Here is a 103,450-nt window from a genome sequence, read left to right on the forward strand (position 1 = left end):
ATGATGGGGTGGGGGATGTTGATTTTTTAAAATACTAGGATCTTTTTTGGGAAGCCATATTAGTATTTAAAATGTATTAGTCACCATCATCCTTAATGTTAATATTCACAGGACAATCCAGGGTTGGGCAATTTATTAAATCAAATTAATAAATAACAAATAAATATTTAAATTTTTAGAGATTTTTTATTATCTAGTGCTGTTGTTGAATTGTATATTGAACCAGTCTATATGCTATTTTAATTATGCATGTTACCTGCTCTGAGCCCGTCTGTTGGCTGGGAAAGGGAAGGGTAGTGCAGTTAATAAAATAGATAAACAATTTGTTTCCACTAAGGAAGGCAGGTATTTGTTTTTAATTGAATTTTAATTGAATTAAGATGTTTAAAACAGAAGAAAGTAAAACACTAGCCTGAAACCACCATAAAATAATTCACAGCCACAACTACTCATAAGAACATAAGAACATAAGAACAAGCCAGCTGGATCAGACCAAAGTCCATCTAGTCCAGCTCTCTGCTACTCGCAGTGGCCCACCAGGTGCCTTTGGGAGCTCACATGTAGGATGTGAACGCAATGGCCTTCTGCGGCTGTTGCTCCCGATCACCTGGTCTGTTAAGGCATTTGCAATCTCAGATCAAAGAGGATCAAGATTGGTAGCCATAAATCGACTTCTCCTCCATAAATCTGTCCAAGCCCCTTTTAAAGCTATCCAGGTTAGTGGCCATCACCACCTCCTGTGGCAGCATATTCCAAACACCAATCACACGTTGTGTGAAGAAGTGTTTCCTTTTATTAGTCCTAATTCTTCCCCCCAGCATTTTCAATGAATGCCCCCTGGTTCTAGTATTGTGAGAAAGAGAGAAAAATTTCTCTCTGTCAACATTTTCTACCCCATGCATAATTTTATAGACTTCAATCATATCCCCCCTTAGCCGCCTCCTCTCCAAACTAAAGAGTCCCAAACGCTGCAGCCTCTCCTCATAGGGAAGGTGCTCCAGTCCCTCAATCATCCTTGTTGCCCTTCTCTGCACTTTTTCTATCTCCTCAATATCCTTTTTGAGATGCGGCAACCAGAACTGAACACAGTACTCCAAGTGCGGTCGCACCACTGCTTTATATAAGGGCATGACAATCTTTGCAGTTTTATTATCAATTCCTTTCCTAATGATCCCCAGCATAGAGTTTGCCTTCTTCACAGCTGCCATGCATTGAGTTGACATTCCCATGGAACTATCAACTAAGACGCCTAAATCCCTTTCCTGGTCTGTGACTGATAGCACTGACCCCTGTAGCGTGTATGTGAAGTTTGGATTTTTTGCCCCTATGTGCATCACTTTACATTTTGCTACATTGAACTGCATTTGCCATTTCTGAGCCCACTCACCTAATTTATCAAGGTCCGCTTGGAGCTCTTTGCAATCCTTTGTGGTTCTCACCACCCTACATAATTTGGTATCATCTGCAAACTTGGCCACCATGCTACCCACCCCTACTTCCAGGTCATTTATGAATAGGTTAAAGAGCACTAGTCCCAAAACGGATCCTTGGGGGACACCACTCCCGACATCTCTCCATTGTGAGAACTTCCCATTTACACCCACTCGTTGTGTCGTGTTTCTCAACGAGGTTTTAATCCATAGGAGGACTTCCCTCTTATTCCTTCATTGCTGAGTTTTCTCAACAGTCTCTGGTGAGGAACTTTGTCAAAAGCCTTTTGGAAATCCAAGTAGACAATGTCCCCCGGTTCACCCCTGTCCACATGCCTGTTTACACCCTCAAAGAACTCTAGTAAGTTTGTAAGACAGGATTTGCCTCTGCAAAAGCCATGCTGACTCTTTCTCAGCAGGTCTTGCTTTTCTACATGTTTAATAATTTTATCTTTAATGATAGATTCTACTAATTTACCAGGAACAGATGTCAAACTGACTGGCCTGTAATTTCCCGGGTCCCCCCTAGATCCTTTCTTAAAGATTGGTGTGACATTGGCCATCTTCCAGTCTTCAGGGATGGAGCCTGATTCCAGGGATAAGTTGCATATTAAAGTGAGAAGATCAGCAATTTCATGCTTGAGCTCTTTAAGAACTCTTGGGTGAATGCAATCTGGGCCAGGGGATTTGGTAACATTTAGTTTATCAATGGCTGCCAGAACTTCTTCCTTGTCTACCACTATCTTCGCTAGTTCCTCGGATTCGCCTCCTAAGAAGCTTGGTTCAGGTGCAGGAATGTTCCTCACCTCCTCTTGGGTGAAGACAGATGCAAAGAATTCATTCAGCTTCTCTGCAATCTCCCTGCCATCTTTTAGCACACCCTTTGTTCCTTTGTCATCTAACGGGCCTACCGCTTCCCTTGCTGGCTTCCTGCTTTTGATGTACTTGAAGAACTGTTTGTTGCTGGTCTTGATGTTCGCAGCCATGCGTTCCTCATAATCCTTTTTTGCCTCCCTTACAGCTAACTTGCTTCTCTTTTGCCACCATTTGTGTTCCCTCTCATATTCTTCATCAGCCAAACTGGACTTCCATTTTCTAAAAGACATTTTCTTTTTTCTGATAATTTCCTCAACCTCTCTTGTTAACCATGGTGGCTTTCTTTTGGACTGGGTGCTGCCTTTTCTAACCTGTGGAACACATTCCAGCTGAGCTTTTATGACTGTGTTTAAATAACCTCCAAGCATCCTGGACAGTTTTGACTCTCTTGATTTTCCCTTTCAGCTTCCTGCGCACTATCCCCCTCATCTTTGAGAAATTTCCCTTTCTGAAGGCGAATGTAACTACATTAGTAGTTGCCACTTGTTCGCATCCTGAGATACTGAATCTGACAGCATTGTGGTCGCTGTTCCCTATCGGCTCAACAAAGTAAGTCCAAGTAGTAAGTCCTATCGGCTCAACAACATAAGTCCAAGTATTTTCTTAAAGGGAAAGTTTTTCACAGTCCTCCTACTCTTTCCCCCCAAACTGACTAAAGAAACATCAAAAGGAATTCTGTGCTTCTGGTTCCACTATTAAGTAGGTCCTATGGTTTGTACGCACCAATCGTGTCCCAGAAGAATGTAACACAACATCAAAGATAGCAGGGAGAATAATATGGGAGAAGTAATTCCTTTGAGTAGAGCAGGCTTATCCATTTCTGGCATTAAAGATGAAAACCAAAATCTTGCATAAGAAACCAATGTAGACTTTTTAGTGTTTGATAATATATGTACATATTTATTCAATTAATTTTAGCAGTAAATTATACTACTGAATGTTATTACACACTGTTGAATAGTTTTCCTAAACCACTTGTGCAAAAGATAAGGTAGCTCTGACTCACCTTAGGGAGTGGCTGATTGCCATGTGGTAGTTAGGGTGAGGGGAGGCAGAGACAACAGAAGTACCAGCCAGCCATATGGTGCCCCCACGGCACAACCTTCAAGAGGTTTGGCCAGCGTGTGAAAGCCTTCCCATGCAGGACCAGGTACCAAGGGATATGATATCTACTTAAAGACTGGCTCTCTGTTGCTTGCTACTCCTTGATTTACCCCAGCAGGCAGGCCACCCAATGCTGTGCCTTAACTCCTCTGCTTGGATTCAATGAACAAAATGTCGCCAACTAATTTTTCCAATAAACAATGTGCCTGTGAGTTTTTTCTCTGACGTGACCTCCCCTCCCTTCCTCCTCAAAGCAGCAAAAAGAGTTGTCCCCATTCCAAATTCTCTGCTATATTTTTTCAAATATTCTGTAGCTTTTTCACAGCAAAAAAAATTAAAAATCTCTGTGCTGTGTGTGCCTTTTTTTTTCCAATGAACCATATTTCTTTACGAAATCACAATCATTATGAATTGCTAATCACCAGAAAGATGCAAACAAATGGTTAATGAAACTGAATTTTGAAAAGGCTTCAGTTTATTCTAAGCTCTGCAGTCTCCAGTACTAATTGAATAATTGTTCTGAAAGCTGTCTATACCAGGCTATATGAAACACATTATATTTTGCACTTCACTGGCCAAAGCTTGCTTTAAACAAATTCCATAAATGATCCTAGTTAATAAGAACATGCTTACCAATGCATCAAGTAACTCACTGTCCTCTGGCATTTCAGTCTGTTCAGGGATTACAACTTCTTTCAAACTAATCAATTCCTCTGCCTTAATTGGTTTCTTCACTTTAATGCCACCAGATCCTGTCTCTTCAGTCAGATTTTTCATTTATTTTAAGGCAGATATAGTTTGATTTTGTTTATAACCCAAACCTAAACTTTCGTGCTGTAGAAGATGAATTTACACTGCAATAATCCTTATCTTGGGAAAGCGACTCGAGCAGTTAGTTTTCCTTAGAAACCTTCAATGTATAATGGGGGGGGGGGAACCTATTTCAGACACATCTCAAGCACTTTGCTAAGAAAGGCCTGTTCTATAACCAATCCAGGGGCGAACCTAGGCAAACTGGAGCCCGGGGACAAAACCTGAGTTTGGCCCCCCCCCCCCGGCGAATGGGCGGCCACCCTCCCCCACCATAAACAAACAATGATTTTTTGCAACAGCTCACAAAACACCTCCCACTCCCAGCAAAACATACATGGCTCTCTCCCCACTAACTCTTTTCCTAATTTCCTAATCACAACAACCCTATGAGGTAGGTTGTTAGCCTGAGAAACAACTCCAAGCCAGTGCAAGTGGGTATTAAGCATGTAAATCTCTCACAAATCACCCCCCAGCAAAACATTTACCAAACAAATGTCAGCATCATCTCTCACAAACACACTCTCTCCAGTGGCATCCCCCCCCAAAGCGCATCACTTTCCATGGTGTTTAAACTAGGGGAGCTCAGATTTGCTTCTTTTAAATCCACCTCAAAGGGGAGAATCTGGGGTCCCCAGTTAAAACAAAATTGAAAGTGATGCTGTTTGGGGGTGGATTCTCCCCCACCCTGAAACAACATCACTTTTGAGGGTTGGAGATTTAGATGAAACAAATACCAGATTCAGCCGGAATCTGGGCAAATTTGGGCAAATTTGGACAAAAAGTGTCCGATTATGTCCTGCCCAAATATGAACAAATGTGAATGCAAGGTATTTGGGCTTTTTGGGGGGGAATATTTTTGGTGTTTTTCGGCCTGCAGGGAGGGCATCTTTAAAGCTGGCGGCACCATGATTTCAGGGCATCATCCAGAAACTGCCCTGATGATACCACCCAAGTTTGGTGATGTTTGGTTCAGGGGAAGCAAAGTTATGGACACCCAAATGGAATGCCCCCATCCCCATTGTTTTCAATGGGAGCTAACAGGAGATGGGGGCTACCCATTTGAGGGACCATAACTTTGGTCCCCCTGAACCTAACTTCGCCAAACTTGCAATCCAATCAAACCCAACCACAGCTTGGACTACAATCCTGCATGCACTTAATGGGGAAACAGCCCTATTGAATAAAATGAGCAGTTTCTGATTTCGATTGCATTGTTGGTAATAACAGAACTGACAGGATGGTGAATCTACCACAGTTTGCCATCTTTAATGTTGTGGCAGGTCCTATGAGTGCTCCCACACATAGCGAGTTAGCCCCTCGCATCTGATTCAGTCTACAGTCTGAACTGTTTTCAGGACATTGACTATTATGGAGCCAGTGGCAGCTTCACTATGACAATATTGTCCTGTGAACTATGACTTACAGCTCCTGGCATTTGCAGCTCTCTGACTCGCTTGGCGAAAAAAGTCTCTAACTGGGCTGTTAAAACAACTATTGCTAAAATTATAAAATGTGATACAATATTAACAACAGGTCAAACCCCAGCAAAAAATAGTCTTCATGCCAATGTCTTCTCACAATAAAATGTTCGAAGTAAAAGCATAATAAATGGGGCTGGCAAGCATTCCTTTCTTCCAGTTGCAAGAGTGAGAATGTTGTCCAGTCATCCCAAGTCTCCAGCTCAGCCAAGTTCTTCTTTCATTCCCTGTTTCTCCCTTTTCCTCTCTCTGTCGCTGCCACCATCAAACCAATTTCACCTCACCCAAGGGTTTGACCTCAGTGATACAGTACTCTGTTTGAAGACTGAGAAAGGATAAAAGTAGTAAAATGCAGACTTCTGAAATAGGTGCATACACCTATGGGTGTCTGAAACAGGTGCATACACTATAGATTTTAATAAAGTATTGGCTGTATAACTTGGGTTAACTCTCAGAGTTAGAATTCATTCATCCTCTTGGTTTAAATATGCAGTCCACCCCCACCCCCCACTCCTCCCCTGGGTGATCTCAGGATCATGTGCTTATAGTTGCTTTCTGGATGCCTTCTTCCTCCTAGTATAAAATGCAGCAGCTTTTTCAGCATGCTCAGAAGTTTTGTTATCTTCCCGTGCCCTCTCCCCTGGCAGACTCTCTTTCCCTTCCTGTCCAAAGTGAAGAGTGTCCACTCTTTGGCTTCCTGAAGTTCTACAGCTTAGGCATGACTTTGCCTTAGATGGAACTCTGACAGGGTATTGCCCTTCTCTGGACAGCATCATTTGCATTTTTATGTCGCTGAGTAGCTGTGTAAGTCACATCCATGCTAACCAGCAAAAGCATCTTATAAACTCAGAGCCTGTGCAGAGCACAAGTATCCCCCTTTGGGGATACAAATTTTGGCACTAATCCTGATGGGTAAGGCATCTCACCACATTCTGTTAATTATGAAATTGGGGCGGCATACACAAGCATCCCAAACTCTTAAAATAATATTATAAATGTAATAAAGTATGGGATGCCTGCCGTTTCAGTGCTGGGATGGAGGAAAACATGCCCCTGTGCGATGTCCATTTTCCTCTGAGCCCTGAAAAAGAGAGAACCTGTATAATCTGTCTGGTTATGTGGTCATCCTCTATAGAAAGACAGCACATGCTATATAAAGAAGATCACAGGAGACCCCCTGTCTTTTTCACTGTTCCAAATACTCCCAAGTGCTAAAATGATACTTTCTCAGTATGTTACTATGATGCAAAAAGCTCAAACAGTGCAATCAGCAAGGCAGAACTTGAAAAGCTATTCCCTTCTCAGCTGACTTCAGGAAAATGTGGAGCTGAATTAATTTACAATAGGCACAGAGAATACACAAAAGGAAATAGCCTGGGATAATAACTAATGGGATTTGATACATTTGGTGGCATATTTTGACTTACTGAAAATATTTGTTGAAGGACAAAAAGGGACTTCGGCTGGATTTTGCACAGATTTTCCCTTGTGACGCATGGCCTTTTGGGCACTCGTGGTTTGCCTTGCATGGAACACACATTCTTGTTAGGTTGGATTCTCAGTTATGCACTTATTTTGCCTTCTTCAGAAGTCACCATGCTCTCAGATCAGAGAAACTTTGCAGCTCCCAAAACCTGGCAAAGTGTGACTTTTCCTTCCCTTTGCAGGGAAGGCTAAATCAGGAAGTGTTACTTTTGATTTGGGCATTCCAGCTCCTCCCTGTCTTTCCCTGCCCACACAACAGCTCTGCTGGGCAGGAACAGCTGGGCTTTAAAAAAATATAATGCTGCAGGTTCACTGCTAGAGCAATAGACTCATGAAAATGATATGGACGATTGTTCTAGCAATAGATCCCAACCAGCAACAGGAAAAAAAAGGCAGCAGTCAACCACCTTAGAGGAAGGTTTCCCCAAAACGAAAAGGAAGCAGCAGGCTAGCAAAATGGTAGATCGGATCAGTGTGGCTGATATCAACTTGCAGTAGGAGACTTTCCTTTTGAATAGAAAACTGTGGGGAAAGCCCACTGCAAATACCTGCACTGAAGGCAGTGAGTGTACAATAGCCCTGAGAGTAGTCAGGGTGACTGAAAGGCCGATTACCCATTGGCATTCTGGCACACAGTGAAACTGGATGCACGTTAGGGCAAGAAATCTTGTTCCAACATGCTTCCTCTTTGTTGTAGGCCGAGAGAGGAGGAGCCCTGATGCATTTCCTCTTGCCCCACAAGTGCTTCTCGCTTTCCATGGGGAAAACGAGAGCACTTCTGGTGTGACTTTTTGCCCCAGAGTAGGACAAGGGCAGGGAATGCCTGCAGTGGATAATGGGCCAAAAAAAGGTTTCCTCTCTCTAAGGCCTTGATCTGAGAACAGCATGAGCTAGAGTAACACAGCCTTTTGGATAATCTTTGGAAACAAGGACAGAGGACTAAACTAATATTATTTGAAATGTGATATGTTTAGAAATTATTTTCTGCATTCATGAAGGCTTCAAAAATTAAAAAGAGACATTTAAAAAATCTTGCTATGACAGGATTTCAGATGCATAGGCATTTAAAAGAACTCTAGGAAAATGGATCTTCCAATTTGTTCTAGTTAACCAGGAAAGGATTAATACTCCAGCAAATGTACTATGGCTCCTTATGAGGCTGTTCCAGCTACATATAACAGTGAAAAATATGCTCAATTGGAGAAGGGCAAGAGAGATGCACCTTGGGTTTTTAATTTTTTGTAATAAAAACATATTTCCAGCTTTCCTGTTCCCCATGGGTTCTTTATCGTGCATGCATGCTTTAATTTTTAATATAATTTTTAAATTCTCTTATTGATATGTTGATATAAGAAAGAAGAACTATTAAAGAAAACTCTTGAATACAAATACATTTTGCCCAAACACTTAATGTATTTTATGGCAGTAAGTAGGGGGGAGTAATGGCGGTGTGGAAATGGAAAAAATGCAAAAGGATAATGTGAACTATTGTTTGCTAAGCCCCCAAGTTAACGATCGTCCATTGCCCAATGTGCTGTAAACCCAAGCATCAAGACCAATAGGATTTTCCTGGTGTGGTCTGAAATCACTGATTGTTTGGGTATAAAACTACAACATTGGAGACATTCTAGTTTGTTGATCAAATGCAGGGGCAAATTAGGTGTTTGGACTGATCGACTAGTGCTATTTTTTTTACTGTTTTAGCATTATTATAGATTTATCAATATGGTTATTTAATTTTTTAATCTAATACACAACAAATGATAAACTATCTTCTTTAATTAAGAACAAAAGTATTAAATTATTTGTGGAAATCTAGCATCCTCTTTTAAAGTTTGTGGATAAGAGGAAGGAATGGGAAAGCATAATCAATTGTAGCAGCATTTAATTTAACCACTATATGGTTAATATAATAAGATTTGTGTTATTTTTTCTTATTAAAGTTTATAAACTTAAAGAATTCAAGAAATATGTTGGATTTAGATGAAGAATAAGAAAATATTTTAAGGTTAGCAGGAATAATTAAGATTATTGAAACTGTTGGAATCTTTTTTTATGAAAATGTTATCTTTCTATAAGTTTTTTTAAACTTAAATGAGCTAATTGTAATTTACTCAATGTATGTTGTTTTGTAACTGTTTAGTCTGTAATCTTTGTTTTTTTCTGTTTGTATCTTTTTGGTAAATAAAGTTTACTTTTTTAAAAAATTAATGATATGGTAGGACAAGAAGCAGGAAGGAGTTGGCAACAGGGAGCAGAGTGAAAGGGAAGTATGCAGAGTAGCATGAGGGAGTGGGAAGATATGACTAGGCAGGCTGGCTGCAGGCAGAAAGAAGGGGTCCAGGGCAAAGCTGTGCCCACTGGCAAATCTGTCCCATTCTGGCAGTGAAGCAAATTAAAATCGTGCTACAAGTGGAGTTGCTTGCTGCGGAGAGAGTGGAAAGTGAAAGCAGAGCTAGAGGAAATACATCCATACAAGAAATCTTGCTGCAGCAGACATTCGCTTCCACCATGCTGCAAATACCATAATTGGCCTTCCAGTAATTTTGAATTTCTTTCCATTTTTGTTGGCCTTCTGTAAGCAAATGTCTGAAGGTACATGCAGCTTCCAGTCCTAATACACTTAACATAAGCAGTACTATGATGCCAGTAGGTGAACAAATGTATAGAGTACAGCATGCCTGTACTTTTCATAGTTGTCCAGAGAACTAACAGTAACAACTTTTCGCACAGCCCTGAGAGAATGCAAGTGGTGTTTCCTCACATTGGCTGTTATGCTCAACTATTAAAAGTCCTGTCCTCTATTGTACTGGGACAAGTTTAGACATTTGCAGTTGATGATAGTTTGAAACTAGAGCTGTGCATCTGGAAAAAAAACCCAGTTTTTTTTTTGGGGGGGGGGGTTCAGGAACTGCATATAAACTAATATTCAATGGTATACTAGTATTTAATAGGTACTGTTTCAGGATTTGGGTTCAAGTTTTCCAGGATTCTGGAATTACTTCAAACCTGTTAAAGGGAAAGGGAGATAGGCCCAGGATTCTTAAAACACCAACCTCTGATATTCCAAAATTTTTAGGAAAATGTACGGGACCTGAACACCTGTATTCCCAAGAATTCAAAATACCACTCTGAATGTCTAGAATACCAATGTCTAGAACACATGTCTGGAATACCAAAATAAAGTGTTTTTCAGATATATATTTGGAGAGCAAATATCTGTGAGCACATCCCTACTAGAAACCATCAAGCACCTATGTTATCACCAAAGGCACAAAGTGGTCAAAATGAATTGCTGGAATATGTTCTGAGAAGCCTATTACTATTATTACAGCTGTTTCAAAGATACTATCCTTGGCTACCCAGATGGTGTTTCCTTTCTGTGGAATGCCACTGACTATTACTTTATTTAAAATAAGTCATGCTTCTACCACTCCAATAAGACATGGAGCAGCAGTAATACCACAGAAGCTGAGTAAGGTCATCCACAGTTCAATTTGAAATAAAACTCCAGCATATCTCAAAGGCTGATTTCACTGCGAGAGCCTGTGACCTGCTTACTGATGTCTGCTTTTAGGTCTGCTGGGTGAACCACTTGGAAAATAGGCAAAACGTATCGAGTTGAAATTTCTAAAGAAGGTTGGATCAGCAAAGTTTGAAGCCTTCCTCCAACAGTCACTAAAAGTAGAGGAAGGCTCCAGGAACCGGGGGGGGGGGGGGCTTCAAACATTGCTGATCAGAGCAGCTGAATCCACCTGATCATCTAGTAGAGATGAGCAGGAGACAAAATGTTGAATAAATGGTCACCTGGCTAAAGTGTACAGGTCAAAGCACTTCTTGCATTACATTACTGTAGTTGCAAACAGGAAATCACAATTTCCCACATTGTAAGGAAATTCTGAAAAAACCAGTTTTTCCCCATTGCATTTGTATGGTGCATCCATATATCCATTAGGTGAGCATGTGACACTCAAATTTAGCATTCCTATATGGTCATGTATTCAACACAGGTTTCCTCGCTAAGGAAGGTCGTCATGGGAGACTGGCCTCCAAATGAATGACTGCAGGCAGCCTGTACCTCTCAGGAGAAAAGTCTCCCTCAGTTCTTCTCCTTACAAGTCTGTTTTTTTTAAATTTCTTCTCAAAATCTAGGTTATCTGTGTTTATGTTCATAACTTGTCTGCTTCAGATAAAATCCGGGAGCTAACTAGATCTTCATGTCATATTTTATTAATCTTCCCAAACAAAGCAGCACTCAAGTTTATAACAGTCCTCTTTTTAGGTGCTACTATGTGGGTTGGATATACCGCTCAGCCATGGCAGAGATAAAACAAAGGGCCTTTCACAATCAGAATCTGAACAGTACCAAAATGCGTAGTTCAATAGTTAAAGGTTCCTGGGGATTTCCCATCAGCCATAAGCTAAGGAAGATCTCTAGGGTATTAAGAAGAATACTTCCTGTGAGTAGAGAGCCACATCAACACAGACAGTCTTCAGAAATGGTTCCCAAAGGAAAGCTTACATTTACTCTGTCAAGATTTCCCTCTGCTGTTATGATGGGAGGTTTTTTTACTCCCTCACAGTAATTATGTGTTATGGTCTGCCAAGTTCGAGTATTCAAAAGCCCAGGGCAAAGCTGCAAACAGAGTTTTAAATCTTTACATTTCAGCTTGCATTTGTAATTAAAACATTCTTCCCAGTAAACGATCCACAGATAGGATGAATTTACTCAAATTGGCACGTAAGCTTCCAAGCAATGATCCATATGAATTGCTAATCAAACACCAAAGGAAGAATCCTCTCTGGGCCTGAGGACATACACATTATATAGAGCTTAACTATCTCACAGGCCCTTTCTGCATGGCAGAAAGGGCGCCTCTCCACTGGCAGAAATTATGCCGGTGGAAGGGGTGGTGGTGTTCGCATGGGAGCGTGCGAGCAGCCCCCACAGAGGCCGGCACATCCCCCCGACTCACCTTGTCCTCCAGCGTCAGTCTGGAGGGCTGCAGGGACCCGCCCATGTTGCCCTCCGACCTCCAGGGGTCAGAGGGCTGCTGCTCGGGTAACATTAAGTGATTTCAGCTCAGGCAACATAGTGAAGCGCAGGAAGCCGGTGTTCTTCAAAAGCAAAATATTTTATTCAGAAGTGGTTGCTAAAGCTCAGGCAGGGGAATTGCGCCTTCGTAGCCAAGCGCAAGAACTTTTATACACACACATCAAAAGGGGCAAGGGGGCAGGTAAGGGGGCAGGTCCCTTACCTTGCAACAATAAGGAAACATCAACACATAAAAGAAAAGGTACAATTACAACTTTGTGAGTGGGACCATGCGATCTCGCTGTCAGGCGTCTTCCCGCGAGACTTTACGATAGTGCTGAAACAGAGAGCGGGGAGTGTCCATTCATAAAACTAGGTGAGGCTGTTAACGCACCCAGGTATCTGGTTATCAGATGGGCTGCTTCCTTGAGTTATGTCCTGAGGCTCCCATGCCTCAGTCCCGCAACAAAAGAAAGTTCAAATGGTCCAATGGCGATCTTGGCACGTTCTTCAACGGTTGGGATATCTGGGGTGCTGTCATCAGATTTAATTTGTAATTCCAAAGGGGTCTTTGTTTTTGCTAAAGAGATCTACCAGGTGTTAGCCCAAACTGAATTCCAAGGCCAGCTTCCTTGGCTCTTAATATCAGCAGCTACAAGCTATTGCTTTTACTAGCAGATACAAATATCAAAAATAACATTTCCTAATTTAATGAACTTACAATAAAAGGACATAAGCAAAATATCCTAATCTAGCATTAACAAACCTTAAATCAACTAGAAAACCTAGTTAAGATATAAGCTTAAACATTGGGCAACCATGTGAAACATTAGCACATTCATATATTCACATTCTTTCCGGGCCTTATGGAGACTTTTGGACAACACTGGTCTCTTTGCTCTGGTCCTTAGCTAGTGTAGTTCAGCGATAGGCTCAGGAGAATATTTTCCTACTTTCCTGGTGGTAACATCAGCAGCTCTCCAGACTGACGCTGGAGGACGAGGTGAGTGGGGGGGATGGGAAAGCAGCGTCTTTGGCACGGTGCTGTTTGCATCGCGCCAACGCAATGGTGGCGCTTTCCAAAAACCTCCCTCGGGAAGGGAGGTGGAAAGTGGCACCTTCGCATCGCTCGGGGTCGCACAGGACAGCGCTGCTGCATTGCAGCAGTGGCGCCTGTGCGAACAGCACCCCAGGCACCGGTGTTTTTCCGTCCCTGGGCCACTGTTTTTGGCCCCATACAGAAAGGGTAGCATTAAAATGTTAGGAAAATAACTGGAATGATTCCATACCTAGCCTAGTCCAGCATGTAGTCAAATCCTAAGTATGTTTACTCTGGAGTAAATCCCACTGTGTTCAGTGGTCCTACTTCCAACTATGTGTGCAGATCTTACACCTACATGTGTTCGGGTCTTACACCGTGTCTATGTCAAAAGTTAAAGTTTGTTAAATTCAAGAGCAGATGATTCCAAGTATGCATAGGACTGCTGACTAATTGTGCGATCCAGGGGCAGGGGGCCCACACTGGAAGCATAGCAAGCATCAGTGCTCTTTGTGTTGCCCAAATTAGCATGCACATTGATGCAGGGGTCCTTAAGCTGGTACTGGGTGGCTGCATAGCAGCACAATGCGTGCATGCCATGGAAGGATCATGACACAGGACCCTGGGCAGAATGGATGGGGCTGTTCTGGGGGTATTCCCAGAAATAGATCTGACTTTAGTCAGTTTTCAGCACCCTTTTGGCCAGGGAATGCCCCCTTTTCTGGGCGCAGACGTACACCACCCTTTTTGGTCCCACAATGGACCCTCTGTTATGAATAAAGACACTTAGATGCATTCAAGCAAGTAGAATGCAGACCTTAAAGGGTTGAAAGGTAGACCTTTCCACAGCTGCAGGGTATGCGATAGACTCCTGCAGAAGTGAGGGGGTCCCTCTTGTCCTTTGCTGAGCGTAGCATCTACTATATTTTTCTGGTAGGTTTGAAGATTGTTTGTAGGTTATGTTTTTTCATCAATTTCCCTATTTGATCTGTGATTCCCTTGATGTATGGTAGAAATATTTTTCCTGTGGGGGGCTGTTTCTCCTCAGTCCTCTGGGTTTCTCTTGGTCTTAAAGCTCTTTTGATGTCTGTTGTGGAGTAGCCATTAGCCTGAAGAGCCCAGTCTAGATGATTGATTTCATTAGGGAGGAGGTGAGGTTCACAAATTCATTTTGTCAAAAGTTTTGATTATACCCCTTTTTTGTTGTGGTTGGACTTTTTATGTAGATACCAGTCTGTGTGTGTAGGTTTTCTGTATACCGTGTGGCCCAGTTGATGGTTGGGTTTTGGAAAAGACCAAGACATCTAAAAAAGGCAGTTTTCCTTCTTTTTAATTTTCCATGATAAATTGGATGTTTGGGTGGATGCTGTTAAGGTGAGCCAGAAAATTCAGCAGTTCTTCCTTGCCAAGATTCCAGATTGTAAAAGTGTCATCCACAAATCGGAACCAAGTTGTGGGTTTTCTGGGTGCTGTTTCGAGGGCTTGTTTATAAATGGAGTTTTTAACATTTTCGGGGGGGGGGACCACTGGTCAAATGACAGTAATAATAATAAAAAAAAATCACATCAGTATACAAAAGGTTGGAGGAAAATCCTCTTAGGAAAAGAAGCACTGCTGTTTATTGTACTTTAAAACAACTATATTTATTTATTTAATAAAACATCCTATGGGGAAGCCTGAGATTGAAACAACTGAGAGAGAATGGCTGAACTCAAGTAAAGGAACAAGTTTTGTCAAACACAGCAGAAAGCTGCAACCTACGTTTTCACTATAAGCCAACTTTCTGATTTACCTGATTACAGTTAACTTATAGATATTTTTTGATCTTGCCAACATCTTTTTGAGTTCCTGAAAATAAAAATTTCTTGCATTTGTTTAACTTTTTGAAAGCACAAACGCATCTCGTGCCTTTATTCATTTTAGGAAGTCTGACAGGAAAAGAAAAGGGTTTTGTAATTTTATAATATAATCCTCTGTCTCAACTGAACAGTTTAGTGTTCTTTTATTTATTTCACTCGTTTTTGTAAGGTGGGAAAGCAATATCCATTTACGCTACCTCAGTGCCAAAAACAGATGTTCAGTGAGCCCTTACAGTGACAGTTAATGTTTTGGCGGGAAAGCTCCTGAAAGCACCTTGCCTGGGCAGGACAGAGGAAGTCGTCATACCCTCAATGGGGCTTTTTACTGGCTAATGGGTTTTATTATTTTTTTCCTCAGTGAATGCCTTTTTGGAGATGGTATGGCAGTGTCACGGCCAGCTCCCGAAGAACTAGTCCCCCTTGGAATTGGGCTGTTGGTCTCATTGAGGTAAGTATGGATGATGGGAATTAGATAGGCTTTTGTGACTCTTTATTCTATTGGGTTTTACAAGGGTAATCCTACCAATGAAGGCACTGGAAGAAATTACAGTTGAAGTCCATTATAAACATATTATGCCATGCTACAAAAAGACACATTCATGTTCGAAGGCACAGAACTGGTCATATACTCAACCTGACGTTCTCTGTGGGATGTGAGATTTGGTATGATGCCTTCAAACTGGCAATGGAGAAATTAACTCCATGGCTGTAGTCAGGTTATCACTTTTGACTATTAATTTAGGGTAGGGCACTCTGATCTGTATAAATGTGAGGTAGGATATAAATATTTTTAAATAAATACAACTTTCAAGTATTATTACACAAAAGCTCAGGCTCACAAAAGGGCTAGACTGAACAGAAGACCACTTCTGAAAGGTTGCTGATGCCAAACTTCAAAAGAGACATGGCACAATTAAATACTGCCACAAAGTGCTGAACCTTACAATGCTGAGTTAAAAAACAATTCTTCTGGCTGTCCTGGATGACATGTTGTGCACGAAGGCTTTTAAAGATATTGCACAGGGAATAGCTGCCACCAGCAACAGCAAACTGAACTAGAGCAGAGATGAATAATTGTATGTGGTAAGCGGAATGCTCAATTTATGGCCCAGAGCACTATTGTGGCATTATGAGTTTGTATTTAGCTCCAGACCACAATTGAGGGAAATGTGGTAATTAATTCATTGGAAATTGTTCAGTTACAGCATCTCAACAAAGCAAACAGAAAACTATGTAAGGTCAGGCCACCTAGGAAGAACTGTAGCTCTGAATCCTAAGGGACTATGGTGTGTAGACTTTACACATAAACAGAAATTTGGGGATTTTTTTTTGCCTCAGAGGTTTTCCTGTTCTAATCTGAGTTGCCTGAAATTGTCTCAGAACCAGTCTAACAATTATATCTGTGCCACAGTGTAGAGGAGCAGCATATGTTTGACATGAAGAAAGTCTCAGGTTCAATCTCCAGCATTTCCAGCCTTTTTTTAAACCTCTGGTAATAAAACCAGGTAATTTTTTTTGCTTGACACCCTGGAGAGCCACAACCAGCCTGAGTAGGCCTTTGTCTTCAGCACACACCTGCTTCATTTATTCTGTAAACCCAAAAGTGCTTTTTAAAAAGAAAACATTTATTCACAAATGTATCACTCCCCAAGATTTGCTGAAAGAAGAATATGCCACAGGTTAAACCACAACCGTAGGTCACAGCTCAAGCCCATGATGTACTTCAATGTCCTTCTTGGCCTGTGTTGAAACCTTCTCTTCCTTCCTCTTTTCCATTCTGCTTAACTTGTTTTCAGTGTACTGAGGCTGTACTCAGCCTTCCCTGGATTTGTTTCCATTTGGACCACTTGCTGCCTCTTTCCACCTTAAGCAGCCATTAGATGCACTTCTTAATGGATCAGAAGCCTTAGTTTTTAGATATCCTACCTTTTAATGTTAACGTTTTTATTTGAAGAGGGTTGGATAAACACCAAGAAAATAATATCCAGCACACTTGACTAAAAATGACATGACTATTATAAATAAAAGTATTTTTATTATCACCAGAAAACACACCTCAGAATGGTGAGTGATGTTTATTCAGAAAGCTTCTGCTTAGGCATGGTATCAGTTTGGAACAGTTATTTCCTTGCTGGAGTTAACTATTGCATTCACTGGTGAGCAGAACAGGGGTGGGATGAGGTGCAGGGAGAATCACACAGTTCTGGAGGTGTTATGAACAGAAAAAGAAACTGTAGTCAGGCTGACTTCCAGCCAAGTTTTTGCTGCTGCTACCGTTGCTGTTCTTGGACTGACTCAGGCTCTTCCCATGGACGGGGTCCTCTGATGTTCTTCCAGTCATCAAAATTAGCATCTTTCAATTTCTATAAGAATACAAACAACATAGATAGGTAAACATCAAACTTCTGCCAAAAATTCTTGACTCCTGTACCTAAATTGCAGTGCCTCCTTTAAGAGGCATGAAGAAATGTCCAGAAATGAGTCCAAAGGAAGCCACAAGTCAGCAGAAGCATGCCCACATTTATGTCTCCATAGCTAAGGAAGGCATCTCAGGCCAAATGGATATGGTAGAAATCTTTCAATCTGGTCCTTTGCAGATCCTCTCAAGATCTCTAGTAAAATTTGGTCTGTCCTGCTTGGAATTCATCTCACTGAAACCTAGGAAAGGTGAAATTTACATTGGAAATAAGCAGAAGGACCACTCTTCCTATTCCAAACAATAGCATGTAGTACTGTTGCCAGACTGACCTATGGTGGACCAAGTGGATCCTGGTTCTGGTGGATTTTCCAGGCTGTGTGGCCGTGGTCTGGTGGATCTTGTTCCTAACGTTTCGCCTGCATCTGTGGCTGGCATCTTCAGAGGTGTATCGCAGAGGGAAGTCTGTTACACACTGTTATGTTACACCTCTGAAGATGCTAGCCACAGATGCAGGCGAAACATTAGGAACAAGATCCACCAGACCACGGTCACAAAGCTCGGAAAACCCGCCAGAACCAGTTAAATCCGGCCGTGAAAGCCTTTGACAATACAAGTGGATCCTGTTTGGAAGATAATGCCATCTCTATTCACCTAAGCCAACCTTTGGGGCGTCTAGCAGTGCAGTGCCAAAATATGGAGACTATTCCTTGCATTGGCTCAGTGTACCCATGAGAAGAAAAAACTGTCTGGAATTGTCTTCCTCCAGACCAGCCTTGCATAATGCTTCTGTCACACCTCCCTGACAGGATTAAGTGAACAAAAAGACCTTGCCCTGGAAAGAGTTCGCATCCCTAGCCCTGGACCATACACCCTGTATGGGTACATTTTTCCCTATAAGAAGCCCCCTCTCCCAGTAGCTAGGGTTCAATATCTCTGGACACCTAATGTGTTGTTCTTCTGAGGCTATGTGTGGGTCACTCAGTTCTGTTCATCGGACCATTCCGCTCCAAGATCAGGTAATTATAACCCTTACTCCTTAACTTCTTCATCTCTTCCAGACCTATCCCCTCACAACTGCTTATATCCTAGGACTGTTTGTGTGTTCTGCTGCTTTGATTTTATTGTGTGCTTGCACCCACCCCCCTTTATTCCTTAATGAAACTGTTAAACTTTATTTGCTCACCAGTGAGTTTCTTGCAAAAGCTAACTCTGGTGTACATAGGCAATCAAAGTTTTGATTCTAGCTAAGCTAAGCCAAGAGTCTTGCTAATTCTCCACTCTAAAAGGGAGAGACTCCAACCACTTTGGGTAACAGTAGATTGCAATAAATGCCAAGAGTTTGGATGATTGGGAGCAGAGGGAGATGCATGTATGTGCATGCATACAAGAGAGAACTTGCTTCAAATGTGTTATGTGCAAACCTATTGAAAATGTCAAGTATAGCTGTCAGACAAAACATAATGATCCCCAAAGCTAGAGAATTATTTACTTGCTCAAAAATAAGGGGCCTACTGAATGTTTAATTAGCCATGTTCCTTACATTTCTCAGTATACTCCAGTTCTAAGAATGAAATACTTTTTAAACATTTCAGTCAAAGTCCTAACTCATCAGCCCATCACAAAGTATCATGGCATAACAAAGTATACTTTTCTCTTTTCTCCTCTCTCCAAAAGGAAGATGGTAGACAGCAGTAGCTGCTCTGGAAAACAACATCAAATCAAACAATTTATTCTTAGTAAAGAACTGTAAGAGTAGAGAGAGTTAATACTAAGTAAGGAAAACCTCCTCAACAGGGTAATCTTCCAACTGTAAAGCAGCAGACAGATAGCAGTTCACAGACACAGGGGTGAATGTTGTCCCAGCTGTGATCTGTGGTGGAACCTGGAGTTCTGATTGGGATGGAATGAGGTATGCAGGCACAAGTTAGGTATTTTCCCAAGCCTGAAGACGTATGGCATGGTTGGGGGTCAATAATGCCATCAACTACATGCTGTTTTACACATACAACATTCCCCAGGCTACTTTGGCATATGTGGCCAGCATGGACCATCTATTCCTGGCTCTGGAAAAGCCTTCTGAAGCAAAAGCTAACAGCCTGTACAGACTGTACCCTTCCATAATTTTTCCAGGAGATGACTGTGAAAAACTAACACTAAACACTGATTATTAACCAACTCCTTTATTGCAACAACTCAGATAAGACTATGACTATTATTCATTTTCAGCTGAGATTTATTTCCTACCGCTAACTTTCTAACGGTATATATTCTTGGCTTCCACAAGACATAGGCATGCAAGACAAGTATTTGTGGTCTAAGAGAGTGGTGAAGTGAAATCTCCCAACTATGGCATGAACATAAGAACATAAGAACCAGGTGGTCTCTCACAGAGGAGAGAAAGGAAGCAGTGAATACAAGGTGGGGGATGGGGAGCAAAAGCTGTACAGTCACCATTTCTTCATTGCTTGCTCACCACTGCTGCCCCAACTGGGCATGTACCAGCTTCTGCCACTGTTGCCATGGCCAAGGCTGAAGAGGAGGTTGTCCATAAGTTGCAGGTACCTGGTGGGGCTGGGCTAGATAAACATGGCCACTGGCCAAGCCATGTGCAGCTTGGAGCTGGCCCAGCAGGTGCTTTCTCCCTTTGGCTGGTGGGTCCAGGACAGTGGTAGGGCCCCATCCTGGATATTAACCTGGGGGTTCAAAGTCACTGAGGCCACCCAAAAGAGTTTGTTAATAGGCCCCTGTCTGTGATTACCCATTAAATTTTTTTTTAAAAAAAACACCCTTCTGTTATTTAAATGTGCAGCCCTGAGTGGTAGATTTATGAAGACCCCTTTTTCAGAGTGTTTGTGTGATTGTTCTTTAGGGAAGATTGGTACGATGATACATATTTTATTGGAATGTCCCTTATATGTGACTCTTAGGAACTGATTTTAACATACTATTTGGAAATGTTTCCTTTTTACCTTTCTATAAGATAATCTCGCTTCTTTTATCTGATAGATCTCCTAATATTATTCGTGTTGTCACTATTTTTATTGTTTTGGCATAAAGTCTTAAACATGGTATTTATCAGAGAAGGTACATAACTGCTGAAGATATTTAATCAAAAGAGCTTTAATGAGATGAAAGGAAAGGAAGGGAAAAGAAAGGAAAACCCTCTGTTATGTACATCTAGGCTCTGTGTGGTATTTTGAATCCTCCTCTTATATATGTGTGCATTCAAATATCTGATGACTTTTAAAAAATGTAGCTGTACATGAGAAATAAGTGAGTGTCATCTTATGCTTGAAAATTATTATCAGGCTTCTTTCAGTGTTACAACTTCTTGCAATGCCTGGAGACATCAATCAGTATCTCAGATCTTGCTATGGCAGACCCTAAGCATGTTGGGGAAAATATGTTTGCAGCAAGGGAGTGTTAAACTGTAATCCTTGCTGAGCTTCATTTCTGACAACCTCCTTTCACTTCACTGGATTTTTTTTTTTACTAGAGTCCTATTTTTGACTATCAGGCAGCTACAAGGTAAGTTAAAAGCAATTTTCTCAAGTGGACTACTTAGTTCTGTATGTTCTTTGAGTCAGAGAGTAAGACAGCTGGAAGGAACATTTTCCTATACTCATTGTGATAAAACGGTCCCTGCAAATCCTTTTGCTGATTCTTATCAGACCTGATACATGGTGAAAATGCCCAGATGATCACTGTCTTAAGTTAATAGCTCTCAATGAGTTCATCTTTCTGTCTCAGTGGAAGTAAGGGCTTCTACCACTTACCACTATCATTAGCTTACAAAGATACTTGTAATTAAAGTCTAGGCAGGGCTTTCTCCACCCCTTTTTTATTCCTTGATTAGTGTGTACCATTTAGATTTTTGTGTGGAACAGAATGACATCTATACGTCACCATATTCCTGAAAAGAAAAAATATGAAATGATAATTAATGTTCTGATTACAAGAGAGAAGAAACAGTTATCTAGCTGAGCAGGAAAACATGTAACTACTACTAGTGAGCATATGAAAATGGGTAACAAGCACATTTCCCTTTTCCTAAATCTGAAAACTGCCCTAATGTTGGTAAAGTAAGAGAGAGGTAAAATAATCTTAAAGTTACCAAATTTCAATTTCCTGGAGTGTCCTGGTTAGTCACTTCCTGAAACCTTGTCTGTTGCAGCAGCTCTGCATGTTCTCTCCCAGCTAAGGAACAGGGAAAAACCCAGGAGTTTCTCCCCTCGTGCAATCTCTGAGGATTCACTCCAAATAAAGAAATTGCTCTTTCCTTTATCCTAGCTGCCAACTCTGGGTTGGAAAATTCCTGGAGATTTGGGGATGAAATCTAGGGACAGTGGGTTTTGGGGAGGAGCTTCAGTAGCGTGTAATGCCACAGTGGAATAGAATGCCCTTCAAAGCAGCCATTTTCTCCAGGGAAACCAATCTCTGAATTCCAGGAAATCTCCAGGCCTCACCTGGAAGTTGCCAACCCTACATTAAACCTTATACTTGGTGAACCAGAACTTGCTCAGACTGGGAAACTTGGCATCAAATGCATGAAGGGAGATGGGCAGAATGAGAAAATAAAGGAAACCTATCCATGAGTTATTTTGTGCCTGACTTCAGTTTCATTGCACCTTGTTACTTGCAGCCAGATGAAGGGAGGGGGTTTCATAGAGTTTTCGTGTTTTCATATGACTATTACTACTCTAATAAGTGGGCCTTACACAAAATTGTTTGCTTTTTCATGGTTAGAAAATTATTTCAGATTCTGCAAAACAGTACCAACGTTTTAGGTAGTACCTAAAATAAAGCTAAATAGGTATTTTCAGAGCTGGGATTTTTCTAATTCTCAGCTTTTAGAATTTTTAGTCCTCACTTTTTAATCTTCTCAGATAATATTTTCCTTGCAAATCTCCTTGCCATAGTTCCACATTGTGTGTGGTTGTGAAATGAAAGAAAAAGGGGACGGGGGCTGGAAAATTCAGATTTTGTCCCTGGGCTCCATTTTTCCTAGACATGCCTCTGGGTGGAAGGCTGGGGCAGGGGAGAGAGGGAGGGGGCTGAAATGCACCCCTGATGTGACCAAGGTGAATGGCACCTGGGTTGTCTGTCCCCTCTTGCCATCCCTAGATAAGCCATTGCTTCAGAAATGCCTTTGAAGTTGGAATCTTAGATTTCCCTTGTCTGGTTCAGTCAGTTTATGATCCTACAACAGAAAACTTTGGTTATCTCCACTGCCAAGTCAAATTTTCATCATAAAGTTTCTTTAAAAATTTTAAGACATGATATTTCTTGCCTCATATTGCTGAGAAAGTTTTGTTTCTTTGAAGCTATACATGGCTCATAAGCCAGGGCTCCATTAAAAGAAAAAGTGAGTGAGAAATTCAGCAGATGCTAATTCTCCTATAGTTGGTTTGCCTATACCATGGCTTAAGAACAGAAACTGCCTAAAACAGGATCTGGTAGAAACTGCCTAAAACAGAATTTGAACCCTGAGGAGCAGAGCGGTAAGGTGATGTACTGCAGTCAAAGCTCTGCTGACAACCTGAGTTCAATCCCAATGGAAGTCAGTTTCAGGAAGCCAATTCAAGGTTGACTCAGCCTTCCATCCTTCCAAGGTTGGTAAAATACCTACCTAGGTTGCTGGGGGTAAAGTGCAGGCAACTAGAGAAGGCAATGGCAAACCACCCTATAAACAAAATCAGCCTAGTAAACATCATGATGTGACATCACTCCTTCAAGTGGTGGCTCGCATGACTAAATGTTCTTCTATATCAAGACGTCCTCCCATGAAGAAAAGAAGGATGCCAGGGAGAAGGGTTCTGTAGCCTTCTCCCAAACACATGATTTTTTCTACATGGAGAAAAAAAATTTCATGCTCTATCCCCAGGATAAGTGTACCAACTCAACAAAAACTAACTAGGTCTACAAGGCTATTCCACTCACCCCATAGGAAGGACAGGATGCAAATTTAACATTAACATGTCTGTCTGTCTGTCTGTCTGTCTGTCTGTCTACAGCATTTATAGTCCACCTTCCTAAAAGAAAAGTATGTTTGTATCGGTCTCTTTTTTAATTGACTTTTGTTTGCAAACTATATTTCTACACTGGGTTTTATACAGAGTACTAACAATAAGAGGATAAAGAGTTAGTTTTAAAATACAAATGAGGATTCTTTATTTTTTTAATGTAGGCTATTTGACATGGATAAATTTGCCTCTTGTGCCTGGCTAAGCTTTATTTTTGGATTTTTCCTCTCCTTCCCCTACTGCCACAAATAACATAGACCAAGTGTCCTAACAGGAAATCGCATGCTCTGCATTTTTACAACCTGCTTTACAAGGTGCATCTCAGAAGTGGAACTGTATTCCCATTAGCACTGGTGGCAGCTGTTGAAAGTGCAATGATTTATTAGGCAAATGGGAGAGGAAGGCCTAGCTGGCTGCATGAGAAAACAAATGTGTGGGCAGAATGCTTAAGCAGTGGAAGAGATTTGGGGAAGTAGATTACCCTCAAAACCCAAGGCCGAGAGAACTCATGATAGACTTGAAAATGCAGTCACTTGGTAAATAAATATATTCACCAATTACAGCTCTTGTTTGAGACCTTGAAAGAATGTCAATATTGGACGCACTGCTATACGGATGATCAGAACTCTACATGTCTCATTCTGTATATGTTAGCAATTATTCAGTACCACAAGCTTCATCTTGCAACAACACTCTAGAGCAGGGGTAGGGAACCTGCGGCTCTCCAGATGTTCAGGAACTACAATTCCCATCAGCCTCTGTCAGCATGGCCAATTGGCCATGCTGGTAGGGGCTGATGGGAATTGTAGTTCCTGAACATCTGGAGAGCCGCAGGTTCCCTACCCCTGCTCTAGACAACAGTAAACCAGCTAGTTTCCTGACTCATCATAAAGAGCCCACAATGGGGCCATCCACATATAAGGTAAAGACCCATCTTTACCCAGAGAACTCTCCATGTCTATTGGAAAATATAACTTTTTTAATGAGGCCTGAAAATTTTCCACAAGGGACAAAATATTGAGAGTCAATGGGAGGAGGAAGAGGAGGAGGAGGAGGAGGAGGAGAGTGCCATCAAACTGAATCTGATTTGTGACAACCCCATGGGGTTTTCAAGGCAAGAAACTAACAGAGGTGGTATGCCATTGCCCGCCTCTGCATAGCAATCTGTAACTTCCTTTGTGGTCCCCCATCCACATTCAAACCAGGGCTGATCCTGCTTAGATTCCAAGATCCAATCAGCCTTGTCTATCAGATCAGTGCAACGGGGGAGAGGGAGGAGAAATCAGCCTGCTCAAACAACTACAGGATTATTGAATCATTGAAGGGGAGGCATTAAAGGCTGAGGTGAGATTTCCAAATTGTTCCTCCCTCCTGCAACTCCTTGCAAGAGCTCAGCTTCCATAGGTACTAACTTGAACCTCTTTAAAAGAAACCCCACCAAAATCTGAATAGATTGCTTGAAGTATGTGCATTTACACAATGGGGTTTGAAGAGGTAACATTCTGTTCAGACAAACCCAGTCCTATTAGCATGCTGCCATTTAGGTAAGAGAGGGGTTGTAAATGCCATGCCTGTGACTTGGGCATAGGAATGGATAGTGGAAACTTTAACTGATGGGTCATTTCTTATAAATTGCAACCATACAAATCATCAGTTAGAACACAGCTCAGGAAAAAATGATGAGGGAGGAGACAGTCTTTTGGAAAGGAACAGGGCAGAACAAAGAGAAAATAATGCCTCACTTGGTAGTACTGATCATTTAGCAGGCTGCTTCACCTGGAAATGTATCCAGACAATCTAGATGCCAAAGGGCAAGAAATTAATTATGGAGGAATTCTCGCCAGCCACAGCCAGCACAATAACACTCATTCTGTGCAGCAACAGAAGGTAGTAAAGAGCTGAGACCTTTAGAAATTGACAAGGATACTGACTGACTGCTGTGACTACTGAAACAGGAATTTTTCTTTAACTGTGTGTACAGAAATTGTAATGAGAACAGCACAGAAATGGAAAAATAAGGAGAAACAAGCTCAACTCTACTTTTTTTTTTTTTGGCTGATGAATGACTGCTTTAGTTTTTCCTGGGCTCAACATATATTATTTGTCAAATGTCATCACATCAGGTTTGTGATTTTGAGGTACAGTGCCAGAGAAAGCACAGAGGTCTCTCAAGCCAATTTCATCTAATTGGTTGATTCACCAAGACAGGACTTTTCTCATGAACCAAAATATTTTGAAATCTCTGCTGAAGTTCCTGCTTTGGGGTCAATATGAAATCCCTTTTGAATGTTAAAAATTCTAAGCAGATACTTAACTGAGGATCATCTTCAAAGTATCCTGATACTGCCCCAACATTTAAACTTTCAAGAAACCTGGAAACTGTTGCTTTGTATTATTGTGGTAGGATTGCTGCAGATATTTATCATCAATTCAAGAAGTCATAACAGTTGGTCCATTGGTTTTATTTATAAACATGCATCAATGCTTTCCATCTCAGCCAGAAAAAAAACCCTGTAGAAGTAGCACTGAAGAATTCAAGAGGGTTGATTTTCATACCCCACTCAACCTTTAAGCAGTTTCAAAGCAACTTGCAATCATCTTCCCTTTTCCTCCCTACAACAGACACCTTGTAACATAGGTGGGGCTGAGAAAGTTCAAAGAGAAGGGTGACTAGCCCAAGGTCACCAAGCAAGATTCATATGGAAGAATGGGGAAACAAACCCAGTTCACCAGACTAGTCCACCACTCTTAATTACTTCACATTGCTGGCAGTTACTGATGCCAGAACTGCAAAATCCCTTCCTCTGTTATGATTCTCAATATCCTTGGACATAAGAACATAAGGACAAGCCAACTGGATCAGACCAGAGTCCATCTAGTCCAGCTCTCTGCTACTCGCAGTGGCCCACCAGGTGCCTTTGGGAGCTCACATGCAGGATGTGAAAGCATTGGCCTTCTGCGGCTGTTGCTCCCGAGCACCTGGTCTGTTAAGGCATTTGCAATCTCAGATCAAAGAGGATCAAGATTGGTAGCCATAAATCAACTTCTCGATAAATCTATCCAAGCCCCTTTTAAAGCTATACAGGTTAGTGGCCATCACCACCTCCTGTGGCAGCCTATTCCAAACACCAATCACATGTTGCATGAAGAAGTGTTTCCTTTGATTAGTCCTAATTCTTCCCCCCAGCATTTTCACTGTGCATGCCCCTGAAAAGTTCCTGAGTATTGTGTGGAGACAGAGACAAAAAATTATCTCTGTCAACATTTTCCGCCCCATGCATAATTCCATAGACTTCAACCACACCCCCCCTCAGACGGCTCCTCTCCACACTAAAGGGAGTCCCAAACGCTGCAGCCTCTCCTCATAAGGAAGGTGCAGTGCCCAATCCTTCAATCATCCTTTTGTTGCCCTTTCTCTGCACTTTTTTCTATCTCTTTCTATATCCTTTTTTTTGAAAGATGTGGCTGACCAGAACTGAACACGCCAGATGTGAAAGTCGCACCACGGCTTTATATAAGGGCATGACAATCTTTGCAGTTTTTTATTATCAATTCCTTTCCTAATTATCCCCAGCATAGAGTTTGCCTTTTTCACAGCTGCCATGCATTGAGTTGACATTCCCATGGAACTCTCAACTAAGACGCCCAAATCCCTTTCCTGGTCTGTGACTGATAGCACTGACCCCTGTAGCGTGTATGTGAAGTTTGGATTTTTTGCCCCTATGTGCATCACTTTACATTTGCTACATTGAACTGCATTTGCCATTTCTTAGCCCACTCACCTAATTTATCAAGGTCCGCTTGGAGCTCTTCACAATCTTTTGCGGTTCTCATTTATGAATAGGTTAAAGAGCACTGGTCCCAAAACGGATCCTTGGGGGACACCACTCCCTACATCTTTCCATTGTGAGAATTTCCCATTTACACCCACTCTTTGCTTCCTGTTTCTCAACCAGTTTTTAATCCATAGGAGGACTTTCCCTTTTATTCCTTGATTGCTGAGTTTTCTCAATAGTCTCTGGTAAGGAACTTTGTCAAAAGCCTTTTGGAAATCCAAGTAGACAATGTCCACTGGTTCCCCCTTATCCACATGCCTGTTTACACCCTCAAAGAATAAAGTCTATGAAAGTTTCCCACAGTAAAAAAATTCTATCCTGAATATGGCTTGCCTCAGTTCATTATAGAGTGCTTTCAGCCTTTTCTAGTCTTGAAATATGTACATTCAAAAGTTTTGTCTTTTAGATTCACTATCTGGGGGTTTATTTCAAGCCCTTCCCCCTTTTAGGTCTGAATTCTCTGTAGATTTACAAAATGTTCTCAGCTATCAGTCTTTGGCTATGTGGAGGGTCTGTGTAGGAGAAGGAATAGCATGCCAGGCCTCAAAGACAATTCCATTTGAGATAAGAGCTTGTTTTCAGTGGATTGGATCTAGCAATCTGTTAACAGAAGCCAATGATGAGTGTAGATCTTTCCCACACTCCCCTCCCCCCAGCAATTCCATCTGACTCTAGGAAAGTTCATTCATAGGGTTGTAGGACTGTGCAGACCAAAAAACACATTGAACAGAGTGTTTACAGTGTGAATAAACTTAGTCGTGATGATAATTTTTCATCTTAGTAGCAAGAAAAACGTATAACATTAATTCATAAAGAAGGAAAATACCCAGAATTGCCACAATCATACAGCCCAATATTGTTATTAAATGTGGACTATAAGTTGTTTGCAACCTGTGAATAAACTTTTGTGGGGCTGGCAAGTACTGCTGAGGAGGTGGAGATATGGGAAAGATTCCCTGATCTCACAACCAGGGTTGGTTGATCCAATCCGATAGCATGTAGGAAAAGTAGACTCTGATCTGAGTTGGTGCTTTTCCTCCATATCCATTTTTACTTGGGTCCACATGATCAAATATGACCAACATCTCTGTTTAAGTATATCTGAACACTCTTGATTGTTATGCACTTTCAAAATTGGGACAATCTGGAACAATGCCAGATAGGAATTCATTCCCTGTTACACAGAGAGATGTTTTGTTATGTCCTCTGTAGGCCAAGGCAAAGCACAGTAATCTTTTACCCACTTCCAGCCATCAAATACAACCTTGGCAAGAAAAGCTGGTAAGGTGATGGACATTTAATATTTTGTCGTGCCATTTTTGTGTCCTCAGCTATTGATTCTTCCACAATGATCAACACAATTCTAGCAATTCAAATATTGTCTTTCAAGTGATTTAAGGCAGATGGGAAGAAAGTACTGCACATCTAAGTAAACACATGGTTCCAAGATGAAGCTGTGTCAAGTTTAAAGAAGAGGAACTTTTCATTAAATGATAGTTCCCTCACATAAATAAATCAGAACAGTGTTGCAATATTTACCAGGGAACACTAACCACAAAAGACCTCTGCAAGTTAAAATAAGATTGGATCCAGCAGAAAATTTCCACTGATGCAAAGGGGAAATTTTCACAAATTCTTGCTTCCCACAGCAGCCCTCAAACTCTCCTCTTATACTGTTCTTGCAGGCTGCATCTCCCAAAAGCAACATTTTGGGAACATTTTGGGCTGCAGTAGGAAGGAGATAACAAACAATTCCTCCTTCGATGAATATTTGTTCCATCAGCAGAGATTTTGCACAGGATACAACACAGATTTATTAGTTTGGGCCAGGCATTTCCATTCCTCTTACAATGAGAGATAGTTTCAGTCATCAAAACAATGAAAAATGAATGTGTTTGGAGGCACGGTGATGTCCAAATCTAGATATTTCTAATATCTGTCTCATCTAAGTCCATGAATAGTAAAAATCAAAGTGCTGTAGTACAGAATATGCATTCTAGGCCAAAGGAGTGTTAAGTGTGCCTTGCTCTGTATCCTGTTTCTACTGCCTGTCATCTGTGTCTTTCCTAGGAGTGGGATCTAGTCAAACAGGGAGAGAAATACAAGACTTCTGTTAAAGTACAGCAAGGATAATAAGGTTTTCAGGTTATCAGCATTCAAGAGTCAAAGCTCCCTTCATAAACTAATAACTAGAATCACTAAAGGCAATCGGATAGCTTTCCCATTGCTGCACAGATCCCATCATAACGTTAGACACATGCTGATTCCTGTCAGGATGCACATTTCTTTTATAGACTAACCACAGAAACAGTGAAACCATTTGTATTTGGCAGGTTGACATCAAAGAAGGGGTGAGCATTACAAGGTTCTAAACACTCAAATAATGCACCTTCCTCAAGGAAAAGACTGCTTTAACTGGATGGCAGTGGATCAAAGCTAGGGTTTGTTTAATTTTAGTTACAGTCAGAAATGCCATGTAAGCCCTTAAACCATGAGGTAAAAAAAAGTTTTTCAGTAACAGAGCATGCAGTGAACCTTACCTCATACTCAGATTCCAGTGTCACTTTATTCTTTTTGATTCTTTCTTCCAGAGCTGGATCCACCTGTTGAGTAAACAAAGACACCCAAAATGTATAGGTATGAACTGCACTTTAGTCTGAAAGAACTTAGAACTCTACTGAAGGCCTTCCAAATGAGAAATGCTCTCTTCAATCCACTTTAGTAGTGTTACAGTTCTAACTAGGGCTTGGTAATAGCAAATGCAAGAATGGAAAGATCTGATTAGGGAAGAAAGATTCCTTGAAGCACAAAGTGGGAATCTGGGATGGGACAGCAAACTTTTAAAGACAACCTTAGATGTTCATGGCTCAATGTCACAAGAGATATTCAGCTCCCATTTGGTTTATTACCTTGCTGTTGTTACTGATTTGCTACTTTTATTAGTTTTGCAGCTGCATTGACGTAGGTTTAAGTATTATTCTGCTACTTATAAACCAAATTTCAATCACAAACTGAACAGATATCAGAAGCCTCTCCACAGTCTCAGATCAAAGTGCTGACCGCACCAGGTGTATGTCTACAACATCCATGTTCTCACAAGCACCTGATATGGAAAAATGTATTTCTTGAGTGTGAAGGTCACAGTGTGAAGGTCACACTACGGAAAATGAGACAGAGAGAAAAGAGGAATTAAAGGGAGGAAAGAACAGGGAACTAGGCCTGTGGTAGCCAGAAACACAGGATATTGACGCATGTTTGTGCCACATATAGAATTAGCTGATTTCCTAATAAAAGTATTCTATGCTCGCTTAGCTAATGCCTGCATGTCGAAAGCCTCTGATGTATCAAGGGGATATGTGTTAAAAGCTGATTGGTCAGATTGTGAACCTCATGTCCACTTGAGGGGTGGGCAAGAGGGCAGAGCAGGGGCCTTAAAAGTGAGCTGTGCTGCGCCACAGACTTTAGAGACCCACCCACCAAGGTACCCTCTCTCCACGTCTGCAGTCGTGACTACAATAAACTGCTTACTGCTGATTGCCTTGTTCGTGAGTATTTTTGGGCAGAAAATATTCCATAACACACCTGCCTGTTGAAGAACCTGTACAGCAACTCTCTAGAGGTTTAAAGCAAAGCTTGGGGCTCCAAAGATATAAACAGGAGACTGAATTGCTCAAACATTAAATTCACACTAACGAACAACAAATGTAAAGAGGATAAACAGCTTGAAAAGACATGGGGTTGAGCACAAGGACAGAGTGTAGGCCCCTTAGTTGTAGGTGCAGATGATTGGGGGGGGGGGGGAGGATAGGAATGCATCCTGAATGCAAGAAGGAAGAACTTCTGTCCACTAGCTTTGAGACCTAGTCAAGAGGAGGAACAGAGTCTTTATACTCTCAGCTGTGCTTGCAGAAGAGGCTACTGAAACTTGCATGCCCATCTACTCTGCCATTATTTTTTCTACTTAGGTCTCTACCTGCTGCTGCTGCCATTTCCTTTACTATCCCTTCACCATGCTCATTCATCCACTATTTCTCTCATGGGGGGAGGGAGCATTAAAATGGAGGGCATTTTGGTTTTTCCGTTCACTTCTGCACACAAACCATTTTAATAAGGGAATAAATCTATTCTGGTTATATGGCTGAACTTCTATGATAGCTCAATATTGGTCCAAGAACAATCTACCGTATGTACTCGCATATAAGTCAAATTTTTCAGCACATTTTTTGTGCTGAAAAAGCCCCCCTGGACTTATATGCGAATCAGCTGTATTTTAAAACATATTTTAGGGTTTTTACTCTGTCGGCCGCCAGAGGACACAGTTTTTAGGTTAGCGGCACCAAAATTTCAGGGATTTTTCAAGAGACTGTCCTGATAATACCACCCAAGTTTGGTTCAGGGGGTCCAAAGTTATGGACCCCCAAAGGGGGTGCCCCATCCCTCACTGTTTCCAATGGGAACTAATAGTAAATGGGGCTACCATTTTGAGGGTCCATAACTTTGGACCCCTTGAACCAAACTTCACCAAATGTGGGTGGTACCATCAGGATAATCTCTTGCTGATATCAGCCAGGCTTTGTGATGTTTGGTTTAGGAGGTCCAAAGTTATGGACCCCCAAAAGGGGCGCCCCATCCCCCATTGTTTCCAATGGGCGCTAATAGTAAATGGGGCTACATTTTGAGGGTCCATAACTTTGGACCCCCTGAACCAAACTTCACCTAACCTGGGTGGTATCATTAGGAGGGTATCCTAAAGATACTCTGAAATGTTGGTACTGCTAACATAAACATTCCTCCCCTGACCAAAAATCCAGTTTTGAAGGATTTTAACTCTTGTGTTTTAGCTTGGTTGCTGGTTGAGCTAAGGTTTTTGTACTTTTAAAGTTATTGTTATGACCATATTGTTTTTGTTGACCCTCTTTTCCACTTACAGAGCTAGTTTACTGTTTTTCTTTGAAATAAATATTCAAAAACATTTAACCTACTCATGCCTCAATTAATGTAATTTTATTGGTATCTATTTTTATTTTTGAAATTTACCAGTAGTTGCTGCATTTCCCACCCTTGACTTATATGCGAGTCAATAAGTTTTCCCAGTTTTTTGTGGTAAAATTAGCTGCCTCGACTTATATGTGGGTCGACTTACACACAAGTATATACGGTATTTGCTAAGCCAAAATTCACCTGCAAGAATGCACTTCTGCCCTCAAGTAGATTAGACAGCTTTCAGAGAAAGAGAGCCGAAAAACACTGCCAAGAAGTTCAGAACACCAGAGCACATTGGCAATGCAGTTTCATTTAACAACTCGAAAGAAAGGAGACAATTTCTCTGATGGAAGAGTTTTTCTTTAAAGGCGGCAGCTTTGTCAAATGCTGCACTGAATTCAGTCCTGTGCTCTAGTAACATTTCACAGCCATAATATATTTATAGATACTAGGTATGTGACACCTTTTTTGTGACCAATGGATTGATGTTCACAACAGAGCTAGTCTGATGTGCAGCCGTCCAAATATTTATTCGGGGAAAAACACAGCCAACATGGTCAGCTGGATCTCAAATTCCTAACCAGAGCTCTCAAGTGAAGTTTTACTGAACATTGGGTTTTTGTCAGGTAACAGGGAACCATTTAACCATAGGCTGGCAATTGCTGATCAAAATTTTGTCCTTAAGAATTTTTATGGGCTGTAAAACTAATCTGCACTGTTGGACATTTCCAGAACATTAAGAACACTACAGACCACAGAGGGAGGAAAGCTTGCTGGCTACACTCTCTACCTACTCAGCTTGGTTTACAGATCCCCTGCATTGGGGCACCATTAGAGATGGTGAAAGCCATGGAAAAGATGCAGAGGGTTATTGTTGCTCTTAACCATTCATTATGTTCCCTTTGTTCTTCTTCATGAAAGCCTCCTCACCATGAAGAAGCCCCCATTGGCCTTAAAGGACATATACTGTCCAAAAGGATTGCGGAAGTCTGACTTTCTGACCACCATCACAATGGGCGGAAAACCTGGCAGGGAGCCGACTAACATTGGCTCCTCCCCTGCTACACTGGCAGCTGGGGCGCTGGAACACTGGCACAGTGTCCAGTGCCACATCCCACTGCTGAGAAGGGCATTGGCGGCCACATGGCAGCAGTTTTGCCCCTCTGCCAGAGCAAGTGCCTCAGAGAGGACAAATCCGCCAGAGTGACTGCCCTGCCATTCCCAAGAGTGGATTCTTCCCTTTGTATGGGGCTACTAGATTAATATTAATTGGGGATATGAACACTACATACAACCCAAATATGGATAGATTAAAAAAAATAAAAATGGCAGACTACCAAAAAACATCAGCGCCAGCCATGTTCTAGAATATGTATTGGGTTACAGTTTTACTTAAGAATATTGAAAAGACTGAAATGCTTCCACAGACCTTTGAAGACCACAAGCTAATAGAAATCTAGTTTTATATATAAATGTTTAGCGTACAGTTTACCAAAAACTGATAAAAGGCTAATAGGCCGGTAATCATTTGTATCTGCATCATCTCCTTTTTATATATAAGTATAATTATTGCAGTCAGTCACATCTTGGGTATTAAACCTGTTAGGTTTATTTTTGTAAATAACGGAGCCAGAAACTGAACCCACCATTCTGGATTGGTCTTTAAGATTTCTGGAATTTTTTTTAAAAAAATTTAATTGATATTTTGGATTATTACATACATTATGTTCTATATCGTTATGTTCCATCCTCCATATCCTTTTATCCCTTTTCCCCACCCCACCCTCTTCTTCTCTTCTTTAAATGTGCAGCAGCAGGTTCATTCTTTCTTGTCTTCTTTTCCAGTTTTCTTCTGTAATTCCAATTTCATTTAACCAGTCTTTGAATTCAGTCCAGATCCACAACATCTCCTTCTGTTTTTCTTGCCATATTTGATTTCTTGACATTATATCGAAAATTTCTAATTGCATTTGTTCCCATATATATTCCAAGATTTCTGGAATTATTAGATTAGGTCCAGGGGTTTTGCCTGAGTTTTAGTTCTTGAATCAGAAGAAGGACCACTTGTCAGAGGCATAACTAGGGAAAATGGAGCCCAGGGCAAAATCTTCCTCTGTCCCCCCTCCCCTGTATGGGCAGCCGCCCTCCCCCACCATGACCAAACAAAGGGGGTTTTTTAATAGATTTTTATTGTATAGAATAATTATGAATTTGTTACATTCAATATCTTCATTTCATCTATACATTTTTTTCATTTCCCCCCCTCCCCCCTTTCTATTAATTGTTTTATGCAAGCAGTAGGAGATTCATTCTTCTTATTCTCTTATTCCATAGTTCTTTGTTAAATCCGGCTTCTTCCATCCATGTTTCATACACTGTCCATAATTTCATTATATCTTCCATCTTTTCTTCCCATAGTTTATTTTTTGACAGTTTCTCAAAAATCTCTAACTGTATTTGTTCCCATATGTATTCCAACCATTTTGACACTGTCCATTTTTTATCATCTTTCCAGCCCAACGCCAACACTGCATGTGCTGCTCTTATCATTATTTTATACATTGGTTCAAAACTTCTATTCACTCTTTTATCATCCATTATCCCCACAATTAATAATTCATTATTTATGTCAATTTTTACTTTTACTAACTGTTCTACATATTTCATTATATCAAAGGGGTTTTTTTGCACCAGGTCATCTCAAAGTCACCATCACATTATAGAACATGCCCCAACTCACAAATCTGGGTAAAAGCCAGATCCAGATTATTTTAAACAGATCCTCATGAATTTATATGATTTTTGCATCGGAATGAAATGAAACCATTATGAAACCATAGAACATGTCTTGGTCTATAGGCATCATCAAAACAATCACATATCCCACACTCTGTGGCACTGCAGTGGCACAAAAACTTGCTTGAAAAACATGGATCCTCATGATTTTTGCACTAAGTCATCCCAAAATCACCAGCACATCAAAATTCCAGCCATTCTGAACACAACAATCACACATTCCATGCTTCATGGTGCCACAGTGGTGCAAAAACCTGCTTGAAAAACAAGGATCCTCGTGGATCCTCCTGATTTTTCCACTTGGTCACCCCCAAATCACTTGCACATCACAGCTCATACCTCTAGACACATGTCTGAACACAATAATCCTGCATCCCATGCTCCATGGACCACAGTGGCACAAAAATTTGGTTAGAACACATGAATCCTCATAGATCCTCCTGATTTTTGCACTTGTTCACCCCAAAATCACCAGCACAACACAGCTGAAGTCCCTGATCACATGTCTGAACACAACAATCACGGATCCATGGCAAAAGACAGTGAATCAGCAAAAAGTCAGAAAGAATCTCTCCCCCCCCCCCAGCTCACATCTTTGGGAAATCATGCCTGGGGCAAGCTCTCAAATTTTGCCCCCCTCCAGACCTGCCACCCACCCTGTGTGCCCACCTTAGAAGGCCAGACAAATATGAACTAAATCAAAATATATCAGACCAGTCAAATAATCACGGCAACCCCAACTGTTTCAGCTTGAGCTCTCCCCAAAACACAAGGACTCACAGGGATGCTTATTTTAATGGGAACTCTGCTCAGCAGTTACTGAAGAAATGGAAATAAAAAACAGAACTCGCTGTTGCTCCAGGGTGCCAGAGACTTTGCTATTTCCCAGTCCCCAACAATGCAGAAACAAACACCAGCCACGTGGAAATGTACTCAGCACATGCTCAGTGGCGCTCATTCCTTGCTTTCTCAGCCCTTCCTTCCCTGTTAATCATGCTTACCTGGAAGACGGGCAAATGAGAAAAAGGCTCATTTGCATGCAGGCTCTGAGGATGCTGGCGGACAGTTTGGAGGGAATATTTTTGGGGAGGGGTAGAGGGGGATGAGGGAGGGGGCAAATTACAAATAGTGTTTTGCATAGATACCCTGAGGTTGCTGGGAAACTGTGTAGAATACAATTGAGACTCATCATAACATGCTGAGGCTGTCAGTGAAGCCACCTTAATAGGCGGGGCTTTCTAGCCCAGCCATGGGACGGATGCCCTGTAGGATCTGCTGGCTAGGCCCATGGCTCACTGGGTCCACCCCCCAGGCATGCTCACTGGGTCCACCCCCCAGCAAGACAAGAAGCGTAGGGGCAATTTTCCGCCCCCCACGTGACTCAACGGGGTCCCACCTGGGACATTTGCCTCTTGTACTATTACAGGGTGCTAATTTGGCAAGAGTGGACATTTTTTGTCTATAGTTGTCTTCTGTTCGAGGCCTTCATTAAAGAATTTGTAGTAGTGAAGATACCAATTATGAAGAAAGATATATGACTGAGATGGAGAGAGTGAGGAGGATTTGTTAACTCTGGCCCAAAACTCTTTAGAGTTGTTAGTCTGTACTGCTTGTATTAAGAGGTTCCATTCTCTTTCTACCAAGTTCTTTTGTTTTAATCTAGTTAGCTCACGAAACTGGTCTTTTAGATCTAGGAGGGATTTCAGAGATACTGACAATCCCTCTTGACAGTATTATTTGTACATTAATCGAATATGACTATTAGCTCTAATGCAATCACTGTCAAACCAGTTCTTAGTGGTCTGCCTCTTAATGTCATTATAAGGAGTTAACAGAATTACATTTTGGGCCAGTGATTGTATAAGCATTTCAAAGTAGTTATTCTGGATTTAAATAAAATCCAAACTGGATTTATTCCCCAAAGATATATGAAAAACAATGTACAATTTGTAATTAATGCCCTTGAATATGTTAAATTAAGGAAAACTAAAAAGTCACTTTTATCTTCTTGGATGTTGAGAAAGCTTTTGATAATATTTCTTGAGACTTCATGTTGAAAACATTATAACATTTAAAATGTGGCTGTAGAGTCCATAACTGGATTCAAAGTATATATACCAGGCCTAGCAAGAGCCTCCCCATCCCTCCCCACCCACCCCCTGCCCAAATACCAAACCAGGCCCCCTCACCTCCCCCCTCACCTCCCCCCTTGCTCCATAGGTGTATCTTGGCCACCTGCTCCTTTCCTCCCCACCTCACTCTCCCATTGCCTTGCTCTCCTGACGTCTCGCTTTCCCATCACCTGACCTGCTTTCCCACTGCCTTGCTTTCCAGTCTGCTCATAGTCCAGCGGTGGCGAACCTATGGCACAGGTGCCAGAGGTGGCACTCAGAGCCCTTTCTGTGGGAATGCATGCATAGAGTTCATCATGGGGGGGGGGGCGGAAAATCACCCACACACACACACACACCTCGGCTGGCCTGGGCATGATCCTTTACCTGGGAGTAAGCTCGGTTGCTGGCAATGGGGCTTGCTTCTGAGGAAACCCTCCTAGGGTCATGATTCACCCATTTGAAGCATTGCATGGTTGCTTCACCAAGCTTACTCCCGAGTAACATGCGCCTCGGAGCCAACTGTTTTTTCTAAACTAAAATCTCAGTATTCAGGTTAAATTGCCGTGTTGGCACTTTGCGATAAATAAATGGGTTTTGGGTTGCAATTTGGACTCAGTCTCGAAAAGGTTCACCATCACTGTCATAGGCCTTTAGGACTATTTTCTACTGCAGAAGCATGCATTTCCACTGCACCACTGGCAACAGGACTTTTACCTTTCTGTGAGAAAGAATATAGATTGCTTAATGACTAATTATCAAGGTTGTTCTTTTCAGTATACTAGCTAATGCTGATTTATTGTATGTGATCATTAATGCAGATCCTTTCTAATTATTTTTAAAATGTATTATTCATATTCTTACTGTTATTACTGGTAACTTTCCCCCCTTTTATTGTAATTTTTTTGATAAAATATATTTGAATAAAAGGAAAGAGACAGAGGCAGGCTTCATGGCTGCTTCCTCCCCTGTCAGGCTGGAAAAATAGGCATGCTCACTGGGTCCACTCCCCACCTTATTGGCTCAGGCTGCAGCTCTGCCACATATGAGAATCACCAAGCATCCTTCCCCTCTCAACAGTACTGCAAATCTACCATTGTGGCCGCCCTCAGTGAAACCTCTGAAGTCACAGGAGCAGCCACGGCAGCTGCCTCAGGTGCCCCATTGCACAGACACCCCCCCCCCCGCAGCTGCCATTTCCTTCTAAGAAAATGGTATCTGTAGTCAGAAAAACTCCAGACCTTACCTTGATGTTGGCAAACCCTTTAGCAAAATGGAACTCTAAACGTGTGCAACTGATTTGTAGAACAAAGGCCAAGAACATAGATGGAGGAAGAGAAGATTACTACATGTGACAGAAATCTTTTTCTATTGTTTTCCCTTCACTGATCGTCCCTTCTTTCCTAATTTCCTGTTCTTCATACGTACGGATACAATGTATTCCCTATAAAAGGATGGGAGATCTTGACTAATGCCCACAAAAATTTAAAATAAAAATTAAACCAATGCGAATTTTCACAGTAATTTCACACAAACAGTAATTTCACACAAATAGATTGAATCCTGACAATAAGTTCCTCATGGATAAAATGTTTCCTGTTAGCAGAACAGTATTTCCTTGTCCTGTTGCAGCCTGCTGATTTTATCAAAATGCTACTGTGGAGAACAGGACTCCCAGCAATAGTATGGGAGTTTATCTGGAGGGCTGCAGCAGGGTGAAATTAGCAAAAATAGCTCTCCCATCTGTAAATGGAATTTTAATCTGAATTTAAATACATAGTTGTAATTTTATGGAGGTGACTTACATACATTTTTTGATTGCATAATCATGGAAATCTCCTGAAGACAAGTAAAAAATTAAAGCTGAACAGATGTTCTGCATTTATATCACCACTAGCAGGGTAGCCGTGCTTCGCTACGGGGAGTGGGAAAAGCGGAATGCAGAAATGCAAATACTCCACCCATAAGAAAAGCAAAGAACTCCACCCGTAAGACGGTTGTGGCCAGTAATATCTTGGAGCGTCTTATTTAGGGCCTCGAAACCTCATGTGTGAGCCATGGTGCAGTCATGGTGCTGGGGTCCCGCCATGAGGCTTCCTATCCTGTGATCACAGCGTCTGTACGAAGTTGTTGAGCCACCCTGTAGCGGGTGCAGCAGAAGGAACGGTTTGCTATGCGTTGAGGAGCGTGGTGTTGGATAGTAGGGCACCCGTGGTTCAGTACATGTTGGTGAGCGCAGTGTCTCTGTGAACTTCGGGGTAACAGTCAGCATACTTCTGTACAGGGTGGTTGTGAACTGAGTGGTGACATGCAGAATATTTCCTCACAGCTTACCTGTGGAGTGACGGGGTGGGTTTTGCATACATTGCAGCAGCTTCCTGGCGCTGTCTGTGTGTAATGCAATGTGTAAGTTGATGTGTGTATGTAAGGCATGTTCTCCCTTTAGCGGTTTCAGCGGAAGGAACAGGTTCCTGTGTGCTGAGGAGCGCGGTGTTAAACAGGGCCCCTGTTATTTATTTATTTATTTATTTATTTATTTATTTATTTATTATATTTATATACCACCACCACCACCACCACTACCCCGTAGGCTCAACGTGTTGGTGATCACAGTGTCTGTATGAATTTGTTGAGTCACCCTGTAGCGGTGTCGGATAGCAGGGCACCCGTGGTTCGCTATGTGTTGGTGGGAGGGGTGTCTAAATGAATGTCAGGGTGACAGGCAGTATACTTCTTTGCAGTGTGTTTGTGAACTGAGGGGTGACATGCAGCATGTTTCCTCACAGCATGCCTGTGGTGTGGCGGGGTGGGTTTTGCATGGTTTGCAGCAGCTTTCTGGTGTTGTCTGTGTGTAATGCAATCTGTAAGTTGCTGTGTGTATGTAAGGCACTGCACCAGTGGATCAAGCGTGCCTGTTGTTTGGTGGGCAGTACCACAGCTTATCGATTTGGATATATATATATATAAACCTTTATTAGGCATAGAATCCATATAATAGCCAACATTATCCAAACAAGTATCCCATACATGAGGACCATCGCAGGTAATCATTTCAAAGTTTCCATAAGGAACCTAGCTACAGAAGTTAAAATCTTGGAGGCAGAATTGTTTAATAGGAACGTAATCTTCCCCACAGTAGAGTATTCATTAAAGATTACAGGACAAAGAGCAAAAAGTCTGGTCCTAGATCCCTCGTATTTGGGGCAGTCGAGCAATATATGTTCCATAGTTTGAATCGCCGTGGTACAATGGGGACATTTCCGCTCTTGCAGGTCGATTTTTCGGAACCTTCCTTGTAGCATAGAGCAAGGGAAGGAGTTACATCGAGCCCTAGTGATTATCCATCTATGCTTGGCCTCCTGAAGTAAACTCAAATAATCTGCCATATGATTGATTTTAAATTTGATGTTAAAAAAGAGGGGAGAGCAATTGCTTCTCGCCTTGTCCTGCAGAACTTGAAACTCTTGATCTAGTAGTCGCCTTTTTAATTGAGAGAAGATTTCAGGAGCAGGCAGCATTTGCAAGGCTTCCCAGGAAAATCCCAGGGAAAGTATTTTAGTTTCCACTGCCCGCCACCACTTAGATTCATGAAGCTGAGGGAGGATCGATTTGGATAGTGGAGTTGGAGCAGCGACGTGGCCGTCACTGAAAAGTCCTGTGACATGAAGCTGTATATGTAAACGCGGAATACCAATCACTGTTAGAGTGAGTGACTCATCAAAGGAACTGGGAAGCTGTTCCATTAGTGGGTATTCTCAGTGGGTTGTTCCATTCTCTTACCCGGGAGGCAGGAGGGAGAACCCTGGAAGGGACCCCTTCCTCCAGGAAATAATTCTGATTACCCCTGGGATAGCCCATTATAGGCTTTCTTTGCAGTTGTCCAGTTGGATGCTGCAAATCTAACACATTTATAGTTTTTCTAATTAGTAGAGATAAATCCTCCCCTTTAAAAAATCTGGGAGTCTGTTCTATGTCCTCTGTGAGTGGATCGTCTGTATCTGAAAATTGAGTTTCCTCCTGTAAGCATTCACCCTCACTTAGATCCTCTATACCCAAGGGACTGTGTTGAGAGAAGCTAAATGGTCCAGGATCTAATGGAACAGCTCCCTCTGCTGGCTGTTGTGGCCATTGTCTGGTATTCTGGGAAGGCTGAAGTGCTCAACTGTCACCCACGGAATGTTCGGGCAGATGGGCAGAGATGAATAGGAAAAACAGAAAATAGCTAATAACTCGAGTTGACTTCAATATTTTTGGGAATCCTTTCTTATTGAGCACCTCGAGCACATGAGGAACTGGCGTGCCAAATTTCAAGTGCGTAGGTTTGGCAGTTTCTGAGTTCCATTGGCGAGTGAGTCAATGAGTGGAATTTGCTTATATATATAGATAGATGAAGACAACCATCCAAATAATGTCCAGTAGCCATTGTATAGAAATTAGTAACAAATACTGACATTATGTACTATATAGCCTCAGAAAGGTATGCTACAGGCTTTTCATTGTTAAACAATAGATTCTTCTTATCTCTACATGAATGTTCAGCTGTGACTATTAAGAAGAAGAAGAAGAAGAAGAGTTTGGATTTATATCCCCCCTTTCTCTCCTGCAGGAGACTCAAAGGGGCTTACAATCTCCTTGCCCTTCCCCCCTCACAACAAACACCCTGTGAGGTAGGTGGGGCTGAGAGAGCTCCGAGAAGCTGTGACTAGCCCAAGGTCACCCAGCTGGCGTGTGTGGGAGTGTACAGGCTAATCTGAATTCCCCAGAGAAGCCTCCACAGCTCAGGCGGCAGAGCTGGGAATCAAACCCGGTTCCTCCAGATTAGATACACAAGCTCTTAACCTCCTATGCCACTGCTGCTCATCACTTTGTTTCCAAAAGGAAACCCTGAGCACAACAGCTCCTGCAAGATGCTGGTTCTTCATTCATCATAGGAAATTATTATTGCTGTGATTTCATAGCTTCAGAACTCTGAAGCAAAGATCATTCTTACCAAGTAGATCAATTGTTGTGGTAGGTGGGGGGATTAGTGCAATAAGGATAGGATTAGGGAATAATGATAGCCCCTTGCCCAGAAGGCCATAAAACCTAATTTAGGGGACTTTAAACAGCTTAGTTTAGGGCTTGAGAAATCCTGAGCATCAAGACACATACAAATTTCATTGTGGTGCCTAGTATTTTCAGCAGTCATTTACTGTAAATGCCTCTTGGTGATTCTCAGAAGTACTAAGCTTATTTAGGTGAGGGATAGAGGTCAGCTTTTAGCTGTGATGACAAATTGGGTTACCTTATATTAATTTATATACTTCAACACTTTTGCAGTGTGTGTGTTTATTAAGTGTTGTCAAGTCGCTTCCAACTTATGGTGACCCTATAAATTAATGAACTCAAAAACGTCCTATCATTAACTGTCTTGCTCAGGTCTTGCAGACTGAGAGCTACCTGTGCCACTTTTGAAAATATGAAAATATGGCATCTTGAAAATACGGCATCTCATAAAAATTAGATCATTAGATCAAAACAAAAACATGCAAGTGGCTATCTTTGGTTTTCTTGATGTTCAACTGTAATCAACTTTCACCTTTAAATTCCATCAGGAGTCATTTCAATAGTCACTGTTTTCTAACACTAATATGGTGTCACCTGCATATCTTAGATTGTTAATGTTCCCTTTTATTAACACACTTCTGCATTATAAGATCTGATTTCTAACCAATCTCAAATTCATTGTTGAGAGTAGTATTGTGACATCACTGGACTTTAAGAACATAAGAAAGAGCCTGCTGGATCAGACCAGAGTCCATCTAGTCCAGCAGTCTGGTACTCTCAGTGACCCACCAGTTGCCTTTGGGAGCTCACTTCTGCATATAGATTGAATACAGAGAGGTAAAATACAATCTTGTCTGACACCTCTGGAAACCATTCTGTTTCTCCATATTCTGTCCTAATAATACTTTCTTATCAGGAGTACAGATTGTGCATCAGAACAATCATATGTTATAGCACGCCTATCTCTTTTAAAATCCCCCACAGCTTTTCATGATCCATACAGTCAAAAGCTTCTATGAAACAAAAGCAGATTTTCTTTAGAAATTGTCTTGTATGCTCTAGTAACCAACATAAATTTGAAATTTGATCTCTAATGCCTCTTCTTCCGGTTTGAAAATACTGCATCTCATTAAAATTATATAATTAGATCAAAACAATAATTAGGTCAAAATAATAATTATTGTTTTGTGGAATTAACAATCTGAAGTCTGGTGTCTGATGTCTAGCTTTTGCATATTAATACTCTTCTCTTAAAAGTCATCTTCAAAATGTAGCCCCAGTGTGGCCCTTCACAGGACCACTCACCTGCCTATCCAGCAAGTAGGAATGTTTTGGAGCTGGAACTTTCTGGGTTCCAGGATGTGTAATTAGCAGATCAGCAGCAAGGAAGGAGGTGGCATGTAAATTCTCGCAGACCATTTCTACAATCTAGTGAAAGCAGACAGACCCATCTGCAAGCTGTATGTTTGGGAGGGGCCAGGGGAGGGGGAGCAAGAGCCTGTTCTCTGTTAGTTTCAGCAGGGGAAGACAAACTCCATTTGAAACTTTTCTTTGCACACTGAACTGTGGAAAGTGCTTGTTCTCTGTGAAATCCAACAGCAACAAAATTTGTTTGCAAACTTTTAATTTAACTCAGATCACAGTTTAGCAGAGGCAAAAGTTCCATCACCTGCCTATTATTCCTTTCACAACCCCAATATATGGAGCTGCCTGCAGTCTCTATATTTAGTGTGAAGGAAGCTGTCAGTTAACACATGCATAATACTTAACTGTAAACCTTGTAAAGTTAACCTTGCATGTTAAGTAAATGTAGCACTTGGGAATGTTCAATTCCAGTGGATAATTTGAAGGTTATATTACTTTGGGTCCCAAACAGCTTCCTGTAGTCCTATTTTTGTCCCTTTTTTGTTCAGTGCCATCATAAAAACATATATTTTATAAATGAAATTGTTCCAAGTGTTAAGGGTACTGTCTTAAAACCACTGATATTTCAGTGCAAAGTCTAAAGTCTTTTTTACATAGACATAAAATATTTGCATCAGTTTCAGGGTAAGACCCACAAGTGACCTACTTCTTTTGTGAAGAAGTCAAAAAGAGAGTCTCTATGCTGAACAGTGTATTAAAGTGTATACATTACTGTTTAAAAATTTAACATTTTAAGATAGTTGCCCTTTTATTAACACACTTCTGCATTATAAGATCTGATTTCTAACCAATCTCAAATTCATTGTTGAGAGTAGTATTGTGACATCACTGGACTTTAAGAACATAAGAAAGAGCCTGCTGGATCAGACCAGAGTCCATCTAGTCCAGCAGTCTGGTACTCTCAGTGACCCACCAGTTGCCTTTGGGAGCTCACTTTACATCTGGCTATAAGAAATAATGCACAATTTGCTGACCTGTCAAAACTATTCCCATCTTCAATTCAACAGAAAGTGATTCCAGTTTGTTTGAATACAAAAAAGTAGCGAGAAGTTTTAGCATCACTATTAAATAATGCTATCCCTTGTAAGTTAATTTAATTCTATGTATTGTCGAAGGCTTTCATAGCCGGATTCAACTGGTTGTTGTGGGTTTTCCGGGCTGTGTGGCCGCAGTCTGGTAGATCTTATTTCTAATGTTTTGCCTGCATCTGTGGCTGACATCTTCAGAGGTGTATCACAGATAAAAGTCTGTTTCACACTGTGTCTAGTGAGAAGGGAAACCCCACCCACAATACAATAAACGCAATCACACCTTTGCATAGCAAGTTCCACCCAAACACTTACTGATTGGTTCCCCAGCTTGGGACATGGACGATATACTCCCACTAAACTTTCCCTTCTCACTGGACAGTGTATAACAGACTTATCTCTGTGATACACCTCTGAAGATGCCAGCCACAGATGCAGGCGAAACGTTAGGAACAAGATCTACCAGACCACAGCCACACAGCCCAGAAAACCCATCACAGCTGATTTAATTCTGTTCCATTGTTAACAAGCATCAGTTAAAAACATTTTCAAAATCATATAATCAAACTATGGAATACGTGTGCATCATTCTGTTACACTTGTATTCTGTCACTTCTCCACTTCAGCTCCCATAAATGCAGACTGTCCTCTGCCAGCAGCAATTCCTATGTCTTAAACACATTTTTCCTGACTTCTAACCAATTTCCCTGACTTTCCAGGAAGTGGCAACCATGCATGTGCTCTGTTGTGAGTCAAAAAAGGCTGGGCTACTATTGATATTCCAAAATCACAGCCAGGTAGCATACAGAGTCTCTTGCAGGAAGTGGAGTTCTACTGCTGAATAACTGACTCATCTAGCACATAATGGAGGTAGATGGGGCAGGAGAGTAAGAAAAGTAAGACACCTCTGTTTAAAATATTAAAAGACAATTTCTCAAGGTGCCTTTGTAAAGTCTCTTTAATATGCTGTACCTGTTCTTTTACAAACCACTTAAAAAGCATGAAGTGCAGGATTTAAAATGAAATGCCCTCAGGGCTTTGGCTGAGAAAAAGGAAACGTTATATAGTGTTGTACTTCAAAACTTTCCTTCCTTTCTTCAAAAAGGGTATAATGTATGAAGAAAACAGGGATTTTGCTGCCTGGAGATGGCACCTTTATACACTGAATATGCTACTTGCATCTCATCTACTGCACAGGAATTTTTATTAAAAAGTTTGCTGGGTCATCACAATTATTATTATTATAGAAAGTGCTCTTCACTTTTAAAAAAAGTCAGTATTAAAAATAGTTTTAAAGATATTTATTGAGGTTATTTATAGTTAGCCTTTTCTTAATGAGACTCAAGGTGAATTACACAGAGTGATTCAGACACAATGAACAGGATGGGACAACCGATAAACAAAGCAATAAGGTTTGGATGGAACACACCCCCCCCCCCCCCGATCTTACTTTTACAGCCCCATTCAGGAAATTCAGCACAGAATAAATAAAGAGATAGTGCAGGAACACCTGGCTAAACAAATTCAGATCTCCAGGGTCTGATGAACTACATCCCAGGTATTAAAAGAACTAGCAGAAGTTATCTCAAAACCACTTGCTATAATCTTTGAGAAATCCTGGAGAACAGGAATAGTCCCAGTGTTATCCCCATCTTCAAAAAGGGGGAAAAGGAGGATCCTAATAATTACCGATCAGTCAGCCTGACATCAATACCAGGGAAGATTCTAGAGCAGATCATTAGACAGATGATCTGCTAGCACTTAGAAGGGAATACTGTGATCACAAAAAGTCAGCATGGGTTTCTGGAAAACAAGTCAAACTAGACTAATCTTATATCTTTTTTTGATAAAGTGACAAGCTTGGTAGATTTAGTGAATGCTGTGGATGTAGCATACCTTGATTTTAGTAAAGCTTTTGACAAGGTGCCCCATAATATCGTCGCAAGTAAGCTAGTGAAATGTGGACTAGACAATGGTACTATTAGATGGATTTGTAATTGGTTGACTGACTGAACTCAAAGGGTTCTCATTAGTGGCTCATTTTCATCCTGGAGAGAAGTGACTAGTGGGGTACCACAGGGTTCTGTCCTGGGCCCAGTGCTATTAAATATTTTTATCAACAACTTGGATGATGGAATAGAGAGCATGATAATCAAATTTGTAGATGACACCAAAATAGGAGGCGTAGCTAATACCCCAGAGGACAGACTCAGAATTCAAAATGACCTGCATAGATTAGAGAGCTGGGCCAAAACAAACAAAATGAATTTCAACAGAGATAAATGAGGGATACTATACTTAAGCTGAAAAAATGAAATACACTGATATAGGATGGGTGACACCTGGCTTGACAACACTACATGCGAAAGGGATCTAAGAGTCTTAGAAGACCATAAACTGAACATGAGTCAGCAGTGTGATGCGGCGGCCAAGAAAGCCAATGCAATTCTGCCCTTTATCAATAGGAGTATAGTGTCTAGATGGAGGGATGTAATCGTACCTCTCTATTCTGCATTGGTAAGACCTCACCTGGAATACTGTGTACAGTTCTGGGCACGGCAATTCAAGAAGAATATTGACAAGCTGGAACAGGTCCAGAGGAGGGCAGCCAAAATGGTAAAAGGTCTGGAATCCATGCCCTATGAGGAGAGACTTAGGGAGCTGGGGATGTTTAGAAGAGAAGGTTAAGAGGTGACATGTTAGCCATGTTTAGATATTTGAAGGGATGTCATGTTGGTGAGGAAGCAAGCTTGTGTTCTGCTGCTCCAGAGACTAGGACCAGGAGTAATGGGTTCAAGGTGAAGGAAAAGAGATTCCACCTAAGAATCAGGAAAAACTTCCTGACAGTAAGGGCTGTTTGACAGTGGAATGAACTACTTGGAATGTGATGGAGTCTCCTTTTGGAGATTTTTAAAGAGAGGCTGGATGGTCATCTGCCAGGAGTGCTTTGATTATGTGTTCCTGCATTGCAGGGGGTTGGACTTGATTACCTTTTTGGTGGTTTAATGTACCACACTCCTAGCTCTCCCCTGCTGGCACAGCATCTAGCACTATGTCCCAGCACTAGGGAGAGCTGTAGTGGCTGCACGCTGACAGATTTGCCTCTCCGCCAGGGCAAGTGCTCTAGGGAGGGCAAATCCGCAGCGACCACATGCCACTTCCATGGGCGGATTCAGTCTCCCCTTTGGATGGGGCTGTTAATAATGGTTTAAAAGATAAACAAACAACTAAAGTTATATACAAACAAGAACCCTACTATAAAATAAAAAGACCAGCTTCCATCAAATAGAAACACAACAAACATTTATCACTTGCTCTCTAGTTGCCAATACAGAAGTAAAATTCAATTAATTCTTACTTAATTATTATGCCCAATTTCTTATTCTCCTAATTCTCAAATCCATAAATTATCAGTTTATTTTTTTTCCTATTTAAGCAAAAAGTCCATCAAGGGTTTTCAGGTATCCATAAACTCAGATTCTTTTCTCTAATCAAAAGAGTAAGTTCAGCCATTGGCTATTGATATAATAATTATAAAATGTTTTTGAATCATCCCATTATCTGTTAATACCCTATTACTTTGTTTTTTAAAACCCTCAATATTTCATTTTTGCATAGTTTGCAGAAAACCAGAAATGTGTAACAAACTGAGTCCATACAATAGAATCTTCTTGAAAGCAGAAAGATCTTTATTAATATGGCTAGATAGTCCTTGAGAGAACTGAATATCAAAAGTACAGACAGACATCAAGAGCACTTTGGTCCAGCCTCCTCCTCCGATTCATTCACACGCAAGGCCTGACCATTCTGGGAATAGCGCCAAGCAAAAGATAGCACAAATTGAAACAGTGAAAACAGGTGCTAGCAAAAACCGTCACATTCCAATCCCCTCTTTACAGTGTGAGCCTTTCTGACCTCATCCGATAGGCAATTTCATATGGTGGGAACCACAACAAAGACTGCATGTTTCAGGGCAATTTTTGATGTTGCTTGTTTGCAGAGTGGCCCTGTAGAAGGTCTTGTTCAGATGAGCAAAGCTGAGGTGGTGGTCCCACAGATATGAGGGACCAAGGCCATCGATGATGGAATAATAGTTAAAATGTTGATGATGGATTAATAGTTGATGGAATAATAGTTAAATGATGGAATAATAGTTGATGGAATGATGAAATAATAGTTAAAATGTTGGATTAGACCTGGGAGATGAGAGTTCAAATTCCATGCCATGAAGCTAATGGGAGAAGTCTAGCTTCTCACAGGCGGAGGGGAGAACCCTTTGATCTTTGGAGGAAGAGTGGAATGGAACCCTACTAGACAGGAACTTCTGATTTCCCCTGTCACTTAGGTACCATGCAATCCTAAGCAGTGTTATGTCCTTCTAAACCCCTTGCAGTCAGTGGACATCTATAGCTCTGCTGAGATTCACTGCTGGCATCTTATAGTCTTTTCAAGGTATGCCTCCTGACCCCCAAGGAAAAAGAACTAGGTTCAAAGTACACATTCCCAATTACCAGATTCTTCTTGTGAGAGTTTAAAGAGCATGTATTTTTAATCAAAGTTTAAGAACTGCATTATCAGTACAAAAACAAGGACTGCAATCCACCAAGCTCACCTGCTGAGCCACCTTTAGTAGTTTGCAGATGGTGGTTATGTGATGAGGAAGTACAATGTGTGTAGTGTTACATGTATGGAAATAAATTAAGGAAGCCTGATATAGCCCTTGGATGCATAATATTGTTATTGAACATCTGCTCATCTTTTCATTCAGATCCTTAACCAAATGGATTCAGTTTTGCTCAAAGCTTTTTAGGAAATAAAATCAGGTCTCACATCAACATTTGCTAAACAGTACACGTCAATGTAGCTTGTATACAGACACATAGTTATAATTACGAGAACAAATCCAACAATTTAAATATTTACACAGTGCTTTTATGCTCAAGGGAATTTATACGCTTTAAAATTCCTTCCAAATCCTTCAGAAAACAGATAAAATGAGAATTTCTACATTTGCATTGTTCGGCTTTTATTTTGTGAAATTAAAGCATATTGCCTTGGCAGCAGTGATTTTGCAATCAATATTCTCACTACTCTGCTGGTGACATTACAAATATCTTGAGAGATTAGACTCAGTGCCAAGATGGTACAGATACTAGGGCTGGGGAGACCCAGATTCATACCACCTTTCATTAATGAAACTCTATGGCTAGTTCCTTGTTTTCAGCCTGGCCTGTCTTACAGGATTGTTGTGAGAAAAAAATGTCAGAGCACTGATGTAACATGTGTCTGATCATCAAAATCTAACTGACAAGTAACACCTGACACAGCCTCATTCTGGGATTGATTGGCAATGGACTGTGATAGGCCAGTAAACCAGATATAAGGCTGCAGTATACTGAGGACTATGAGACACTTGTCTTTGCCTTGCCTTGCAAAGCACTTTGCTTGAGTAAGCTATACTTGTGAACTAATAAATGTAGGACCACTTCTGTGAAGCTGAGTTGCTGTGTGAGTCTGACTTCCTACTGTGTTCCAGTATACTGTGCTACTCTGCTATAGGGGATTTACCCAATACCTTCACAAAAAATGGAGGAGTAGGGACAAACCACCAAACTCCAAAATTTCTTGGATGACGGGCAGCATAAAAATGTGGTAGATGGCATATGTGGCAGAGTACAATTTGTGTTCAAAAGTTTACATTTTTATTTGCTTTCTCAGTAAATATACTGATAAAATTGCATTGTCTGCTTAAATTTGTAAATATGAGAAATGGGAGAGTTGAAATTACAACAGTACAAGTGCCCCACTAGATTTTTTTTAAGTTAATATCCTGTTAGTATTATGGGAGCAGAAGAGGTCATATTCTACAAAGATATTATGCATCCATTATGGAACCTACACATGCTATAATCTTGAGAACTGCAGACATAACAGAAGGTCAAGCACCTTTTGCTGTGTATTGTTGAAGGATTTCACAGCTGGAATCACTGGGGTGTTGTGTGGTTTCTGGGCTGTATGGCCGTGTTCTAGTAGTAGCTTGTATACAAAATAGTAGTATTTTTTTCCCTGATGTTTCGCCTGCATCTGTGTCTGTGGCATCTTCAGAGAACCTGATGGCGTGTGTGTATATCTTTTAATATACACACATCTTTTATATATATATAAAATCTGTGGAACGTCTAGGGTGGGAGGAAGAACCATTTACCTGTTGACAAGTGTAAAGGGTGCAATTAGCAAGCTTGATTTGCATGTGTTGGGTTTAGCATGTGAGTAACCATGAAGATAACATAAGTAACCATGAGGATAACATAATCAATTAGTGAGGGCATATGCATTGTAGTAGCCTGACCTTTTGATCCCTTTGATTGCTTACCGCCTGGAGACATCCTTTATGACTGTCTTGATTCTAGTGTTTTTCAGTACTGGTAGCCAAATTTTGTTCATTTTCATGGTTTCTTCCTTTCTGTTGAAATTGTGCATGTGTTTGTGCATTTCAATGGCTTCTCTGTGTAATCTGACATAGTAGTTGTCAGAGTGGTCTAGAATTTCTGTGTTTTCACATAAAATTCTGTGCCAGATTGGTTTATCACGTGTTCTGCTATTGCTGATTTTTCCAGCTGAATTAGTCTGCAGTGCCTTTCATGTTCTTTGATTCGTGTTTGGGTGCTGCATTTAGTGGTCCCTAGGAAGACTTGTCCACACCTTTTGCTGTGTTCATGATCACAGCACTAAGTGCCCCCCGCCACCTGACAAACGTATCAACACGATTATTATTATTATTATTATTATTATTATTATTATTATTATTATTATTATTATTATTATTATTATTATTTATTTAATTTGTATACCGCCCGATCCCCGAAGGGCTCCGGGCGGTGAACAACATTCACTACAACATCAACAGGAGCGGTCATACAAATATAAACACATAGGCTCCATCCCATAAAATAGCTTAAAACTCATAAAACAGCAAAAAACCATAATACATAATAAAAGGCGTCCGACCCCAATTTAAAACCTACCCCCATGGGGGGGGGATGGCAGGACCCCTCAATATGAGGGGACCCTGATGTAACTGCCCTAGGGGCAGACACAGATGCAGGCGAAACATCAGGGAAAAAACGATCATTGCTGGTGTTGGATGAGTTTCAATGGAACTTCAAACACACACACACTTTTCCCAGCCGGATGAATGAAATTCATCAGTGGAAACATGGGAACAGGCAACAGTCAGCCATGATGCCAGATAATCATTAGGAAGGCTAAAGTATCATCAATTGCCACGTTAGGGTAGGGGGCGATCAGAGATGCTTGGAGTTACCAGGCAGAAAGATAGAGAGGTCTCTAAAAGTTATGTTTTTCAGTTTGTTGCATGTGTGTGGGAGGTTCATATTACTCATTTAAAAATGTGATTTAATCATGTATATTTTACATTGTTAGCCACCTTGGTGGCCCTTGTGAAAGCAGAAAGGCAGGATATAAATTTTGTAAATAAACAAATGGGTCATTTTTGAAGGTACAGCTTCTTACATAAGAGTGAACAAGTAGCGTCTGCCTATCATTTGCTCTTCATTCAACTATCAATTCATGTGCTGTCACTGATGTACTTTATTTCTACAAGTCTAACGGAGATAACTTGAATAATGTTGCCAAAGAAGGGTTACTATTTTCAAATGTGGTGACCTCTTTCAACAGTTCCTCATCCCACATGTTTTCCAGACTCCCATACAGAGATGTCTCCTTAGCATAGTAAATGAAAGTAACTGCTCTAGACTCTGTACTTGGGCAAAGGGGCAGGGAGAGATGTGCTCCCCAGAAACCTTGAATCACCTGGGCAGTAGGGACTGTGTGGGGCCTGTGGTCCAGATGATTGACAGTGGCATGCGTTATACTGCACTTTGAGCCTTGAATCCCACTGATGACTTAGGTAGGGAATGACCCTCTTCTGATCCTTTTCAAATTTGTCTACATCTTCCTTTAAGTTTGGCACCTTGAACTCCACACTGTGCTCTACCCTTGGCAAGACACATTCTCATCCAAAGTGGAAGTTTTACTTTTTGTCACTTGAGTCCTGTGCTTCTGCTCTAACCTTTTCTGCAGCTGAATCACTACTTACCCTTTTCACATTCTTGTGTGTACAAAGGCCTTTGTGTAAAGCCACTACCATATCAAAGTAATTCTGAGTGACTGCCTCAGATAAATGGATGACATCACTGTGCTTGGAGGCCTACTTCAGTTCATTGTCTGAAAAGATTCCAGTCTCTCTGCATAAGACCTAGCCTGTCTTCATTTAAAAAATTCCCAGAAAAGGTTAAACACTCTTTCACTGTCCAATCCAATCCAATCACAAAATCTTTATTAGGCATAAAACCGGAAGTACCGAACATTCCAAGTACAATAACAGGATCATTGTTACACATCATGTAGGACACGGATTAAAAATGTAGCAACTGCTTCTGTAATTTCTACATTAGAGCTGTTCAATAGCTTAGACATTTTTAATGTGTCTGAGAAAAACATAAATTCTGGAGGTAATAAAGCTCCCAGATCGGTTCTAATATCATTATACCTCGAACAGTAAAGCAGGATATGAGGAATTGAGTCCATAGTGTAGGGACTGTACCGACAACAACGCTCACTTCATGGAATGTTAAGGAAACGACCTTGAAGATAGACAGAAGATAAACAGAAGATAGACAAAAGTTGCACCTTGCTCTGCTCATAACCCATCTACACTTATAGTTGGCAAGCTATACTGCAGGGGTAGATTTCTGGGGGGTGATCCCAAAATATAAAGGGGAACAAGAGCTTTGCGCAGTACTCAGGAGAAATTAGTATTCCTGGTCATACAGTCTGGTCTTTAGACGATGGTAAATCTCCATGGCGGTAAGCATATGAAGAGACTCCCAGGAGAAACCCAAGGAGATTTTTTTTTTTTCGATATGAAGCCACCACTTCGAAAGCTGAAGCTCCCTCATTTCTAGCAAAGATAAACTTTTTGGATGTGTGCAGAAGCATAGATGCAGCCAAAACTTTCAAAACTGCAGCGGACAGATTCTTGCAATCTTTAATAGTGTTATCCCTATGAGCGGTCCAGCTTAGCTTATGATGAAATGTTATCCCAAGGTATTTGAACAATTTGACTTGCTCTATGTCAACCCCTTGGATGGGCCATCTCATGGGTCTAAAGATGTTAGAAAAGACCATTATTTTAGATTTCACGGGATTAATAACCAACCTATTGTTTCGGCAATACTCATCGCATTTGATCAGGGAGTTTTTGAGACCTAACCTTGTTCTTGATAGCAAGACTGCATCATCGGCATAAAGAAGGATGGACAAAGGAACACCGTTCAGATAGAGACAATGGAGGTTGGAGTTTTCAAAATGAGGGCAAGATCGTACAAAAAATGTTGAATAATACAGGTGCCAAACACAACCCTGTTTTACCCCCTGTGAGACCAATATTTTGGGTGTCAGAGGACCTGATGACGAACACCTTATCTGACAGGTGAGATTACTGTATAGAGACCTAATTAGTAAAAGAAGCCTGGGTTCTATAGCAAGCTTCTATAATTTAAGCCATACTGCGATCTATCGATGGAATTGAACGCCCTCTTAAGATCAATAAACGCTACATATAGGCTGGATTTTCCTCTGTGGAGGTATTTGGTTACAAGAGCTTCCAGTGTCATGCAGTGGTTCAGGGTGGACTTTCCTTCTGTAAAACCAATCTGCTCTATTCCTATAGGTCAGTGATGGCGAACCTATGGCACGGGTGCCAGAGGTGGCACTCGGAGCCCTCTCTGTGGGCACGTGCACACAGAGTTCATCATGCGGGGGGTGAACATGGTAAGGATAAAAAATATGCCATGATAAAATTAGATGTCTATAAAGCATTTGACACAGTTAGCCACGCATATTTATTCCAAATAATGGAACAGACGGGATTTGGAAAGGGATTAATAATGATATTAAAAGAATTATATAAAAACAATAAAGCAAAGATTATGATAAATAATGGATGGTCGGAAGAAATTAGGATAGAAAGAGGGGTGAAACAAGGATGTCCGCTTTCTCCATCATTATTTGTAGTAGCAATGGAATACCTAGCGGATAGAATTAGAAATAATGGTAGGATCAAAGGCTATAAAATCAATAAAGAAGAAATAAGATTAAACTTATTTGCAGATGATTTATTACTAATAACAACTAACCCTGTAGAAACTTTAAAAGAATTAAAAATAATATTAGAAGACTTTCAAAAGCATTCTGGTTTGGTGGTTAATATGGAGAAATCTGAAATCCTGGGAATAAATATAGAAAAAAAAACTACTAGGAAAAGAAATGGTGAAGAAGAAGATTAAATATTTAGGTATAACATTAACAAATAAGAAGGAAAAGATGTTTAAATATAATTACGAAGTAATATGGAAAAAAATAATGAAACAATTAAAGGGGTGGCAGGGAAAGAATCTATCTATTTCTAAGAGAATAGTAGCATTAAAAATGTGTATAATGCCAAAACTCTTCTATCTATTTAGGTACTTTGCGTTGGAGATTAAGAAAAACAATTTGAAGAATGGGATAAAGAAAATTAAACTATGGGCATTTTAATCAAAAGAAACCAAGGTGATGAATAAAATAGTCTATATGTCTAAAAAAAAACTAATGGGCTGGGGCTCCCAAAATTACAGGAATATTACGAGGCATTTCAAATAAAAAGTTTGATGGGAATTCAAATAGATAAAAGAGACAGATGGATGAAGTTGAAAATGAAATAAACTTGAACACGGGTGGCTTTGGAATATATTCAAGTTGTTCAAAATAGAAAGACAAAATTAAAAGGCCCTAGAAAGGTGTTAATGGAAATCTGGGAGAAATGGAAGGAAAATGGATGCCAGGGCTACTGGAGTGCACCACTTCCTTGAGCATGGTTGGACAGGAAGGAGCACAAACAATAAGATCTCTACACAGACAAGGAATATACAAGGTAGCACAACTGTACAATGAAAGAGGAGAATTAATACCGTTTCCACATTTTATAGAGAAAGGAGGTAAAGAAAACTGGTTACTATTAAGAGAGGAATCTGGGAAAAGATAAAAGCCTCAGGAGGGAGGAAAAGTGTATAATGAAAAGTTGTATAAAAAATATATGAGGAAAAGAAAGGACAAATATTAGGAGTTATATACAAAAACATGATAGAAGATCAAGAATTCATGATAAGAATCATAATGGAAAAATGGCAACAAGATGGAGTGAAAGACATAGACCTTATTAAAAGGATTATAGATAATATGAATAAAATAAAAATAGATAAATATGCAGAACTAGAGAAGAAATTAATATTAAAATGGTATAGAACACTGCGAAACAGTTGGCATATATGATAAGTGGGCTCAGTCAATGTTGGCATTGTGGAGAAAAAAATGCAATATATACCCATATGTGGCTAGAATGTATAGAAGTAAAAATATGTGGGAAAATGTGATAAAATACATAGAAAAGTATGTAAAGGTAAAAATAAAGATAAATATAGATTTACTATTTATGGGTATAGTGGATTATACTATAATAGAACAAAGAAAAAGAAAACTTTTCAAATTCATGATTAGAAGCGGTCCATGCAGTAATAGCATTGGGGTGGAAGGACAAAAAAATCTGGACAATGCAGAAATGGATTTGGAATATGTATGGGAGCAAATACAATTAGAAATTTTTCGAGCACAATGTCAAGAAATCAAATATGGCAAGAAAAACAAAAGGATATGAAGGAGATTTGGATGGAATTCAAAGACTGGCTAGCCAGGATTGGAATTACAGAAGAAAAATGGACAAGAAGATTGAAAAGAATGGACCTGCTGCTAGCATCTAAAGAAGAGAAGAAGAAGGAGGGAGGGAGAAGGGGGAAAATGATATGGAGGATGTATATAAAGTATACAATATAAATCTGTAATAATTCCGAAATATCAATAAAAATATTTAAAAAAAAAAATCATGCGGGGGGTGGAAAATCACCTCCCCCCACACACACAGCTAGGGCTGAAAGCCTGGGTCACTATGAGCCACGATTACATGCATGCATATCGCTCCTTGCGTGGAAGCAGGAAGGACTTCCGGCTGGCGGGCCTGGTGCCTGTGCTCCGGGTGGCTAAAGCCCAAGTGGGGGGGGGGGGCACAGAGGAGGCAGAGATGCTAGAGAGGCACAGAGCGGTGCGTGCAGCACTTGATGGAGGCTAGAGAAGGCTGGGCCCTGCTCGAACGGGTGGGGGAGAGGAAGAGGGAGCCAACTGTTTTTTTTTCTAAACTAAAACCTCAGCATTCAGGTTAAATTGCCGGGTTGGCACTTTGCAATAAATAAATGGGATTTGGGTTGCAATTCGGGCACTCGGTCTCAAAAAGGTTCGCCATCACTGCTATAGGTCTATTAATCGAGATCCAGTCCATAAGACAATAGGAATTTGGCATACAATTTGCCTGAAACAGACAACAGGCTGATTGGCCTATAGTTGGAGGGAAGATTGCGGTCACCCTTTTTGAACAATGGTATGATGGTTGCATTAGTCCAGATTGCGGGCACTGAGCCAGAATTATTCACAATTGTGAATAATGAGGCTAATAGAGGGGACCACCAATCAGGAAAAGATTTGTAAATTTCAGCTGGGATTCTCTTTCACTGTCCTCAAAAGGAATTCTGTGTAATGATCCAAGAGGTTGAGATGTCTTTGAACAGATATTTCCCCAAGGATGATCAGGGGCTGGTGGCTGGTGGTGCGCATTTTGCAGGGAAGAATATTTACCAGAAGTGTTTTCCAGCTCATCTCTAAAAAATCTATAAGGAATAGGGATGTGGGCAGACTATGCAGGAATAGGATTAGGGCTTCCTGAGTACATTTTCTGCATGTGGATGCCACTTCCACCCTTGTAAGAGACGAGGAGTTATTTCTGCTGATTCCCCTTGGTCATTGCACACTCCCACTTTGCCTGTGTTCCTGAAGGCCCACCAACTCCCAGGGGCAGGATTCCAGGGGCTAAGTAGGAGGGGAAGAGGTTTGAAAGTCCCTTTCCGCAAATGCCATTGCATTCAGATGGCAAAAGATTCAAGCTTAGGGCACAGCTCATGAGTTCAGGTTCAGAGCATAGTTCAGAGACACACGGGGGTCCAATTCTAACTGCATTTGGAAACCAGGCAATGCAACCAGAACATACATTCTTGCCAGAAACTCTAAGAAGCCCTAAGAACCCGCTCAAATACAATACACAGCACCAAAGCCTGTAGCAGTTTTCTGGATGATGGCAGTACTTTCTTCACTTCTACCATGGGAACTGCTGAAAATGTCTCTATGGAAAACCACTCCAGAACATTTCCATGAATTGCTGCACTGGCATATGAGCAAAGATCAAGTGAACCAGGTGCATGAGAAAAAAAGAGGCTTCAGCTTTCCCCTGTATCATTTGTCCAACCTGAAATGGCCCAAGGAGGTGCTGTTTGCCCTGTTAGAAAAACAGACATGAACCCATCAGTACTCTCAGAGTTCCCAAAGGGACAAACAGCAGCAGTAGCTATGACCTGATTTTTTTTCCAAAGCTTCCATACTCTTTCATTCCTCTTCTATGTTCCAGGATGGTTCAAACCAAGGCTCAAACAGACTGCAGGATTATTTGCCAGGAGCAGAGCTATTTATATCATCATCCAGTTCTGCACCAGTGGAAAAACTAGAATTGCTGTATTAATTATGCCACTGCAACAAACCTTCCACCAACTGGGCCATGTAGTAATGAACTTCTCTGAAAGCAAAATCTGTTTATATTAAAGAAATTGTTCTTTTGTTAGTACACCCTGATGAATAACAGTAAGGGCGTTTTAAAAAAATAGTGCTTACAAATGTTTACCAGTCACAATGTGCTAAATGACACTTCATAGGAAATCTTTAACCCCCTCCAAAAAAATCAAGATTTGTATCTAAGCTGACTCACTGATGAGTTTAGTCTTTGAAAACCAACTTACACAAAGAAATTAGTAAACGTTTATCTTCATTACACTCAGAGTCCAGGCCAATCTGACCTGCTTAACAAGAACAGGAGAAAAAATGAGCAGGAATCACCATCAATTCTCAGCCATGTGAAGACACTGTGATTAGTTTACTGAAAGCCAATTAAATGTAAAAAGTCTGGCTAGACAAAACAACTTAATTATTCTGCAACATTGCTGGGATGCTTCTGTATTCCTTTGCTGGAAGATTTAAGACACAATGACTGTTCTATATGCATCAGAAATGCTTTCTTGGCTGCTTGGGGCCAAAGACAGGAATGGTCTCACTAATCTGTGTCACAGTGCAAGTCAAAAGGTTCCCTCTCTTATCACCAGTGCCCAAGAACCATCCAATAAGACATGCAGCTGCTTCTTCTTCCTCCTCCTCCTCTTTTTGAATGACTCTCTTAATTATGTCACCCACCAGGAAATCTTGTTCCCTACCAAACGTTGATTTGCTTTTGCTATAAGGAGGAGGCATTAATATACCCAATTTTTTCTAAGGCCAAAAAAACTGAACCCTTTTAATTTAGGGAAACCTCCAAGGTAACCTCTCTGGGCAATTTCTGAGGAGCAGCCAAAATTTTAAAGCAATCTGCTTCAAACACCAAGTGTTAAACCTCTGCATTAAGTTACAAACATCCTTTTCTTCATCTTTATCACTATGTAGTCACAAAAGGGTGAAATTATTGTGCTCTTCTGTAACCTTTTGAAGATTGATCTGTCAAGGCAAAGACAGCAATCCTAACAGGTCTACTCAGAAGTAAATCCCATTTATTCAGTGAGGTTTCCTTCCATGAAAATATTGTTAGGATTGCAACCTAAGTCTTGAAATCACTGGTCATTATGTTTCTCACTAGTTTTGATAAAATTGGCCCATTCCCAACCAAGCAGAGAGAAAAGCCACATCATACCATACTGATGCACTACATGTGCCACTAAGACATTGGGACGTTTGAACAGCCTACAGAGTTTTTAAAGATAAAACAAAACATGTGCATTCCAGTGAAACAGCCTAAGAAACACTGGAAGTTCCCAGGTTTGCAAGGCAGGATCCTCTAGGAGTAAGCTATAACAAGTACAACCTCATAATTTCTGGGTACAACAGGCCACATCCAAAAAATATTCCTGGAGAAGACGCCACTGAGACTTTCACAGCTCCTTTACCTCACTGCACTGAAGCTGTCTCTTTATTTGATATGCTAGGTACTATTATGAGGTACTTTTATGAGATACTGCTAGGTACTGTTATGAAGCCAACTTTATGTCCTAGCTGACATAGGCAGCCCTTTCTAGCACAATGCATAAGAGAATATCAATATTACAGCTGCTACAAGGTGAGGGGAGTGCTTTTAAATATTTTGACATAAACACACTTTATAGTAAATGCATGAGCTGGCAAAGTAAAAGGATTTGCACACTGTTCCCCATATAGGTGAGCATAATCCAACATACACAGTTTGCCCAGAACTCCTGGGACTTGTGCTTTTCAAACAGGAGAAGTAGAAGCACCAGCTTACCTTTCCGCGCAGCTTGAAAGCATCATAGCGAATCTGGGCAAACTCACTGAGTCCAAAAGAACCTCCAATGATAAGAAGCTGAAATAGTTATGAAAATAACAACAATAATCAGGATGTCAAAGTAGAACACATAACACAGTATATAATGCTAAGAAGCTATCTTAGAGAAATGGCTACGAGTAAAGGCAAGTTCAAGTTCACCAAGATGTTTTAACTGTGGAAAATATGCTCATATTGCTAGAAACTGTATATTAAAGAGAAACGAGTCAGTCAGTAATAGATATAACAAATATGTAAACAGAAAGATAGAGATATATAATGATTCAAAACGAAGTCAGAGCAAACATAAGAATTTCAGAGAGCATTCACAAAATGCCCCACAGTATGAGAAGGGGCTTACAATAAGAAAAAAATAGTTTAAATTCAGAAAAATGGATTATTGATAGTGGATGCACAAGTCATAGCAGTAACTCAGAAAAATTATTTAAAACTATTAACAAAAGTGTAAATGGAACACTCCAGACAGCAAATGGCGAAAGCATGAAAATACAAGGATCTGGGAGTGGATATTTAAAGTGTAATTTACCACGAGAGACTGTAGAGCCTAATGTTAGTTATGTGTTGTACCTACCAGAACTAGATTGTAATATGCTGTGTCAGCTCTAGATAAGAACGGGTTTGCTGTACACTTTGAAAAGGGTAAATGCACTGTGTCTAAGAACAATGTACTGTATGCACAAGAGTTTGAAAACAATGGTCTATATGAACTAAGTATATCAGAACCATATGTTAACAGAGCTCAAATGTGCACTGAGAAAAATATTTTGGAACTATGGCACAGAAGACTAGGTCATAGGGATGCAAAAGCAATATGTGAATTACGGAGCAAGGGTCTTGCTACAGGAATCGAAATAAATCCATGTGACCAGGATAAAACAACAAAATGCACAGACTATGTTACAATGAAAGGAGTCCAACCTTCTTTTAAACCAAGAACAGAAAAGAGGAGCACTAGAGCATTGGACATTATTCATACTGATATTTGTGGACCTTTTAATGTGCCATCACTGGGAGGAAATAGATATGTCCTAATATTTGTTTATGATTTTTGAGGTATTGTGTGATGTACATACTGAAGGAAAAGGGCCAGATGAACAAGATGCTGAAGAAGTATATTGCCATGGTAACGAACAAATTCCAGCAAAAAAACCAAAAACCCTACAGAGTGACAACGGTGGTGAGTTTATTTTGCACAAAACACTAGAATACCTTGAGAGTCAAGGGATTCTACACAGAAGGAATGTTGCTCACACACCAGAGCAGAATGGGGTAGCTGAAAGAAAACTAAGACATTTACTAGAAATAACTAAATGTATGTTGGCTGATGCAAAGTTACAAAATAGACTGTGGGCAGAAGCAATTGTCACAGCGACATACCTTCAGAATCGATTGCCAACAAAAGGCAGCACTGATACACCATATCAGCTATGGCATGAAAGAATCCCTGATATGAAACACATCAGAGTATTCAGAAGCAGAGCATATGTATACCAGGTAATATGGGTAATATGACTACCGAAAGAAAGAATACACAAACTAGATCCCAGAACAGAAGCATCCATCTTTGTTTGATATGCGCCAGGATGCAAGGGATGCAGAGTGCTGAATACCAGAACACAGCAAGTCACAGTGAGACATGTGGTATACTTTGATGAAAGTTCTCTCTCCCTTTCCTTTCTCTCTCTTTTCTTTATTCCCTTCCCTTTTCCTTTGTTTTGCCCCCTTTCCTTGTTCCTCCTCCTCCCTCCCTTTCAGTTATGATGAAGATATATTATATCTGTAGGTCGATTGAATCTCTGAGAATTGTTGAGTTAGTGAAATCTTCAATGATGATTTTAAATTGTATATAGATATTTTATTTATTTATTTATTTATTTATTTATTGGGCTTATAAACCCCCCTCCCCCGAAGGGCTCAGGGCGGTGAACAATACATAATAGAGCACAATAATAAGTTAAAATTCAGTAAATATAATTTAAATACAGCTCTAATAAAAAAATAAGCCTGACCCCATTAAAATACAGTACAATCATGTAGCATTAAAACAAGAGGGCACCACCTGCCGTTCTCCCAAACGAAAAAGGGGACGGGCGGTAAGAGCCGGTTGATGTTATAAGATCAAAACAGGAGGGGGGGTAGGGGGGCCCTATCCACGGCTAGACTCCCCAACGGCCCGGTGGAACAACTCTCCTGTCTTGCAGGACCCTCTAATGAATTCAACAACAACAAGACTCCCGCTTGGGGGCCCGAACAGCTAGGCGGGAGAAGCGTGCTCACGTTCAGGCAGGGGCCAGAGCAGTAAAGGCTCTGGCCCGGGTGGAGGCCAGCTGTATCATTGAGGGGCCAGGGATCACCAGTAAGTTGGCCTCTGCCGAACGCAGAGGCCGAAGTCTTCGATTTATATGGGGTTAAGACTGGTCCCAGATTAGGTAGATGGCTATTTTTTGAAACTGAACCATGTTGTAAGCCGCCCAGAGCCTGAAAGGGGAGAGGTGCCCTATTAAATCAAACAAACAAATAAAATAAGCCTGCCCCAGGGGAGGAGTTTGCTTTGGCTGCCATGACTATCTGATATGACCAACTGTGTTAGTTGGATGGCTCCTATCACACACTCAAAAATGTAGCCGTATCTTACCTGTGCACAGAGGGCTTTTGGAACACCCATGTTTTCTATGCATCCAATGCCTTCCAGCATTCCAACCACTGATCTCCCCACGCTCAAATCTCTCCCTCTCCCTTTCCTCATGCCTTCTCCTTAAATCATCATCAAGAGAGCTTTCATATTGTTGCCCTAAGACTTGTTCTCACCATTTTCAAACCTTAACAACTGAATCAACAATACTCAGTAGGCTCATTCTGGTTCCAAGGTGAAAAGGACCCAATTAAGCTTCTGGAACAGCCAGCAGATTGGAACCAGAATCCTATGGTGTGTTATCATGTAGCAGGAGAAATCAATCCCTGCTGAACTGATATCCTCATTAGTTCTGCTGCCATTTGCTCCAAGCCTCTGAGACTCATGCACAGGAGTAATAAAAAGAGAGGAATGGGACACATCAGCATGAAGAAAATAGCAAAATGATTTTTTTATGGGAAAGACATAAAATGCAATCACCAATTTCTACTTTTAACCCTCATCAAGCCCTACTACCTGACACACCTGAAGAACAAATATATTATTAACCCTCTAAGACTAATCTATTAATTGGGAAGTTCCAAATCTGGCTACGTCTGTTGACTGCCAATATGCATTAGACAAAGAGGATAAAGAGGAAATCAGCCACTGACTCTCCTTGTGGATTCAAATTCAATCACACAGGAAGTTTTCAAACCACAGCCGCTACTACTGTTTGTTTTACCATATAGCGAGGGTCATATGGCCTTCACTATTTTTAAATTTTTATTTTCTAGAGGAAATCTGATTGGCTACTGGCAAGGGTTTTCAAAGCACACCTAATCAGGCGTACCACCAGAGAGGGCACACCAATTCCCTGGCCTTAACACCACCCCCAATGTGTTGCAAGCAGTGCTGCTCAGAGCAGCAGCAGTGGCGGGAGTTCAGCAGCGCCAAGCTGAGTGCAACTCTGTTTTCATCTTTTGACTTCAGTTCAGCACCACATTGCTGAAACAAAACTGGAGTATTGCCTTTCCTACTTCTACTTATTTTCCTGGTTGCAGGTCCAGTGTGTAATGTTTCACTGACATGCCTTTAGGCAGACCTTCAGTGGAATGGTGTTTCACTTTGGTTGAGCCTCTGAGTGATCCCAGACTACACATTGCTCATAATGGCTCTTTTACTGGTTGATAGGGGCTATTTTGTCAGCTGTAGCTCTTACCTTCCCAGGTATGAAATCCAGCGCCTCCCTGTTTGTTTAGGTAATACATGGTTATAGTATTGTCCATCTGGATCAACTCATTCTTGTTTCATAGAATATCCGCAAATCAGGTAAGGTCAAAATGGACAGCACATAATTTGAGTTTGTTAATGTGTAGTTTCCCCTGCAGATTAGACCAACAACCTTGGATGGGAATACCCCTGGTGTGTGGCCTTTCCTACCTGTATAGAGAGACATCTGCACTGAGAGTAGTGTGGAGGACCAAAAACCAAAAGCAACTCCAGCAAAAAGATTAGAATTATCAATCCTCCAATGTAGTGATCTTATGATTGCCGCGGGGCAGGGACGTAGGTATAGATTTTTATGGGAGGGGTTCGGGGGGGGCACACCACCACCCGTCCCTAGGGCATGGCCACGCCTCCCCAAGCCCCGCCCCTGGCCTAGCGCTTATAAAAGCAGCTCTCCGAGGCCAGGGACAGCAGACTCCCCTGCCCTGCCCTGCCCCCCACCATCTGGACTCCCAGCCGGCACCTGGCAGTTCCTTCTGCCCTCCTCTCTGGGCAGAAGCATAGAGGGAAAATGGAGCCCAGTGCAAAATCTGAGTTTTGCCCCCCCCCCCCCCGGCAGCCGCTGTGATGCTGGAATCCACCCCCAAACAGCATTACTTTCAATAGTATTTAAACTAGAGAGCCCAAATTCTCCTTTTAAATCCACCTTAAAGGGAACATCTGGGGTCCCTAGTTAAACAACATTGAAAGTGATGTTGTTTTGGGGTGGATTATCCCCCACCCTAGAACAGCATCACTTTCAATGTGGCATAGTGGTTAAGAGCAGGTGCATTCTAATCTGGAGGAACCGGGTTTGATTCCCTGCTCTGCCACTTGAGCTGTGGAGGTTTATCTGGGAAATTCAGATTAGCCTGTACACTCCCATACATGCCAGCAGGGTGACCTTGGGCTAGTCACAGCTTTTCGGAGCTCTCTCAGCCTCACCCACCTCACAGGATGTTTGTTGTGAGGGAGCAAGGGCAAGGAGATTGTAAGCCTGAAAGTGTGATGCTGCTAGCCCGAACAATGCGGCCCCTGCAGGCCAAAAACCAAAAAAGCACTAAAATGTTTTTAAAACCCACAAATGGAGAGGCAGAGCTTCAGACATGAATGGGGGGGTTCAAACCTGAGAAAAAACCCCCCCTTACCTACGTCCATGCCGCAGGGAATAGAGAAACATTATCCTTGAGAGTGCTTTGACAACCTTCTAACAAAGCAGTTTTGTTAAGGAACACATATGGAGCCTGGTGTGTTAAATAACAGCAATTGCAGATGCTAGGAGGCCCAGCAGACACTGGATAGATCTGACTGATGCCATCTGTAATGAAGGACCTTACATACTAATGCTATGATGGTAGCTGTTGGGTTGGGTTTAATATGAATTTGTCTCAGTTTACCATCCATCCTGGATGCTAGCAGGAGGTAAGGACTATGTACATGCTCCTTCAATAATCCTTTAGCAGGTGCTGTGATTAATTAATTGTCTAGTTAGGGAGAAACAGAACTCCTCTTTGCCTTCAAATATGAGAACACAACCACTACATACTTTGTGAATTCCCACGGGGCCATTGCTAAGCCAAATGGCAGGGTTGAGTATTGAAAAATTTCTACATCATAACAAAAATGGAGAACTGTCTAGTGTGCCTCATGAATAGAGATATGAAAACTGGCATTCTTAAGGTCTAGAAGTGCAATCCAAGAATTTATTGTGAAGAACTGTTGCTGAGGTGAGGAAAACCATTCTGAACTCTGAAACATGTGAAACATTATTAAGCCTACACAGATTCAGCATAGGTCTCTAGCACATATACACACCATGCTTATCAGCTAAAAAGAGCCTTGAGTAAAATCCCATTGAGAATCTGCAGAGGCCTTCTTCCACCCTTTCTTGTATTACTGCTGGTAGCTGCATGTGCAGTTCTGGGTAAGGATTGTCAACTGCTTTTGAGGGAGGAGAACAGGAAGGTAACAACCTCTAAATAGTAGACATTTTGAATTATGGCCAAATCCCAAGAATCAGAACAGAACCACACCACCCAGTAGAACAATGTGCAAGTTGGTCCCAAAAAACAAAGACTGATCACTTTGGGTTGCAGAGAGTGTCAGAATTTCTGTGTGGATGTATATTGGTCCTGAGGAGGTGGAGGAGGCTGTCCTCATTTGGACCTGGACACTCTCTTCTGTTGGTGGAAGGGTGCAGACTGATATTGCCAAGTTTGACAATATGATTGTTGAATCTGATGCTGCTGTTGGTAATGCTGGCCCCAATAAAATGAGGTGGCAAAGCGTGTTGGCAAGGGGCAAACTGTTGGTGGGAATGAGATGTGGTTGGAAGCACACCTATTTGGCACTCTGTCAGTTTTTCTTTAAGATAGAAAGGGAATCATCTGTAGTGGTCAAAAGCAATGTTGAGCCCTTGAAAAGGAGGTTCTCAAATTGGCACCATGCATCCAACGGAAGGGCCATGATGCGCAGCCAAGAGTGTCTTCATAACACTGTAGCTTATGTGATGGATCTCACTGAAGTATCAGCCACATGCCTTTCTACAATAATTTTTTGTTTAGACAACTTTATGGCTTCAGATTGAATAAGTCTGGTTAATGAATGAATGTCATGTACTTAGCAAGATTCTCCCATAAGAAAGGTTGGCACCCCTCATGATATCTTGGTAGTTTGCAATATGTGAACTCAGAGAAGCAGAAGAGTAAAGCTTCCATCCTAGGGCATCAAGGTATCTACTCTTCTGTCAGAAAGGTATAGAGCGTTAGTCATGTGTATACCTTGCCTGCATCTTCTTGGTGGCCAAAGAAGAGGGTGGTGAGTAGGTTGAAATAAAGTCACCAAAGTCCTGCTTTATTTTATACAAATTAATATTTGTATAATTTATTGTGAGAGGTTGCTGAGAGGTTGCTGGGTTAAAAAGGGGTTTTTTGCCATGCTAGTGCTGTTAACTTGGTCAGGTCCTCTAATACTTGGAAAATAACAATGCCAGGTGAGTTGGGGTAGAGATGACTAAGGATCTTACCTTCTGAGTAGTTATCTGTAGCTATTACATCTGTTTCTCAGGATTTCACAACATCTGTTCTCTGTACAAGCTGAGGGGGATATAAATATAGAATCCCCAACTCTCTCATCAGGTGATGGTTCAAAATGTCTTTCAGAACGACAATAAGCAGCAATAGTTTCCTATTCTTCTGGTTCTGATTATGCCATCAAAGGTATGGAAGGGAAAGGAAGAAGTGGTTCTGGTTGTCTCAGTTCTGAAGAGGGCTATCAGGCCTGTGGGGGCATCCTCTACCTGTAAAATTCTGGCCACTCTGGGATGTATGCCAGAAGCATGTAGAAAGGATGGAAGTGGATCATTCTGGGACCACAGTGCTGGTCTCATCAGTTCCGTAGTAGGAGCCTGACACTCCTGCGAAATCTGGGAAATTAGTTCTACCCTGACCTCAGAAAAAGATATCTTCAGTGATGCTGAATGAAGTGATGGGATGTGTGGAGGCACAAGAACAACCTCAGGTTGGTTTCAACCCATCTAGGTTGGGAAGATGGCGATGAATGCTTCTGCCTCTTAAGGACCAACTTGAATTTTTCTTAATGTTTGGTCTTCTGTTTTGATTTTTGATAGTCGGCTATGATACACTGTGGAACAGAATTGAGTGCAAAGACAAGGGTAAGTGAGGACACCTAGGTTCTGATAACAGAACTGTTGGAACTGACCTAGTTAACAGTGGTTGAGACTGATGGTTGGCTCTCAGATCAGACGGGACAATTTTTTACAGCTGGAGGCCTGGACTGTAGTTTAGAACTGACTGAATCAGTCAAGTGGAAGAGGACTTTGGTGGTGATCTGAAACCAGATGATGGCTTCGAGAGACTGGAGGAGGTAAGAGCTCTCTCCCAAAATACTGCTTTCAGTCTGAAGTCTGTTGCTCCTAGCCTTGGCCGTGAATTTTTGTCAGATTTTGCACATAGAGACATTGTGAGACTCTCCCAAGCACATGAGGCAAAGATTATGCTCATCACTGCCTCATTTTTGTGCTGCATTGTGCACACTTTTTAAACAGGACTTTTATGGACACGATTACATTCTGTAGGAAAACAGCAATGGGGAGGAAAAAACTCACCACCAGAGGAAGAAGAATCTGGGCAAGCAAGGCTTACAGTGTCCACCAAAAATTATCTGCTTCTTCCAAAGCAGAAAAAAATGGTTCAAAGGCATAGAGGTAAGTGAAGCTCCTATCCAAGCAGTGGGAAGAAAGGAACTGAGGGATGGGGATGCTGTTCCTCCAGAGCACATGACAGTTTGGGTGGGAAAAACAAGTGTGCTTGCTCTGAAGGGGAGGGGCACCTCTTCAGTTCCTAGAGAAGCCAGAAACTTATGTGTGGGGCTGCACTGAAGATGGAAGATGAACCAGCACATTCCAGTTAGCTTCTCTGAGAAATGAAGTATTGGGGACCCGTGGTTTAAAATCTAACTTCCACATATCACGACTGTAAACTAGAGAATGTACCTGCATGCACACAACATAAGACCACCCACTTACCAATCAACTATAAAACAAGGATTTCTCTCCATCTGCCACAATCTTGCTTTCCTTAGAAAGTCATTTTCACACAGTCCACCTTCCCTTACCCAGGAGAAACATGCCTTCTAACAGTGTGCTAGTATAGCTGTAGGCAATCTCCATAATGAGGCATTTATGCACTGAACCAAACTATGAGAGGTTTTTTGCATGTGAGAAGTGAGATCTGTTAATGTTTTGTAGTCTGCTTGGTTCACAAGCCTCGGAGAACTGTATCTGCTTAACTCTGGTTATGTTACAGCAAAGGCTACAAAGACATAATGCTAGATTTTTTTCATGTGAAGGTCATCTTTAACGAACCCGCAACAGTTGCCCTTATCACTCAGACAGCATTTTACAGACTATGCTTGATACAGGTCCACTGTATTGCTGTCTTACCAAGGTATTCAATATTCAAACTGAGTTTTTAAAGTGTGTCACAGAGTTCTTGCATACTCACCAAAAACATTTTAATGAAATTACACATGCGCTGAATGCAAGGTAGAACGAAACATGGGATGTGACACAGAACACCATCTGTCGCCTATGCTCAGCAACCTCAGTAAATACTTCATGCAGAAAGTGACATTTTGAAAAGATACTTCCGTTGGCTTCACTGACTTCACTGAAAACATACACCCACAGCTGACCACTACAGCGTCACTGTAGGTGAAGGATCTTAGGGCTCATTACCATGCACAACTGATGCATTCAATCAAGCATCTGCTAATCGAAAAATTTGCTGTCTTTCTGCATATTCTTTACATCCTAAAATTATTCAGCAAAATCCAAAGCAAACAACCACTGAGTTAGTAGAATAACAAGAAACATTTCTTTCTGGCCTTGCTTAGCAATTTGCTATGTTAGATCACTTTTGTTGCTAGAGGAACACCTTCCATGCTGTAGTGCTGACTTTGAAAACCAGATCAGAAAATTACACTCCCTTCGTCATAAATCCCTAAATTAATCGCAACACAATATTCACCTCTGGCAACACAAATCATGCATTAGTGAAAAAAGCAGCAAAAAAATTGGTTACTGCTGAAGCCTCCCACTATGTATTTGTGCAGCTGCAAAACTAGAACAATCAAATTAAATATTCTCTTTTGATTTGTGGCAGATGATATTTTTAAAGAATGCATGCAGTGTATTCAGTTCAGAGCTGGGGAAAGGTCTCATTTCAGTAGCTCTGGAAGCCAGAGTCCTGTCCAAAGAGTTTGCTTGTCTAGAAGAGCAGCATTGAAGTACTCTGGTTTACTAATATTTCCAAACCCCAACATGAAGAAGAGATACACCAATAAGTCTGCTTAACACTTAGAATTAAGACAATCTTGTCTGATGGATTAGAATATATATATTATTGTGCTGTTATGTTCTCTTGTTCCATGAATTCACTTGAAACAACAACAAAAATTATCCAGTTCATCTCACACTACAACCACAATAGCCTTGAGGAAGCTTCCAAATCTTGGCAGAATATGAGACTTAAGAAATGTGACCACCTTTTTCATTAAGGATGGCCAAATTCAATATTCACAAGGTCACTATGTATTTCCAGTAGGCTAGAGGTGCCTGTTGCCATTCAGCCTATACAGAAAAGATTAGATTTCCATCCACAGCTTTCTTATCATTGTTGCCTTCTTTGCTTTACAGAACAGATGCCAACCACGGGGCCAATACTGGCCCCAGAAACCCTGTGGTCACTGTGTAACTTGGCTCAACTCAGCTGGGAAGAGGAAGAAACATGGGGGAGTATGAATATTTGGCAGAGTCTGGCCATGCAATGTCACTTCCAGCCAGAAATGGTGTCATGCCAGTGACACGCTAGCTTCTGGTCCAAAATCTACACCAAGTGCTACAGCATTTCTGGTGACATTGTTATATCACTGGTGTGCCTCCCCTCAACAGCTGGCAGCCTAGCTGTGGGCAGCCCTTGAGTAGCTTCAGGATACTGGACATAACAAAGCCACACCAGATGCCTGAACAAATCCAACTTCTCACAGTTGTTTTAAATTGTCCTTGGGTACTTCTAAGTTCCATGTGATTTGATTTAAAACAGTTTAATCCCACCTTTTCATCCAGCTTAGGGTCCCTCAGGCAGCAAACTCTCAAAAAACATGAAAACAAGCTTTTAAAGTATACAATACAAAACCAATTAAAAACAAAAATAAATAAATTGCAGTGCCCAACTAAAATGCACAGCTAGGAAGGAATGGCAGATGAAACAGGTAAATTGGATCTCTTGGGGAAAGAACTCCATAATTTTGGTGCCAAGACTGAAAAGGTATTCTCAGGTTGCTACTCATCTAATCTCAGACAGTGAAGGAAACTCAAAGAACCCCTGAAGATGACACAGTGACTGGGTAGGTTCATATAGGAGTAGGCAGTTCTTTTTCAAAACTTAGCACTTGCAGAAAAAACTTACTCTTTTTACAACATAGAGATACCACTAGATTGGAAAGCCACTTGAGTTACATGGGAAAAATATAGACAGACATGTCTGTTTTATTCTAGAAACCCCTACAACTGGTATAAAGAATGCCTACTCTATAAGCCTTAACAGCTGTTCTGGGAGTAACAAACATGTAGTATTACATGTGGCGTTTTTGGGACTTAGGCATCCCTGGCTTTGCTGGAACCACAGTTAGCTATGGTGACTTTGATTCCAAGCCACTCTTCTAGGAGCTACCATCCTAGAGCTGTTTTCATAAAAAGCAGGAGAATTTAACCTTCGTATCCCAACCATCTTGAATGGAGAGGTAAATGCCACATTGCTGAACAAAGGATCTCTCTGACCCAAGTTTCCTAGCCATTTGAACATACGGTAAGTGGAGAACAGCACTGCAAAACCAGTGTCTAGGATCTGCAGTCACTAGAGGTCTGTGTATGTCTACTATATTGTTATCCCACACTTTCTTCACATTCATGTACATTTTATCAGCACAATTCCTGAATCTGTCCTCGCAACCAGTGTGGGTTAAGCTGAGAAGAGTGTGGGTGGCCAAAGGTCAGACATAAAGTTTAATGAAAAGGTGGGAAGCTGAAAGGGGGTCCTTCAAATCCTAGTCCAGTAATCTACTTCACCGAAATAATATTGAGAATGCAAAAAAAACTGTAATGAAAAGTTCATAATTTAAAATGTTTCTTTGGCCAACTAGAAGTAGAGATGGGTAAGCATTCCTTTATTTGAACCAAAATTAAATTGTAAATTGTGAGCAGCATTTTCAAATATTTGAAAAATGTTTTAAACCCAAAATTGTTCTAAACTGCATGACAAATATTTGTTTTTCTGCAATTTATCTTCATATAACTATACTCTTCTCAGAATAAAACTGACAGGAGATGTGTGCATTAATCCATCACATTGGGATTTGAGGATCTAAACTGCTCCCTACACACCCCCTCAGGGGAGCTGGAGCGCAACCTGGATTGTGGTGGGCAGAACCTGGAAATGTCTTGGAGCCTGTCATCCACCTCCTCCCTCACAGTCTTTTTAGTAGGAAGGCAAAATCTCTGGGGGAGAAGCTTTGCCAATACATTCGGAGTGCTGCCGAGCCAACCCAGCTGAGAATCAGAGTCTGAACGTTCCCCACTCCACCTGGCCCCATCTGGGTCTTGCCTGATGGAGCCGTCAATGTCCATGCCATCTGCTAGACTGGAGTGGAGCAGGGGCCTTCCTGCCATGTTCTGTAAAGCAGGGCGCTCAGGAGCGGCCAACTTCAGTTGCTCCTCCGTGTGCTTCTTGAGTTCTGAAGCCATTATTCCCAGCCCTGGGTCAGCCTGGTGGCTTCCTGGGCAGGATCCGTTGCTCAACTCCGGGTCAGCCTAACGGCTTCCTGGGCAGGATCCATTGCCCTCCTCTGGATGAGCCTGACGGCTTCCCAGGGGGGAAGATCTTCTCTCTATAGGTTGTAGTTCGTGTGCCTTCAGTTGCCGTTTTGGAGAACAGTTCTCTCTCCAGCAAAAAGGCGCAAGTTGCCATCTTGAATGTCGGGAAAAAAGACGGGAAATGTTATTCAGTCTTTAACTTATTCTCCTCTCTCCCCAATGCTAACTGACCACAAGGGGAGGGGAAGGGGGGGAAGAGACACAGAAAGGAAAAGAACTAAAATAGCTGACAATCACACAGCCACAAACACACAAGATAAGGAGTTGGTCGAAGTCCATGCTCTCTCTTCAAAGGCAGGAAAAATACTGAAGTAAAATGGAGTCATGTGAGAAGGACAAAGTGGATAAAACTAGTTCCTGCCTCCCAGAGAAAGTGGTATGAAATCACGTACACAAGATGTCCTTTACCTCCAGGAGAACTATTATTATCTGTAATGGGAAACATAGATCTTTGATCAAACAGCATTTATATTGCTCCGGATGCTTGTTATCAAGACTTCCCTTTTGGTAAAGGTGAGCACGCCATTTTCTTTCTCGCGGCAGGAACAGGAAAGAAAATTGTGGGCGTAACTTACAAAAAGAGAAGTCTCGATAGCAGACATCCAGAGCAATATAAATGCTATTTGATCAAAGTGCTATGTTCCCCAGTACAGATAATAATTGTTTCAACAGAAGCAGCACTTAAATAAGTTTTTTAAAAGCTCCCAGAGAATCAGGCTATTTTACAATGTGGACACATGCTGCTCCGACTACAGCCAAAGAATGCACAACCGCATTGTAACTTTTATCCTGAAAAGGGTATAGTCAAGTATTATTGTACAAAATAAATTATTTTATGGTTGCCTAGAGATCACAGGGGATAAGAAGAAGCATGGTTTGTGTCATGCCCCCACAGAGGCTTTTGTTATTTCCCCATTAAGCTTTAGTTTCCCCATAGTTAGGATGGTTTTAGTTCATTGTTAAGTCTTCTAAGGGAGGGTATTTTAGTTAACCCCTGTCCCTTTAAGACATTTCCCAATAGGCAGTTTTCCTTTTTTACCCAGCAATTCCCTGTTTTAGTTCTAGCCAGAAAGTCAGAGCTAGGTGCCAAGGGTAGCCGGAGACTGGAATATTCATTACCTATATGGTGGTCCATAGAGCACAAGTTAAGGTTAACAGCAATTAGAACCAGACAAAGACTGAAAGAACTGAAAGGAAGCAAGACACAGTGGACTTTCTTGAAAGCAGCCAAAAGAAGACACAGTCTACAGCTTCAAATCCGATCAAGACAAGCAAGTACTCTGATTTAGATAGATCCAAGGAAGTAGTTGAACCTGGCTTGTGTCTCCCCCACTCTGTCCTAGCCAAGTACAGGGCACCAAAAACAGATTCACTTAGGGGGCAGAACAGTTTGTCTCTCTTAGCATTCCAAGCTTTTCTACCTCACCTACCTCATTCTCAAAGCAGAATATGCTTATCTTGGCAGAAGTTTCTACATTGATCCCAAATACTGTTACATGGGAACTGTAATTTGCTCTAGGAAGCACTGAGCATACAAACAACAACATGATAAGCTGCCAATTGATTGATGCCCACAATTGCACAGGTGTAAAATGTAGCTGATTTTAAATATGGCTTATTCTGCCTGCGATTATCTTTTAGCTTGTGTAATCCAAACAAGACAATAAATTGTGACTAACAGCAGCTATCTGGCAAACTGCTCTGCTGAATGTCACCACAGCATGTATGTGCAACGACTCCAAACACTTCTAGTTAGAAACCACAAATTGTCAACAGGATATACTGAACTCCACAAATGGTCAATGATATCAAGGCAAGTTCCATTTTCAAATGTCTTGCAAAGATCAAACCATTTCTGATTAGAAGCTATGAGTTAAATAAATTCAGAAAAGGTATTCTGCAAAAGCCACTCTCAAATGAGAAGGCAGACCATATGTTCCATAGCACAAGCAAGAGCAAAAATGGCTCCGTCAACCAGACTGTTGTCATGTTGCATTACACACAGTGCCTGGTCAAGTCTGATAACAAAGGAATTCTAACAGCTGCAGCAGTTTGAAGAAGAAGTTTGTAGTGATGGGTCAAGAACAGGTTCATTCTCTTTATCTCAACTCCAAATACAACCACTGCTGGAAAACTGGTATCAGTCTTACTGCTGCCTCCACAAGACAGGCAAGGAAAAGAACCACTTACTCCCCTGGAAAGGAAGATTCATTTTTGCCAACCAACGAGGGAGGGAGGAAGGCAGGAAGGAAGAAAGGAAGCCAGCCCATAAAAGGTCCTGGGACATATAACACCAAAATTATCTTGAAGGCCTGAATACAAGAGTATGATGGAGAAGCCTCTAAAAGGCTGTTAATAGCTTAGCAATATCTCTGATTTACCTTTGCATGGTCCACAGCTAACTAAAACTGACAAGGCCTCCAAGCATCCCAAGTACATTTTAATTTCAAGAGCAATCAGGCTGCAGCGTCTCATGGAACACTTTCCTTCTCTCTAGTTAGAATGGGAGCAGACCACTGCCAACTAGGATGCCACAGATTTTGATAACACATCAAAGTCACAAACATCAGAATGTATACTGCTTACAATAAGTGAAGTTGAACTCTTTCAATGTAATTACATTGAAGATTTGCTCACAGTTCAGAACTAAACAAAATTTCCAACACTTGGCATTTGCATAGGAGTTAATGGTCAGCATGGTGGCTGCCCAGATATCCAATATTGGTGTATGCCATGCTCATAGCTTATGAGGTTGCTTTGAATGATAGCCTCAATAGAGACTGAAAGTGAATAGCTCACTACAAGACTAATTGTCACTCTAGTCATCGTCAATTGATCAACAACTGGGGAGTGGTCCAAACCTCTCTCTCACTAAATCAGCTGTAATAAAATCCTCTGCTGCCCCTAACACTGTTTTGCTCTACCAACCCCCCATCTCAATTGGGCTGTCATAGAGGGGCAGAAACCAAGGGCTGCCAACCTCCAAGCAGTGGCTGGAGATTGGGATTACAACTGGTCTCCAGGAGACAGAGATCAGTTCACCTGAAGGAAAAGGCTACATTGGAAAGTAGACTCTGTGGTATTACATCCCATGGATAACCCTCCTCTTCCCAAATCCCACCCCCCTTCAGACTCCACCCCCAAAATCTCTGGGTATTTTCCAGCCTGGAGCTGGCAACCATACTTGGCATGTATGCCAACACATCAGGTTATTTTGCTTGGCACCCAGGGTCAGCTCAGGGAACCAAACCACAAACAGTACTTATGCAGGAGTGCATGAGAAAGGAATGGATGAGACTTAGATTCATCATCCGCTCCCAGACCCCCAAGGCAAATCTTTCAGATGCTGGCAGAAGCATGAGGGCCTGGCATGCTGCAGTCATGTCTGGCCAAATTCTCCTCCAACCACCACCCCATTTTGTTTTCCAGAACACCAACATCTAAAGTGGAAGACACTGCATTTTTTCCAGGGCTTGGCCAAAAAAGTTACCTACCTCTTGTTCTACCCACTACACCACACTAGCTAATGCTACAATAACTTTGCTAGTCTTTAAAATGCCAGAAGGCTGTTGTTTCATTATAGCAGACCACTACTTTTCCATTTTTCCAATAGTAACCAGCCTGAACTTAACCTGATTGATGAGTTTTGCTTTCAAGCTGACAACCCACTTGATCTTAGGCTTTAATCTTTCTTCTGTCAACACAAAAAGGCAGTTCATGGAATGAGTTACCATCCATTATAGACCCCCTGCCCTCCTACCAGTGTGTCAGCAGTGAGTAAAACTGCAAACAAATAAACAAAAACAAAAAACTGTCTAAGACAGGCTTTTGAAAATAGAGAGACTGAATCGCCATCCGGCAGTCTGACATTGGGTACCATTCCTTGTTATTACCTAGCTGAACACTGTAATTGTAAAGCAAAAAGCTACAGAATAGGCGCTGGGGACAGAACCTGGCCCAAACACAGCAGTTTTCTTTTCCACGTAGTGGCTTTCATTAACTTCTGTGGGAAAGAATAAAGCAGCAGTGCTTGAGCACCCTCCAGAGGCCAGGAGGAGTTACATACCAGAAGTCCTTTATGACCAGGCAGGAACCAGGAACTGGAATTGAAAAATTTAATATTGAGATTTCTAACACACACACTCTATTTATCTGAAAGTGATTCTTACAAGCAACACACTAGTCTAGTTTAATCTGCAGCACTTCAATTGAAGACTACAACTGCCTTAGTCATTTTCTCTTCTGTCCTCCATTTTTTTTGTACTGAAAATCCAGCCTGAGGATACAGAGGCCTTGACAATGAAAACAGCACTTTTTGTGATATTTAGTTGGTCCTAATAAAAGGGATTGTGTGACTTTTGGTTTTGGATTTTGTCTATGGAGTAAGGCAACTACCTATGGGGTCTCCAAATGTCCTCAGGAAGGAATCCGAGATCATTTTATTAGCATAGTAGTCAAACTTGCTGTCAGTGCCTTGGAGCCACATGGAAGAGTCATATGAAGAACGGTTGCTGGATGCTTCCATGGTATCAGAATATATAAAATCAATTCTGGAATTTTTTGCCATTCTTAGCAAACGTGGCCTTTCGACTGGAGCCAGAAGTGCTATTTTTAGAAGCTGCAAAAAGGGACGAAATAGCTCTCTCTGCCCTTGGAAATGGGAACAGTAAAGAGAAGTTAAAGGAAGGAAATGCTAAAATGCAGGGAAGCAGCATAGCTTCTTGTGAGACGTGAAAGACACATCCAATAAGATCACAAGAGAACGGCTCAACATCTGGACAAACGTTAACATCCTCATACTGCAGGACTTGATAGCCTGCAGCACACAAGCTGTTAGACAGTGTTAATGCCAACTTACATCATTCTCCTAGGTCCACACTGGCATATGCTAGGCACTGATCTCATTACACATGTTCTCAGGTTGATAGCTGTGGAAACTCAGATTGGCCTCTTCCATGGAAGAGCTGCTGTTTCTAATTCATCTCACTGTGTTGATGAAAATAACCAACCACTCCACATCCAAATAACCCCATATCCATCACTTTTTCTCTAAGAGTTTGTTGGTTATTTACCCACAATTCCAACTTTTCTGGTCCTGAAATCTACAGGAAGAATAAAAATGCCCTTTAAAATAAGCAAAAGACAACAATGCCTATATGATAAAATGTACCCCTAATACATTGGCCTTCAGCTGGTCAGCTGGTAACCTATTAACCATAACTGGCAAGTGAGCTAACCTCGGCGGGCAATACCACTGCTCTCATAATCATTTTCGAAGGACTCTGGGTTTTTTTTAGAAAAATGGAGTGAGGAAAAATGAAAGAAAAATGAACATACATGGTTAAAAATAAAAGAAATAAAGAGGGTAAATCTCATTTTATAGGTAAGGATTAAAAGTGGATAAAAAAATCTGAAAATGCTGGAAACTATTGCTCTAGGCCTAATTAAAAATAAAAATGGAAACAAGTGTGAAGCTTCGATAGTCTCCTGACCATTATTCAGCCTGACAAATCTCTTGAAAACTCATGCAGGGACAGGAATTCCTGATTCACATTACTAGATCAAGGAAGACAATGGTTAAAAAAATGAAGAGGCAACCTTTAAACTGAAAATCATAATCACAATATCAAAGCTATCTTTCTAGGTACTAGCTCTTCTGGTATTTCTATCTCCTTTTCCTTAAAAAAAAGAAAGAAAAGCCTGGTTTTGGCTTCAGTATTTCTATCTGCAATTGTATTCCCATGCAGGAAAAGAACATTCTTGCCAGTCTTTTTCAAAAGGGTTCTCATTTACATCATTGCTGCTGGTCAGAACCTATTTTTATTTATTTATGCACGCTATTTATCGTCTGCCATTCTCATTTGGATTTAAGGTGGATTACACAGTGCAAGTCAATATAATCAAGAGGCTAGGACATTCAATAAACAGTGCAATTAGGATTGGGGTTGCAGAACCAACCAGAAGTCTACAAACATAACTGAAGGAAGGCATAAGTATTAACTTGACATATTAAATAATACCAAATTCCATAGCAGGATCCTAGATACACAGCAGAATAGATTATAGTCCCTAATAACTTGTCCAAGTAACTCTGTCCATCATTCAGTATAGTGCAATTGCATTCCACATGTCAAAAGACCTTTCAAATAACTCAGTTTTCCATAGTTTGCAGAAAGCCAGGACAGTGGGAGTCTTCCTGACCTCCTCAGGCCAGTGGTGTACCTAGGCAAACTGGAGCCCTGGGCAAAACCTGAGTTTGATGCCCCCCCCCTCCCATGGGCGGCCACCCTCTCCCACTGTGACCGAACAATGATTTTTTCCACCAGGTCGTTTCAAAGTCACGATCACATTATAGAACATGCCCCAACTCACAAATCTGAACACAGCAATGGGCCATGCCACACAGCAGAAATATCTTTTTGACAACATTTTCAAAATGCTTTCGAAATGTTTTACTACTGCTATGGAAACATTTTATGGTGTTGTATCCAGTCCCCCCAATTGGGGGAAACATCATCACTTTCAATGTTATTTAAACTGGGGACCCCAGATTCTCCCTTTAAGGTGGATTTAAAAGGAGATGCAGGAATCCACCCCCAAACAGCATTATTTGCAATGGTGTTTAAACTAGGGAGCCCAGATTCTACTTTTAAATCCACCTTAAAGGGAGAACGATGTTTTGGGGTGGATTATCCCCCACCCTGAAACAGCATCACTTTCAATGTTTAAACTAGGGACCTCAGATTCTCCCTTTAAATCCATGCTGAAGGGAGTGGATTTAACAACAACAACCTTTATTAGGCATTGAGAAAATAAAAGAAAGAAAGAAATTGGCAGGAAGGGGGTGGATTTAAAAGGAAAATCTGGGGAAATTTAGGGAGTGCCTGCTGTCAGGGGTGCAATTATTAAGATTAAGATAGCAGCACCAAAATTTCAGGGTATCACCCTACTGGTGATACCACCTAGGTTTGGTGAAGTTTAGTTCAGGGGGTCCAAAGTTATGGACCCTCAAAGGTGTAGCCCCCATCTCCTATTAGCTCCCATTGGAAACAAGTCAATGGGGGATGGGGGCACTTTCTTTGGGAGTCAATCAATAAGCCTTTATTGGCATACAGAACATACAATATAAATACAGTTAAAATTACTAGATAAAACTTCACACTGGATCATAAGTTCAGCCTCGCAAAACCTCAGCCAGAAACTTTTGCCAGCAATTAAGCGAGACAACAGAGTCAAAGGTCATTGCAGTCATTAAAGAAGACATATTTACTTTATCAAAGCTTCCTGTCAGGATTTTCCACTTAAGAGTCAAATGATTTGTACTAATAAGCTGGATCTTGGTTTTCTTGGTAAAAGTGGGCAGCGAGTGGAGGAGAATGTGCGCAATGACAGGGAATCCAACTGCCCTGGGCTGCAATGGGGCAAAGCCTCTTTATCAAAGTTTGGTAGACTTCTTGAGGTCTTCCATCTACCTGGAAGCTGGGATGGCATAAATATTAAAACCCAGCCAGCATGTAGAGCTCTATATATATAGGGTTTGGTAAGCCGCCATGTATATAGTAGGCTGGGTTTCCCCTGAACAAAATGGAACTTCCGCCACGCTCTCATTGGCGATTTAGAGCAGGATTTGTTGGCCAAGCTCTGCAGTTGTTGATAAATCCATTGCTAAAGTAGGCCGCTTCTTTTGATGAGGGGCAAATGTCTCAGTACTTGGTTAGCATTTCCCAGAGAGTCACTATCATAGCCCAGTTCACGCAATCTTTGTTTATAACTGTTTATTGCACCAATTTCTAGAGTGATGGAAGTTCTCTCAAGCGTGAGTTGCGTCGAAGTGAGATTGGTCGGAGCTTTGATGGAAGTGAATATGCAGCCAAAGTTTTATGATGTTTAATCCAGATAGTGGCCTCTTATGGAGTATTGGCCAGATTCTAGGACACATAGGGATTGCATATGGAACGACTCCAGTTTGGCACGCCAAATAATTTATGCAGAAATTTAGGAATGGGAATGATCTAATGGCACTGTTGCTGGGTGTTAGCCAATGGGCACTCCATAAAGCAGTTGTGCTCTCTCCTTGCTTTGGAAAACTTGCAGAGCTGGGGAATAAGGAACATAAGCAGAACATAAGAACCAGCCTGCTGGATCAGACCACAGAGTCCATCCCTAGGTCCAGTAAGCACTCTGCTACTCATGGTAATGGCTTCTCCCACCAGGGTGCCTTTGGGAAGTTCACACCTGCAGGATGTGAAAGCAATGGCCTTCTAGCTGCTGCCAGTTGCTGCTCACTGAGCACCTGGTCTGCTAAGGCATTTGCAATCCTCAAATCAAGGAGGGATTCAAGATTGGTAGCCAGTAGATTGACTTCTCCTCCATAAATCTGTCCAAGCCCTTTTAAAGCTATCCAGGTTAAGTGGCCATCCCACCCACCTCCTGTGGCAGCATAATTCCCAGAAACACCAATCCACCACGATTAAGCGTGAAGAAGTGTTTCCTTTCTATTAGTCCCAAATTCTTCCCCTGTACATTTTCAAGCAATGAATGCCCCCCTGGTTCTAGTATTGTGAGAGAGAGAAAATGTCTAGCCTGTTGGATCAGACCAGAGTCCATCTTAGTCCAGCACTCTGTTACTCATTACTGGCTCACCAGGTGCCTTTTTGGGAGTTCACCTGCAGGATGCAGAAAGCAATGGCTCTCCTGCTGCTGCTGCTGTTCCTGAGCACCTTGGTCTAAGGCATTTGCAATCTCAAATCAAGGAGGACTGGTGACAGGCAGCCATAGATTGACCCTCCTCCATGGGATCTGTCCAAGCCCTTTTTAAAAGCTGCTATCCAGGTTAGTGGCCATCACCACCTCTCCTGTGGTAGCATATTCCAAACACCAACTCACACGCTAAGTGCTGAAGAAGTGTTTCCTTTATTAGGTCCTAATTTTTCCCCCCAAACATTTTCAATGAATGCCCCCTGGTTCTAGTATTGTGAGAGAGAGAAAAATGTCTCTCTGTCAACCTTGTATTTTACTACTACTCCCCATGCATAATTCTTTTATAGACTTCAATCATATCCCCCCCTCAGATCGCCTTTCTCTCTCCAAACTAAAGGAGTCCCAAACGCTGCAGCCTTTCCTCATAAGAAAAGTGCTCCAATCCTTCAATCATCCTCGTTGCCCTTCTCTGCACTTTTTCTATCTCTTCGATATCCTTTTTGAGATGTGGCGACCAGAACTGAACACAGTACTCCAAGTGCGGTCGCACCACAGCTTTATATAAGGGCATGACAATCCTTGCAGTTTTATTATCAACTCCTTTCCTAATGATCCCCAGCATAGATATTGATTCTGCCTGAATATATTGGTTGCCCCTAGAATGATAAAACCTCCTAGTGGCATTTGCGTTTGACTGGGCCCGAGCCAATATATATTTTTGATGAGTGGACCACGACAAGTTATTGCTAAACCAGAGTCCTAGATAGTTGAAATTTTTAACTTGCTCAATGTAGGGGCCCTTTATCTTCCAGACTTGTTTTTTACTGCTTTTCCAAAAACCAGGATCTTTGGGAGTCCATAACTTTGAACTCCCTAAACCAAACCTCACCAAACCTGGGTGATGTCATCAGGAGAGTCTCCCGAAAAATCCCTGAAATTTTGGTGCTGCTAGCCTAAAAACTGCACCTCTGCAGGCCAAAAACGGAAAAACACTGAAAATACAAAAAATCCCACAAACGGACCTGCAGTTTTTGCGCCCCCCACAAGGGGGCACCCTGGGCAACTGCCCACTTTGCCCAATGGGAGGAAAGCCTCTGCCTCAGGCAGACGATTCCACAAGGTAGGCACCACAATGGAGAAGACATGTACATGTAATTTTTTTCTGGTATTTCTATCTCCTGGTATTTTTATCTCCTGATTTTGCCCATTTGCAAGTTGACACCTGCAGAAGACCCTGCTCTGATGTGTGAAGATGCAATAGCCAAATGTAGGGGGAGAGGCAATCTCACAGATATGGGGGCCCAAGACTATGAAGGGCTTTGCATGAGATAGTTAAAACTTTACATTGAACCTAGTAGCTGCAGGTGAATGGTATTAATATGCACGTTCCATCTGGGATGGTATTAATATGCATGTTCCATCTAGCTCCCAATAACAGCCATTCTGCACCAGCTGGAATTTCCTGATTGATTTTGAGGGGACCACTGTGGCATGGATCCAGGTGTCTGTTATCAAGGTAAGAAAGTCTTTTCTGCAACTGCATCAACTTGTATTTCCAGTATAATGTTGGGTCCAATATAGCACCAAGGCTCTTAACTGAGTCAGCAAAAGTCAACTGAACACCATCAAAAGTGAGGAGCACAATGTCCATCAAGATCCCTGCCTTATTTGTCCTGCTGTTGGGAAAGAAATTCTATGCCGCCTCCATTGCTTCTGTGAGCTCACGCTTGACACAATTGTTTAGAGTAATTGTCAACTATGGGGGGATGACAGCTATTCACAGACAAGATTTACCATTTCAGATTTTGAACACATGTATGAAACAGTAATCATGATCACTGAACAGTAATAATGATTAAGAATCCCCATCTAAAACACTATGGAATATGGATTTTAAAACAGAACAATGTCTAAAAATGGTTTTGGAAACCAGCAATTTGCTTTCAAACCTTAAAATTGAAACCAGGTCTATAGCAATTTCAGAAAAATGCTTTCCTAAATAATTTGTCTTTGCAAAACCTTTGGAAGTTAATAGCATTGCAGTCTTTCTCACATCATCAGGAAGGCCAATCCCACTATGACATGCCACAGCTGAAAAAGCTCTACATGCCACAGCTGAGAAAGCTGTTCATGCCTGACACATATACAACCATTTTCAAGAGCCCCACCACTGCAGGAACTAGTGGTTAGGGTTTCAGATTTAGGGTTACTAACCACAGGGTGGGACCTGGAATACTCCCAGAATCACCATTCAACTCCAAACTACATAATTTAGATTACAGAGATCAGTTTCCAGCCTTCAGCTTTGAAAATGCCTGGAGATTCCGCCTTTCTATATACCACCCCCACAATGTCCAGGAACTTTCCCAAGCAAAAACGACAATCCTACATGTAGGGATAAAGTAGGATTGGCAGGTCTCCCTTAGCCACTGGCACAGTATGTGGGAATGGGTTGCAGGATCCAGATTGGCAACGCCTGGAAATTTGGAAATCGATCCATTTTCTCCAGGGGAAACTCTGTAGTCTGGAGATGATCTGTAATTCCAGGGAATTCCCAGGTCCCACTTGGAGGCTGGCATCCCTAGGATGAAGATACTTGGGAATCAAATTCCTGTTCAGTTATGGGAGAATGTGGGCTAGCTATTTTCTCTCAAGACTCACTTAATCCACAGGATTGTTGTGAGATGAAAAGGGGAGAAAAAGAAACCTGAGATGAAGGCCAGGACAAAAAAAAAAAAAACCCTGCTAGGCTGATATCTAGATCAGAGCTCCACCAATACTGCCTGCTTTCCCTGTCAACCTCTGCAAAGGAATCGGCCAGCCAGCCAAATGCCCGAGAAGTGCCTGACAGAGCGGCAAGAGAAAGCCGGGTTCCGTCAACCCACACTTGACTGATTTCATCCAATGCCAAGCAAAACGGCCCAGAGTACCACAAAAAAGAGCCATCGTCAGAACTCTGGCCCCGCATATGGCACTGAGAAACCGGGAAGTTGGACTCGGACTTGCCTTTCTACTCTTTGCTTCCCCCTATGGTACTGGACCATGATTGGCTAGTCAAGTGCTTTCCCGTCCCACAGAGGTCACATGATGCACTGTTATCATGAAACTGCCCTTATGTCCTCTACTTTAAAGTCATGCGCGCGCAACGTAACTTTAGTCCTCCTCCTCAAAAAATGGCAGCAAAGGCCTGCTCTCGCTTGCCTCGTTCCCAAAGCCACGATAGTATCCCCCCCTGGCGGCAAAACCTAACATGCTGTAGCCTCCACCGCGGCAAACTGCGCCCGTCCCTTTAAGGGCTCCGCCGCTCACCATCATCGGCACTCCATAGCGCAGCGTCTTGTTTCTCGCCAGCGTTCGCGAGATGCCCATGGCTCGAACAGTTTGGCGGGGTCCGGCATAGATATAGTGCTCCCGGAGCACTTCCTGTTCTTTTTTTTTAAAAAAGCGTTCCCCTGGATTCCGTAGCCCGACGTAGCAAAGTTCCGCCCATGGATGGATAAACGCTCCGCGCGCCCGTTCGCACACACAACAGTTTAATGCGGTCGTGAATGGCCTGAGTACCAATAACCCTCGAATCGAAAGCAGACTCTTGCCTTTTTTTGCCCGACGGCCTGTAAGTACCACGGCAGGCTACCAGGAAATACGAGCGGGCATTCTAGAAGGGCTGCAAAAACTGTGACTGACCAGTGGCAGCAGTAAAAATGAATAGAATGGTGTGGAAACGTTCTCACACTTCTTCATGGGGGGCTGCCTGCTGCTCTTGATTTCACCGAATCTATTTTATTCTTTATATTTTGCTTCATTCCGAGAGCACAAAGCAGTATCCTACCACATTTTCTTTTATAAATATATAACTTGTGATCTCAATTATTAATCTCTCTTACCACACAACTGAGCCAGTAGTAGAATATTCAGATCCTCTGAAGATGCCAGCCACAGATGCAGGCGAAAATGCTACTAGAACATGGCCATACAACCCGGAAACCACACAACACCCCAGTAGAATATTGCTCCATGTTCTTGAGATGGAGGAAGGGACACAGATTTAAATAGGCTACTGACTTATAAAATATATACTAAAATCTTTGCCGTTTCTGCTCTGAAGCATAGCGCCAATGTAACCCCTGTGTTCAAAATGGGATGACCCAGAAAGGGGTGGGGACTGAAAGCAGCAGAAGACTGCAAAGCTTTGGACCGTGATTGATTTTTATAAGCCCTTAACACCTTGTTTTAGGTAACTGCAATGTTGTTGGGAACGAGTGGGAAGGGAGTTGTTTATTTTTGCTATATTGTAAATGTTAGAATTTATTGTTTCAGGGTTTTTGTGTATGTAATGGGTGAAAGTTCTTTTGGAAACCTTCATCATCTTGAATCCAGTTCACCAAGCCTCTGAAGTCTTCATGAGCCAACCACCAGCAGAAAGAATGGACTTGGCATTATCAGACTGTAATTAGAAGGACTTGGAATGAAACTTGAATAGGACCTTGGAGTGTTAAGTTAAATGTTAATGTTTGATAAGTGTCATATGTTTAAAAAAAGTAAACCATTGTGTTTAAAATTTAGTTGTTGCAAACTCCTTTCAAGTTCTGCCCCACAGAACCCACAAGCTGAGGTTACACTTTGGTTAGTCCCTTGCCTTATTCGCAAAGCTTGTCAGAGCAAAGCTTGCAACACATAGCTAGAACAATGTAACATGTAGCAGGGCTCATTTCTTCCATATCCAGACATTTTCTTACGCAAAGAAAGGAGAGATTAAAATGCTCCTGAACAGATTCAGTTGCATCACAGCTGAGGAACAGCATGCTCCTGACTCACACCCATGTGCACATCAGAGCTTCCAGGTTACAGAGTGCTGCGGCTTGTGCCCTATTGTACTTAGTACTTGTGGTGATGATCTTTAACAATTAATAAATTACATGCTAATGCCATATGGCAACTTTAGGTCTGAATTTCAGATCTCATAAGAATTTTCATTTGTTTGAAGGAGGGAGCAGTTACGATTAGCTGGCAAAAATGCCACATATATCCTAGGCTCATTTGAAAATTTGGTGTTTGTCCATTAGATGGCATGCTCTTTATATCAAATGACATAGAAAGAGAATGGTATCAAATATTAATGCAATTCCTTTTCTTGACACTTTCACAGTTCCAGAGAATCCAGAGAGATGATAATCTGTTGTGATAAAAGGCAAGCTTTGGGTTTGAAAGGCCTCTTCACCAAGCAAAATAAACGGAATGTCACTCCACTGCGTTTTCATGCCACAATAGAGAACAAAAAAACAAATATGAAAACCGAGCTGTTTTTCTGTGTGCTTTGCTTGATTATAAATTTAGAAAATGATATACTTGAATGGAAATGTATATTTCCAGAGACATACCCTTTTGAAATGCAAGTAGAATTGGACTGAGTTGTATGAGTTTGCAGTGCTCTCTCCTTTCAAGAAAATTGACCTGGAATTTCCTCCCACTCATATTGATGGATCCATTTAGCTGAACACCTCTAATCTGGCTCCTGTTTCAGTAATTTTGATTCAGAAGTACTATGCTTGGTGATGTTCCTATGTGAACCAAATGTTATTAGGTCCATTATAGCTCCAATATTTTTGTATCCTGCATCCTTTTTTTTCCATTTTACTTAATGTTTTGAGAACGGAATGCATTAAAACCTTTCCTCAAATGATAAGGCAGAGCTGAACTGGGCAAAACCTAGACAAAGTTGGGAATGGATATCATCCTGCACCTTGGGCTGTTTCCTGGGAGGGTAGGTGGGACTAACATCTTGATAAGTGTTCCTAGGATTCATTTCCCTCCCTGTAGCAATCCAACATGAGGGGCAGATTCTCTTGAATACCTGCAAAGGGGCTTCAGTCTCTCCACCCCACACCATTTTCTCAACCTGAAATGATGTTGGGGAGGGAAACTGGTGTGTTCAGTCATCAGTTTATCCACTGGGCCAGCCCCTTCTCCATGGGAACTGGGGAGAACATACAATTCATGGAATTTGGAATATTGTTTTCAGTTTTGGGCACCATGGTTTAAGAACCATGTTGACAAACTGGATAATGTCCAGAGAAGGACAACAAAGATGGTGAGGGGTATGGAGACCAAGTTCTGTGAGGAAAGACTGAAGGTGTTGGGTATGTTTAAACTGGAGAGGAGATGACTGAGAGGTGATAAGATGTGATGAATGATGTAGTCATTGTATGAGCCTGATTTTGTATATGATCAGTGTCTGTAGCCTATCAAAACTACTTGCGGACAGGTTGGTGGCCTTACTAGTCTGATAGCTCAAGAATTCTCAACTTACATTCATCCAATGCTGGTCTCTGATTTCATTTGTAAAGTGAATGTGCATTGGCTATTTCTTACCTACAGGTGTATGCACATGCATTCAAGTTGTCACTGTAATGTGATCAGGGCTACTGTTCTTTAGATGATAAAAAATGAAACTGCCTTTGTGGGCCCCGTGAGGACAGAAAGGTGGGGTATAAATTATGTAAACAAACAATCAATCAATAAAATAAAATTGTAACTCAAATTAATGTCAGCTGTGCCTCCTCCCCAAAACAAAGTCTGAGCACATGAAGCATCCATACTGAGCCAAACCATCATGGCCAGTATTTAGGGCTGCCAGGCCTCCCTCTGCTGGCAGGCTCTCAGTTCTAACCAGTAATGACACTGACATTGTTATGTCACTTGCAGGGGGAAAAAAACATAGAGTTTCCCTTGATTCCTAGAGCTACCCTGCATAACTTCTGATTTTCACTGGAAATGATGCAGTGGTATCAAAGAGGTCACATATTCTTCATACTTCTACCTCAACCCTCCCATCATTAGCCAGGCAGTAACCTCACATCCTTATTCAGATAGAGGTCATACATATCATATACTATCTCATCCTTTTGACTGGAGAGCTAGAGACTGAACCCAAGACCTTCTGCATGCAAAGCAGATTCTCTACCACTGAGTCATGGTCCGTCTTCTAAACAGCTGTGCCATTTATTTTTGCCTCCTTTGGCTTGAACTGGGTGATTTTGAGACTTTTGAGTTAGCCTAGTAAAATACAGTACATAGGTCTCAAAGCTCATTTCAGGCCGAGAAAGCAGCATCATATTTTAGCACCAGCCACTACGATTAGCAAGCAGCGCAAATATTTGGCCAGAGTTGGTATACATATCAGAAATATCACCTTCTGTTCCGTCTTGCTGTAATCCTGTATTTCCCTGTTTACCGTGCTTCTAGCTCTAGCTCCTCTTCCATTTCCATTTAAGCACTCCTGGCTGGAAAATCTCTGTTGCAGGTCAGGATTTGGGTATAGGTACTCATGGTCTTGCTTGGTTCTGACAATCTGAATGTTTTTCACACACAAGTAATGTTTGCATTTGACTTTCTGGCTTAGTTTAAAAGAATTCCCAAAGATGATAAGCTTGTCTGACATGATGCCACCCTAAGCTGCACAATGGATTTAGAAGTACCTCTCCTAAGGATGGCGCTTACTATCATTCACATAATCTGATAAAACCCTTACCTTGCAAAACTAACGAACCAACAAAAACCAGTTCCTATTCTTTCTTTGTCATTTCACCACTGTCCTCATGAATGTAAGTATGTGCATGTTGTCAAGTTGCAACCGACTTATGCCATCCCCAGTAAAGGGCTTTCGAGACAAGGGAAGAGCAGAAGTGGCTTGCCATTGCCTTCCTCTGCAGAGTCTTCCTTAACAGTCTGCCATCCGAGTACTGACCCTGCTGAGCTTCCAAGCTCTGAGGAAATTGGGATGTACGATACCATGCCACATCCCCACTACTGTCCTTACCCCAACTATGACTACTGCAACACTAAACAGAGAAACAAGCTAATTCCCATCAACACTTTTGGACAAGTAGTTCATGAGCACTGCATGCAAAAAATGTCACACAAGAATCTACCATGAAGCCCAGTCAGATTGCAGATGAAGCTGTACCGTCCATGTCAAGCTCATTTCATCTTCATTTTGTACCAACAAAAGCCATCCACAATATCCTGTCTCAGGAAAGTAGCCCAAGATAAGATAAGTCCAAGAGTCCCACATCCGCAAAATATGTATATGGTATCAAAGTGCACACAGAAAGTGAAGGAACAAGCATACTAGCTCCAGCTTATCCTGCATATATTTGCCTGAATATGGGCACAGCACCAATGTGCATGTAAGCCATATACATAGAGGCTCATAGGTATGGGTGGAAGGGCAGGGCCAGTACATGCAATCACTTTCTATGTTCATTCCCCTGGTATTTATTGTGCGTACAAGGCACTTGGAAGTGAGCTGACTGAAGCCCTGCATATAATGAGGTAATTTTATTTAGTGCTAGAACACTTTTCAGAGCTTCTGTGGCCCACTGGCAATCAATCGGAGTCCAGAGGGCAGTTTACACATTATGGAGAACACAGGATGAGATCTTTGTACCCTTTTAACATTCAAAGAAACATACAGCTAGAAGGACCTTAAGGGTCATCTGGTCCAGCCCCCTGCCCAAACAGGAAATTCATAACTACTTGTCTGCCTCTGCTGTATGCTCAGAAGAAGCTACAAACCCTCCAGGATCCCTGGGCAATCTGGCCTGGAAGAAAATTCCTTCCTGACCCCAAACTTGTAGTCAACAATATTACCCTAGGCATGTGAGAAGGTCCCAAGAGCTGAGCACTGACTGATCCCTTCTTGCCTTCCCACTCATGGTCTGCCAAAGTTCACAGAATTAGCATTGCTGTCAGATAGCCACCTAGTCTCTGATTAAAAATCTCCAAAGGGGGCAAGTCCATCCCCCCACCCACCCGAGAAAGCTTGTTCTACTGAGAAACTGCTCTGTCAGGAAGTTCTTCCCAATGTTTAGCTGAAAACTCTTTTTTGATTTAATTTCAACTATTGGTTCTGATCTTACTTTTTGGGCAACAGAAAACAGCTCAGCTCCATCCTCTATGTGACAGCCCTTCAAATACCAGGCCAAATACTGGGAGAACACTGTCAGAATGGCACCATGAACAGTCTCACAATGGCAGTACTAGGACCCATTTGTCCATGTTTACAATCTAAAGATTTCCTCCCAGAAACAGATGGTACAGATCTCTATGTCCATCAGTCATAGATGACATCAGGATAATGGAGATAACATCAGAATAATTAATTTGAAAATACAGCTACTAACCTTGCTCTTACACTTGCAAAGTCTCCTTGTTGGACATACCCCTACTGTTCTGGATGCTCCTCAAGAAGCAGATGGCCTATAACACTGTTAACTAGGTAAAAAGAGATGATGCAAATACCTTGTCATGAAAGGACTCTCCTCCTAGATTTTCCACTAAAACACAGAAGAATCAGGATGCAACTACACCTAGGACTCTTAGTGGGAGTCACTGGAAGGATCTACTAAAACTAGGGTTACCAGACCTTGCCTGGTGACTTGTGGGAGCTGGAAGGGATAGGGACATGGGGGTCATGTTGTATTGTGTGTACTATGATGTCACTTCTGGAAAAAACTTGGAAGTGATGTTGGGTAGCTCTAGGAATCACTACCATATAGTTTCCTGGTGATTCCTAGCACTACCTACCTCACTTCCAGTTTTTCCCAAAAGCAACATCATGGTGCATGTGTGGTGGTTCTTTGTTTTTTAATTCTCCTGCTGCTGCTTCAAGTACAGGTAGGCAGTGGTAGGAGGCCTCCTCCTATAACTGAAGTATGGTAACCCAGTTCTGCATTATCATGGAGTGAACGGAGTTCTTCCAAATATTCTAAGAAGGAATTCACTCCATCCTTCCAACTTCATGATGCAATTCATTAACAGAAGCTGACCCATGCCCAAGACAGTCACATATAGGGTTTGCCTTGCCTCCAGCACCACACAAATACCTTGGGCCATATAGCTTACTGCGGGGCTGGGAGAACATTGACAGAGTGGCACCGTGAACATCCTCACACTGGCAGTAGGAGCCATTTTTCCATGTCTACAGGCTAGGTCAGAGCATCCAGTGACATACCGAAATGCAAATGGAAAGGCTTCAGCCCAGGGTTGCTGGACCAGGTAATTAAACTCTATTACACCTGAGAAACAGCTTTCTCTCTTTCACTCCACTTTGGAAGTCTTGATAATTGCTTCTCAAATGTCCTTTCCTCATGTTGTCAAAAACCTTCTTGGAACTAGTGGTTCTATCTGTATGGAATATACACATTGGATTTAGACAAAGGGGTAACATTCTGAAGTATCACTTGTTTTTAACAGCTTTTATAGTGAGGCTGAGTGTAGTGAGGTAGGTGGGTTCCTTCATTTTTTTCCTGAACAAAGCAGCAGCAAAAAAATTGAAAAGTCACTTTAGTTCAGAATCAGAAACCATCAAACCATCTCATGAACTGATCTGAGTCAAATGGGTCACTGAAGTGATCTGAAGTGTCAAACACAATTGCAGAGCTAGAGAATAAATTGAATAGCAGGACACAAAGGAGCAGAACAAAAACTGTGCTGGAGTCTAGTGTTGCTGAGCAAAAGAAGTGCACAAACCAATGCAGCGGTGATGGGAAGGTTGTCGTGCAGTGTCAAGTAAAAGAAACAAGCATCTCTAGACTTTTGTTCATCTAATAGCTAAAGAAGTTTCCTGAGAGGGCTAAAAGAAGTTTCTCCAGTGGTTTTTGATGGTTGGCTACCTAACTTTAATACTTTAGACAATGCAGTTAACAACTGGAAATCAAATGACTTTAGATATCTACATGCAACAGGTGTACTGTTCAGGCAACTGAGAATAAAGTTTGTCTCAAATGTAGGAGCAATTTTGCACAGCTGTTTTCCCTCCAAAATGTATCTTTGTAGCTGACATCTCAATCCTGACAGCCTCTATGCTTCCTGGAACTATTTGAATTATTATGGAAGGAAGTGGAGAATGTGTCTTCCCTTGCTGGAAAATGCCATCACACCAGGGGTCCCCTGGAAAGCACCCTGATAGATTGGGGCTGATTCCCCTTTTGCTTTCTGATCAGTTCTCTAATGTCCCTCCTCCCCACAATTAAAACAATCCATCCTGAGTACCATTGCTACACTACAAGATAGCCACCAGGTGCAATGGGAAGAAACAAGGAATGTAGGTAGATATGGGACAGGATGCGAAGCAGGCTATCCAAATAAATTACTGGCCAGTGGCCAACACTCATGTTAAACTGTTAATCCTTGCAGGAATACCGCCAGAGGACAAGCAATAATAGGTCCTTTGTATGATGTGTTCACAAAGAGAGAGGAAGAGTCAGCACTAGATTTTCTAGCTCAGTGACCTACCAGGAATCAGACTCAACATACAACAAATAAGGCCAAGGAGGTTGAAAAGACAATGACTGCATGTTCAGCCTGTCTCCTCCCTGTAGTAATGCACTGCTGACCCAGCAGCACCGTGGTAGAACGTTGGGACGCCAACGGACCTACGGCCTTGCTGGTCACACCGCACCCCCACTCCTCATCCCCCTATGAGTCACGGGTCATGAACTGTCTGGCTCAGTCACCGGGCGCAGGGACAATGGTCTTGCCCCCAGGTGAGGATTAGGCTCAGACGCTTACGCTCCTCTCCGCACGTAGCCAGGTGAGATCATGCATCACATGATGATCTCCAGGTCTCCCGGTCTCCCGCTCATCTCCCTACCCACCTCCTTTACACGCCCACAATGAAACCCTAATAAAAGGTGCCAGAGACCAGCACAGGGCAGAGTTGTCAGGATCACGAAATCCCCGGCTTCCTGTTGCTGACGCCTCCACCAGATGAAACCTCCCTCCGCCTCTTCATTCCTTAGCTACCACTCCCGCGGGATGACTACAAGCTGGTGCCGAAACCCGGAATCCTCGAACCTCCACCCTGCTCACCGTCAGCTTCGAAGGGCTGGGCCGCGATATCGGGTCCGCTGGATCGGGCGCGATCCAGGGACCACCGCTGTATCGCCTGTCCTCTGGATCACAGATCCAGAGACATCGTCCTAGGACACTCTCGTCCGGACGGAACACCGGGTGAGTATGGGAGCTTGCAAAAGCAGGGCTTATGACAAGCACGTTGACAAACTGGAAAGCGCAGCTTAAATGCAGGGGGTCCCCGTGAAGAGAAGGGAGCCAGCGCGAAATTGGTTGAGGAGATTGAAGCTCAGTGTCCATGGTACCCAGAGGGGGGGACATTGAATCTTAAGGACTGGGAAAACATCGGGCGACTCTCTTCGCGACAGAGCCTCGCGACCGATGTCACTGCTACTGACGGAGACAATGTTTTGTCGCCATCAGCCTGCAGACCTATGGCTCCCTTTGCTGTAGGTCACTCTCCTTCGATCTTTCACCTTCAATTTCAACCCCGGAATTTCTATCCGCTAAATTGGACGCCTCTGTCCTCCTTCTGCCCCTTTGCTCCTTCGCCCCATTTCAAACTTCTCCCGCTCAGCCTCCCCTTGTTCGCTTCTTCATTTTCCAAAGCCACTCAGACCGCCAGCCACGCGAATGGCGCTGGTTTCAAAACTCTCGCAGAACGTGATAGCCACCATCTGCAGAAGAAAGCAAGCCTGACGGCAGACGATGCCGAGATCCTCGCATTGTGCCCCGGCCCATTTCACAGATACCGAGGGGAGGGTGGCGCTATTCGCTGGTTGTCGAAAGTATCGCCTCTTGCTACAACATCCTTACTCGAGTTCGTGGTAAAGCGGTAAAGGGACGAGGAGTCACCAGCCCCTATGTGAGAGGCATGCTAGAGGCGGTCAGCGAGGAATCACTTAATGGTTCTGACGACTGGAAGACCACCTTCCGCGATGCTCCTGAGCCCTGCACAATTTGTGATCTGGGGAGAGCGAAGTTCGCCAGCAATGCTTTAGCAGGCCGCCCGGGCGGGCGCCACACAGCCAGCCTTCAGCTTTACGGCTTTGATGCCTTCGGTAACCCCAACGATCAGATCGTCCTGCCGTGGCCACCCCTTTACGGTCGCTTTCTCTTGAATGCCTCTACAAGGCGCTTTGAAAGTCCCCAATGCCGGACAGCCAACCCAAAGTTTTTCTAGCACCCGGCAGAAGCCTCAAGAGCCCTATGCTGAGTTTGTGAACAGGCTCCAGGAGGCCCTCAAGAGGCAGGTTGACAACGAGGGAGGCCCAGGGCTTAACTCCTTAAGCTGCCAAGGAGAACGCCTCAGCTGAGTGCCGCGAAAGCCGCATCACAGGCCTAGGAAGGAACCCCGAGCTGGCCGACATGCTCAAAGCTTGCCAGGATATCGGGTCTTTCGGCCCATCAAGCCTTCTAGCCGCCACTCTCTCCTCGGGCTGCCATGAGACAGCCCCCCGCAGACGAAGTGTCTCCACCATGCAAGCCAGGACATTTCAGGAGGAATTGTAGGCTGGCCTGGCTGGGGCCTACAACTCCTGACGGAGGAGGGTCTCTCCCCAGAGGGCTAAGACCCCAGGAAGCCTAAGACCGGGCGCCCCAATGCCCGCTGGGAGGCCCGCCCCGGCATCTCCCCAGCCCGAACCGATCCGCACCTCAAACCCTTCCCCGGAGCTCCCCATGAGATCTTCGCTGCCCCAGCTCAGTATAGTGATCCCATCCCCATCGAGACCATTGGGCTGGTCTTGCCAGCTTGCTCCCCACGCTCTATATACTTCCCTGCTCTGATAACCCTTCTACGTCCAAAGTCACCATGCTCTCCGCCAGTGCCCCAGAATGGCACGCATTTCAAAAAATCTCTGCAGAGTCCACAGTCACTGAATTGCAGCAGAAAAGGAATGCTGACGGAAGAGGACTGCCGCTTTGAGCTCCTTCAGAATGCCCCATAGCCAATCTACAGGACAATGAGGCATGGAAAGGGGAAGATGTCGCACAATGGCCTTAAGCCAAAAGTCCTTCTCGCGGAAGAAAAGCCCCCTTGGCCCCTCCAGCTGTAAGGTTCAAACCAGATCTCATAGCCTCTGAGCCTGTGCAAAGCCCTAAGCTCAAAGCTCCCAGTGGCAGCAAAATCAGCCAAGCACCTCAGAGAGAGCAAAATCTCAAATCAGAGTTGCAATCCTCCCTCGCTACTTTATATGTGCTCTGTATGCCTATGTATGTTCTGTATGTCTGATCCCTTTCAAGAGACCCTAAAGTTTTCCCTCATAGGGGATTTTTCCATTGCTTCTAAGCTATGCTCTTGTGCTTCAATTAAAGTTTTTTCTCCTTCTGATTATGTGTGCTAATGCCTTGAAAGGCTTCGGCCATTACAGCATCCGCTTTAAACGGGACACAGCTTCGTATGTGTTCTCAGGATACCGATGGGACCTGCTTCAGTCACTTCCATCTTAGTTTAAACCTTCAAAACTTTTCTTCAAACCTCTCCTTGAGAACCTTTTCCTTCGGGTCCATCTGAGCCTTACACTGCCACATTGCATGAAGTTTACATATGAAGCCAAAATCATTTTCATGCTCCCACATTCTCTGCTGAGCGCTCCCTGGCTAGTCACAGTGCCAAGGGGGGTCTCTCAGCCACACCTATCTTACACAGCCTCCGCTGTGAAGGTAGGAAGCGAGCTCAAACCGCCAAAGTCCCCCACGGGAGGGGAAGGTAGAGCTGACTTCCAAACCCTTCCCCCTGCCTCTCCTTTCTGCACACCCTCCCTCTTTTCTAATGGGCTGACGCATCTCACCTCTAGATCTAGGATCTGATAAAGGGTTTTTTGCAAACCCTCTCAATTTGCTCCTGTGATCAAACCTCGCCTAGGAACTGTTTTCTTCGTGATCTCTATATCTTTCCTATAGACGCTTATATTACGATATATGACTATAATTGTGAATTGTTCAAGTTGCTTTTAAAACCTACACCTTAGACGGTGATTGATTTTACAAACAAACATCCGACCTTGGATATGACCTCTCCTTCTCCTAAGCCTTCAAATTCCTGCCTTGTATCTCTTAATGCCTTGAATGTTGCAAGTGATCAAGCATTTGGAATGGGCCAACTGCTCTAACTTAAAGCTTGGCCAAAACAACGTAAAAGAAAGGGGAGTAGTTCCCCCCTATTGACCCAATCAAGGTCTCATCCAGCAGACCATATCCAAAGTACTCTTCTATTCTCTATCAAAAAAATTGCCCGCTTCCCACTCCAGGGCTCGAGCCTTCCACTGTCATCTATAAGGACTAACTCAGCCAGCACGCGCGAAACCCCTAGGGAAAAGCTGTTGCTTGTCTTTTCTCTTCCATACAGGAGTCCAGCTCGCCATGCCAGACCAGCCCCATCCCGAGATGGAGCTGGGCCTCCCTGGAGGATCCGACCCCGCCGCCTCTGTCGAGAGGGCCCGATTGCCCCAGCCTGGGCCACGGTGATGGGAGGGATCTCTCTGGAGCCAGCACACCCATTCTTCCACAAGGATCACAGCCCCGCTGGGTGCCACCCCTGGGGGAACGGCAGCCTGGGCCAGCTGTGGCTCAGGAGGTTGATGCCGCCGTGTTGCTGCTCCCTCATCTACAATCGCCATTCTCTCTCCCCTCTCTGTCGCCCCTGGCTGGAAGCTTGGAGTTGCAGCCAGGGACATTCCTGATAGATTAACCCTTGGAACTCTCCGCTGTTCTCAGTCGCTTGAATATTGTTGGAACACGCCTTCACAACCTTGCTCGATGGGAGAATCACTGAACCTGCAATGCTAAAGACTATCAGTAGCTCTCCCACGCCTTTGAGAAATCCATGGACTCTAACGCCATCAGCTCTGTAGCTTTGGTAGTCAAACAGCAAGAGCCATGACACAATTATGCAACCACGGGTTGCCTTCCTTCCGCATTAATCATCCAGCCTATGTATCGCTTAGCCATGGTTTCTATTGTTTGAATCTCTATTGCATGCCCTAATTTTTGAAGTTATGTTATTTGTTATTGCTGCATTTCCGGCTTCGTCTGTCTGCCGGGACTCTCTGCTACCCCAGGCTCCACCCCAGGAGCCCGGACGCCGCCCGCCTCCACTCTGCCTCGATCCCTCCTGTCGAAACGACGCGGTCAGCCTCTCTCCAAGGCGTGAGCCTGTCTCCCTCAAGAACTTCCCCTTGTGGGAGCCCCTCTGACTTGTTTCCTGTACCATCAAGACTATTGGCCGGGCTGGCCTGTGCCCCTATGGCTCCATCAATTCTACCTCCATTGCTTTGGACGCCTCTGGCCTCCCGAGCAGCAGGAACTTCGTCCGAACTTAGACAATCGCGTGTCAGCTATTGATTACCTATTGTTATTACATCACCAAGGTTGTGAGAATGTACATAATATGTGTTGTTTTAATCTTTCTGATAATTCCCAATTGATTCATATGAAAGTACGTGAGCTGCAAGAAGTCGTATCCAATCTGAAACATGATAGCCAGCTTCCCATTGGCGCGTCAGCTCCTCCGAGCTGGCTGCGGAGGATGGTTGAGTGCTATTGTACAGATCTGCATTGGTTTAATGGTGTGCCTCGTTATCGGATCTTGTTTCGCCTCAATGCGTGTCTAATATTGCCTGTAACGCGGTGTAAGAAGCCCCTCGAATTTCCCTTACCCGCCCAAGTTCCTAATGTTACACAAGCAGCTTTGGTCAGCTTGACCAGACGGGCGGAGGAGACAAGCCCCTTCAAATCTCTTAGCATTTCGGTCCCCCTTTTTCTAAAATGTAAAAAAGGAGGAGATGTAGTAATGCACTGCTGACCCAGCAGCACCGTGGTAGAACGTTGGGATGCCAACGGACCTACGGCCTTGCTGGTCGCACCGCACACCCCCCTCTCAACCCCCCCTATGAGTCACGGGTCATGAACTGTCTGGCTCAGTCACCGGGCGCAGGGACAATGGTCTTGCCCCCAGGTGAGGATTAGGCTCAGACGCTTACGCTCCTCTCCGCACGTAGCCAGGTGAGATCATGCATCACATGATGATCTCCAGGTCTCCCGGTCTCCCGCTCATCTCCCTACCCACCTCCTTTACACGCCCACAATGAAACCCTAATAAAAGGTGCCAGAGACCAGCACAGGGCAGAGTTGTCAGGATCACGAAATCCCGCGCTTCCTGTTGCTGACGCTCTCCACCAGATGAAACCTCCTCCGCGTCTCGCCTATTCCTTAGCGACGACCCTGCGGGGATGACTACACCTCCCCTCCTCGAAACACAGATATTGTTGGCCATAAACTAGATACAACCCATGGAGGTCTTGAATATGTAAAGGCTGGGATTCCACATCTAGCCACAGCAGAAAGACTCAAAAAACCTTGGATGCTTTGGGGGATTAAGAACAATTGGCAGGATGTAGGGAAATGTAAGAACATAGTCAAATGTGGCTGCAGATGTTGAAAAAGAGGGAAGGGAGGTCATAAGGAGCTGCCTTGTCTGACTGAGCTTGCAAAACTTACTGGGCTTTATTCTGAGTAAGCATTAATAGTACTGGGCTGTAACAATAATCAATGCATCTGAGCTACACCAACCATTCTGAGCAGCAGCTGATGTTCAAAATCTTGGCCATCTTTCCTGGCTAATCTCAACAATTCTTTTAGCAATCCTGAAAGGCAGGTCAGTATAATTATCTCAACATCACAATGGGATGGTTAAAACAGAGAAGCATGGCTTGCCTGAGCCACCAACTGGACTCATGACAGAGCTAAAATTTGAACTGGGCCTGGGCCACTGGCGTAATGCCCATTGGGCAAGGTGGGCAGCTGCCCAGGGCATCACCTTGTGGGGGGCATCAAAATGCTGGGTTCGTTTTTGAGTATTTTAGTGGTTTTCCATTTTTGGCCTGCAGGGGGCGCAGTGTTTAGGATAGCGGCACCAAAATTTCAGCGTATCATCAGGAGACTGTCCTTATGATACCCCCCAAGTTTGGTGCAGTTTGGTTCAGGGAGTCCAAAGTTATGGACTCCCAAAGGGGGTGCCCCTATCCCCCATTGTTTCCAATGGGAGCTAATAGGAGATGGGGGCTACAGTTTTGAGGGTCCATAACTTTGGCCCCCCTGAACCAAACTGCCCCAAACTTGGGGGGTATCATTAGGGCAGTCTCCTGATGAGACCCTGAAAGTTTTGAGAATGTGCCTTCAGAAGTTTGCCCCCCACAGCCTGCAACCCCCCATTGACAGCAATGCAGAACACTCAATGCAGAACAAAAATTCTTGGGCAAATTTCTAGAATGTTCCTGCAGGGGGTGCATTTTTGGATGTATCGGCACCAAAATTTCAGGGTATCATCTGGAGATGATGGCACCCCCCACGTTTGGTGCAGTTCGGTTCAGTGGGGCCAAAGTTATGGACCCTCAAAACTGTAGCCCCCATCTCCTATTAGCTCCCATTGGAAACAATGGGGAATGGGGCACCCCCTTTGGGAATCCATAACTTTGGACTCCTTGAACCAAACCTCACCAAACTTGGGGAGTAGCATAAGGACAGTCTCCTGATGATATGCTGAAATTTTGGTGCTGATATGTCTAAAAATGGACCCCCTGCAGGCACCAATGTCCTGGTGCAAAAGAAAATTTGGTCATGGTGGAGTGGCCGCCCATGGTGGGGGGGGGGGCATCCAACTCAGGTTTTGTCCAGGGCTACAGTTTGCCCAGGGCTGCCTCGTTATGCCCCTGGCCTGGGCACTTTCATCTCCACGTGTTCAGTGTTTGTGCTGCACTAAGATCTTCAAATAATGTGTTTGCATTATTAGCTTTATCAAGAGAAAAGATGCAGAGTCCTGGAATAATTTATTACAACCACTGTATTTTACTAACCAAAAGAAATAGAAATATAACTTAAAAAGTAGTTTTAGATGGATTGGAGCAGGGTGTGAACAACAAAGGTTTTTTTCATATATGGAAAATTACCTTAATGATCAATGACTGTGCAGACCTTAACATTCTCAGCTGTGTAAAGTAAATTATGGCTTTTGTGAATTGTCTGTGGTCCAATCTTATAAATGCTGCCTATGGCTTTTCCAGATGGGGCGCCTGGAACTCTTTAACTAGAGAACCTGAAACCTTGGGCATGCTGAAGCATGGTTTCTCTCACAGAGCTCTGGCCCCTTTCAAACAGACCTTTGGGGGTAGGGCGGTTTATTAAATTTAATAAATAATAATAATAATAATAATATATATATATAACCTGACAACCAGAATGTACATCCAAAAGAGCTGAAGCCCAGAAAGCTCTGGCTGTTTGCCCACAAAGGATTTGTTCTACCCAGTCTGGCTGTTTTTTAGCCTTGGCCGTTTCCGCACGGGCAAAATATGACGTCGTCGCAACGGAAAAAGAAGCGTCAGAGCGAGAGCGTTCGCACGCGCAGCGGCGGAGGTGCGCAGTCGCGCCGTCGCTGGCAGCTAAACCGGCCTTGAAGACGGTGTATTCAGAAAGCGCTTAAAACCACTCTTTTTTCCCCATGTGACGATCGACGCCGCACTGCAGCCGCTTAACAGCCGCCATACCAGCTGTCGTCAAAAAAATGGCGTCGGGCTCAAAACACCACGGCTTCGCTTAAGTCGCGCCGAAGCGCTTAACGTCGCTGAAACGCCGCCCCGCTTCACTTGGCAGCTTCGCGCGAACCGTCACATTTCTGCGGGGCTGCGGACGCCCGCAGCTCCGCCTGTCTGTGTGAACGCTTTTTTTGGGATGCGTCGCAATTTGCGACGTCATCGCGTCGCTGCTTTTGGCCGTGCGGAAACGGCCCTAGAGAAGAGTCTTTTGAAACAACTGTGAAGCACTGTCTTCCAGGCACGCTCCTTCTGCCATGTTCTGTGGTCTCCTCAGGTTTACCTTGATGTTTCGCAAGCCCACTTTTTTCAGTCTTCTCAGAATAAAGTCAAAGCTGGTCATATTATGACAGGGAGGTGCAGGTTTCTGAACCTTCCCACCCACACCCAGTGCTATTTTTCCTCCCTATCACCTCACATCAGTTTCCCCTATCACCACCAGCAGGCTTTTAGCTGGCTTTTTTAAAAGGCAGAAGGTATACGACCATAATGCCACAGCATTATAGTGATGTATCTACTACTGATTTTTGAAGAGCCCTTTGGTGATGAAGGAGGAGGGAAATAGTGACTGTGAGGAGAATCCCTGTCTGGATGATCCATTGCCACTGTGAGTGCCTCTGCATTCGCAATGGAAGTCAGTCCACAACAGGGAATGTTGCTGTGTGGATACAGCCTCCCATTCCACTGCCTGTAACACTGACTCATAAACACAAGTTTAAATCGTACAAGTCAAATCAAGCTGAGATAGAACTTGAATCTGACAGAAGAAATAGTAGCTTCTATCAGGACAGGAGTGGTATATCAGTTCCAGTTATGTTTATACAAATAGCAATAAGCTTGAATCCCATCATAAATCCCTGCTGATGGAAGAATTTCTCTCAGTGATGTGTGATTACCTCTTGCCTCCTACTGAAGCTCAAAATGCCTCCTGAAATGCTGCTTTCTGGAGAATAAGGGACCTTCAGGGACAGCATGAGGGTTGTCAAAGATTTGCAATGGCAAAAATAGCAAAAATACTCCCCCATTAGTGGGATCCAGCCCACTGTTTTCCCAGTGAGTTTCCATTTACATCTTCCTAGCTGAATCTTTATTCCCACTCTGAGATCAGATGCAAAGCAGAAGTCCACCTGATGGACAGCTGTCATTAGATCAGGCAGAATCAATTACTATTGCATCTCAAATATAGGAACTCCTCAGTGGTCATTCTACAAGGACCTTTATTAAGTCCTGGGTGAGACCTAAGGCTGTGGAATATATGCTGCAAGGTTATCTGTTAGTAAAAAGATCTAGGAACCCCAGAAGCAATATAAGACTGCTGGTAATTCTTCCAGTTGCAAAGGGCAACTCAGTCAATATACGTTTTCTCTCTGAAAAGCAGCTCTGGGAATGTCAAAGTAATGCTCATTCTAGTAAACATTGCTCAGTGAAACTGGATAAGATGAAACAGCGTGGAGTCTATTTGGTGAAACATTGTTGAAAATAAGCAGAATAATAGGAGATGTAGAGCAAGCGGTCATGGATAGTCCAAGAAAATAGAGAATAGGACTGATTCTGGGCATGCCCCCCCCTCCCTGGAATTACAAAGTTTCAAATACTATGCCACTTAACAATTACCCCCAAGTCAAATATCAGAACTGGTTTCACTTGATGACACCTAATTATTGAAGAATTACTGGAAGAGGAGGAGGAAGAGGAGGAGTTTGGATTTATATCCCACCTTTCTCTCCTGTAAGGAGGCTCAAGGTGACTTACAAGCTTATTTCCCTTCCTCTCCCTACAACAGACACCTTGTGAGGAAGGTGGGGCTGAGAAAGTTCCCAAGAACTGTGACTAGCCCAAGGTCACCCAGCAGGAATGTAGGAGTGTGCAAACATACTTCATTCATCAGATAAGCCTCTACCACTCAGGTGGAGGAGTGGGGAATCAAACCTGGTTCTCCAGATTAGAATCCACCTGCTCTTAACCACTACACCATGCTGGCTCTCCTCTGTGATGGGTAGATTCTCTTTCCATGTATGAACTATACACTGCTCAGAACAATCCTGGTGCTATCCAGCACTCACTCTTTGTTTTGTTTTTTTCTACATCAAGTTGCAGCTGAGATAGGGCAACCCCTTAGGGTTTTGAAGGCAAGAGATGAACAGAGGTGGTTTGCTATGGCCTGCCTCTGTATTGCAACCTTGGACTTCCTTGGTGGTCTCCCATCCAAGCACCAACCAAGGCTGACCTGATGTAGCTTCTGAAATCTGATGAGATCAGGCTGGCCTGGGCTATCCATATCAGAACACAATCTCTTCTAGTGTGCAGAAAATGGCATCCCACCTAATTCCCAGCATGTAGCAGATATTAGACTGGTAATAGCAAGGAATTTAGCCTGTTACCATCACCAACTTCTAGCTAAAGGAGGGAAGTGAGGGGAGATCAGCCATGCCAGCCAAGGAAGCTTGTTTGCAGTTAGCCCACCACAATCAGTCAGGAAGTAAGGTGATACTCAACGCTCATTGCAGGACCAAACAAATAGATCTATTCTTGCATACAGATTGCTTTGATTTTCAGCTTTAAGGGATCCAGTCT

The 103,450-nt window shown here is 42.4% G+C and overlaps 1 protein-coding gene across 1 annotated transcript; it reads right to left on the bottom strand.

Annotated features, from left to right (window-relative positions):
* Positions 1-17,134: 17,134 nt before the first annotated feature.
* On the bottom strand, positions 17,135-84,883 carry LOC125426020 (cytochrome c oxidase assembly protein COX16 homolog, mitochondrial). The gene is made up of 4 exons (XM_048484047.1): positions 84,744-84,883; positions 60,343-60,420; positions 29,938-30,000; positions 17,135-17,482 (listed from the first exon to the last, which is right to left on the bottom strand). The coding sequence occupies exons 1-4, from the start codon at positions 84,801-84,803 to the stop codon at positions 17,390-17,392; spliced, it is 294 nt and encodes a 97-aa protein (XP_048340004.1). The 5' UTR covers positions 84,804-84,883; the 3' UTR covers positions 17,135-17,389.
* Between the last annotated feature and the right edge of the window lie 18,567 nt (positions 84,884-103,450).

Source organism: Sphaerodactylus townsendi, linkage group LG02, assembly GCF_021028975.2.
Source record: "Sphaerodactylus townsendi isolate TG3544 linkage group LG02, MPM_Stown_v2.3, whole genome shotgun sequence".
In the NCBI taxonomy this organism is placed as follows: domain Eukaryota; kingdom Metazoa; phylum Chordata; class Lepidosauria; order Squamata; family Sphaerodactylidae; genus Sphaerodactylus; species Sphaerodactylus townsendi.

Bases quoted from the DNA above. Each gene is read 5' to 3' on its own strand.
- LOC125426020 (XM_048484047.1), bottom strand. From the start codon at position 84,803: ATGGGCATCTCGCGAACGCTGGCGAGAAACAAGACGCTGCGCTATGGA. The intron at 60,421-84,743 runs GTGAGCGGCGGA...TAACTATTTCAG, and splicing joins GCTATGGAGTGCCGATGATG to CTTCTTATCATTGGAGGTTC. The intron at 17,483-29,937 runs GTAAGGTTCACT...GTATTCTTATAG, and splicing joins CACTGGAATCTGAGTATGAG to AAATTGAAAGATGCTAATTT.